A 144179-nucleotide genomic window follows, 5' to 3' on the forward strand; every position below is an offset into this window, starting at 1 on the left:
AAAGATGTTGTTTTTTTTTTAGATCTAAGAGTTTAAAAAAAAATTACTAACGAGAATCATTATGAAGTTCAGAGTTCATTCATTTGTAAAGAAGTGATTCATATTTATTTTCTGAGTTTGTTGATGATTGGATTAAACAAATCCTCATCAAAACCTTCTGTGAAGGTACCAATATGTGCAATGTCTCATACAATGTAAATAATCATAATAGGTGTGTGTATGTGTGTGCTAATGTGTAGTGTGCATGGGAGATAACTCTGTCATTCAATGAGTTGTTGAAAGTAGGTTACAGACATTAGAAAAATAGCAAATAAGGCTACGGTGGCAGTTTTGTTGCTTTTTACCCACATTTATAGAATGTTATTTAGGGTCACAATTTTTTTCATACCAATTTAGTATTGGATTTTAAATTTTAAGTTATATGTAGGTTAACTTGAGAAAAAAAAACTAGTACCTCTAATAGCATATTATGCATTTATCAATATTATATTTAACCACAAATTTTCCAGGTTCTTCAAGTCTTCCATAAGATTTGATCACTGCCATTTTTATCTTCCAAAGATGGATTTTAAGTTTACAGCAGTAATGAAAGTTTGGCTCAGATTTGCTAAAAATATATCTTATCATGGTTGAAGTTCAAAAAATTAATAGAATCTCTAAAATTGTGTTGAATACACACATTTATATCTTTTTATAACACATATTAGCTTTTAATGCTTAAAAAAATATTGAAATTGTTGGATTCACAAGTGGGAATTATATCTTTTATAGATATTATTATTAAGCTTTTACATTTCTGTAAAGCAGTGTTGTAAAAAAACCTGCTATTAACATAAATCTTAACATTTGAAGTTGAGAGGTTGGAATGCCTTACTCTGCTAGTACGATATCAAAGGCATCATAAAAATACCTGCCAATAATAGAAAAATTTTACATGTTAAGTCATTGATATGGTGTTTTGATGTGAAATTGTTGATATATATATAAATGTTGGCTGTTTATTTTATAACATTATGCAACATATCTTGTTAAGAACAACAATATGGGGTTGTGTGATATATCTGTTTTGTTAAAAAAAAATTACTTGTTTTTGAATTTTTGATATCAAGAAAAAATTTAATTGAAGAATTTTTCACTAAAATAATCCTCAAATAACAATTAGTTATGTAAGTTTATTAAGTATACACATGAATATTTTGTCTTAATTCAGTGACACAATATTAAGTAAAGCAAAAGGTTTGCTTTCAAAGATATAACAGGATATTTTAAAGGATACATATATGAAAGCTTTACACATTTAATTATCAATTTCTGCAAGTTTTTGTAATAATAAAACTTATAATTATCAGTTCGGTCAGGTTAAAAGAAAAACAAAATATTGTTAATATCCTCGGGAACCTGAAACCTGTTTAACATGATCTCTTACAACAACAAAAAACAAACTTTTAAAAGACATTACTAGTTCTATTAACTTTCTCTCGGTTCTACATGTGACAATTTTGTTTTAAAAAAGCCGCATAGTCTCAGAAATGTAATAATTTTGTATCAAAATCAATAATACTAATTTTAAATTTGATGAAAATTAAAAAAAAATTCTTTCCTGCTTAATTAGTAACGTTTAATAATTGTTCTGAGAAACAACATTTATTTTATTTGGCCTAGTTGTAGATACATAACATGCATAAAATATGGGTTCAAAAAAAAATCTATATTCAAGGCTTTGCTATTATTATCCATTTAGATTAATAATATGGACTTTCATTTAAAATTGATTAAATGGAAACAGTTTAGATATGGTCATAAGATATTGTAGTCAAATTTATTAACAAAAACATTTACTGTACTTTGAAAGCATTTTTCTTACACGGAGTTGGACAATATGTACAGTAAGTGAAGATGTTTTCATTCTTAAAGCAATAATGCAGATTTTTGCTATAAGTTCATTTTAAGTTTAGTGGTTGCAATTTTCAGTTTAATATTTGATATTGCAAATTTAAAAGTCATATAATCAACTCAAGTATCGTATATTTCATATTGGTTTCAAGAACAAATCTAGATATATAGCAATAGATCAAAAGAGTATATTCCATGACATTTAATAAGGTGACAATGTAATGTTTTAATCTTTGTGTAACATGGAAAGTAGTTGTTTTACAGACAAGATGCTCAGGCCCTTTTCACCTCCCCAAAAAAATAATTTAAAAAGTTGACATTTTTCAGATCTATAGGGTTGATTCTTGTTGTTGACATACATGTAATCAATGAATGTATAAGTAAATTGGGGAAATAACTCTATAAGGTCCTCAGCTCAAGCATTGAAATTAGAAATACCATTGAAAGAATTTTTCCGATTTTTATTTTGGTGCCTATTTTATGTTTCATTTCAAGATTTTTGCACGAAGGGAATATTGTATTCTTGAAAAATTACAGATAAAGCAAATGAAAGCGTTGAAAATGGTATTAAATATAAAGATGGGTATATGGTTAGACAGAAAAAGACTTACACAGTTTGATATTTAGAATATAAATAATAAAGATAGGAAAATGCATTTATTATATTTGTGTGGGAACAAAAAAGAGAAAATCGTATATCCAGAAGTATTAGTTTTTTTTTAGTATATCATCAATAAGGTAAATACTATTCTTTAGGTTGAAGGTACTAAAATTTCTGCATTTACTACAGACAACATAAGTCCTAATCACAATTTAAAAGTTCATATGTATTAAAGGTAGTGCCGTCTTTGCACACATTGAGATTAAACCAGATTTTATAGTGTTCATTATGAGTCTCATAAATATGATGAATAAAATGTATAAATTATGTGAATTTTATTGTTTCAGACCACAGTATCAAATACTAGTATTCTTTAAGATTCACATATTACTTGTACAATTTTTATTTATTTCAAAGATATTTGTCATTATCATGAATAAAACCCAAGTAAATACTTGACTTCATGTATGACCATTAATTTATTTTGTATACTTTTTAGGACATTATCATTTGTACTTTTCTTTTACACATATGTCTAGTCACATTATATTTTGGTTGTACAGCGCTTGCATATTTATTATGTATATAGCTATCAGGGTTGTGAAGAATGGCCATTAAAATAATGAAAATTACTAAAATTATCTTACATTATTATGCCCATCTACTCTTTGATTCATATACTGCCTCTGTGGTCTTGTGGTAGCATGTTTGCTTCTAGTGCAGTTGTTCATGAGTTAAAACCCCAACTGGGTCAAACCAAAGATTTGAAAAATTAGTATTTACTGCTTCTCCGCTAAGCAAGCAGCATTTAGGAGTCCGACCATGACTGGTCGGCTGGGAGTCAGAATAATGTGTCCGGGTATGGTGACATGTTTTCCTGTGGACTTTTACTTGTTAAACTACTAGTAGCACAATAAAAATCCAGCTCAGTGTGTCTGTCTAATACAAAGCAGGGTTTATTTTTATACGACCGCAAAAAAATTTTGTGGTCGTATATTGGTATGACGTTGGCGTCATTGTCGTCCGGCGTCGTCGTCCGAAGACACATTGGTTTTCGCACTCTAACTTTAGTTTAAGTGAATGGATCTCTATGAAATTTTACCATAAGGTTCAATACCACAAAAGGAAGGTTGGGATTGATTTTGGGGGTTATGGTACCAACAGTTGAGGAATTAGGGGCCAAAAAGGGGCCAAATATAAGCATTTTTGTAACTTCCAGACATAACTTGTGTGTTAGTGTATGGATCTCTCTGACATTGTACCACAAGGTTCCATATCACAAAGGGACTGACATTGTTCCACAAGGTTCCATATCACAAAGGGAATGCTTGGATTGATTTTGGGGGTAATTGCCTCAAAATTTTAGGAATTAGGGGCTAAAAAAGGGGCAAAAAACAAGCATTTTTCTAGTTTCATGATAATAACTTGTGTGTAAGTCTTTGGATCTTTCTGAAATTGTACTACAAGGTTCCATATCGCAAAGGGAAAGCTGGAATTGAGTTTGGGGGTAATTGCCCAAAACGTTTAGGAATAAGGGGCCAAAAATAAGCATTTTTCTAGTTTCCAGAAAATAACTTGTGTTCAAGTGTATGGATCTCTCTGAAATTATACTGCAAGGTACCATACCACAAAGGGAAGGCTGGGATTGATTTTGGGGGTAATTGCCTCAAAATTTTAGGAAAAAGGGGCAAAAACAAGCATGTTTCTAGTTTCAGGACAACTACTTGTGTGTAAGTGAATGGATCTTTATGAAATTGTACTACAAGGTTCCATATCACAAAGGGAAAGCTGGGTTTGAGTTTGGGGGTAATTGCCCTAAATGTTTAGGAATATGGGGCCAAAAAGGGGCCAAAAAACAAGCATTTTTCTAGTTTCCAGACAATAACTTGTGTTCAAGTGTATGGATCTCTATGAAATTGTACTGCAAGGTACCATACCTCAAAGGGAAGGCTGGGATTGAGTTTGGGGGTGATGAATCATAAATGGGTTCAAATAATTTGGGGGGGGGGGGGGGGGGATTTTTTTTTTCCTTTTTTTTTCTTTAAAATTTTCCATTTTAAATTGGTTATTTCTTATTTATATATAAAAGCAAATAATAATGATATGGTTTGAATTATGGTAAATCAAAAAAATTAAGTTCTTAGACCACATTCATTCTGTGTCAGAAACCTATATATGCTGTGTCAAATATTTAATCACAATCCAAATTCAGTGCTGTATCAAGCTTGAATGTTGTGTCCATACTTGCCCCAACTGTTCAGGGTTCGACCTCTGCGGTCATATCAAGCTGCGCCCAGCGGAGCATTTTATTATATCACATTATCATGTTCTAGTCCTGAACATGAATTTAATTTGCCACTGGAGGTTAAACAGCCATCCATCCATCCATCTTGATTGATATCATATCCATTATAAGAAAAACTCTTTTACTATACACTGATTTTTTTACGTCATTAAATGTTTAATGGGCTAACTGGATCTCTGTATCCTTGAAATGACAAGGTCATTGTGGCCGCTTGCCATGTTTAAAGCATCCATCTTTATTCTTGTGTACATTATTTAACCCAACCTACAGAAATTTATTCATTTATCAAGTTTATCTAACATACCGAATAGATTTTTTGTCCAACAAATGTAGAAATTGTAATTTAGAAATGTTTAAAAACATACTTTGACGGATTGGAACCAAGCAAAGTGTATTGACTGCCTTATTCAGTGGTCTCATGGTAGAAGACTCATTTTAAGTGAAGGAGTCTTTGTATTAGATCATTGTCAATATCAAATAAAATATCCCTATTTACTGCTGCTCTTAATTATTGTGTCTTTTAGGAGTAAGAGTAAAGACTGGTTAACTCAATGTCAGAACAATTGTCCTGGGTGTTAACATGTTCTCTCTTTGAAAGTTACTTTATGTGCAAGCATGTTTATAGTCTTTCCCATTCTAGTTGGTGTAGTACAAAAAGGTTCATATTCGCATCAGATCAACATGTTCTATATAAAGGAAAAAAAGAAAGGACACTCATGTTCAGCACAAAAAGATCTACAAATCAGCCATTATGGCAGTAATGCTAAAAATTAGTAAAAATCATGATTCAAGCAGAAAATCTTTCCATCATGTTGACTTATTTGTAGGTCTTTTCCTGCTGATTATTTATGCTATTTTCTCTTTATTATAGTTTTCAAGAAAATAGGTGAAAAGATTTGGGGAAAATACTGATAGTCATTAAAGGGCAATAACTCATATGAGAAGTTGTCTGACAGTTTTGGTGTAAATGGACAGTAGATGGATCTCAACATTCTGAACATTTCTGCCTCTGTCAGATAATTGCTATCTAAATTGGTTTTCAAGATAGTACACAACACTGGCATTTTACCCTTATGTTTGAGTTTTTGATTTCCCCTTAGTTATAGCTCACTTGATGTCCTTCATCCATCATTTGTGAACTTTTACTTTTACAAAAATCTCCTTTGAAACTTGGCCAAAATCATCATTGGAGTATCTACTTTAAAATTGTGTCTGATGATCCTGCCTGTCCACCAACATGGCTAAAAATAGAACTTGAAAAAAATAGACAATTAAACACTAGCCTAAAGGAAACGATGAAAAGACTGTGCGTGAAAGACCAGTCCGCAAAACAATACACTGAAAATTTAAAATAGATCAACCTGAACCCTACCAAAACCCAGGAGTGAATTCATGTGCTCCAGAAGGGTAAGTAGTTCCTGCACTTGTGTTGCTAAATATCTTGTGGTTAATCACATTCTGTGATGTCACAAAAAGCAATGGAGGGAAAAACAGGATTATGGCTACAAGTGGAACATATCCATGGTCATTTTAACATAGTCAAAAAACTTTCAATTTTCAGTAAAAGATTGTCATTTTTGATTACCTTTGTAGCAGAAGATGAAGTAAAAGGATTATGCTAGTTTCTTTTTCTTCTTAAAAACTGCTCTTTGAAGACTGCATCTTACATATAAACTAAAGGATAGATAGCTGGCTGTTTAATGTCTAGTGGCACTTATCACATGTTTATTCAGGAAAATTGTCAAAACATGAATATAAACCAGATGCAGATCTAGGATTTTGAAAAAAAAAAGGGGGGGGGATATGAACCAGATGCAGATATAGGATTTTGAATAAAGAGAGGGGCTCAAACTAGGCAACTTTTGGAGTGGGACATGTAAAAAGTTTATGCATCAACCATATATGTAGGTCGATAAAGGGGGCTGGGCTCCCGGCCCACTCCCCTAAATCTGCCTCTGTGAACATATCATTCTGATGCTGAGTCTACCCGAGTCTGTTCATACTCTAAAATTAAATGATCCAAAATATGGCTTGTAAAATAAACCGCAGAAGCATGCTCCTCAGATGCATGTACCACCAAGGGCATTACCAATCATGGAACAAGCCAACAAGATGAGGAGCACAGATGGTTCCCATGGTAATATTGGTCTCTAGAATCATATTGAAGAATACTTGGTATGTCTCATGTGAAATTCGTTACATGGAAACATAGGAAATTAAATAATTTGCCACGATCTTAAATTTTTACATGAAAGGGATCCTTGTTATTTTTTTTAATTATGCCAGCATCACATGAATTATGCTATTAATTTTATGACCTTTTTGAATCAACACTTAACACCAATTACTGTCATAAAAAAAGTAATTTTAGTCACACTTTCGGCAGACTTAAATTTTTATCATTTACTTGAAATCAGAGACATGTATTGTGTTACCGCTTGAATACATATCACGCGTTCTCAAGGTTATCTAGAATTGGTGAAAATGAACACTTCAAATCAGAAAATTTTATTTCGTCTTCTGAGTGTTTAACAGTAACAAGGATATTAGCTAAAGCGTGTCAAACACACTGAAGAGATAAATATGTCAGACAGAAATCCAGGGATTGAGTTTGGTACGGTGTTTTACGTGTAAAACATTTACAGAATACTGTATAAGGGTCTTTTACCTCAATGCTATGACCATAATCCCGTAACATATATTTTGCGTTCTGCTTAATGAAATGTCATTCACTGTTCACATTGTTTTGTCCTAGCAAACAGTTGACCTAATTGCATGTTCCTAGGTCGTATGATATAGGTCCTCAGGTAAATTTACACAGCTTATTCATTAGTTAATGTTAATGTTACCAAATACCAATTAACAGATCCTGTCACCCAAATGGGTAAATATAACCAGTTAGGCATGTATTTTCTCAAAATGAAATGATATATAAATTTACTGTGCCAAAAAATGGACAGTAGGAGTAACAAGTTCTGTCTTAGAACTAGTCCAAATAATTATGACACCTTGAAAGGCTATTTTTTTTTTTTTTGCTTTGACGCCTTACTGTGACGTCAAAACGCTGAAGCCATTTTTTTTGGTTGGATTTTGAGAGGGAATTTTGCTCTCTACTTTGAGACCCAAAATTTTCATTGATGGCTTGAAATTTTTGCATATATACAAATGCCTACCTTTTATGTGTTTGTTAGTGCAAAATATTTCCAATAATTTCCCAAAGAAATGTTAAAATAAGAAGCAATTCCATCCGAGGCGGATGATAATCTTTTGCTTTTTTTGCAAAAATTTATTTAATACTCCTTATCCATCTTGAGTAGAAATCAGCGAAACGTTGTAATAAAGCAGTAAATTCTCTCTCAAAGTCCAACTGAAAAAATGAGTAGAAAGTAAAAGTAAATACAATAATTTACAAAATAAGTAAAAGTAACTATAAGTTACTGTACGGCCTTTATCAATGAGCAAAACCCATATCGTATACATGTAGTAAGCTTTATAGGATAGAATTGAGAATGGAAACGGGAAATGTGTTAAAAGAGACAACAACCCGACCAAAGAGCAGAAAACAGCCCAAAGCCAACAATGGATCTTCAACGCAGGGCGAGAATATCCCGCACACGCAGGCAGGCTTCAGCTGGCCCCTACACAATAATGTATACTAGTTCAGCAAAAAGAACGCCATACCAAACCCTGAAACATTTAAATGAACCAAAATTTAAAAAAAAACCACACAAGACTAACAAAGGCTAGAGGTTCATGAAAAAAAACCAAGGAACTGGTTTATGCTAAAATAATAACAACAAGACAATAAATATTTCGGACAGCAAGAAACAACAACCACATAATAACAGGTAATTTGTTCCTGACTTAAAACAGAACTATAAATTGTGGCATGCGGTGGGGTTAAACATGTTTGTGAGTGCTCAAATCTATCTTAATCCCACTGAACCTGGGGCAATGGTATAAAAGCACAACACAAGACCAAACTGTTGAAATTAAGGTTTCTTGTCAGATGGGCACGAAACTTTAAAAAAACTACAGAAGACAAAAGATCTAAAGTGTCGATCTGAAGACAAAAGATCTAAAGTACCGATCTGAAGATAAATTATCTACCAGTACACATCCAACATACATATAAATATAAAGAGATGTGGTATGATTGCCAATAAGACAACTATCCACCAAAGTTCAAATGAATATATATTATAGGCAACCGTACGGCCTTCAACAATGAGAAAAATACATACCATATAGTGGGCAATAAAAGGCCCCACATGAAAAATATGAAACTATTCAATTGAGAAAACTAACGACCTAATTTATAACAAAACAATTTACGAAAAACAAATATGACAGACATTAACCAACAACAGTTCATTTAACTCTAGGAATTTAGGAATTGTGCTGTTATCCTCACTCAATGTATACTGTAAAATTCATAAATTATGAGCTGTCAATGGATGTTTAAAATTAAATAAAATGACTGACATTCCGAATTCTCGAGGTACCCGTTTTATATATAAAAAAAAAAAGAACCGTAAAACAACGGCTTTTTGGCCAATTATATGTGAAATAGTTGAACAAAAATTTCAATTACATTGCAGTCAGTTTGATGCTCAATTTATTTTGAATAAGAATATCTATTTTTATTTATATGCATTTTTCATTTACCAATTTGGGTAAAACACCTTGCGTCGTTTCAATGTTTCAACTGGGACTAATACACTAATTCAGCAGTCCCAGGTTTCAACAAAGTTCGAATAGGAATCCAGCCTTCAATTAATTTTAAAAACTGCACCAAAATACAGAAAACATGAATAAAAATTATTTTATTGATAACATAACATCTGGTATTGGTTTTCACAGAAGTTATCTTTACAGACCAGCGGGTGTTTAACCCCTTAATTGTGCGTCTTATCGCATATGTCAAATTAGCAAGTTACCCCATATGGAGTGAGGACAGGTTATCGTCCTTGTCGATACAAATAATTGTTTTCAAATTGGGTTATCTCCCTTAAACCGGACAGATTCTTGGCAATGGATGCGCAATTCATATCAGGTAGGCAGTAATGATAGCCTCTTCCTCAATTCTTCCGTCCATATCTTAAACTTTGATATGTGCGATTGCTCTTTCCGAAGCTAAGAAATGTTCACATATGTTGTTAAATTTTCAGGGTACGAAGTGAGATTCATTTTTCCTTAAATAATCACATCCCTAAAATCCTTTCGTGATGCGGCTCCAGCTCCTCCAGGTAAAAAATCCCTTTTTGTTGAGCCTTCGACTTTTGTCGAAAAAGCGAGACATAGCGATCCTACATTCCGTCGGCGTCGTCGTTGTTGTCGTCATCGGCGGCGTCCACAAATATTCACTCTGTGGTTAAAGTTTTTGAAATTTTAATAACTTTCTTAAACTATCCTGGATTTCTACCAAACTTGGACAGAAGCTTGTTTATGATCATAAGATAATATTCAAAAGTAAATTTTGTAAAAAAAATATTCCATTTTTTCCATATTTTACTTATAAATGGACTTAGTTTTTCTGCCAGGAAACATTACATTCACTCTGTGGTTAAAGTTTTTGAAATTTAATAACTTTCTTAAACTATCCTGGATTTCTACCAAACTTGGAAAGAAGCTTGTTTATGATCATAAAATAGTATCCAGAAGTAAATTTTGTTAAAAAAATATTCCATTTTTTCCGTATTTTACCTTTAAATGGACTTAGTTTTTCTGCCAGTTAACATTACGTTCACTCTGTGGTTAAAGTTTTTCAAATTTTAATAACTTTCTTAAACTATCCTGGATTTGTACCAAACTTGGACAGAAGCTTGTTTATGATTAAAAGCTAGTATCTAGAAGGAAATTTTGTTAAAATTTTGTTCCATTTTTTCCGTATTTTACTTATAAATGGACTTAGTTTTTCTTCCAGTTAACATTACATACAGTCTGCAGTCTAAGTTTTTAAAACATTTATTAGATTCATAAACTATCCTGGATTTTTACCAAACTTGGACAGAAGCTACTTACAATTAAAAAATAGTATAAAGAGGAATATTTTTATTAATTTTTTTCCTCATTTTTGTTGAGCCTGCGATTAAGAGCAAAAGTAGGCGAGACACTGGGTTCCGCGGAACCCTTACGAATTTTTTAACACAATAAGTTCTTTGAAAATTTAGTTCTTTGCATACATAAATTTAATAACTTCATAGTTGTTACACATTTATTCTATGGTCCTCTACACTCCAAATCAGCACAAATGGTTACGCTCAGTCACTTGATAAAAATTAAAACATGTCCAATATCACTACAAGGAGAATATTTGTTTACGCACAACTTTTGTGTTCCTCAATTTGAGACGCATTCGGGATATTGACCCATATATTGACTACAACTGGTTATCCATCATGAATTAAGGATATATATACTACAGGTAAATATCTTTTCTGTGAAAGAATTTTTTAAAAAGAGCCAATTTTGTCCAACTTTTTATGATGGCAAAGAATGCTTTAAAGAATAAAACTATGTTGAAATTTATCTACTTATAGATGCTAGTTGGTTGGAGCATGTTTATGTAAATTTGCCAGCTGTAAAGAGAAGAGCAGAAACGCTTGGAACGAGAAGATGTGTGAAAAAACAGTGGCAGGTATGAACAGTCAATATTAAGATAATAAATCATAATCATCAGTCACCTCTTCAGATGGAAAGGCTCCCCATATACAATCTAATCAAAATCAAATATCTGCACTCGCTCATTTTTTTTATGCTTTATAAAAAAAAATGAGAGTGCAGAGATTTAAATTTGATTAGATTGCCCAATATATATTTAAAATTTTTTTTTAATTTTAAATCTTTATTGGAAGACTACTAATGTGACAGGGATGTCAAAACTCCCACATTAAATCGAAATCTTTTAATTTCTCTCTCTTCACAATTACTTAATTATATTAAAGAAGTTTTTATCCATAAAAAAATATTAAAAGTGACAAAACACAGGACAATATTATCTGCAAAAGGAGGTAGATTTGTATCAGCCACTTCTTCCAAACCACTGACTAGATTTCAATGAAACTTTTACAGAATCTTTCTTACAAAAAAATGTACATTATGCCATTGTGCACTTCAAATTTGGTTTTTAATTTGAAATTTTTTTTGTGTTTCACACAGGACAACATAGACTGTCATATTTGTTCAAATGGTGTAGCTTGGGATATGCATTTTAAAATTTACATATCTTGTATTTGCCATTTTATATTTTTATTATAGTCAGCTTGGTTACTGAGAGCAGTGACATGTATAGATTTAACAACTTTATCAGGTGACGACACAGCAAGTAATGTGTCCCGACTTTGTTTTAAAGCCAAAAATCCTGTGCGAGATGACTTGATTAAAGGTCTACAGATGGAAGATGCAGGTTTGTTTATACAATTAAGAGGGGTGCTTATTTCCAAAATCACGCTTTTGTTTTGTAATTTTTTCCCACTTTTTTCCCTTTTTTCCCCCAGTTCCCACTTTTTTTTGTCCTGTATCCAACATCCCCACTTTTTTGTAACCCCCCTATATCACACATCCCCACTTTTTTGTAACCCCCTATATCACACATCCCAAGAGTGTGTCATCCCCGTCAATAAACACTGTCTTTAGCTGACAGCTCCAAGCATCAGATTTTGATTAAAATTAAATGGTCTATGTATGCCTCACTGTGAAGGTTATTTTGTTGTGTGTTTTACTTTTGCAACATTTGTATAAATAAGGAGATGAGTGAGATTGCCAATGAGACAACTAAAGATGTCCTTAATCTTCTATTGGGAAATTCTTTAAACGAATTATTGACAGTAAAACTGTACATTTTCTTTTTTGTGAAGTTGAACTGATGTATTGTGGGGGAACTACAAAGTGAAACATCCTTTTGAAGAATTATATAACGTTAAACAGACAGTCAGGAAAAACAGTGACTTCTAATCAACTACTGTAAATTCAGAAATTATTGCGTGCATTTATTATTGCGATTTTGTCATTTTAGACTAAAATGCGATTCTTATTTTTGTGATATCGAGAAAAATCTGGCGTCGTCCGAAGACACATTGGTTTTCGCACTCTAACTTTAGTTTAAGTGAATGGATCTCTATGAAATTTTACCACAAGGTTCAATACCACAAAAGGAAGGTTGGGATTGATTTTGGGGGTTATGGTACCAACAGTAAAGGAATTAGGGGCCAAAAAGGGGCCAAAAATAAGCATTTTTGTAACTTCCAGACATAACTTGTGTGTTAGTGTATGGATCTCTCTGACATTGTACCACAAGGTTCCATATCACAAAAGGAATGCTGGGATTGATTTTGGGGGTAATTGCCTCAAAATTTTAGGAATTAGGGGCCAAAAAAGGGGCAAAAAACAAGCATTTTTCTAGTTTCAGGACAATAACTTGTGTGTAAGTGTATGGATCTTTCTGAAATTGTACTACAAGGTTCCATATCACAAAGGGAAAGCTGGGTTTGAGTTTGGGGGTAATTGCCCTAAATGTTTAGGAATTTGGGGCCAAAAAGGGGCCAAAAAACACATTTTTCTAGTTTCCAGACAATAACTTGTGTTCAAGTGTATGGATCTCTCTGAAATTGTACTGCAAGGTACCATACCACAAAGGGAAGGCTGGGATTGAGTTTGAAGGTGATGAATCATAAGGGGGTTCAAAAAATTTGGGGGGGGGATTTTTTTTTTTTTCCTTTTTTTTCTTTTAAAATTTCCCATTTTAAGTTGGTTATTTCTGATTTATATTTAAAAGCAAATAATAATGATATGGTAGGAGATACACACCAAACAGGATGTGTAAATTATTATATAATAAGTATTGTGCAATAGCAAGAAATTTTCAATTGCACAGTATTGCACAATAGCAAGAAATCTTCAATTGCACAGTATTGCGCAATAGCAAGAAATCTTCAATTGCACAGTATTGCGCAATAGCAAGAAATATCCAATAGCACAATATTGCGCAATAGCAAGAAATTGTCAATTCTACAGTATTGCGCAATAGCAAGAAATATTTAATTGCACAGTATTGTGCAAAAGAAGATACTTCATATAAATTGCTTATTTTTTAACTTTTCAATGGGGTTTTATTCTTGAATTCTTGGGGTTCTTTAATATGCTGAATCTAACCGTGTATTTAGTTTTTGGATTTTGGGCCCCGTTTTTAAATTGGTCCACATTGAGGTCCAAAGGGTCCAAAATTAAACTTTGTTTGATTTCATCAAAAATTGAATTATTGGGGTTCTTTGATATGCCGAATCTAACCGTGTATTTAGATTCTTAATTTTTGGTTCCGTTTTCAAATTGATCTACATTAAGGTCCAAAGGGTCCAAAATTAAACTTAGTTTGATTTTAACAAAAATTGAATTCTTAGGGTTCTTTGATATGCTGAATCTAAACATGTATTTAGATTTTTGATTATGGGCCCAGTTTTCAAGTTGGTCCAAATCGGGGTCCAAAATTAAACTTTGTTTGATTTCAACAAAAATTGAATATATGGGGTTCTTTGATATGCTGAATCTAACCATGTATTTAGATTTTTGATTTTTGGGCCCCGTTATCAACTTTGTCCACATTGAGGTCAATAGGGTCCAAAATTAAACTTTGTTTGATTTCATCAAAAATTAAATTCTTGGGGTTCTTTGATATGCTGAATCTAACCATGTATTTAGATTTTGGATATTGGACCATAATAGGTGAATGTCCAATTTAAAATTTTTAAGTTCTTAGACCACATTCATTCTGTGTCAGAAACCTATGCTGTGTCAAATATTTAATCACAATCCAAATGCAAAGCTGTATCAAGCTTGAATGTTGTGTCCATACTTGCCCCAACTGTTCAGGGTTCGACCTCTGCGGTCGTATCAAGCTGCGCCCTGCGGAGCATTTTATTTGTGTTTTCAGTTTGCAGATATTTTACCCTGAGATTACTCCAGAATCTATTATTTACACTTAATATTTTTTTATAGGTATTACTGTAGGAGCAGTTTGTGTTTACCCAAGCAGAGTAGCAGATGCTGTTAAAGCATTAAAGGCAGCCAATGCTTCTCATATACCTGTTGCTTCTGGTAAGATTTTTAAAAATAAACCTTAGGAATGGAAAAAATGTATGTTCGTTTTTTGAGTTTTTTAAACTCAATTAACATGATTAAAGTTGCTCTTCAGGGCATTTAGGCCATCATATGTTTTGCTTTGATCTAAAATGGCCTACAAATATTTAATCACACCAGTAGATATAAATGACCAGGAATGATTAGCTCCTATTTTATGAGATCCTTTAAATAATTTTATCAAAAGGTCAATATAAAAAAAACTAAAAAAATATTACTTTTACATATCTCATATTGTGGGGTGACACCAGTATGCACTGATTAATAGTGGAATTGTAGAAAATCACAAAAAAACACAATTTTAAGTTCACTTTAAAAAAGAAGTATCAACTGAAGCCTGTCCCATCAATATATTTTTGTGTCTAATACTCTACAAGAGAATATTTTAGTTTAGAGCTGTTGCAATGAGTATTGTGATGTGAACATTATGGAATGACATTTTGATCAATTGAAATTTTGAAAACTAAATCACTTGAAAAATACTTTCTTTACTAGCTGTGGTGCCAAAGCTTTTTAGTATTTCTGACACTTGAAATTTAAATCATATTATAAGAAAGTGAAAATACATGTATTATGCCTGTTCAGAGTATTTGCAAACAAATTGCTAGCTTTTGCTTGGGTTAATGTGCCATATTGATAAATTCTGTGGAGAAGGTGTTATATTTTTCACCAGTTGCAAAGGTCAGTTTTGCCACTTAAAGATTGTAAAAAAGAATCATACAGTTTGTTGATTTTGTAATACCTGTTTGAAATTGTTTTGATTGTTAAAAGCTCATTTGTTTTCTCAGTGGCAACAGGGTTCCCTACAGGACAGACTCCACTAAAGACCAGACTAGAGGAGATAAGAATGGCAGTGGCAGATGGGGCTAGAGAAATAGACATTGTCATAAACAGGGAATATGCTTTAACTGGAAATTGGAGAGGTAACAGAAAATTACATCTTACCATAGTAATTTTTAGCATTATATTATTACAGGAATCCTTATTTTGAAATGTGAGAAAAAGAAACTAAATGATCCTAACAAGGAAAAGGGTCTTACAAGTGGCTCTTTACATGGTAGTACATACCAGTAATCAAAATTTATTTCATGATGAACCACAAATTAATTAAATTGTGTGCATAGTACAAAATGATTATGTCGTCAAGCATAACCAATATCTACATTCAAGATCATTTTAAGTTAGTTAACTAATAAATCTGAAATTATGTTTTCAGATGATAAAATAAGGTTAGTAAAAATCATATACAGTTATTGGTAATTTTCATCAGATGACATCAAAGTATTTCAAGTTAATAAGTATCAGAAATACTTGAACCAACATGAAATAAATCTTGTTTGATTGAAAAGATATTAATACTTTGTTGATTAAATCATTTTCAGGAGTATATGAAGAAGTAAAAGCAATGAGAGAAGCCTGTGGAGATGCCCACCTCAAAACAATCTTAGCAACAGGGGAACTGGGTAACATGGTCAATGTTTATAAAGCCAGTCTGGTTTGCATGATGGCAGGTAAGTACTACTGTGGATTCATTGTTATTTGTAGGATACCAGTTTTCGTGGATTTCATGGATATAAATGAAACACGAATTTAAATGTTCAAAGAAGTACAAATTTTCTAGAGGCTTGTATGCCGACTTTGGAAAAATCCATGAAAATACAAATTTTCCTCAATCCATGAAAATTGGTACCCACGAAAAATGATCGAATCCACAGTATATAGGATTTTAGTAAGATCATCTGACATCCTTAAACTGGTAATATATTGCAATTTCGTTATTGATTTTTCTGTTGATACAATGCAAAGGATGGAACAACTTTTGGTTTTATCCATGTCAATCTTTCAGCAAGAGTAAAATTTTCAAATGTTGAGGACGTTGTTATTTCTGAAAACTATCAAATACAAATTTCACTAACAAAAAATTCATAATTTTGAGAAAGATTATAATCAGTGAATTTCCTGTTGGTTTGGTTAAAGGTAAATGTATTACAAAGAGATACGAATTTAGAGAATAAAGCCTCTGTCTAACAATCAATTTGATACCTTTACAGGTAAATGATGGGCATACTTATTAATCAATTTGATGTCATGATAATGATGATGACTGTGAATGGTTTTCATAATCCATTTAGGCCTTTCTCCTACATGCTTCATGCATTTGGTCTCCCAAACAAATTGTCATACACACTGAAATTGATATCATTTGTTTGTATAAATGAAAATTTGAATTGATATATTTATTCAATTAGAATTTTATATCATCAGGTGCTGATTTTATCAAGACATCTACTGGTAAAGAAGGAGTGAATGCTATCTTCCCTGTGGCATTGGTAATGGTGAGGGCTATCAGAGAATATTACCAGAAGACTGGTTACAAGGTAAACTTTATACATTTATTTCTTTGTCTAAGGGAGATATGAAGATTTGTACACCCCAAAAAAGTCATTTTTCCAGAGGGCAACAATAATGACTATCAAACCCATGTCCTTGGGAAAAGATGAATGACCATATTGGACAAGGAAGTAATAACCTCCTTTTATTATTGTTAGCAACAATGATCCACCAACATTACAAGATACTTTGGTGTCCAAGTGGTCTAAGTAGTTAACTTGCATGTCAACACTTAGGTTGTGATTTTGAATTCTGATTAAGTCCTAACTCAATTGACTAGGATTGACAGTTTTACTGCCAAAGGTTGGTGGTTCTCTCTGCACACTCCAGCTTTCCTCACCAATAAAAACTGGTGGCCACGATATATCCAAGCATGCTGAAAGTGGCGTTACACCAGGTCATTTGGAATAAAACCACAATATCTCTTAACATCTGTTGTTTCAAACCTATATCCAATGTGCCAACCAATCAAGTAAAATGAATACAACTGATTTCAAATTTTGATTAACTGCAACTGTCATGAATCATGACATTGACTATACCTAAAAATGGACTATAATATAGATTGGAGGTTAGGGACAAACAGTGGTGTTCTAATCTACAAATCCTTCATGGACTGCATTTGAATGATTTTATCTACTGTGGATTCATTATTATTCGTGGGATACCAATTTTCATGGGATTTGTGGGTAAAAAAGAACAACGAAATTTAAAGTAAAACGAACTACATATTTTCAATAGGCTTGTTTACAGACTTTGGCAAAACCACAAAATCAAATATCCACGAAAATACAACGTTTCCGCAATCAACGAAAATTGGTACCCACAAACATAAATGAATCCACAGTATTTAATTTAAAAATTATAATACCTCATAAACATTCATGTGAGCCTTTTTCTGTAATTGAATCAGAATAATGCAAAAAGGCCAGGTAAGCAAATAGAGAATCCTTGGATCTTATATATTCCCTTTAAACAATTCTGTTGAAAAATACATAAATATAAGACTATCTTTAGTTAAGTGTCAAATTGTTGAATATATTGACAGGTTGGATTTAAGCCAGCTGGTGGAATAAGGAGTGCTAAAGATTCATGCACATGGTTGATCTTGATGAAGGAAGAGCTTGGTGATGAATGGTTGAATGGCCAGCTGTTTAGACTCGGTGCTAGCTCTCTGCTTATTGACATAGAAAGACAACTGTTTCATCAAGTCTATGGTCGTTATGCGGCTACTCATGAGATACCTATGTCATAATACTTAAAGTACCTCAAAATAAATAATTACCTAACCTTGTTCCCTTAAAAAATCCTTAGAATCTGAAAAAAAAAAAATGTAAGGCCATGTAAAGTATAAAAAGGTCACCCTTTCTGTCAAGAGAAAAATTTACCTTGTAAGACTGGTGACCTTTGAATTGAAGTTCAAAATAAGAGGGCGACCTGACAATACAGGTTTTTGCTTAATAGAGGTGACCTTTATAGCAGGTTTCACTGTATATCATATTTCAAAGGAGAATGATTAAATGTATTAAAGAAATTATAAAAGAAAAGTTTTAGTGTTGAATTTGTGTACTACACTTTTTGAAATGCATGCAAATTCAGTTAACTAGTTTGGACATTTCTTAATGATTGAAAAGCTAAATATGCAATACTGATTGATTTTTAAAGAACTAAATATTAGAAAAACATAATATCTTTTTCATCAGGGTTTGGTCTATAGTTAAGTAACTTTGCTTGACAAACCAGAAAATTAAGAGTATATGTTTGTATATCTGACATGTTATTTTGCCGTTTGAGGTCTTTGGCCTTGACCTCAGTTTCAACATTCTTTGGCATTGAAATTGCAGAATTTAAGGCATTTTAGTCAACTGTTTTTACTTTTTATAAATTTCATTTCATACAATTAATAAATTACAGAAAGTTTTCTGTCCTACTTTAAGAAAAATGATGATATGCTTTCCATGCACAAAACACATGTTTCTGCATTTAGGTCTGACAAACGTTTAAATCTACTGGCAGCTTTAAATTGTTGTGACAAGTATTACTGTTTAGAGAACTGTTATTATTGTTACATTTTATTATGATGATAGAATAAAATGAAAATTTATAGCGTATATTTGTAAATAGCTATTAAAGTGGTAATATGTTATACCCATGTACAATGTACTTGTTTTGAGAGGTTTTTGTTTTGTTTACAATACTCGGACACTGTATAATAATAGAGAAATCTCTTACACTTTTTGTGTTATTTACTTATTTTTGTTAGTAATAACTAGTGCTACCAAATTGATATGCTGTAAATTCAGCAATTATTGCGAGGTTTTATTTAATGCGAATAATGCGACTGTGTGAGTATCACAATAATAAGAACTCACATTTTGATTTTGAAACATACATCTGTATGGAGATTTTCTTGAAGTCACAATAATTAATTTTGCTGTCTATTCTTAAAAAATCGCAATAATAAATGCACGCAATAATTTCTAAATTTACAGTTTTGAAATAATATTAGAGAAATCTCATACAATTTTTGTGTTTTTTTACTTATTTGTGTATTAGCGACAATTAGTGCTACTTAATTGAAATCTATAAATCAGCTTGTACATTTTATAAACTTAATTATTTTCTTCCTTTTATGACAGAAAATGCTAAAAGTGCTTGATTTTTTTAGTTTTTTAATTACTTCACATGTGAGACAGACAGAAGATCAAATCGGCATTGAAATAGAAAATTTATATCGACTGGTTTTTATACGACCGCAAAAAAATTTTGTGGTCGTATATTGGTATGACGTTGGCGTCGTCGTCGTCGTCGTCCGGCGTCGTCGTCGTCGTCGTCGTCCGGCGTCGTCGTCCGAATACATATTGGTTTTCGCACTCTAACTTTAGTTTAAGTGAATGGATCTTTTTGAAATTTGACCATAAGGTTAAATACCACAAAAGGAAGGTTGGGATTGATTTTGGGGGTTATGGTACCAACAGTTAAGGAATTAGGGGCCAAAAAGGGGCCAAAAATGAGCATTTTCTAGTTTCCAGACAATAACTGTGGAACGGTGTATGGATCTCTCTGAAATTATACTACAAGTTTCCATACCACAAACGGATGGTTAGGATTTGCTTTGGGGGGTTATGGCTCAAACCGTTTAGGAATTAGGGGCAAAAAAGGGGGAAAAACAAGGTTGTCCTGGTTAATGGACAAATACTTTAGTACAAAACATAATTTAAAGCAGTGTAAGGGAGATAAATCAAATACATCATTGAAATTATCTCCCTTACACTGCTTTTAAATTATGTATAAAGTAATGGTTAATGAACAATAAAGATAATCTAAAACAGTGTAAGGGAGGTAATCCAAATACAACGTTTTGGTTACTTCCCTTACTCTGCTTTTAAATTATGTTTAAAGAAATGCATATTTATAAAGGAAGACCAGTAAAAATATCTGCAAATGTTTTCATCTTTTTTTTTTACAAAAAAATCCATATGAAAGATTTGACACTATATTTTTATTAATTCTATTATAAAATAGATTAAGTTAGCACTATGGTAAATTTAAATGGGTAATTATGGTTGCCAACTCCATTGGAAATTTGAATTGAGATTATGACCATATCTTGAGGGAAAGAATTTTTTTGGGGGAAAAAGGGGGGGGGGGGATAAAAAGAAATTGTGGGGGGCCAATTTTTTCTCATTTCAGATTTCAGAAATTAAAAAGAATTATTCTTCAAATATTATTTTTTTTTCAAATTTCAAATATTGAAAAATTTCAAGAAGTAATCTTTAATTGCACAGTTTGGCGCATTAGATTTGTAAAATCTTTGATCACATTTATTTATTTGTTATGCCGAATCTAACAGTGTATTTAGATTTTTAATTTTGGGTCCAGTTTTCAAATTGGTCTACATTAATGTCCAAAGGGTCCAAAATTAAACTTTGTTTGATTTTAGCAAAAATTGAATATATGAGGTTCTTTGATATGCTGAATCTAAACATGTATTTAGATTTTCTATTTTTGGCCCAGTTTTCAAGTTGGTCCAAATTGGGGTCCAAAATTAAACTTTGTTTGATTTCAACAAAAAATGAATATATGGGGTTCTTTGATATGCTGAATCTAACCATGTATTTAGATTTTTTATTTGTGGACCCCGTTATCTAATTGGTTCATATTGAGGTCAAAAGGGTCCAAAATTAAACTTTGTTTGATTTCATCTAAAATTGAATTATTGGGGTTCTTTGATATTCCAAATCTAACCGTGTATTTAGGTTCTTAATTTTGGGTCCTGTTTTTTAAATTGGTCTACATTGAGGTCCAAAGGGTCCAAAATTAAACTTAGTTTGATTTTAACAAAAATTGAATTCTTGGGGTTCTTTGATTTGCTGAATCTAAACATGTGTTTAGATTTTTGATTATGGGCCCAGTTTTCAAGTTGGTCCAAGATAGGGTCCAGTATTTAAACTTTGTTTGATTTCAACAAAAATTGAATATATGGGGTTCTTTGATATGCTGAATCTAAACATGTATTTAGATTTTTGATTATGGGCCCAGTTTTCAAGTTGGTCCAAATTGGGGTCCAAAATTAAACTTTGTATGATTTCAACAAAAATTGAATATATGATGTTCTTTGATATGCTGAATCTAACCATGTATTTAGATTATTTATTTGTAGGCCCCGCTATCAAATTGGTTCATTTTGAGGTCAAAAGGGTCCAAAATTAAACTTTGTTTGATTTCATCGAAAATTGAATTATTGGGGTTCTTTGATATGCCAAATCTAACCGTGTTTTTAGATTTTTAATTTGGGTCCCGTTTTTTAAATTGGTCTTCATTGAGGTCCAAAGGGTCCAAAATTAAACTTAGTTTGATTTTAACAAAAATTGAATTCTTGGGGTTCTTTGATATGCTGAATCTAAACATGTATTTAGATTTTTGATTATGGGCCCAGTTTTCAAGTTTGTCCAAGTTGGGGTCCAAAATTAAACTTTGTTTGATTTTAACAAAAATTGAATATATGGTGTTCTTTGATATGCTGAATCTAACCATGTATTTTGATTTTGGACATTGGACCATAATAGGTAAATTAAAAAAATTCAAGTTCTTAGACCACATTCTTTCTGTGTCAGAAACCTATGCTGTGTCAAATATTTAATAACAATCCAAATTCAGAGCTGTATCAAGCTTGAATGTTGTGTCCATACTTGCCCCAACTGTTCAGGGTTCGACCTCTGCGGTCGTATCAAGCTGCGCCCCAGCGAAGCATTTTATTAAGAACTTTTCATGAACACTTTCTAGTCATAGCAGTCCAACATTATATATAATTCACTGTATACACTCAATATTTTATTATCAAAATGGTTGTTTTATGCATGTGGTCGAGTGCCAAATAAAGTATGTAAAGAAGTCTCTAGTTTTTATATGGCATGGCAAAAACTTTGTCAGAAATTTTTGACATAACCTGGCACACACAGTATCAGTGATGGCAAAACAGTTCTCATTAATCCCAATAGGTAATCAAAACTTAATTTTCTTCTCTGAAACGACATTGTATAAAAATAAGAAGATGTGGTATAATTGCCAATGAGACGACTAGTAACTCGAGTTCGAATGATGTGGATATAAGCAATTATAGGTCACTATACCCTGGTTTCAATCTAAACCTATTGGACCAAATGAAATTATGGTGATAATCAAAACTGGCAGATTAAGGAGGGAGAAATTTATATGAAAACTATACATTTTAGAAAAGTGACTTAAGCAATTAGAGACAGTACATTTTCAAGTGAGGGACAATGAGGGAGCACTATACCTGTTTAATCCAGTCTTCATCTCAATCAAAATATGAAATAGATAATGTATGGAGGTACCTTCATTTCTTTCAGTTAAGCAAAGAATATAACTGAAGTGGCAGTTCTAAATTTGTGTCTTGCCTGCAACAACTGTCACAGAATGAGACATAGGGATGCTTATCCAGCTGTGGTTGATGCAGTGGCAACATCATACACAATTTGTTAAAAGCTTTATATTTCAGAGGGTAGATGTCCTGGATAATTAACATCTTGTGGACATCTGCCTTAGATTCTGAAGTTTCTGGCTAGCATGTGCCTGTTGCCCTTGACCTCATTTTCATGGTTCAGGTACTGCAAAATCTGAATACAGTAGTACTTTTGAAGTTATAAGTTTTAGGTTAACTTTATTTGTTAAATATACAGAATCATTGCTCAGTATAAATGTCCTCTAGACACTTTTTAGCTCACCTGGCCCAAAGGGCCAAGTGAGCTTTTCTCATCACTTGGCAACCGGCGTCGTCCAGCGTTGTCGTAAACTTTTTGAACTTCTTCTAGAGAACCACTGTATGGAATGAAACCAAACATGGCATGAATGTTCCTTATGAGATGCTGACCAAGTGTTGTTACTTTGTAGCCGATCCATCATCCAAGATGGCCGCCAGCGGGGGACTTAGTTTAACATAGGACCCTATGGGAAATACATACAAATGTCTTCTTTTAGAGAACCACTGAATAGAGTGGAACCAAACATGGCATGAATGTTCCTTATGAGGTGTTGACCAAGTGTTGTTACTTTGCAGTCGGTCCATCATCTAAGATGGCCGCCAGCGGGGGACTTAGTTTAACATAGGACCCTATGGGAAATACATACAAATGTCTTCTTTTAGAGAACCACTGAATGGAATGGAACCAAACATGGCATGAATGTTCCTTATGAGGTGCTGACCAAGTGTTGTTACTTTGCAGTCGGTCCATCATACAAGATCGCCGACAGCGGGGGACTTAGTTTAACATAGGACCCTATTGGAAATACATACAAATGTCTTCTTTTAGAGAACCAGAGAATGGAATGAAACCAAACATGGCATGAATGTTCCTTATGAGGTGCTGACCAAGTGTTGTTACTTTGCAGTCAGTCCATCATCCAAAATGGCCGCCGGGGGGGGACTTACTTTAACATAGGACCCTATGGGAAATACATACAAATGTCTTCTTTTAGAGAACCAGAGAATGGAATGAAACCAAACATGGCATGAATGTTCCTTATGAGGTGCTGACCAAGTGTTGTTACTTTGCAGCCGATCCATCATCCAAGATGGCTGCCAGTGGGTGACTTAGTTTAACAAAGGACCCTGTGGGAAATACATACAAATGTCTTCTTTTAGAGAACCACTGAATCGAATGAAACCAAACATGGCATGAATGTTCCTTATGAGGTGCTGACCAAATGTGGTTACTTTGCAGTCGGTCCATCATCCAAGATGGCCGCCAGCGGGGGACTTAGTTTAACATAGGACCCTATTGGAAATACATACAAATGTCTTCTTTTAGAGAACCACTGAATAGAATGGAACCAAACATGGCATGAATGTTCCTTATGAGGTGCTGACCAAGTGTTGTTACTTTGCAGTCAGTCCATCATCCAAGATGGCCACCAGGGGGGACTTAGTTTAACATAGGACCCTATGGGAAATACATACAAATGTCTTCTTTTAGAGTACCACTGAATGGAATGAAACCAAACTTGGCATGAATGTTCCTTATGAGGTGCTGACCACGTTTTGCTACTTTGTTGCCGATTTACTGTTCAAGATTGCCACCAGGATATTTTATTAAATAACGGGACCAATATTAAACCAAATTTGGCCTCAATCATTATTTGGGTATCTGTTATGATTTTTATCTATCTTTACATGATTTCTAAAACCAAAGTAGAGTCAGGTGAGTGACACAGGCTCTTGAGAGCCTCTAGTCATTTGTCCTCAAACTTTCACCCTTTCAGATTATTTGATAAATCTGACCCATATTTGACATAAAGAAGTATGGATGGACCTCTACTGTGAATTCATTACTTTTGATGATATACTTTTTGTTGATTGGGTAAAAGACAACTTTAAGTTCCACAAATTTTACAGCATATTTAAACCATTATTTCTTTTAATACAGGAATTTGTACTACACGTTGATTAAAGGTAAATGTGATAGCAATGCAATACCACAAGTTAGCAAAGTAAACATCTTCATAAGTCTCAATATTGACATAAAAAAACATCAATAAAGGCTATAAAATATGTACAGCAGGCCATGTATTCTAATTTCACACTGGGACAGACAGACTCAGTAGTAGAGATCAGACTTTATATGAGGTAGATGTAAGTAACTATAGGTCACCATAAGGCCTTCAACAATGGGCAAAACCCATACTGCATAGCAAGCTATAAAGGGCCCCAACATAACAAAACTTAAACAATTAAATTAAAACAACAGAGTTCCAATGTCACCTGCATTGCACATACATTTATATTTTATCTGTTCAAGGACAACTAAAAAATGCAATTTCCCATATAATTATTATTTCCAAGGTGCCGAATTCTTTAAAAAATATGTGAATGGCAATGATTTTCTACTTTGTCCGAGACATTGCTAAAATAAACCTATGATATAAGTTTCATAAAAATCGGGCAAGGATTGTACACGTCAGAGTGCTAACAATGCGATTTTCCATATGATTAATATTTCCACAGGAAAACAAACAGCCTGATATATGTACAAAACAACAAATGAAAATAAAAAATGATAAAGAGTAAAAATTATACTCTTTTAAAAATAGTTAATCGGCACTGATTATCGAGCTTGTCCGAGACATTGCTGATTTAAACCTATGATATAAGTTTGGTAAAAAATCTGGGAAGAATTGTACACACAAGAGAGCTAACAAGACCAGACGGACAGATGCACAGACACTCAGTATTTTTATATCCTCGCAACACATGGCACAGAGGACAACAAGAAAACCAACAGCCTATATATATATTTACAAAATAACAAATGAAAATTAAATATGATATACAAAACATGTTTAACCCCGTCGCATTTTTGCACCTGTCCCAAGTCAGGAGCCTCTGGCCTTTGTTAGTCTTGTATGTTTTTTAATTTTAGTTCATTTATATCTTTTGGAGTTTAGTGTGACGTCCATTTTCACTGAACTAGTACACATTTTTATTTAGGGGCAGGCTGAGGCCCGCCTCTGGGTACGGAATTTTCTTGTTGTGTTGCAGACCCATTGATGGCCTTCAGCTGTTTTCTGCTCTTTGGTCGGGTTGTTGTCTCTTTGACACATTCCCCTTTTCCATTCTCAATTTTATCAATTAACCACATGTGACTTTATTAACATTGAAATATCAATATAAGGGTTTTCTATGGATTATTTGCTTGTCTGGGCTACAGGCTACAAGGCTTGTGGGTAATTGAATGATTCATGATATAACAAGTAAAACTGTGAGCTACTGCTCACTGATGATACCCCCACGGTAATATTTCGGTAAACAGGAAGTTGTTGAGTGATGAATCTGAAAACACATCACACGGTAAAGCTGACTTATATAAAACCTGAAACCAAATTTCAGAAATCCTTGTCAAGTAGTTCCTGAGAAAAATGTGACGAAAATTTTCAACTTGGCTATCATGTGTAAAATAATACAAGTGTTCGGTAAACAGGAAGTTGTTAAGTGATGAATCTGAAAACATATCACACGGTGTAACTTACTTATATAAACCCTGAAACCAAATTTCAGAAATCCTTGTCAAGTAGTTCCTGAGAAAAATGTGACGAAAATTTTCAACTTGGCTATCATGTGTAAAATAATACAAGTGTTCGGTAAACAGGAAGTTGTTGAGTGATGAATCTGAAAACGCATCACACGGTGTAACTTACTTATTTAAACCCTGAAACCAAATTTCAGAAATCCTTGTCAAGTAGTTCCTGAGAAAAACTGAGAAAAATGTGACGAAAATTTTCAACTTGGCTATCATGTGTAGAATAATAAAAGTGTTTAAACAGGAAGTTGCTGAGTGATAAATCTGAAAACCCATCACACGGTGTAACTTACTTATATAAACCCTGAAACCAAATTTCAGAAATCCTTGCCAAGTAGTTCCTGAGAAAAATGCGATGAAAATATTCATGGGACGGACGGACTGACGGATGGACTGACGGAAGGACAGACAGAGGTAAAACAGTATACCCCCCTTTTTTAAAGCGGGGGTATAATAAACAACAATAGATTATTAAATATCTTAATACATGTATGTAATAATAAAACAATTTTCAACAAAAAAACATTGCTCAAAAATAAATTTTCCTTTACATTTGTCATATTTTCCCTCAACTTGTTCCCTAATTACCTGATCATAAAGAGATATAAAGTTGTAAATGAAAGACATATATTTGCACATTAGGATAAAAGGCATACAAAAAATAAATACCCCGAAACAAATATAGTAATAAATAAAGAAAAACTAAAGCGAAATGAATTTAATGTATCAAGATGTTTTCATCTCGGTCTGTAGAAACACTAAATAATTCTCCATATCTTTCTTTGAATTTATAAGTCCATTTTCCTCCATTTTATTTAGAATCAGACGGTTCCATATAGCATACCCAAAAGTCAAGGTAAGTAAAACAAGAACAAAACCTCGTACTAATCCTAGACCGTATGGGACTTCGACAGCTGATATGATGTATAACAGAAAGACCGACATGACGGCAAGGACAGTGTAGAATGTACAGTCACTAGATGCTTTCTTCAACCCTTTCTCTATAGCAGTTAGACAATTGTTTACGTTTCCCTCAATCCTACTTGCCCTAATTGTTTCTGTACCAGCAGCTGAAAAAAAGAACAAGAGTGCACATGCTGAAATGTCTCGCCTTCTTTACTAACCATTAATTGTATGTTGATAGTCCTAAATATAAAGCTTTAATACAAGTAACACATAAACTTAACATGATCCAAGAAAATGAGGTCAAGGTCAGATAAACCAAATGAGAAATACATGTACACCTTAAAATCATTCAATAAACCAAACATAGTTGACCTATTGCTTATAGTTTCTAAGAAACAGTCTTAACCAAGAAAACTTAACATTGACCAATGAACCATGCCAGACAGACATGTACACCGTACAATCAATTTATGCATTAAATATAGTTGACCTATTGCTTATAGTATATAAGAAACAAACTTAACCATGAAAAATTAACATTGACCAATGAACCATGAAAATGAGGTCAAGGTCAGATGATACCTGCCAGACAGACATATACACCTTACAATCCTTCCATACAACAAATATAGTTGATCTATTGCTTATAGTTGAAGAAAAACAGACCAAAACACAAAAACTTAACACTGAGAAATGAACCGTGAAAATGAGGTCAAGGTCAAATAAAACCTGCGAGACTGACATGTACATCATAAAATATTTCCATACACCAAATATAGTTGAACTATTGCATATAGTATTAGAAAAAAAGACCAAAACTCAAAAACTTAACTTTGACCACTGAACCATGAAAATGAGGTCAAGGTCAGATGACACCTACCAGTTGGACATGTACACCTTACAATAATTCCATATACCAAATATAGTAGACCTACTGCTTATAGTATCTGATATATGGACTTGACAACGAAAACTTAACCTTGTTCACTAATCCATGAAATGAGGTCGAGGTCAAATGAAAATTGTCTGACGGGCATGAGGACCTTGCAAGGTACGCACATACTAAATATAGTTATCCTATTACTCATAATAAGAAAGAAATTAACATTACAAAAAATGTTGACTTTTTTTTCAAGTACTCACTGAACCATGAAAATGAGGTCAAGGACAATGGATATATGACAGATGGAAACTTCGTAACATAAGGCATCTATATACAAAGTATGAAGCATCCAGGTCTTCTAGTTTCTAAAATATAAATCTTTTAAGAAGTTAGCTAACACCGCCGCCGCCGGATCACTATCCCTATGTCGAGCTTTCTGCGACAAAAGTCGCAGGCTCGACAAAAATGACAGATTTTTTATTGTTTCTTTAAATTTATTCACAATTTTTATAGACTAAGGACAATTATTATGTGGAAACATGTCTATTATATATATAAAAACTGGTAAAGACTGGAGAACATTTTTGTATTGACACGTAGCCTCGCAGTAACAAAAAACTCATACTCAGAAATAAACCAATCATAATACTGGATTTGGTGTTTTCGAGCACAAATTTTTACTCTAAGTACTGAGTAAAGTTTTATGACAGAGAGCCCTAGGCCTTTATATTGTTAAAGACTTTTTTCCTCTTGATGTCCTGGGTTGCTGTCTCTTTGATGTATACCCACATCTCCTTTCATTTAAAGTTCTAACATTAATAGAGTTTGTACTCACCACTATTCTTCTCATGGCATCAACATCAGTGCACATAAATGTGAAATGTAGGACATAAGAAGGTGGAAAAACCTCACATTTATTTTTGTCTCCCTGTTTTGAATGTTCAAGAGGGCAAGAAGTGTAGCTTATTCTAGCATCAACAACAACTGTTCAAGATTGTGATTTTTTATTTTTACCCCTAGCCTACCCCCAACTAATTAGCAACTACCTAAATATAAATGTATTAACAATAAATAAATTTTGTAACAAATCGAATAAACCGTGCTTCTTGAAAATGATTAATACAGTGACATGTAAAAAATTGGAAATTATTTATTTAAAGATTTTTAATTAAAATGTAAGTTGCTTATCTTTTTTACTCAGTATATTATGGTAGAATCATCTTATATCTAATATTACATTAAACAGAATGTACTTTTCAATGTTCAGAGATATTAACAAATGTTAGCCTTAAGGATGTACTTACATGTAGGTGAAATTAAAAAAATCTAGAATTTAAAATTGATACTATAAGTCAGAAGAGCATTACTTATAGGGAACAAAATAAGTAAAAAATAATGATAGGTTATGGAACTCCTTTTTGAGATATTTTATTTTTAAAAAATGGCGGGAAAAGGCTGACTCGGACTTTTACCTTATATTTAGCATAGGCATTATTTGGTTCTCAAATCGTAAGAAAAAAATTTTGGTAATGACCTTTTTAAGAGCTATTGAAGTCTTCAATGAAAAGAAAAGTGGGTGATATGGGGCCAAATATTTTACCCTGTATCATAGGAAAATACCCAAGGAGTCCGAATATCTGACAAAAATTCCTAAACCTGATCCTAGTACATCCTTAAGTAGGACAAACTTACAGCTTTCAGTCTTTTCAACATTGAATATTGCAGCTACCCCTTCATGATCAGAATATGGATACTTCCTGTCTGGTATGGTTCCCATAGTAACATTGCATTCTTCTAGTGTAACAGAAGTACCTACAAAAACAGCTCAATCTTTAAAACATTTAAAGTATTAGATTTACAAATTAACAGGAACTCAAATTCAGACAAAAGTCATCACATTATTATACATTGCCTGCTGCAATATTTAAAATCTTTTAAAGGGCAATAAAAAGGGTCGACAGGACCTTTTTCTAGACGTCCAGGCATGAGCCTTTATTTATGTGGGAAAGCAGGATTTACACTTATTAGGACTATGTAAGTCCATCTATCAGTAAAATAAGGAAAAGGAAAAAAATTATTCCCAAACTTTTCCTCCAGAGGATTTCTTAATCATGACGAAGCTAGTGTCCATGTTTTATTACATTCTATAAAGATTTGACAAAGTTAATGATGTCCAAAAAATATAAAACCCTAGACTGTTTCTAAATGTTGATGACACGATAAAACAGAAAACAGAATGCTGGATTGCTATGTCTCACCTTCACAACTTTTGTTGCAGACAAGGCAAAGATTCAATTCCTAAATTTAAGCTGACAATGCAACTCTAATCTTTAGTATAAATAATCATTTCCTCAATTAACACCCAGTCCATTTGACAGACTTTACAAACTTCATAAAAAATTGGTCATTATTTGCCAAAAAAACTAAATTAGACATAAACTAGTGTACTTGTGTAATTGAACTTCAGAAACAGGAAGTTACCAGCTATTATCCTAAACTTGTATAGACATGATAATTAAGATAATGACACGTAATATCAAAACAGATACTCTCTAAGCCAAATGATATTATATAACATACATACGATTTCAAAGTTCAGACAAAAAACAAGCCTGGGGCTCATATATATACATTCCATCCCCAGTTATTATAAAAATCCAATTTTCAAATTAAATTCGATCTCAAAATAAGTAAGTATGTATGCAATAACAAAATTCATTGGTAAACTAAAGATAGTGGAGAGGAAGTGATGTATAAGACTGGCTGGCATCCATTAACTGAATTTGGCAGAATGATTAATTGGTGAATGCTTTTAATATCATGGGTCAAATACCAAGAAAAAATTCAGGATAAAAATATGTTTAAAACCTCAGTCTGTCTTATGTTAATCGACATTCTTTTTATCAAAACATCTAATAAACATGCTATCATCCTGCATGTAATATTTGCTGCTGGACATAAGTATTTATCAAACAATCAAACTCTTATATATTACATAATGCATAACAAAGCATTAAATTGAAATTCATTCAGTAGTTTTCGAGGAAAGTGAATGATAAATTAAAAACTGTATGCCTTAAATTATGACTCCAGGGTAATTGTTTGGCCTATATAGTCAAATGCAATGTTCCATTATTCTCAAGTGCATTCTTCACAACTAACTTTTGAAGCCAAAGGCCAGAAACTCAATTTTACAAAAAAATATGTAGACTCTATTGACCTGTAGACCTAATTTTTACAGACCCAACAGCAATGTTACAAGTATTGACTGGTAGGCCTGCTGTTAATCATAACAACTGCTTGCACCATGTTCATATGCACAGAATCTTTAAGCATTGTTGTATTGTTCTTTCCTTGACATTTGGACACAGTGTGGCAAAAAGAAAATTAGAAAAAAAAAGTCCAAATGATAACTATAGGCTCTAAAGAGCCTGTGTCGCTCACCTTGGTCTATGTGCATATCAAACAAAGGACACTCTCCAACATTGTAGACGAGAATAGACATCATGACAAAAATCTCTATTTTATTGATCTTGTATTACTTATCTTTTAGTCTGTTTAGTTTCTCTCTATTTTCTTTAGTTTTTGCTCAAAACACAAAAGAGGGTAAAAAAAAATCTCATTTAAGGGCAATCACTCCTATGAAGAGTGACAGTCTACTAACTATATCGGCAAAATTTGACTTTTTAATAGATCTTGCCTTGCCGATCATTTTTGTGATTTAAAGTGTTTATTTATCTATTATAATTTAAATCATATAAGGCATAACAGAAAAAAAATGTTTCTCTCTAAATATCATAGTTTTCATGATAATAGGCAAAAATGAAAAAAATGGTGTCATTTATGGGCAATAACTCCTATAAGAATTTGTCTTACAGTTTTGATATATTTGGAGAATTGGTAGAGCTCATTATTCTGAACATTTTTGCTCCTATCAGATTTTCTCTATTTATAACGGTTCAAAAAATAATAGACAAAACTTGCATTTTACCCCTATGTTCTAATTTTAGCCATGTCAGCCATGTTGGTTGGTAGGTGGGGTCATCGGACACATTTTTTAAACTATATACCCTTATGATGATTGTGGCCAAGTTTGGTTAAATTTGTCTCAGTAGTTTCAGAGGAGAAGATTTTTGTAAAAAATTACTAAAATTTACAAAAAATTGTTAAAAATTGACTATAAAGGGCAATAACTCCTTAAGGGGTCAATTGACCATTTGGTCATGTTTGACTTATTTGTAGATCGTACTTTGCTGAACATTATTGCTGTTTACAGTTTATCTCTATCTATAATAATATTAAAGAACATAACCAAAAACTAAAATTTCCTTAAAATTAACAATTCAGGGGCAGCAACCCAACTACAGAATGTCTGATTTGTCTGACAATGTCAGGGCTGATAGATCTTAACCTGACGAACATTTTTACCACGTGTCAGATTTGCTCTAAATGCTTTAGTTTAAGAGATATAAGCCAAAATCTGCATTTTACTCCTATGTTCTATTTTTAGCCATGTTGGCCATGTTGGTTGGCAGACGGGGTCATCGTACACAATTTTTAAACTTTATACCCTAATGATGATTGTGGCCAAGTTTGATTAAATTTGTCTCAGTAGTTTCAGAGGAGAAGGTTTTTGTAAAAGATTACAATAATTTACAAAAAATTGTCAAAAAATGACTATAAAGGGCAATAACTCCTTAAGGGGTCAATTGACCATTTTGGTCACGATGACTTATTTGTAGATCTTACTTTGCTGAACATTATTGCTGTTTACAGTTTATCTCTATCTATAATAATATTGAAGATAATAACCAAAACCTGCATAATTTTCTTAAAATTACCAATTAATGGGCAGCAACCCAACAATGGGTTGTCTGATTTGTCTGAAAATTTCAGGGCAGATAGATCTTTACTTGATAAACAATTTGACAACCTGTCAGATTTTCTCTTAATGCTTTGGTTTCAGAGATATAAGCCAAAAACTGCATTTTACCACTATGTTCTATTTTTAGCCATGGCGGCCATCTTGGTTGGCGGGCCAGGTCATCGGACACATTTTTTAAACTAGATACCCCAATGATGATTGTGGCCAAGTTTGGTTAAATCTGGTCCAGTAGTTTCAGAGGAGAAGATTTTTGTAAAAGTTAACGGACGACGGACGCCAAATGATGAGAAAAGCTCACTTGGCCTTTTAGGTAAGGTGAGCTAAAAAGGAAATATGAAATGACAAAAATAAACACACAAGGGACAGATTATTCATTCTACCTTGACATATACCCCACTCCTTAAATTTATATTAAAATATTGTTCAGTTACCTTTATTGCACCTATACAAAATATAGTCTATTCTCTTTCCATCGGGATCAAATTTTAGTGCTTTCTGGCCAGTAAAGGGATTAGATGGCAGATCACATGTGTGCCCATTTCCAGGACTTTTTGTAAATTTCTGAAAAATAAAATAAAAATATCAAAATAAGAAATGATTTATGATTTAAAGTGAGACAACTATCAGAAAAAAACACCAAATGAGGTGAGGGTGATTATCTTTTGAGACTTAAATCTAAATTTAAGATTGAATATTAAGCATACAAAATATGCAATGTTGACTTAGTTTCATCAATAACCAACAAAAGCTATGAAACTGTTAGTTACATGAACAAGGGACATGGGATTTTTAGCATTTAAATTAAATCAATTGCGTCTAGTCTACTTTTAGTTGTCATTGCTATGTAAAAAAAATAAACACCTGACAGGAGACTATATTGAATTCCATAAGGGTTTGACAAAATTATTGATGTCTAAAAAATGTTAATCTTAGCTATAGACTGTATCTAAATGCTAATGGGAAAACAAACAAGTAAATTGTATAACCCTTTAACTTAATCGAAGTTGCTACATTATTTGTGGACTCCACAGAACCAATTTTACGGGAGTCAAAAGCAAGTTCAAATATGCAAATATTTGGGAAACTTATTAGACTAAAAAATATGTAAACAAAGGATTTTTAGTGATAATAATTGTTAATAGAAACTGGTCAAAGGACTAGAAAGATAAATGGACAGCCTTGCTTTGAAATGTATAAAGCAGATAAAAACATTTTATCTTTTTATATATTTAACAACTAGAACACACCCACGACATCGCAGGTCCGGGACTGAATTAAAGTACCTATGCCTTATTTTTAGCCTGGATTTATAGTATTCATATTGTCATCTGATAAAGTCATGCTGATTGTAAGATGCACAGTTTTCTCTGCTTTCAAAATCTTTCTGTTTGAACCCATCCTGGTTTTCTTACTACAATCGGAAACTACATGTGACATATATACTATTGGTATCGTTTTTTGACCAGTAACTTGTTAATTATTGGTAATATTATTTATGTGGAAAACAAAAGGGCCTGGAATGGTGTAATTCTTAATCAACACCATTACCCTATATTAGTTATATATAAAGTTGAATTCTATGATTCGTCGTTTTTAGGTCATGCCGGCTAATGAATTGGAACTCATTATTTTAGTAGTATAGATGTATTCCAATCAATCAGAAAAAAAGGAGTTCTAACTCGATTAGAGATTGCTCTCTTAGTTGAATTTTCTTAATCTATACTGCTAATTCATATATTTTTATGATGTATCATTGTGAAAATTGTGACAGTCCTGGGGATTGGTTTCACAAAAAATAAAACACAACTCACGTTTTCAATTTTGATAGCATTTCTTGTATGCACCATTTCCTGACATTGCAATAGTTAATCTTTCTTTCATGTCCATTGTTAAATTTATAAACTGTTGACACAGATATATATGTAAAATTTTCATTTCAAATTAATACACGGACAAAGGATAGACAAGAATGTTACAAGTAGAAACAACATAGACATTTAAAAATTCAAAAAGCACAAAGTATACACATCCGTAGCCGGGGGTGGGGGGTTCGTACCAACCCCCCTTGAAAACAATTAAGCACTGTTAAAGTCGACGTTCCGTTTGAATTGTAACTGTTAAAGTGAGCTTCGCGAGTTTATGTAACCCCCCCTTGAAATTCCTGGCTACTGGCCTGGTATATCACTGAAACTTAAGCCAGAGCAACACAAACCTCTTTTAAACAAATCTAAGAGGATCTCAGGTGCTCAGGAAGGGTAAGCAGATCCCCCTCCACTAGTGAAACTAGGACATAATATATTAAAGTCATATTAAACGAGTTTCTTGTAATTTTAATGTTATCGAAATTATTGAACCAATGCATGCATTTGTGTACATTTTTTATTAGCATTGTGAATCTATAACTTACTATCAACAAATAATATTTCATTCAGTGATTGTTTATCGCAAGCTAATCAACTTTAGAGTTTGTTGCCGAAATTTACCGGATCATGATATTGATAAACAATCAACACAGAGCAAGTGGAAAACGTGACAAATAAGTGAATTAATAGAGCCACGACAATAATATTATTGTTTCTATACTTTCCATGCATTTCAATTTGTAAATTTAACTTTTTCTTGACAGTTGCTAAATGATTTGTTGTATTTAATTTGTACTTTTTAGAATCAGTTATTACTATTTACCTCCCAGTGCATGTATGTTTACATTCTTTCATACTGTAAAAATATCGGCGGAATTTTTGTAACTTTACAAGTAATTTTTTCATCCTCACCCTCAGTCTTTTGTTTAACTGGCAATCACATCACATCTCCAAATAATTTTATATATACACAATAAAAAAGTTAAGCAACCCTTGCAGGGCTTCCAAAAAATATTTGAGCCAGCCGGACATTTTTTTTCAATCCCGTTTTTTATCCCTTTAGACAGGTTCCCCCATAACAAAAGGTGGATATTACCATGTATGATAAAGCCATTAAACTATTAAAGAACAATAAACTTCATAGACTTCATACTTTTTCAGTTTTAATATAAATTCTATTTTTGACATTAACAATTACATTGATAGTGCATGGTTCAGATTGGCATATAACCGCAGACTTAACACAGTGTATTAGTCAGTCGAGGACCAGCTTAGTTATTTTATAAACATGTTTCCAATACCCGATATTTACTAGAAGACGATATAATGCATAACAGAAACGGTTGTGCAAAATCCGTGTATTTTTATCTAGCATCATTGAGTTTAAGCAGTTCTTCCCACGTTATTTCTTGGGGAAAATAGTTCAGATGAACGTAAGATAATGATATAAAGGGTCCCCTTGATATATGGAATTATAACATGTTACCTAGAACTTCAATTTAAATACAAATATTGATTTTAACAAGACCACTATTCCATTAAAAAGATGTGATCATACAGGTGTGACCGGTAATTGAGATATTGAGGTATCATGCAATATCCAAAATTATGTATGTCCAAGTGTTTTGAAAAATTGATTCATTCTCTGTGAACATGGTTCTAGAAGAATGTTGGAGGCTCACAGATGGCAAATTATCGGCATGCCGTCAACAGGGATGTCCTTTAAAGCTTTTGGACATCAGATGGGCTATCCCTATACTGTAGTCAGCAGGCTGGTGAAAAAACACATCCAAACTACTCTGTGAAAGACATGCCAAGATCCGGTCGACTACCCATAACATTGCAGCGTGAAGACAAGGCACTGCATCACATGGTTAGACGAATGCCATTTGAAACTAGTCCTGTTCTAAAAAGACAATGGTTACCTAATAGACGTCTTTCAACCAGAACAGTCAGAAACCGATTCAAATCTGCATATCTTAAGTGAAGGGGATTAATTACTATTAGATGTGATTGTCCCATGTAATCTGATGGACATCAATGATTATGTATGGCATTGTGTTTACCGCTACATGGTTGGAACGTTAACTTGAGGACTTGGCGTAGGATTCATTGGTTGGACAAGAGTATGTTCCTTCTGCATGTAACAGATGGAGGAATGAGAGTTTGGAGACAGAAAAATATGGCACATACCCTAAGGAACATCCAACCAACTGTCCCTTACAGTGGAGGCTCTGTAATGATATGGTGGTGCATCTCTCATGATTGCAAGTTGAGAAAACCTTACAGGTGATCAATACATTAGAAGAAGTTCTTCAGTCAGTTATTGTCCCTCATTTTGACAACCCTCCATCTGCTGCAAGACCTGTGTTAATGGATGACAATGCCAGGCCGCATCATTCAAGGTGAAGCTGTGACTTCTCTTTCATGGCCAGCCATGAGCCCATATTTTTATCCGATAGAGCATGTTTGGGACATATTAGGTAATCATCTACAGGCAGTCCTCTATAAAACTTATGCCATTGGAAGCAGCATTGTACTGGGAATGACGACAGCTATTAATGCAGAAAATCTAAGGATTGATTGGAGGGATGAGACACAGGGTTGAGGCCGTCATCCAAGCACGTGGTGGTTTCACTTGATATCAAACTTTGAACCATGGATGTCATTAAGTGTCTTAAAATTGACGTTTTCCAAGTGAAATGACAATCTTATTGATTTTATTTTCGGAACATACTTAAAGGCCAATAAATTAAGAAACGCTTTGTAAAAACAGGTGCAAAATATCTCTTCCTAATTGAACGCTGTTAATTTTTTTAAAAAGTATTGAGATTTTTTACTTGAATTATTCAAATTTCAAACTGAAATATATCTAAAAGTAAGTCATGAAGGTTTATTTTACTTTGCATATTTCAAGAGTGCTTATCAACATATGCACTGAATTTTTGTCAAAATTTCAAGGAAACATACATTGAAGACCTCATATTTATCATTTGCCTTTAAAATATAAGCTGGTCTTATTCTGATGTAAATTTTTGTAACATTTGATCAAAGAATACTTAAGCTGTTGAATGAAATGATTGAAATCTAAAAATTAAATTTATACAATGAATTTCTGTCTGATCAGTAAGACAAAAGTTAAAATTATTATCCTATTCTCCCTTATTAGCTGACTAGTGTTTAATGGAGTAAACTTTTATAGCATAAGGAAAAGGTCAAATCAGAATCTAGCAGCCAGGATCGATGCACACTGTTTTAGTGTTTTCAATCTGTAGAATTATCTTTCTCACATCAGTAAAATAAAAAATGGTGGATTCGGTTGTTGTAAATTTGAAGAAAACATTCGAAATATGTTTATATTCGTGGAGAAATAAGTTGATGATACGGTTTTTAATGGAAACGGAAAGGTGTGGAACATGAGGAATTCACTAAATCACCTCAAGCTCCCATTGCACGATCTTTTTGACTTCCATACTGAAAGCATATATTTTTCGTCCTGTTTATTTAGTGAGTTAAAAATATTAAAATGACCGTTATTAAATGACGATTTTGTGTAAAAATTAGGTGACCACTGAAACAAGTTAAACTATATAAAGATAAAATGCTCGGCAGGGCGCAGCTTGATACGACCGCAGAAATCGAACCCTGAACAGTTGGGGCAAGTATGGACACAACATTCAAGCTTGATACAGCTTTGCATTTGGATTGTGATTAAATATTTGACACAGCATAGGTTTCTGACACAGAATGAATGTGGTCTAAGAACTTAAAAATATTAAATTGGACATTCACCTATTATGGTCCAATATCCAAAATCTAAATACATGGTTAGATTCAGCATGTCAATGAACCCCAAGAATTCAATTTTTGATGAAATCAAACAAAGTTTAATTTTGGACCCTTTTGACCTCAATGTGGACAAAGTTGATAACGGGGCCCAAAAATCAAAAATCTAAATACATGGTTAGATTCAGCATATCAAAGAACCCCTATATATTCAATTTTTGTTGAAATCAAACAAAGTTTAATTTTGGACCCCAACTTGAACCAACTTGAAAACTGGGCCCATAATCAAAAATCTAAATACATGTTTAGATTCAGCATATCAAAGAACCCTAAGAATTCAATTTTTGTTAAAATCAAACTAAGTTTAATTTTGGACCCTTTGGACCTTAATGTAGACCAATTTGAAAACGGAACCAAAAATTAAGAATCTAAATACACGGTTAGATTCGGCATATCAAAGAACCCCAATAATTCAATTTTTGATGAAATCAAACAAATTTAATTTTGGACCCTTTGGACCTCAATGTTGACCAATTTAAAAACAGGGCCCAAAATCTTAAAACTAAATACACGGTTAGATTCAGCATATTAAAGAACCCCAAGAACTCAAGAATAAAACCCCATTGAAATTGGTCAAGAAATAAACAATTTATACGAAGTATCTTCTTTTGCACAATACTGTGCAATTAAATATTTCTTGCTATTGCGCAATACTGTACAATTGACAATTTCTTGCTATTGCGCAATATTGTGCTATTGGATATTTCTTGCTATTGCGCAATACTGTGCAATTGAAGATTTCTTGCTATTGTGCAATACTGTGCAATTGAAAATTTCTTGCTATTGCACAATACTTATTATATAATAATTTACACATCCTGTTTGGTGTGTATCTCCTACCATATCATTATTATTTGCTTTTAAATATAAATCAGAAATAACCAACTTAAAAAGAAAAAAAAAAGGAAAAAAAGAAAAAAAAGGAAAAAAATAAAAAAAAAACCCCCAAATTTTTTGAACCCCCTTATGATTCATCACCCCCAAACTCAATCCCGGCCTTCCCTTTGTGGTATGGTACCTTGCAGTACAATTTCAGAGAGATCCATACACTTGAACACAAGTTATTGTCTGGAAACTAGAAAAATGTGTTTTTTGGCCCCTTTTTTGGCCCCCAATTCCTAAACGTTTCGGCAATTACCCCCAAACTCAATTCCAGCTTTCCCTTTGTGATATGGAACCTTGTAGTACAATTTCAGAAAGATCCATACACTTACACACAAGTTATTGTCCTGAAACTAGAAAAATGCTTGTTATTTGCCCCTTTTTGGCCCCTAATTCCTAAAATATTGAGGCAATTACCCCCATCATCAATCCCAGCCTTCCTTTTGTGGTATGGTACCTTGCAGTACAATTTCAGAGAGATCCATACACTTGAACACAAGTTATTGTCTGGAAACTAGAAAAATGTGTTTTTTTGCCCCTTTTTTGGCCACCAATTCCTAAACGTTTCGGCAATTACCCCCAAACTCAATTCCAGCTTTCCCTTTGTGATATGTAACCTTGTAGTACAATTTCAGAAAGATCCATACACTTACACACAAGTTATTGTCATGAAACTAGAAAAATGCTTGTTTTTTGCCCCTTTTTCGGCCCCTAATTCCTAAAATTTTGAGGCAATTACCCCCAAAATCAATCCCAGCCTTCCTTTTGTGATATGGAACCTTGTGGTACAATGTCAGAGATATCCATACACTAACACACAAGTTATGTCTGGAAGTTACAAAAATGCTTATTTTTGGCCACTTTTTGGCCCCTAATTCCTTTACTGTTGGTACCATAACCCCCAAAATCAATCCCAACCTTCCTTTTGTGGTATTGAACCTTGTGGTAAAATTTCATAGAGATCCATTCACTTAAACTAAAGTTAGAGTGCGAAAACCAATGTGTCTTCAAACGACGCAGGACGACGACGACAACGACGACGACGCCAACGTCATACCAATATACGACCACAAATTTTTTTTTGCGGTCGTATAAAAACGGGACCCAAAATTAAAAATCTAAATACACAGTTAGATTTGGAATATCAAAGAACTCCAATAATTCAATTTTTGATGAAATCAAACAAAGTTTAATTTTGGACCCTTTTGACCTCAATATGAACCAATTTGATAGCGGGGCCCACAAATAAAAAATCTAAATACATGGTTAGATTCAGCATATCAAAGAACCCCATATATTCAATTTTTGTTGAAATCAAACAAAGTTTAATTTTGGACCCCAACTTGGACAAACTTGAAAACTGGGCCCATAATCAAAAATCTAAACACATGTTTAGATTCAGCATATCAAAGAACCCCAAGAATTCAATTTTTGTTAAAATCAAACTAAGTTTAATTTTGGACCCTTTGGACCTTAATGTAGACCAATTTAAAAAACGGGACCCAAAATTAAAAATCTAAATACACGGTTAGATTTGGAATATCAAAGAACTCCAATAATTCAATTTTTGATGAAATCAAACAAAGTTTAATTTTGGACCCTTTTGACCTCAATATGAACCAATTTGATAGCGGGGCCCACAAATAAAATATCTAAATACATGGTTAGATTCAGCATATCAAAGAACCCCATATATTCAATTTTTGTTGAAATCAAACAAAGTTTAATTTTGGACCCCAACTTGGACCAACTTAAAAACTGGGCCCATAATCAAAAATCTAAACACATGTTTAGATTCAGCATATCAAAGAACCCCAAGAATTCAATTTTTGTTAAAATCAAACTAAGTTTAATTTTGGACCCTTTGGACCTTAATGTAGATCAATTTAAAAAACTGGACCCAAAATTAAAAATCTAAATACAGGGTTAGATTTGTCATATCAAAAAACCCCAATAATTCAATTTTTGATGAAATCAAACAAAGTTTAATTTTGGACCCTTTTGACCTCAATATGAACCAATTTGATAGCGGGCCCACAAATAAAAAATCTAAATACATGGTTAGATTCAGCATATCAAAGAACCCCATATATTCAATTTTTGTTGAAATCAAACAAAGTTTAATTTTGGACCCCAATTTGGAATAACTTGAAAACTGGGCCAAAAATCTAAAATCTAAATACATGTTTAGATTCAGCATATCAAAGAACCCCAAGAATTCAATTTTTGTTAAAATCAAACTAAGTTTAATTTTGGACCCTTTGGACCTTAATGTAGACCAATTTAAAAAACAGGACCCAAAATTAAAAATCTAAATACACAGTTAGATTTGGCATATCAAAGAACCCCAATAATTCAATTTTTGATGAAATCAAACGAAGTTTAATTTTGGACCCTTTTGACCTCAATATGAACCAATTTGATAGCGGGGTCCACAAATAAAAAATCTAAATACATGGTTAGATTCAGCATATCAAAGAACCCCATATATTCAATTTTTGTTGAAATCAAACAAAGTTTAATTTTGGACCCCAATTTGAACCAACTTGAAAACTGGGCCAAAAATCAAAAATCTAAATACATGTTTAGATTCAGCATATCAAAGAACCCCATAAATTCAATTTTTGTTAAAATCAAACAAAGTTTAATTTTTGACCCTTTGGACCTTAATGTAGACCAATTTGAAAACGGAACCAAAAATTAAGAATCTAAATACACGGTTAGATTCGGCATATCAAAGAACCCCAATAATTCAATTTTTGATGAAATCAAACAAATTTAATTTTGGACCCTTTGGACCTCAATGTTGACCAATTTAAAAACAGGGCCCAAAATCTTAAAACTAAATACACGGTTAGATTCAGCATATTAAAGAACCCCAAGAACTCAAGAATAAAACCCCATTGAAATTGGTCAAGAAATAAACAATTTATACGAAGTATCTTCTTTTGCACAATACTGTGCAATTAAATATTTCTTGCTATTGCGCAATACTGTACAATTGACAATTTCTTGCTATTGCGCAATATTGTGCTATTGGATATTTCTTGCTATTGCGCAATACTGTGCAATTGAAGATTTCTTGCTATTGCGCAATACTGTGCAATTGAAGATTTCTTGCTATTGTGCAATACTGTGCAATTGAAAATTTCTTGCTATTGCACAATACTTATTATATAATAATTTACACATCCTGTTTGGTGTGTATCTCCTACCATATCATTATTATTTGCTTTTAAATATAAATCAGAAATAACCAACTTAAAATGAAAAATTTTAAAAGAAAAAAAAAAGGAAAAAAAGAAAAAAAAGGAAAAAAATAAAACCCCCCCCCCCCCAAATTTTTTGAACCCCCTTATGATTCATCACCCCCAAACTCAATCCCGGCCTTCCCTTTGTGGTACGGTACCTTGCAGTACAATTTCAGAGAGATCCATACACTTGAACACAAGTTATTGTCTGGAAACTAGAAAAATGTGTTTTTTGGCCCCTTTTTTGGCCCCCAATTCCTAAACGTTTCGGCAATTACCCCCAAACTCAATTCCAGCTTTCCCTTTGTGATATGGAACCTTGTAGTACAATTTCAGAAAGATCCATACACTTACACACAAGTTATTGTCCTGAAACTAGAAAAATGCTTGTTATTTGCCCCTTTTTGGCCCCTAATTCCTAAAATATTGAGGCAATTACCCCCATCATCAATCCCAGCCTTCCTTTTGTGGTATGGTACCTTGCAGTACAATTTCAGAGAGATCCATACACTTGAACACAAGTTATTGTCTGGAAACTAGAAAAATGTGTTTTTTTGCCCCTTTTTTGGCCACCAATTCCTAAACGTTTCGGCAATTACCCCCAAACTCAATTCCAGCTTTCCCTTTGTGATATGTAACCTTGTAGTACAATTTCAGAAAGATCCATACACTTACACACAAGTTATTGTCATGAAACTAGAAAAATGCTTGTTTTTTGCCCCTTTTTCGGCCCCTAATTCCTAAAATTTTGAGGCAATTACCCCCAAAATCAATCCCAGCCTTCCTTTTGTGATATGGAACCTTGTGGTACAATGTCAGAGATATCCATACACTAACACACAAGTTATGTCTGGAAGTTACAAAAATGCTTATTTTTGGCCACTTTTTGGCCCCTAATTCCTTTACTGTTGGTACCATAACCCCCAAAATCAATCCCAACCTTCCTTTTGTGGTATTGAACCTTGTGGTAAAATTTCATAGAGATCCATTCACTTAAACTAAAGTTAGAGTGCGAAAACCAATGTGTCTTCAAACGACGCAGGACGACGACGACAACGACGACGACGCCAACGTCATACCAATATACGACCACAAATTTTTTTTTGCGGTCGTATAAAAACGGGACCCAAAATTAAAAATCTAAATACACAGTTAGATTTGGAATATCAAAGAACTCCAATAATTCAATTTTTGATGAAATCAAACAAAGTTTAATTTTGGACCCTTTTGACCTCAATATGAACCAATTTGATAGCGGGGCCCACAAATAAAAAATCTAAATACATGGTTAGATTCAGCATATCAAAGAACCCCATATATTCAATTTTTGTTGAAATCAAACAAAGTTTAATTTTGGACCCCAACTTGGACAAACTTGAAAACTGGGCCCATAATCAAAAATCTAAACACATGTTTAGATTCAGCATATCAAAGAACCCCAAGAATTCAATTTTTGTTAAAATCAAACTAAGTTTAATTTTGGACCCTTTGGACCTTAATGTAGACCAATTTAAAAAACGGGACCCAAAATTAAAAATCTAAATACACGGTTAGATTTGGAATATCAAAGAACTCCAATAATTCAATTTTTGATGAAATCAAACAAAGTTTAATTTTGGACCCTTTTGACCTCAATATGAACCAATTTGATAGCGGGGCCCACAAATAAAATATCTAAATACATGGTTAGATTCAGCATATCAAAGAACCCCATATATTCAATTTTTGTTGAAATCAAACAAAGTTTAATTTTGGACCCCAACTTGGACCAACATAAAAACTGGGCCCATAATCAAAAATCTAAACACATGTTTAGATTCAGCATATCAAAGAACCCCAAGAATTCAATTTTTGTTAAAATCAAACTAAGTTTAATTTTGGACCCTTTGGACCTTAATGTAGATCAATTTAAAAAACTGGACCCAAAATTAAAAATCTAAATACAGGGTTAGATTTGTCATATCAAAAAACCCCAATAATTCAATTTTTGATGAAATCAAACAAAGTTTAATTTTGGACCCTTTTGACCTCAATATGAATCAATTTGATAGCGGGCCCACAAATAAAAAATCTAAATACATGGTTAGATTCAGCATATCAAAGAACCCCATATATTCAATTTTTGTTGAAATCAAACAAAGTTTAATTTTGGACCCCAATTTGGAATAACTTGAAAACTGGGCCAAAAATCTAAAATCTAAATACATGTTTAGATTCAGCATATCAAAGAACCCCAAGAATTCAATTTTTGTTAAAATCAAACTAAGTTTAATTTTGGACCCTTTGGACCTTAATGTAGACCAATTTAAAAAACAGGACCCAAAATTAAAAATCTAAATACACGGTTAGATTTGGCATATCAAAGAACCCCAATAATTCAATTTTTGATGAAATCAAACGAAGTTTAATTTTGGACCCTTTTGACCTCAATATGAACCAATTTGATAGCGGGGTCCACAAATAAAAAATCTAAATACATGGTTAGATTCAGCATATCAAAGAACCCCATATATTCAATTTTTGTTGAAATCAAACAAAGTTTAATTTTGGACCCCAATTTGAACCAACTTGAAAACTGGGCCAAAAATCAAAAATCTAAATACATGTTTAGATTCAGCATATCAAAGAACCCCATAAATTCAATTTTTGTTAAAATCAAACAAAGTTTAATTTTGGACCCTTTGGACCTTAATGTAGACCAATTTGAAAACTGGACCCAAAATTAAAAATCTAAATACACGGTTAGATTCGGCATAACAAATAAATAAATGTGGTCAAAGATTTTTAAAATCTAATGCGCCATACTGTGCAATTAAAGATTACTTATTGAAATTTTTCAATATTTGAAATTTGAAAAAAAAATAATATTTGAAGAATAATTCTTTTTAATTTCTGAAATCTGAAATGAGAAAAAATTGACCCCCCACATTTTCTTTTTACCCCCCCCCCCCCCCCCTTTTTCCCCAAAAAAATTCTTTCCCTCAAGATATGGTCATTATCTCAATCAAATTTCCAATGGAGTTTGCAACCATAATTACCCATTTAAATTTACCATAGTGCTAACTTAATCTATTTTATAATAGAATTTAAAATATAGTGTCAAATCTTTCATATGGATTTTTTTGTAAAAAAAAAAGATGCAACATTTGCAGATATTTTTACTGGTCTTCCTTTATAAATATGCATTTCTTTAAACATAATTTAAAAGCAGTGTAAGGGAAGTAACCAAAACGTTGTATCTGGATTACCTCCCTTACACGGTTTTAAATTATCTTAATTGTTCATTAACCATTACTTTATTCATAATTTAAAAGCAGTGTAAGGGAGATAATTTCAATGATGTATTTGATTTATCTCCCTTACACTGCTTTAAATTATGTTTTGTACAAAAGTATTTGTCCATTAACCAGGACAACCTTGTTTTTCCCCCTTTTTTGCCCCTAATTCCTAAACGGTTTGAGCCATAACCCCCCAAAGCAAATCCTAACCATCCCTTTGTGGTATGGAAACTTGTAGTATAATTTCAGAGAGATCCATACACCGTTCCACAGTTATTGTCTGGAAACTAGAAAATGCTTATTTTTGGCCCCTTTGTGGCCCCTAATTCCTTAACTGTTGGAACCATAACCCCCAAAATCAATCCCCACCTTCCTTTTGTGGTATTGAACCTTATGGTAAAATTTCAAAGAGATCCATTCACTTAAACTAAAGTTAGAGTGCGAAAACCAATGTGTCTTCGGACGACGACGCCGACGTCATACTAATATACGACAGCAAAAATTTTTTGCGGTCGTATAAAAACATTTGGTAGGGTCTGAAAGTGACCAATAGAAGCAGGTGACCACTGAAACGAGGTGACCGTTAAGGCAGGTTTGACTGTAGTTGCAAATGACAGAACCATGAATTAGTAAGCTTTGCTCCAACCAAAAATGTTATACCAACGAAAAAAATAAATGAATCAAAAGTACCTTAGTTATCCAGCTGTCCAAGAGCTGTCCGTTACTTTGTATAATCTGACATCCCAGAGATTCTGGTTTGACATTGAAGTCTCCACCTACTATGACTAGATCACAGTTATCTTGGGTAGATGTTAACTTGATGAATTGACTCATGTCAAATGCCTGCGACACTCTGTGGGCAGCATACTCATCATCCTGGAAATCATATTCTGCATGCAGCTGAAATATCAAAAGTGAAGACATAATTTCAGTACCAAATACAACTCCATATAACACTTCGGTATCAAATAAAACTCCATATAACACTTCAGTACCAAATACAACTCCATATAACACTTCAGTACCAAATACAACTCCATATAACACTTCAGTACCAAATACAGCTCCATATAACCAATATTCATAAACTATTTCTGTTTTATACAATGCCTTGTGTTAAAATATGTTTTATACTGTTGAAAATTTATCAAATTTCAAATATGGCACTGATGCTGTTCTCACAAAGTGGTGGATAGTTAATTACTCCTAAAAAAATTGTTCAAGGTTTTCTTCCACTCAGATCATATTGTTCATCTGATTATTTTCACATCCTGTTTTGTTTGCGATTTGAGTTCGAGAAGTGGAAGTGTTTCACATTCCTGTACAATGCATTTTAAGGAGCAGTGAAATGTTCACATAGGGTTAATTTTGCAGCAAAGTGTATACTGCGAACAAGGCAAAACCTAGACACACGTGTAAATTTCCAGATATACGGAATATGGCTATTAAAAGTAGTAACACAAAATTAACTTACGTGTGTACAATACAGATTAATTCTGATGTCATTATACTTCAGTCTGCACATACCAAGGCCTTTCCCACCAAACCAATCACCATGATGAATCTTATGAGCATAACCATTCAATGAAAAATTATGATAAAATGATTCCAGGATAGGGAGCTTGGAAAATAGACATAAACCACTTCCTATTGCACCACTGAAAAGAATAAATAAAAGTTTTTACGTTTTAATAGCATAAGGTCATAAGATTGTAAATATTCCTAGATTCTCACAGGGTTCTCACTAAGATGAGTCCATGAGTCCAGGACTCATGAAAATCTGTCTGGACACACCATTTTCAAATCTGGAGAGTCCAAAGATGCATCAAGATTGAAATATGTTGTATAAACTGAATACATATCTTCATTTTAAAGCAAAGGTTTAAAACTAATCTGAATTTAATGTCATTTCATTGCTCTATTAGGTCATAGAGACTAAAATGATAAATTATATTGTAATAAAATATCTTCTTCTTACTGTTGGACTCACCATGGCCAAAAATGATGAGTCTCTGGACTCGCCTTGAAAAATCATTAATGAGAACCCTGTTCTCATCCTATATTTTATTATAATTGATGAGGGTCTGAATGGGGGTCCCGACTCCTGAATTACTGGTATTTTTTTTATCTTTAAAAATATTGCTTATTGCAGTTGTTCTGTAAAATTCTCATGAAGATGAGTTCACTATTACAAATTTCAATTTTTTCTTTAATTATATGATTTCTTTTTTTTGTACATCTTTCATTTATACAAACTGTACACTGATATTGTACTTACATTCATGTTACACATATTTTTTAATTTACTACCTTTATGTACATACATTTGTAATTTTTTGATCATTCATACATTGGTAACCAGGAACAACAAAGACAATGGAGTAAACACATTATGACGTTAAAATTTAGATACCATTTTTTTATACTTCAGGGATTGCAATTTCTATATAATTTGTCCTGAAGACGCCGATATAGATTGGCGAAACTAGTCGACACAATAAAACTTGCAGTTCACTAAAGTGTTGTTGTCAATCCAGCGGTATTTTATCTTTCATTTCTGTAATCAGTATCATATTACCGAATTCTTTTATTTTCCACAGTTATTCTTTATACTTTTGCACCCAATTATTCTCTTTTCTTCAAAATTCGATTGCTCATTTTTCTCTTTTCTTTTTTTTTTCATTATTCTCTATTCTCTCAAACACACCTAGACCCTAATTGATGTGAAAGGAAATTTCTTACTTCATCTTTTAATGTCTCTGGCTTGCAGAATTCTTACTGACAAGACTTATCAATTTCCAATTTTGTGTACCCGAAAATAGCAGCTGTTTGATGTCTTAATCTTTCAAAAAGTTTATCATATAAACCTTTCCTTACTGATCTGATTTTTTTCTGCGACTTTGTGTGGCCTGTTTAAATTTCTGTGCAGTTTGCCAGGTCAAAATTAATTTGACATGTGTAAGGAGAAAAGATGATGCTTTTGGAAATACTAAATATCTTTTTAACAAACCTGTAGAAATAATGAGAATATTTGAGTGATGGAGACATCTTCTTTTTCAACAATTCATAATCTGCTTTGTCCCAAATCTGAAATTGTAAAAATTTCCAACATTATTCAATAGATTATATTCGTATATCTGCTACATCATGTATATAGAATGAAAGTTCAATTTTTCATCACGTATGTTATGATTTCTTTTGAAGCAGACTTCAGAGAAACTTTAAATCAAATCTTCAGTACTTAAACATATTAAAGGTATTGTACACCTCCTATCATGCATCTTGTATCTTGTCCTGAATATGCATATTAATTTACTGCTGGACGTTAAGCAGCCATCCATCATCATCATTAATGAATTTATAAAGGAAAATTGTTCCTTTGACCCTAAGAGAAATCTAATGTGGTATACTTACACACTAGCACACAAAGCACATACTGGCATAAAAAAAAGTGTAAAATTGTTTAGAAAGTTTTACCTCCTGGAATAAAATGATGTCATATTCTCCTTTAGACAACTCATCACCAATGGCTATCATTCTTTCATTTCTCAGCTTACAAGCAACTGCTACAGGGACTCCCCTAAAACATTAAACTGACATATTTTACAACATATCTTTTTCGAAATTTAAAGTTGACTTGTTTCAATTAATTAATATGTTGAGAACTATAATAGATAGAGTAAATCTAAGTGCTTTACATAGCACCTGTGGAAGGTTTGCAACAGTAGATATGTATCATTTCAAAAAGGTTGTAGATGTGTATTATTTCAAATGTGTATTTAATCACAGATTTGATGTTTTTTACTAAACCATTGTCTTGATCATCAGCAATTATCAAAAATCACTTTTGTTTATATGTTTGTCATGTAAAATTTTGATATTTTCTATTGCAACCTTAAAATGACTAGATTTAAAATAATCAAATATACAGTAAGCTCTGTAAATTTTTATTTATGTGTCCATCCCATGTCAAGGGCCTGTGATTTTAGTATTTTTTTATTGACTCAGGTCCTTCATATTTGTTTTTAGTAAATTGTATTGTTACTTATTGATCTGTTATTTTTTTTTGTTCCATATTTTTCATATCAGGGCCTTTAATAGCTTACTATATGATACAAGTTTTTTTCATTGTTGACCACCATATGGTGGCCTATGATTATTTATTATCTTCCTACTATAAACTCTTTTAAATAGCTGGTTCATTCCCAAAACATACCACATCCCTAATTTAAATAAGGCAGCAAAATTAAATCAATACAACTGTAATGAAAGTGAATTTATATGAAAGGCTTTAGTCAACAATGTTGAGTTGACATATATTGTTTATTATAATTCAATCTTAAAGAATCATAGTAAATTCTGAAATTGGCTGTCAAGGTCAGTAGGATGCTTCTGCGTACAAAGTTTTTGTCAATTAACGTGCTACAGTTCAAAACGTATGCACCAAACACAAACCAGACACTGTTTAACTATCATAGGGGTCAGATGAGAAACTGAAAGGTCAGATTGATCTGACTTTGGTACATGTATATGATGCACCCCAAGCCCAAAATGCAACAGTTAAACTGCATATCATGCAGTTACTGGCTAGGTAAGCTTAACCAAAATTTAATGGTTCAAAAGATATGACCCAAACAGGAAATGTACAAGGTTTTACTATCATACATGTACGTAGGTATCAAAGGACAAAGTCAAGGTCAAAGTGATCTGACTTTGGGATATGATGGGTCCAAAATGAGTTTGATAACCCAAAAATTAAAGCACAAACTTTATGAAACGGGCAAAAATTGGATAAAGTCAACTGTCATAATCATTTCAGATTGTATGATTTAACCTTTTCTTTGGGTACTAAAAGAAAAGTATAGTGTTTTATTCATGCTTCCATCTGTTTTATTAGTATGCAATGTCTTAGGCAGAGATATATAAAAAAAAATTGCTATACATATTTATAATGTGATAAATAAACAAACAAACAATAACCAAAGTTAGGCATTGGTTTTTAAGCATTGAAAGAAAGTCATTTTGCTAGATAACTTAAGACTTATTGTTTTAAACACTTTAAAATATATTAGGTAAAGCACTGTCTATAACTTGGACAAAATTCAGATATAAGCCAAAATCTGCTTTTTACCCCTATGTTCTATTTTTAGTCATGTCGGCCATGTTGATTGGTAGGCGGGGTCCTCGGACACAATTTTACCCCATGTCAGATTTGCTCTAAATGATTTAGTTTCAGAGTTCACAAATGTTATTTAATCATTTCTACAGCACTTGTCTTGGCACACAGGGTTATTCTAAGAAGTAGAAGCTGACTTGGCTGCTTTTAATACACCAGACTGTACTAAAGTAATCCTTATCCATGTAACAATTTGTGTAAATGTTAATCATAACACTTAGAAGGCTGTGAACTGTCGTTGAGTCAATGTTTTTCTGCTGTCAGTTTGGCTGTAGGTCCTTATAACCGCATTAGAATGTGAAATAGCTAGTATTTCTTTGCTGAATTGAAAGTTTTTTAATGTTTATTTGGCATCAAAACCTTCTGATCGATTTTTTAACAAAAACAAAGCACTTTTCTATCAAAGCTGGTATTTACTTTTACTCATCCTTGGCGTGTGACTTAGACAGAAGCAATATGATTATCGAGTATTTAATATACTGTCACTTGTTTATTGTTCAATCAAACAATTATAACTTGTTTATAATGTTAATTAGCCACCGGCCTGGTCAATATATAAACATGTTGAGTAACCATTAAATCAATGTCAGTTATACCGGATACTCTTGATACACTCCGGCTTTTATGTATTTAATGATAAAATTTGTAAAATCGCAGTAATAAATGGCGCCGGAAAATGTTCTTTCATGATATATTTTATACGTTGTTTTTTCTCTCTCTTCAACCGGAGGATGAGAGGAGACCCCTGAAACCGAGATTATTGTACTACCGTCAGGAGGTTCACATACATGTATGGATCTCCCGCATTGTCTGGGGAATCCCGTAGGAGAGCATACAGGTAACGTAAACATACAAAATGGCTGACAGTTCAAAGTATGCATAATTTATAGAGGTCAAACCTAATACCATTTACAAATGTAAATATTGAAAAGATTGTGATATTCTTAACAATACGAATTCTTTTGTTTCATAAATAAATGTAAAAAAAACCAACAATCACCTCGAAATAAATATCGGACCCTCTAAATTTTCTATGATTAAACGTAGAAACTGCTGTCTCGTGTAGTATTGATTTTATCTTCCGCGCAGGGCAGATCTGCGAAGTAGTGTTTGTGATACCCATTTTCAAAATGAAGTTGAATTCATTTGAATTGTTGGTGAACATTCAGTCCATTTTCATTCAAGCTGCTGTAAGCTTATCAAAAAAGTAGTAACTCAAAATTTCAAAAGTATTTTCCTATAATTAGTATTCAAACACTAGTACTACATTATCTAGGAGTAGAACACACATCCTATAGTAAGATAGTCTGTCCAACATCCGGTTTGAGGCTGATGCCATAGGAAAGTATATTGCTATAGCAAGCTATAGCAAACTTTCCAAAAAACCAACATGATAAGTAAACCACTTATTTATTCATTCAACCTTTTCTCACTAATAGCTATAGACATTCCTATTTATTATATTGGTTTTTCCAATATCCAATAAACATCCATTGAAACAGGCAGAGTCTGCCAATATGAAAAAAACTAAAATTTCATCCTTTTACCATTTTTTTTAGCTGTAAATGTAAGTTGTTGTATTTCAGTTGTAAATAGTAAAAAATAATCTGTTAGACATTGTGTCAGAACAGAACTTTTACTAAAGCCAAAACAAAAATAATTGTATTTAGGGTTTACCTATAGCTCCCTACAAGTATCCTAGTCATATAAGCCTCAAAATGCCTACCATGAAATTTTTATTAGCAAGTTTGAAAGTGAATCCTGAATTTTTGCAGGTGTATCCCATATACAATGTACATGTATACCACAAGTAAAAAAAAAGCAAAATAAAAAGAAATTTCTACCTACCTACCTACCTATCTACCATGGGTTTTTTTTTCTAAAGGAGGAAACCCTATCCACACATATTTCTTGTTTGGCCTCAGGTATGAAATGTTGACAAAAAAAAAATAAGTGTGCCATGGTCTCTTTCAGTTTCAAATAAACATATATGAGCTGTGTGCATCATGTCTAATTTATGAGTTAACAGAATTGTAGAATATCGATAGGAGCACCTATGAGCACAAAGAAAGATGACCCCAATTTTATCCATTTTCTCATTAATACTGATAGACTAACTCAAGATATGTCTTCATCCTTCTAACTTTAGGACATTTAGGTTTAGGTCTTTTGAGTCATGGTCATGATGGTACAAAGATAAGAAGGTCTTTGCAGGGGGGGGGGGGGGGTACCTTTTTTTTTTTTAAGACCATTTTTCTCTATTCTTAAGTTATTTTGCCAATTAATAAGTATATGAATGATGCAAATAAAAGAAATCAAGCCTTATTAGCTCATCATCAGTATACCAAAAGAAAAAAAAAAGAGATATTATACTATTTCAAGAGTAAAAAACAGTGCACACAGAAACACCGCAAAAATTTGATCGCACACAAAATCCCCCATGGGGATTTTCAAAAGTTGGCAGGACTGCGGTCCAACCTAAAATTCAATAATATCTGCTCCTGGGCCCCTGTAAGTCGTTGCAAATTGTGATCGTATGATAAATTGATTAAAATTAAAATGCCGACTGACAGATTCTATTTACAAATTAATTAATTTTGAGGATCGTCATGACCTATCAGATAAGCAGATTACCTGTAACAACAAATTATGACACCTGTTGTGACCTTTGATTAGCTTCGGGTCGTAAACTTGTCATGAATATGTCACCTGGTAAAATTATAGATTTTTAGAAATTGATCAGAAAAAATTCAAAATTGGTAACCAAAAAATTTTCGGGCAGATTTTGACTTGTTTTAGGATCCTGATATCGGCATTCGGGTTGAGGCATGAAAATTGAGATGATACAGCCAAAATCGGGATAGTTGGCAGGTCTGGGACCCTCACATTTAAGCTGAAAATGCACATATACATTACAAACATATATATATATGTCTAAATTTAAAACAACGTTCAAACCTATGATTGCGTTGGATAAAAACCTCAATTTTTATACGTGTGCATGCAAAACAAATTTCTTGGTAGAGGGGTCTAAATACAGCACAAACAACATTTTCCAAAAGACCAACAAAGTGAAAAAGTATATTTAAACAAAACGCATTTGACTAATATATAGTGCTTATATCAATCTTTCATGTTGTGGCAGGTCAAAGGCCCCTACATGTACACGGAAAATGTTAATTTAGTCTTTTTCCCCTGTTAACCAAATACTAATTTTGCAGAAGATGGAACACGTACTGCAATGCTGCACATGGCAATCAGCTAAAGATGCTGCCTGAGACATTAAAACTTTTCCAGTTGCAGAGGTTGGTTTGTACTCCGGTAAATTTTGTGTAATCCCTTTTGGAATTTTGTGAATGAAGTGATTTTTGGATTTGGTCACCCACTGACTGACTGAGCCAACAAGGGTGGCCAAAATCAGAAATATGCTGTGTACAAATATGGTCTAATCATATGTTTTGTACCGTACGTCATATAAATTGGTACTATGCATGCTTTTTCAACGGAAATTGTGACGTCACAATGATTAATTGCCTTCTTAATATTAGGATAATTCCAAAAGGAGGGCAGGAATGCCCTTTACCGCCAGGCGTCAAACGGACATTTTCGGCTACCGTTAGCGTCAATTTGGTTAAAATTTTCGTCAAAATATCCATATTGTATTCATCAGAAATATCTATCCATTGCCAATATTATTTTTGGAAAGAATTTATCGTGATTTGTCAAAATCAGTTGATTTTTTCATCATAAAGAAAACACACATTTTATTGTCATGCACCAAAAATTACCATTAACATCATTTGGTAAGATTTTTTTACCGTTATTCGTCATGAAGGTACCATTAGGCATTCATGTCATTACGACCCTCCAACAGTCAACACTGCCAACAGGTATTAAATTTTGTAGTTTCAACAGAACCAACAAAGCCATTTTTGTCAAACAATTATGATGGACCTTAAGGGATAGTCATCTGTTCTGTTGTAGTGTCATTCCCCCGCTATAGCCGAGACTAGTCTCAGACTTAGTCCAAATAATTATGACGTCTTGGAAGGCTATTATATTTTTTTCTTTGACACCTTACATCGACGTAAGGCGTCAAAAAAAATATAATAGCCTTTCAAGACGTCATTATTATTTGGACTAGTCTCAGACTATGAAAACATGTATATGATATGATGTAAATTATGAAATGATCTTTCCCTCCCCCTTTTTACGATCGGTCATTTTTTTTTTGATTTGCTTCATTAGATTTACAGTTATCCGTTTGTTTGTTGTTGAAGTCTGTCATTGCAGATACTTCACATGTACTAACCAACAGTTCAGAGTCAACACCTTCAGCAACATCGTTGGCTTGCCTAGCAATCAAGGGAGGTAACCGACCAAGATTTGCGTTTTTACCCAAAACAACAACGTACAATAAGTCATAAAAAAAAATGAATTAACATTGCATTTATTCTTTTTTTTTTTTGGTTATCTTTCTCTAGGTACTGTACATAAAATCGAAATATCGATAAAAATCGCAATCGACAATCATTTGTTGCATCTCAACATTTACACTGCATAAGTAGATAAAGTAAGTAAGTAAGTAAAACTTTATTTTGATTCGTTCGGCATATTGACAAACATACAAACATAAGCTCTAATGAGCTTTTCACCGAATATAAAAACATATGCAATAACAAATAAAACAAGGCATGCAGCATGCAAATAAATAATAAAAAACAGCACCACATTTTAATAACTCTAGCATATACATGTATCTTGCTAAATGCCAAAACATATATATGAAGTACTAATACAGGAATAATTTTTAAAAATTTGCATAAAATAATGAAGTGCAACCAGTGGCGGATTTACCGGGGGGGCACAGGGGGCACGTGCCCCCCCCCAGTCGGGGTCACTAAAATAATTTTCTAACATAGTTTTATTGTTACTGTATCTGCTTATCTAGATCGAAATTGGTCGTTAATTAACCCCAGCTTCAACATGCGTGATTTATGACAACTTATCAAAGGGTGTGTAAATATTGACACCTTTGTGTAATGTCTATATCCAAAAGCATTTATGTAAATTACATGTACATGCACATGCTGATTGGAATTAATATTTTTAATATTTTAATATATTTATTGGTTTTTAATAAATATTACAGGATCAAGATCGAATAACAAGTGAAATCTTCAGATCAGGAAAGAAATCACCAACTAAAATCGTTCTTAAAAGAACATGTAAAAATAGATGTTAAGTGTCAAGAATGTTAGTATCAATATGAGATACGTCTTTATTACCACAGCACTCACATTGTATACGATTTCTGGGGAATGTGTCTTTCTCAGAACAGTCTTTTTCGGACTTTATTAAACAACAAACGATTTTTTTCAATGCATACAGCATTTTTTTAAACTGAATGTCGTGTTTCTTTTCCCCTTACTTTTTTTTATGGAAACCAACGATTTGTCTTTAAAAAAACCTTTCCCCGCCACAAAACATGAAAGGTCTGTGCCTTATATATAATCATTAATAACATGATATTGTTTTTTTAGAAAACCTACTTATAGTACAGTAATATGTGTATATTTTTTCTTGTTTCAATTACCATGTATGAGGATATGAATAGGTTACCGTGAATGAGGGTATGAATGGTTTACCGTGAACGAAGGTATGAACGGGATTTACAGATTAGAGAATAATGGTCAAAAAGTAAAGACTAGAAAAAAATGGGTCCAAAAAATGTAGAAAACAGATTAAATGTGTGATGAACAATCTGATGAGTTGAGTCTTTTTTAACTGATTTTTATAGTTTGTTCTTATGTTATACTGTTACACCACTGTCCCAGGTTAGGGGAAGGGTTGAGGCTCACAAACCTGTTTAACGCCGCCTAATTCTTTATGTGCTTGTCCTCAGTCAAGAGCCCGTAGTTCAGTGGTTGTCGTTGGTTCATGTCTGTCATATTTTTTTTCGTAAATTGTTTTGTTATGAATATGGCCTTTGGTTTTCTCAATTGAATTGTTTCATATTGTTGCCTATAATTGCTTAAAAATAATGAAAAGATATAGAAATGAAGACCCGACCCCCCCCCCCCCCCCCCCACATACACACACACGACCACCATCATCCCCAATACGTGACACCATCACCCCCAATACGTGACACCATCACCACCCACACTCGCATATATACATATCTAAACAAATCTTTAATTTTGGTTTTTTGGTGCCCCCCCAGACATCGAGGTTCTGGATCCGCCCCTGGCAACAAACATTAAATATGATCTTGAAATAAAGCGATTTCTACCGATTATTTATGAAGATCCTGAAATATTTCGGAGGTTATGAAATATTTCAGGAGCTCTTCAAATACGATAATTTTGACTAAATCCACGGGAAGGTCTAAAAACAGGACAGATAAAACCAGGACAGTTATTTTCGATACGTTTTCATCTGTAACTTTTGTTTTAACCAACATATTGTTAAAATTTAAATTGTATAATAAAGAACAGGGTATATACTTACATTATTTGTAAAAATATTTAAAATAAAAAATTAATAAGTTAAAAAAAATCTGCCAGGACAGTTAAATTTTAAGAAAAAAATGACTGAAATTGCCGAGAAAAATTTACTTATAATTGAAATAATTTCTCCAAAACAACTGTCTGGCATAATATTTTTGTACGATTATAAAGTTTAGGGAATACTCATTCTAAAAATCTAGAATTTAATATTTTTTTCGATTTTTAAAGGTAAAAAAATCTGCCAGGACAGTAGCCTATTACGTTAGAAATTTTGTTGAAATCAGCTCAAAATCAAAATATAAAGTTAAATATCTTCTTCAAAATGAATGTCTGGTAAGCAAATTTTGGTTCATTGGAAAGTTTGAAATATAAGCTTTAAGAAAATATAAAAAAATATGGACTTTTATTTCATTAACACAAAAAAAATCTGCCAGGACAGTAGCCTTTTGCGTCAGAAAATTTTGTTGAAATTTGCTTAAAATCAATAGATAAATTTGAATATTTTGTTCAAATGCATGTCTGGCAAGAAAATGTGTGTTCATTGGAAAGTTTGTATTATCAGCTTTATGAAAATATAAAATTTTATGAACTTTTATTTTGTAAACATAAAAAAAATCTGCCAGGACAGTAGCCAACTATGTTAAATGTTTGAATAAATGGCGGAAATCAACGTAATTTTTTAATTAAAAATGAAATAGTATTTTTATTACCATTGTCTTGCATACTTTTTTGATATTATTAGGACCAAATCATTCAAAAAATCTATAAATTTATTTTTTAATCATTTCTCTAAGTAAAAAAAATCTGCCAGGACAGTACTATATCATATTGGAACTAGTGAAGAAATTTGTTTCAAATTTAAGATAATTTTCAAAGAATGATTTTTTTATTTTATTCAATTGAAAGTTTGCAGTTTAAGCTTTATCATTGTTAGAATCATTAAAGTGAATATATTTAGAAAACATAATTATTGGTGTGTTCATTAAAACATTGTTTACTTATTTTGTTATGTTGATTAATTTGATCTCTTTTCAGTTTATTAAAGGCAGCAGACAGGTCATTGAACGGGCATGGGCTTATATTATATTAATCAAAAACATTTCATACACATGCATATATATAAATCATCATACAATACAAAAAAAAAAACCACACGTGTTAAAAACTGCAAAATCTGTTTTTTATATCGGAAGACAAGTAAAATATTAACAAATTAAGTCAGGTAAATTATGTTTTGACAGTAATAAAAACTTCAAAGTCACTGATTGGTGTCAAATCCTTCAAAAGGTATTTATTTTCACTAATTAGTAATGTGTTTAGAGCACAGGAATGTGTCGCCTTCTTTCATCCCGTACACAAAACGTGTTTCCAAATGTTGCATTTCTTAACTCCTTTCTGCCATTCACACCCTAACATGTCTTCTACTGAATCACATTTGCCACACTCACAATTACATTCCACCACACTAGTTTTATATTTCGGTTTACCTTCCATGCTAATTTTTTTCTTTGGAAATGGAATAAATTCACCTTTTTCCAAACAAATCACAAGATGTTCTCTAACTTGAAAGTTCAGTGTCAAATTCTACATGTATCCCACCTGAAAAAACTTGTAAAACAAAATTCTACAACATTTGCAATTGCGAACAACCCACAATCTATGGAATTGGTTTGTTTCTGAACTTCTGGTATCTTGACCAACAGACGTTTTCATCATGTGAAAGTTATATTTCTGAAGATGTTGTTAGTATATTCTGAGACTACTATAACACGTACTCTTAGATGCTTGCGGTAAAATTGAGATCTAATCAAATTTAACTTGTAAATATACAATCAAATAGTGTTTCGAATAGTTTTTTTTTCAACTATATTCTTAATAAATAATTATAACTTAAAAACGTGACAATAAATATCTTCTCATAGGTATTCATTACAACACGCTCGTTTACGGTTGACATAACAGAATACACAAATACACAAATTCAATAACTTGTCGTAAATTTTGGCACGTGCCAACCAAATATTTAGCTATAGGACGACTGTTGGGCAGATTTTTGAGTTATTAATCTATTATAAAATGAATATTTTTATCTTTTCGTAAAATTTATTGTTCAAACTTTGCAACGAATAACAAAAATGATAATAATCTATTCAACTTTCTATTTCGATTTGAAACAAATTTCTCCACAAGTTAATTAAGACATAATAAGTTACTGTCCTTGCAGATTTTTGTTTACTTTAAAAATGAAAATTGTTCAATTTCTTTATTTTATTTGATAATTGGGTCTGTTACTTTATAACAGTAACAAAATAGTATGCCAGACAATCGCAATACAGAAACTATTTCATTTATAGTTAGAAATTGCGTTGTTAATTTCCGCCATTTAAACAGAAATTTAACGGAGTAGGCTACTGTCCTGGCAGATTTTTTTTCTGTTAATAAAATAAAAGTTCATATAATTATATATTTTCATAAAGCTTATATTCTAAACTTTCCAATGAACCAAAATTTGCTTACCAGACATTCATTTTGAAGAAGATATTTAACTTTATATTTTGATTTTGAGCTGATTTCAACAAAATTTCTAACGTAATAGGCTACTGTCCTGGCAGATTTTTTTACCTTTAAAAATCGAAAAAAATATTAAATTCTAGATTTTTAGAATGAGTATTCCCTAAACTTTATAATCGTACAAAAATATTATGCCAGACAGTTGTTTTGGAGAAATTATTTCAATTATAAGTAAATTTTTCTCGGCAATTTCAGTCATTTTTTTCTTAAAATTTAACTGTCCTGGCAGATTTTTTTTAACTTATTAATTTTTTATTTTAAATATTTTTACAAATAATGTAAGTATATACCCTGTTCTTTATTATACAATTTAAATTTTAACAATATGTTGGTTAAAACAAAAGTTACAGATGAAAACGTATCGAAAATAACTGTCCTGGTTTTATCTGTCCTGTTTTTAGACCTTCCCTAAATCCACACCTCATAATATGATCATAATATTCTACATGTAGTGTTTGGTCATACCAGATATGAGAAACAGCCTTAGCCAAAATTAAACTAAGATACACACATTTGCATTCTTGTAAAAAGTAAAATAACAAAAAACCCGAACTCAAAGGGAACTTTAAAACAGAAAGTCCTTTATACTTGCAGCACAATATTTTATCATGTTTATAGGGTATTAAAGCTGTTGATGACAGGATCCCAAAATGAACTATTTTGACAGTTTTTGTAGTTTTCCACCAAATGCAAGTAATTTGAAGTCCTTATGCAAGTATGCAATTAAGACACAATTCAAAAATATAGATACTGGTGGTTGATAGTCTGATATGAACATTTGAAGTATGTTAATTGGCAGATTTAAATTTTGATTTGATCTCCGAATTCAGGGGGCCTTAAGTGGCCTTATCATATCAGCAAACAAAAGTTTTCCTATTTAATTTAATGGTCGTTTGGTAAATCTGAATGCAAATATATTTGTTGCAACTCATTTAAATAGATATAAGAAGATGTGGTATGAGTGCCAATGAGACAACTCTCCATCCAAGTCAAAATTTATAAAAGTAAACCATTATAGGTCACAGTACGGTCTTCAACACGGAGCCTTGGCTCACACCGAACAGTAAGCTATAAAGGGCCCCAAAAAATTACTAGTGTAAAACCATTCAAACGGGAAAACCAACGGTCTAATCTATATAAAAAACGAGAAACGAGAAACACTTATGAACCACATCAACAAACGACAACAACTGAACATCAGATTCCTGACTTAGGACAGGTGCAAAAAAATGCAGCGGGTTTAAACGTTTTAATGGTACCAAACCTTCACCCTTTTTCTGAAACAATAGTGTAACATCACAACATAGAAAAACACACTATAAAATATCAACTGAAATAGCTTAACTCAATCAAAGGACATATTAACACCATTGAACATACACTGAACACATAAATTTGACCTATGACACAATGTAAATACAAAATAAATAAACTAAGGGAAGAATAATAAAAGTAACATGTTATATAGGTAAGAAATGTAAAACAATTAAAGAAAAACAATATGCTCGAACAAAAATACCTTCTTCTCTAATGAGAAAGGTAAATATGCTAGATATACTTACTGGAGGTGTGGTGAGATGATTGAAGCTGTTAATTTTCTCCGGCTTGCATGATAATATTTATGTACGTTTCGGAAATAAACTTATCGACAGGTTGTAGGTATTCCTATGGGCACCAATTGCGCCCCTTTGATAGCAGACTTGTTCTTGTACTCTTATGAATCGCATAGTTTGGCCAAATTCATTAAAGACCCTTCTAAATTGCATTTAATGGATAAATTCAACAACACTTATCTTGATGATATTTTTTCGTTAAATCATCAAGAATTTTCTAAATATACTGCCGAAATTTACCCAAAGGAACTTACTTTAAATAAATCAAATATAAACGGTAATAACTGTCCTTTCCTAGATTTAGATATTTCAGTTCTACACTGAAAACTCTACACTAAAATTTACGACAAAAGGGACGATTTTTCGTTCCCTATTGTTAATTTTCCTTTTTTGGGCTGTGATGTTCCTTTGGCACCATCTTACGGTGTTTATGTACCACTCGTTCGCTATGCCCGTGTCTGTTGTGGCGTTTTAGATTTCAATGAACGTAATCTATGTATTACTGGTAAATTATTAAGTTAGGGATTTCGTTACCAGTACTATAATTACTTAAAACCTTTACTAGATTCTTCCATAAATATAAAGATTTGGTTTAGAAGTTTGGTTGTACATGTAGAAAACTTATTTCAAACGGGATAGCACATCCTAATTTTTACGGAGATGTTGTTTACCGAGTCCTAAAATTTAGATACGATCCGGGTAAACTTATCGATCCTTAAAATAAACTTATTCTAACAGGTTACCAATTCAACACTATAATTAGATTTTTATTGGTATGAATATTGATTTCGTTATCAGTAAATTAGAATAAAACTAAATATCATTTGTATATACATTTGCACATTCATGGCTCTACAATCTGTCGATACCTGTATCTTGGCATTGCACTAGGTCGTGTTTTTCTCTGACTGTTAATGACGTCTTTATACTAAATCCATTGGATGTTGGATCTAACTGATTGATATTTTAGTCTTAGGTGCATGATTTTTTTTATTAGTTGTTATTGGCTTTGTACTAGCTGTCAGTAACTGCAATTACTCTCAGATCTGTACTTAAGTGTCTTTTTGCTGTGGGGGTGTATAAGTACGCTGCCACGTCCACTCTGTGTTTTTGTTAGATGTATTTCTGCTTTGTATCGACCTGATGAGTTAAGCCCTTTCCAAGTGATTTTTATAGTTTGATCTTATGTTGTACTGTTACACCACTGTCCCATGTTAGGGGAGGGTTGGCGCGCCTTCAAATTAGTTTAACCTAGCCACATTCTGTATGTGCCTGTCCCAAGTCAGGAGCCTGTAATTCATGGGTTGTCGTTTGTTGCTGTATATCATATTTGTTCTTCGTTCAATATTTTAGTTTTCTCGTTTGAATTGTTTTACATTTGTCATTTCGTGGCCTTTTATAGCTGACTATGCGGTGTGGGTTTTAGTTATTGTTGAAGGCCGTACGGTAACCTATAGTTGTAAATTTCTGTGTCATTTGGTCTCTTGTGGAGAGTTTTCTCATTGGCAATCATACCACATCTTCTTATTTTCAAAATTATCATATCATGTCCATTATAAATACACATTTACGTCCAGTCGGAAAAGTGGGTGGGGGTTATGCCCAATGTGACGTTAAGGGAAAGTTGAAAGCTTTTTGCAAGTTTAGGTAACATTGCAACAACTCTTTTAGTGGACAGTAGTTGGTCTGGTGCATGGCCTGACGAAGAAAATGTTCCTTCTCCCTTAACCAACAGAGGCTGATTTTTCAGTGTCAACTTGATCCACATTCCCTCAGTTGATCCACTTGCAGAACATACCTATCTTTTATAGTGTGTCTTTCTATGTTGTAATCTTACACTATTGTTTCAGGTAGGATGAAGGTTGGCGCCTGTTAAAACGTTTAAACCCGCTGCATTTGTTTGCACCTGTCCTAAGTCAGGAACAGATGGTGGTCGGATGCGGCCATTTCGCGTTTTCGCGTTTTCTCCTTTAACTTTCAGGCGAAATCGAGATTTTGAGAAATCGGGAAATCGAGGAATCGAGAAATCAGGAAATCGAGAAATCGAGAAATAGAGAAATCGGGAAATCGGGAAATCGGGAAATCGAGAAATCGAGAAATCAAGAAAGCGAAAACGCGAAAACGGGAAATAGATTTCTCGATTTCGCGTTTTCGCTTTCTCGATTTCTCGATTTCCCGATTTCTCGATTTCTCTATTTCCCTTTCTCGATTTCTCGATTTCCCGATTTCCCAATTTCTCTATTTCTCAATTTCTCTATTTCTCGATTTCCCGATTTCTTGATTTCCAGATTTCGCGTTTGCAAAGTGAAGGGAGAAAATGCGAAAACGCGAAAAGGCGAAATGGCCGCATCCGGCCACCATAGGAACCTGATGTTCAGTGGTTGTCGTTGGTTGATGTGGCTCATAAGTGTTTCTCGTTTCTCGTTTTTTTTTTTATATAGGTTAGACCGTTGGTTTTCTGTTTGAATGGTTTTACACTAGTCATTTTTGGGGCCCTTTATAGCTTAGAATAGACACGAAATGTAAGCAATTATAGGCCACCATGAGGCCTTCAACAATGAGTGAAACCCATACCACATATTGTGCTATAAAAGGAACCGACATGACAAAATGCGAAACCATTTAAACGAGAAAACACAACTACATGTTCAAGGCTAAAGCAATTAACGATTAACAAATATTGGGCGGCACACAGCTAGAACCAAAGAACCATCACAAAATTGCAAGCTCCTGACTTTCATAAAGAATGTGGCAGGGTTAAACATGTTGGTGAGCGGTTAACCATGCGGGATTCATAACCTTAGATATAAGTGTTAACATCACAACAAAAGAATACACTGTAAAAATCAATTTGAAAGGGCTTGACTTATCAGATCGCCACGACACTCTAAAAACCCCAAAAAAAACCAACTAACAAAAAGACAAAAGACATTAAATTACCGGCGATCTTAGAGTTTAGTCACAGTGACGAATATCTAGTTCGAAGGCAATAACAACTGAATAGATAAAATATGTCTTCTAATTCTATATATTGTGTAAGCAAGTTTAAACAAGTAACACTCAATTAATCTTAATATAATAAAAAAAAAAAAAAGAGAAAAACCGCATGCCAACGGCTAATTCACATTGCTTAACATAGAAAAGGTGCTCTATGACTCAGTACACTTTAAGCTTATAATGTGAGGAATTGGCCTTTATATTTGGTGGTATGGTTGAACTACAATATCATCATTAAGAGGACTGTTAAAAATAATAAATGACATCGAATGACAAACATGGAATTTTACTTTCATGGTGACAATATGTGCGAAGTACTGTACCAAGCGCGACAGGTTTACTATAATGTAAGTATATTTCTGTATCAAGCTGTATATATATACGACAGTCAGATCGTACCAGCATGGTTAGTAATGCAAAAACCTCATGTTACTTCGCGGAATAGGCGATCTAGTTTTCACAAGTAGCATCACTTTTAAACGACAAATGGCTCTTTACTGTATTGTGGTCCTTGGCAATGTGTTTAAATTAAAAAAAAAAAAACCCTATCATCGAGAACAAACCTTACTCCCTACAAAAAACAATAGAACCAAAAATTTATTTTAAGGAAAATTAAGGATACTAACGCTTGATCAGTAAATGAAAATATATTTTGTGAAGTGTTAGTAAGCATCGCGACCCCCGAAAAAATGAAATGAATTATAAAAAACATCATCTAGTTTAAAGATAAATAAGGGATATAACTCTTGTACGGTAAACGCTACCTTCAAAACTCAAATGGACAAATACTTGTTTTGATAACACGGTGTCAACTACAAAAAAGATCAATAACTACTTTAATTATCATCCGGAATACAAACAACTTCTAATATTTTTAAGATATTTAAAGGTGTGACTCTTGAACTGGTCAGTTTCTGTTAGCTCCACGGACTTTCAGCTGGATCCATATGAGTTATGATGGTGAACCATTGGCTGAAATAAATGTCAAAAATATCAAAATTGAACTTAACCTGTATTTTATGATTCATTAAATCACGTTTAAACATGAAATCTTTTATAGTCAAATGGTATTTTATTATCACCCCGGAAACAAATAAAAAAATAAAAAAATAATTTGTTAAAGTAAACAAGGGGAATAACTATTGACTATTTAATATTTCATAACGGTCAAAATAGAACTTGACCGGTGTTCAAAATTTCAGTGTAGATGAAAACTAACAGAGAGAGATAGTATAATTTAAATATTAATCAGAAAACATATTAATTTTACATATTTTAGATTTGTTGTAAACAAAATCAAAGTAGATTGTGCTAACTGTATACAAAGCGGTTAAACCCTTTTTTCAGACAAAGCCAATGCCGATCACATTTTAAATGTTTACAAACAAAGTTCTCCATATTTTTCATATGACGTTATAGTTATCAATAATGATGTTTGCGGACACAATAAGATAGCTCTCTATGTCTATAGATTGTTGTGGTAAAACTGGTTAGACAAACAAGAGAACAATAAATTATTTACGATTTATTTTTGCTTTATTTTGAATGCCAGATTTAGTAACGATGTAATAACAAGACAGAAGAAAGAGGCGATAAGAGATTAAGTTTTTAGACAATTAAAATTAATTAAATTAAATAATCTTAAGGGACATTTTTTTATGGGAAATAGTCTTTTATGATAATCCTGTAAGAAAAATAATATCCTATGGGATTTAAATATTTTTTAAATCCTATAGTATTAAAATCCTGTAGGATATTAATGTTATCCCATAGATAAATCTCCCATGGGATAAAATATCCTAAGGGATTTAAATATCCTATAGGATATTGAAAATATCCTACGGGATTATGACTTTATCCTATAGGATTTCAAAAATCCTATGGGAGAAAATAATATTCTATAGGATATTGACACGGATTTCACTCGTAATGCCAAAAAAAATTTAAAATTGTTTTACATATCCCCAGAGGTATATTATTGCCAAGTTTGATGATTCTACCTTAAAAAAATGTGCTTCCAATTTGCACTCACGAGAAGTGCAAATTAATCCGAAAAACTGTTTATCAATAATGATGTTTGCGAACACAATAAGATAGCTGTCTGTGCCTACAAATTTTTGTGGTAAAATTGTTTACATAAACAAGAGAACAACAAATCATTTATGATTTATTTTTGCTTCATTTTGAATGCCAGATTTAGTAACGATGTCATAACAAGGCAGTAGAAAGAGTCTATAAAAGATTAAGTTTTTAGGCAATTAAAAATTAAGTTAGACACCCCGTGATCTGTTTTCCATAAGTTTATAACAATTACATGTTTATATTCAACAAAACTAGGCATTAGCTCATCTTTCACCAAGTTGAACATGCTCTTTTCTATCTGAGTATGGACATCCATCCACCAAGCCTGTCGCCAATTCATCCACCTAAAAGTTGTGTCTTCTTTGTAAGAGAGAGACCGAAGATACCAATTGAGGGATATTCAAGCTCACAAAAACCAACAACGCCAAGGCAAACAAAGAAAAAAAGAACAAACAACTGTCCGCCTAACACAATAGAGAAAACTAAAGGCGGAACAACACGAACCCAACGGGATGATCTCAGATGCCCCGGAAGGGTAAGAGGATCCTGTTCCAAATGTGGCACCCGTCGTGTAAAACTGTAAAGTATCAAATGTTTGATCAGTTTGTATTTTGCATTTAAATTCGGTAAATAATAATCCGATTAGAAGCCCACCAGGGTATCACTATCCCAGTTGCTCACTATTTCCGTATTAGCAGGGAAATACAGATATTGTTTTATTGAAAGCTGTCATTTCCATTTAAGGAATACATCTTCATTGTTCATACCTCTGAAACCTTGTCCGGGTTTGGCTATTTTATTGGTCTTTCCGGTAATATCCGCTCTTCAACGTTTGTATTAGGTTTTGGATTTTCCAAATATTTTGGCCTCAATTATCACTAAAGAGATGTTAATTGTCAAAGAGAGGCGAAAGATACCAAAGGAACATTCAAACTCATCAGTCAAAAAATAAACTGACCACGCCATGGCAAAAAGGAAAAAAGAAAAAGACAAAAAGACAAACAACACTATACAAAACACAACATAGAAAATTAAAGACTGCCAAGTGGTGAAGTTAAAGTCATCCGTTCAAAAATTTTACGGACGCCTTAACGAGTTGGTTGACCATCATGGAATATATATTTTACAGATGACGACGGATAAGTTCCAATTGTCGTAACCACAATCCCGTCATTTTCCTTCAATGGGAACTACCGAATTATACTTATCACCGGGTTTGTACTTACATAAACGAAGAACATAATGGGTGCCACACGTGGAGCAGGATCTGCTTATCCTTCCGGAGCACCAGATATCACCCTCGGTTTTTGGTGGGTATCGTGTTGCTCAGTTTGTTTCTAACTTATGAGTTTAAATATCCCATTGATATTCCCCCCTTCTCTTTTGCAGTATAAATGTTCGCACTTAATATCTTGTCACATGACAGATCATCTTATGAAGTAGTATCCACAATACTTATGATTTATTGGACAAGTTCAATGTCACCCAAGTTTTATTTGTTAACATATGTGTAAAAATGTTATTAATTTTCCTTTTATTACGTATTTGTTTATATAAGGACACGTGTTGACACATTAAAAATAAAAATATATATAAAAACAATCTAACGACTATTATTTTTAAATTAACAAAACCCAAAATTAAGTCTCAAGAAACAATAACTATTTATCAAAAACAAAATGTTATTTGTGTTTGTACAAAGAAAATATGTTTATTATAAAAATGTCCATTATTATTTTGATATGGTAATAGACTCATAACAAGGAAGACGGAAGAGTCCAAATAAATTGGATATTTGTGGTGAAATTCGAACAAAGGTAAACATCCCACGTCATTTCAGTACACATATGTAAATCATATATATGATTTTTATAATAAAAAAAAGATAAAATAAATCAGGAGTATTTTTCTTGAATTGAATTATTTTAATTTATATTAAGAAATAATAATTACTAGAAATTCATCGTTTTTATGCTTATAACTGCTGTCAACAAGTTTAGCGATCAAAACTGCATGACTAATCCCTCATTTTTAAGATTACATTAGAGCTGTGTACTTAGAAGTAGAAGTATTCCCTTTTGGACTACAACAGTTCATCCCCGGTTTAGTTCGGTTCATATTAATCCCAGTACTGCCAAGTTTTCATGAAGCAAATTGTGAGATTTGGCCAAAATTGTAAAGATCACTTGAAGAGAAAAAAACAATAGATCAAAGGAAGATGCCGCAAAATAAGCATGAAAATGCGTGAGTCTCACACTAATTCAATCTTTTCTTTTTTTCTTTTCTGTATATAGCATTTGTGGACTGTTGTTCGTCCTTGCTTCGTTTTCGTTTGACCACGTTGTTATCCGCTTTTCTTTTCTTTTATTCAATCTTGTTATCTTCCACAATTTATTAATTGACATTTCGACATCAATTATCAAATATAATACAACATACTGTATGATTAGGATATAATAATATATTTTTTTTTACGCCAGACGCGCTCCTTCTCCACAAAAAACCCACCATTGATACTCGAATCACAAAAGTTAAAAAATGCCGAAAATAAAATTAATTTGCGTTCATGTGGTTTCCAGCGGCTTTTTAAAAACAAAAAATATGCATTATTTTAAAAGAGTAGCACTCAAGTTCAATCTTATACAAATCCTGTTTGGAGGTATTTTATTGATGAAAATAGTGGTTACAGTAAGACAGAATATACTTACTGAAAGACATTGCATGGGAGTCATTAAGGGCACCATTGAAAGTAAATCCTTGTGAGTGCATCCAATTTGAATTTTATGAAAGGTCAGCGTTATATTGCGCAAAGGAAGATGCAAGTTTTCTCTTGTCAAAAGTTTAAAGGATAATTTGATTCAAGGTAGAGACATTATTCACGAACGTTCCGTATTTTTTTCTGTCCCGGAAAGTCGACGGATGGTTAACGAACCCCCTCCCCGCATCAAATAGTCTATTTGCCAATTCCGTAATTCCTGAAATCAGAGATCATGAATGAGTTGTTTTCTAAGGAACATTCATTTTCATTGACAATAAAGAGCTATCGGAGAAAACAATTTTAACTGTGTGTAATATGTAATCTGCATGTCTTTTAATTATTTTTGTTGTTAAACTAAACATTTTTGATTAATGCTGTTTTTCCGGTTAGGAACCAGTTTACAATTAGCAAAGGGAAACAACTTGCATTAAAAGTATGTAATACCAGAATCAAGCCGGTAATTTGCAAATAGACTATTCGCAGCGCTCATTTAGTTTTCACAAATCGTCCGTAAAAGTAACGGAATTTACGGAACCGTTCCGCGATATGTCAACGTCTGAGATGATTTTATAGATCCTTTAAAGTATATCATTTTACTATGTTGATAACTTTATCATGTTTATATCTGAATCCTAATACATAGCTCTTTTGTTTTTACTTATCTATACATTTCTGGATTTCAAATGATTAGTTTTGTGTGTTCTTATGAAGATAAATCAAGAAAAGTGCGTCGGACGCACGGAATTAACAAAGGGATAATTTTTATTTACTAAGGAATGACTTTTTATTTTCATTTTCAGAGTTTTTATAATTGTGGATAATGATGAACCATTTTTCCTGCCGAAGGACTGTGGTTCTCTCAGGGCACTCCTGCCTCCTCCAACAACAAAAACTTACCGCCACGATATAACTAATAGTGCTGAAAGTGGCGTTTAACACTGACAATCAATCAATCAATCAATCAATCAATCAATCAATCAATCAATCAATCAATCAATAAATCAATCAACTATTAATTCAAATTCAAACATTTCACTATCCGCGCCGAGAGTGCTCAAATATATCATAATTCCACGATATGTTTAGCTTTATTGTAAAAGCTCTCCTCGTTTTTACTCTTATAGTGGAGTGACAAATCAAGAAAAAGTCTTTTATTGTAAGAGTTTAATGGACCGACTTACCTCACGGTTGAAAATCCAAATGATGATAGAGTAAACATTATACTATCATTTTAGCTCTGTCGTAGAGTTTTCCCACGGTGCAGTTTTTTGTAAAATCGCGATAAAGCGTGATTTTCCGATTCTTTTCTTTTTTATTCTGAAACACGGGAACGCTGATAATTAATTTCTGAATGAAGATATCAGCAAATATTTGCTATGAAATGAAAGAGTAATGTATCAGATGATAGAACATACACATCAACTTTTACAAGCCCTTTTGTAATACTCATCATATAGCAGTTTACTATTCAATATTCACCTCAATAAGTCATGTGCGCTCCCTTTTCCTACTTTCCCTTGACTTGTGAATTGATGTGTTTTTCACCACGAATTAAATGTGCATTTTCTAAATTTTTGTAAATAAGAATATTGATTTGTATCAATGTTTGTGTCTAGATGTTTGAATAAGTACAGATGTTAAGGTTTAATAACTTTTGGGGTATTTTTATTCTTGTTGAGTTTTTTCAAATAAACTAATTTTAAACCACATTGGAACACATCCGCATTAATCCTGAAAACGTTGGGCAGTGCTAATTCCATTAAATAAGAACAAGTAAAGTAGCAAAGGTCGTGTTATAAAGCCTATACGTGTACAAGAAGAATACATTTTGAAACATTTAAATTATGGAAAAACCAATGCTCAACAGCGTGTGATGATGAATTAACTTGCGTTAAAACACGCTCCATAGCATTACCATCAGACTGGTTCAAATGTTTATTCTGCAGACAAAAGTCATACAACGAGATAAGGCATGTCGAGTCATTTGAGCGTGTCGATTATGCATGTTATGTTTTAAATGTCGCAAATTACCAGTCAGACTATCCAGCGATAAGCCTACTCTTCATAGATTACTTCAAAGACAAGGAGCTGCATCATTCAGCATGCGGCTGAAATGAAAAAAATAACTTGCTTCTGATGCCTCAAAACAGTCAGAGCATGCTCTTGTTTTCCAAAAACTAGCAGAAAGTCTACATGATGATCTGTTTGTGAAAACAAAGCATTTTCGTAGTCGTAGAATTTGCCAGATACATATTGTTACTTTCTTCTAGACCCTTCATAATGCGGAAAAAATTGTGAAAAGCAGTTTAAGATCGTTAGAAATTTCAGATTATTACTATCTATTCCTACAACTTTACAATTTATTCCTATACCTCTGATAAATATTTGTGCCTGGTTAGTAGATGACAATTATTTTCATATGGATAATGATTACAATGCACTCTCATGTGATACTGTACGAAAACGTATACCTTTAGCTGAGTGTGTGACATCCCTGCATTAAAAACCAGTACAATCCTGCTCGGAGATGGTATGGATATTGTACAAAGTCCTTATGTAAAAAGGTACAACAGTTTTGGAGATTTTGCTACGGATGCCTTTAAAACCCTAATAGCTTGTTTTAGAAACTTTGAGTGTGTCGTGGACAACATTGATCCTAGCGGGATATTTTCAAAATCTATAGACAGTGAAGCAATTTGTGCCGGATCTGTAAGTGACTGAAGAGGCAGATGTTAAAATTATTCTGCCGTCTCTGTTTGCAAATGAAAAAAATGGTAAACAGTTATTCCAGGGGTCGCATTATTCTAAAATCATCAGATACTTTTTTTATGTATTATTTCTAATAAGATATTTTCCTCAGATGTCAAACATAATGATTTGTGGTTTCAGAATGGAAGCGTTTCTACAACCAAAGATGCAAGATGGATTTTACCTGTTCACGACATATGCAACTTAATTTTTAGTTATTGGAACTCTGATGTCTGGCACACTTCCAGATGCTTACGCTCTAACGTACAGGATGCGACACGTCTTCCTTAATAGGAATTGTCAAAAAAGACAGTTATAAGGCGTCGAAACAAAACCCATGCATATATCAAAGTTTGTCAATCTAGCTGGTTCTAATATTGACACATCTGTTACAGTGAAAAGTCAATTCATCGCGGATCTATATGTCGCCAGACGCAATGCTTAATCAGTACATGGCGATCCAAAGAATCTCAAGAGTGAAGTCGGCGCTTTCTAAAGGAGCTTCCTTAGTGAGACTAACTCCTTCAGAGGCATCATTCAGACAGCACGTTCTTAGAGTTTCACTCTAAGTGTACGTCTGGATGAATGCTTATATCGCCAAACCATCACCTAGATCACCTTTTAAATATATATATGGGGAATAGCTCTATAGTTTCAGTATATTTTGAATCCAATGTCTTCTGACTTTTTACAGTACCTTGTTTGCACATGTAAACGCAAAACTATTTGTAGCAAATCTTGCTTATGCTACGAACAAAATTTGTCGTGCACCAGCATTTGTTGTTGTCAGGGCAGTGGTGATTGTAGAAACCAGCTTACTCGTCAGATTGTTTTAGAAGATTGCTACGATAAGGATGATGATTGAACTATTGATCCAATATTTCATGTTTTCTGCTGTTAGGGGCCTCAGATATGGTTGGGCAGCTCTATCTTTTTCTTTCTCTCTAAAAAAAAACCCAAAACAAAACAAAACCAAACAAACCAAAACCAAACAATTATCTCGGACCTTGACCTCGGTTGGTGCGCTTTCAAACCATACTGGGAATATTTTTGTATCGAATATTTCGGAAGTATTACATACCATGACATCCACATATTTTTGTCTTATGTCCCGTTACCTTTTCAAATGGACGTGCATATGTCTAGTGTTAGTGAAATATATACCTAGACGGCTTCCTTTGTAGCGTAATATCTCTGTTAATCGTGTTTGTTTGTAATTCACATATATCGGTTTTAGTCATGTCTGCTATATATTCCAATGTTTGTGTTGTTCTGTAAAAAGGGGGACACAAGCTTTCAATATGTAATTGCTCTTGTACTGATTGACTCACGAACATTAAAAAGATCATATACTATCGTGTTCATGCTGACATTTATGCAGAAAATTTTTGTCAGTTATCATGAGGGACTTTCGAGAAATTGTCCAAAATGTCCAAAAATTGCGATTTTTTTAAAATCCCCCCTTTTGACCTTTGACCACAGATTTCAAACAACTGCACCACTTTGGCACTCTACGACATGCCTTAATCAAAGGGTATTATGTTTATCTTCAAAATAAGACCAAAATTAGCCATGAGGTATTTCGGTCCATTAAATATTTAGATTTACCTTACTTGTCACCGTACTATTATTAAATATATATTTTCTCACTCCGTTGGTCAAAGCACAACAAAATAAAACTATTTATACACATCTAGTTCGAAAAAATGTAGGACACAGCTCTCATGATAATTCATGCCTAAAAATTATTATCAGCAAATTTACGTCACAAATATTTCTTCTAAAATGTTTTAATTAGCCTTGACTTATTTTATCCTAACCTTCAGTGATTGCATTCTGTTATATCTAAAAACAATTGTCTATTTTTAAGGAATTGGACCTAGATGTCTTTTGTATTTTAATTGTTGTTTTGGTTGCCGTCTCATCGACATATACCTCATATCTCGTATTGTTATAACTGTGCAATAGGATGTAATTCACATGTCAACCGTGTGGTTCTAACCTCGTTTTGATACGAGTTTGAATTGCTTAACAATTGAACTTTAAAAGCTGAATCCTTTTTCGCTTCTTTTCTTGTGTGTCCATACATCTGTGTAGTTTGAATTTTTGATTTTGTGAATTTTTTCAATTGTCTTTTTTTTTTAAACTTCTATTACATTGAGTATCTACCGATACTAAAACGATTAAAAATGGTTCGATTACACTATAAATAAAGGCAACAGTAGTATACGGCTGTTCAATAGTCATAAATCGATTAAGCGAAAACAAATCCGGGTCACAAACAAAAACCGAGGTAAACACATCTACTATAAGAGGAAAACAACGGAACAAGTGAGTTCTTAGAGAGGGGTTAATTTATATAAAACTAAAACCCTATGCAGTGATGTATTTCCGAGACGCGATTTTGCATTGAAATCATCAAAACACTTCAAGATTACATTCCTAAAACTAGGGGTACAGTTTGTTCTTGTGTTGTGCTGTTGCACCACTGTTCAGGAGAGAGTTGGACACTCACACACATGTTTAACACGTAACTGTAATTGTCTGTCACAAGTCAGGAGCCTGTAAAAATAATAAAATACACCAGCCTTGACGTGATTGTCGTTTGTTGCTTTATATAATATATGTTTTTCGTTTCTTGATTTGTACATGAGTCAGGCCGTTAGTTTATGTTAGTTATGTCGGGGCCTTTTAAAGCTTGCTATGCGGTATGCGTTTTGCTCATTTTCTTTGCCGTACGGTGGCAATTAGCTGCTAAATTTTACGTCATTTGGTCGCAGGTGGAAAGTTGCAATGATACCACATCTTCTTATTTTTATATAATAACCGATGCCCCGTGTAGGGTGAATGCCACACTCGCTGCTCGTTTTCGAAACTTTGTAACAACTCTCAGACTCAGACAAAAGTTTATGCCTATTTAACATACCCTTATTTTCCAGTGGCAGTCTAAATTTCCCACCTTTCTTACCGGTCTTCCCATCTTGCAGAACATACTCATTTTGTGATTGTTAATCTGTTCTCGTTCGGAATATGCATGACATAAATTGAAACTGGGGTTAAGTAGGTAACATTCAATCAATTATTCGCGACGAAGTGAAACTTCCTTATGTAACGCAACATTGAAAAATAAAACATTACGCACTTTCTGTTATATTTATCGGTCAAGCCAGTGCCTAATGTTAAATAGTTTTATCTTGTACACCATGGTTGTTGTTTCTTCTCCATAAAGTTGTATTTAAAAGGTAACAAGTAATCTAAAAAAAATATGATGTATAACCCTATACCAAAGATAACCCTATGGCATTTTTATTTATATTAATGCTGACCTGGGAAATTAACACTATTATTGTAAATTTATGAACGTACAATGTATGTATAATTTTGGAAAAAGGATACAAAAATACATAATCATGAAAATTTTACAGCTAAAACAAAACTTTCAAGAACATTCTAATAACCTATTGTATTTGAAAATAAATATCCAGATTTCATGACAAGGTCACAGCTAAGTATTCTGCAACCAGCAGTAGTTCCTTAATTCTGTTAAACTACAAGCATTCGTACAACAACCACAAATAAGTGTTTCTGTGGCATTTAATTTATCTTGTAAAACATCTGAAATAAAAATGATATAGTTTTTAACATGTCCGGGAAATGTTTAAAAGTTAATTCATCAATGCAACATATAAAGTTCCCCGTTTCTTTTCTCAATTATATAATGTATAGGTAACACCATTACTAAATGATACCTGTTTCTAATTGTTAATTTTAATTATATAGAAACACAAGAGTGCAATAAAAAAAGAAGAGGGCTTATACATTGGGTCGGAAGAAGACACTTTTTATACAACGTTTTTAAATACTTTTTCAGCAAATCCGCACTGAAATAGGCTTATATTTCTAAATACTGCCGAAGAGTGACTTAATAAATCCTTAACGGATATGTTCCAATTGTCGTAACTACAATTCCGTCCCCTTTTCACCGAATGTGACCTACCGAATTAGACTTATCACCGGGTTTGTACTAACATGAGCAACACGACGGGAGCCACATGTGGAGCTTGTGGATCTGCTTACCCTTCCGGAGCAGATCACCCCCACGTTTTGGTGGGGTTCGTGTTGCTCAGTCTTCAGTTTTCTATGTTGTGTTTTATGTACTGCTGTTTGTCTGTTGGCCATTTTCTTTTTTTGCCATGGCGTTGTCAGTTTATTTTCGACTTATGAGTTTGAATGTCCCTTTGGTATCTTTAGCCTCTCTTTTAGCATTACATAAAATCACAAACAAGCTTTTACCCTTTGACAAACGATATTTTATTCTATCTTTAGAATATTGTCTCATTGAGTAATATATAGCCACTCATACCATTTCATTAAATGCAATGTAACATAGAAAATAAAAACACCATATGTTTTAAAATTCATTCAAATATGGATTAAGGAAAGCGGTCCATGATTTGAAGAAATAAGGAAAGCGGTCCATGATTTGAAGAAATAAGGAAAGCGGTCCATGATTTGAAGAAATAAGGAAAGCGGTCCATGATTTGAAGAAATAACCATGAAAGTTTCAACCAAAATTGACTGACATGTAAAGCGGAAAGTATAAAATTGATTTATCGTTGAACGAAAGCATTTTTTTTATGATTATCATGGAAATGTCATTTGCAGTATCAGGGTTAATTTTATTTAAAACACTAAGTGTGTTTTACCCCCAGGAATAAAATATCTTCGCTGTATTTTGGAATTTTCGGTTTTAAATCTTCTTCAATTTCCTATGTATCTAATTTGGCATTCAAACTGTTATGATTCAAGTGCCACTGACGAGTCTTATGTAGAAGAAACTTGTGTGTTGTGCACAACTGGTAAGCCTGGTATCTTTAATGAGTTTTAAGTCATCATATTTATGAAATCTTACCAGCAATATGTAATTCTGCGTTCGGAGAAGATAAACTGCATATCAACTCCAAGATGCTACGAATTTCCAAATGGCAGTCCTTAAACATTGACAATGAAATAATTTCCCCATTTCCACACTGAATTCGTCCAAAAGATTTTTGAGAAAGAGCAATGATTATAAACAAGTAATAACAAAAATATACAGCAAACATTTTCATGATAGAATCATTTTCATAAAAATGGAAAATGCGAGTAGAAACAAGATAAATTGTATGACAGAAATAGACACACCTCACTTATACGTCTTAATCCTGATAGGCCAAAGATATATTTACAAGAAATACACAAAGAAATATATTAAGACTATATGAGTTATGGAAGTTTATTTATAGAGAAAAAGTAATGTGAACTTGAAATATTATATATAGGTTAATCATTTCTTTAAGCCATATTTTTCTTTTAAGAATGTATGATAAGTCTAATCTGCAAATATTTTGATTTCTTTATATGCATTAAAGACCGAATTTTGCTCTATTTTACGAATAAGGTTATAAGAAAAACTTTGAAACCCAAAAGTTGTAAAACTGACAACAAGAAATGTAAGAAAACAACAAAAGGTCTTGTTTATGGAGAAATTGTGGGGAAAACATCTTATTTTTTCTCAAAGAAAACGAGTTTGTTGAAGTGTAGAATTAAAGGGAATGTTGTAGCCTGTTACCTCATTGTACAATGTAACAAAACATTAATGCAACATGTGCAATGGGTTAACAAAGTTACGAACAAAGCATTAATTATTAATTTGTTCGGTTAATACATTTTTGCTCAATGTTGGCAAGAACTGCGAAGTGAGCTTGCGGTTCAGAATAATTGTGTTTTTTTATCAAATGTATTTTCAAAAAAATATATCATAGAACATATCACGTTATTATACATACAACGTAAGCTTCGGTAATAACTCCCTTTAGTTGTTCGCATCGCAAAAAAAAAAACCAACATGTACCAGTAAAGCCAAAATCAAAAATGAAACTTCGAACGCATTTATCAGGCAAAGTACCAAGTAAATAACAGACAGCAAGCTTGTTACTTAATATGTGTTAGATTGACACAGCACATCTTGTTTCTTAATTGTGAATTTCCAAAGAAAAAATCCATTGTACTTTCTATGGAAAAACATTAATTGAATATAAGAATAATAATCGGTACATTTTTGAGAAACAAAATGAAAATAATGCTACTAATATTAGATTTAAATTGCCATTTGATTACTAATTATTCATATTTTTTTCTTCACATGTTTGTTATATTTAGTCATTCAAAAGTAATAATCTATTCCAATGCACATCTGAATCACGTTACAGATACCTGTACTTTTAAAACATTACGCAACCAATGAACTATTTTTTCTACAATGAACAAGAGGTTGCGGTTTTTAATGAACTTAAGAACACTTTGTGGGCTATCAGAAATGTTTACAACTATAATTAGTATAAATACGTATATGTTTGATAACTTAAGGGTCGTACATGTCTAGTTTTGACAAATAGAAGGTCATTAAACCAAGTGACGTATTATCTTGTTCACATAGAATATGTATTTTTATTTACATTGTACGTACAAGCGAAAGAAAACTAGTTTACTCTCTCCGAAACAAGGAAGTAGTTCCACATCATCCATATTGTTTTATCTGAATGGTTAAACTGCGATTTCCGTACTTGATTGTGGTTTTTATTTTTTAGGTGTTAATTAGTTTATTATTAGGACAATGTAAGATGGGAAGCTAGAATAGAAAAAATATTTAACAGTCTGGTGGAAAAGATTTTTGTCCTATCATAAAGGGGAAACAGATTTTCTGTCTCGATGTTTTCCGATAATAACTCTTATTTTGTAGTACATTTAAACGACACCATATTTCCACGCAGGTTGATGTTGAAAAATGGTGATGGTAACAGCTATCCTCAACTGACAGGTATAAGTTACACCAATTACAAAATTGTGTAAAGCTTTTCAACAAATCACATTTTCATATTTGACCAATGATAAATGTAAAAAATGTTTGAAATTTAAAAATATTATCGGTATCAAGTTTCAAGGGTTGTTTACAGTTTTATAAGTTATTTAACACCAAACCTATTTTCCAACTAAAAATATGACACATTTAATCATCTATTTTAATACTACGATTGATATGGGCGGGAACGACTATCCTTCAGTTTTCAGGATACAAAATTACCTTCATAGAAATAATACACAAATACTACTTTTTATTTACCATCTGAACTTCAAATTATAAATATCTGTTTTTGGTTTTTAAATATTGAAACAGGGAACATAACAATTTATTTACTTATTGTATATCTCTTTTTCTTGTTTGAAGGAGTGTTTCTTGTTTCTTGTTTGAAGGAGTGTTTCTTGTTTCTTGTTTGAAGGAGCGGAGCCGGATCTGAATATCCTTCTGGAACCCCCGAGATCATCCCAAGGTTTTGTTGAGGATTGTGTTAGTATTTTCGTCGTCTAACCTTTTTTATCCATGATTTTGTCAGTTTGTCTCGACTTCTGCGTTTTGAATGCCCTTCTTTGTATATAAAAAAAATCGTATTATAAAGATTAGTATATGTTTTAATCAAAATTTAACAACAAAACATATATATCCCTTTGTAACTATATATTTACTTATTTTGTTTTTTTTATGGGATTTTATGTATTTTAGGTTAATGTTCGTTCAAATACCGATGAATTAATTCCTGTTTACATTAAATAATATGAGATGATAACAGCTATGTTTAACTGACAGATATAAGTTGAATAAATAATTAGGTAAAGCTTCATCATCCCTTTTTTAAAAACTAATTACAATATTTTTTACCAATGAGAAATGCCAAAAAATCATTGAAATGAAAATATTATCGGTATCAAGTTTCAAGAGATGTTTACAGTTTTTTCAAATAATGTTTAAAACAAAACCTATTTTCCAAATAAATATATGACACATTTTATCATATATTACTTCAATAACAAAACGGTGAACCAACTACCCTTAGGTTTTCAGAAAACATAATTATCTTCATAAAAAATGCACAAATACTACTTGAAATGTTATTAATTCCCTCCACTCCCATTTCGATGTAAGTAAAACAAAACTCAACACATAAGTAATGATAATCATATTTTGGCATAAATAAACATTTACAATCATACATATGTCATAAATAATTTTTAATTTAAAGTCCATATTAATTATAAATATTAACCTCTAAAATATATAAATGCACCAGTCACATCCCAAAAAGACATCAAATTCAGCAATCTGCATTATCTGAAAAAGACTAACATCTTCGATTTAATAAGATTTAATGCATGTACAAAAATGTTCAAGTAATACAAAAAAAAAATATAAATGGGCGGAAGGGTGGGTAAATTAAACGTGTTGAATTGACCAGTAAACTAATTCAAATAACAAGGGAATATGAAATTTGCCAGAAGTGAACAGATATTTCTATCAACCAATCAGAGGAGATTAAAATACGAACGATGAATTATGCATACAAACAGGTAACGAGTTATGTCGAAAGTATCCGAGATGGAATTAAGCATTTTTAATTAATTAAAAATTTACCAATTCCCTCCACTCCCATTTCGATGTAAGTAAAACAAAACTCAACACATAAGTAATGATAATCATATTTTGGCATAAATAAACATTTACAATCATACATATGTCATAAATAATTTTTCATTTAAAGTCCTTATTAATTATAAATATTAACTTCCAAAATATATAAATGCACCAAACCAACGGCCATTATAAAGTGTCCAGTGTTAAATAAAAACTACACTATAATATAAACATACCTGATAATACAAACAACAAATACTGGAATCCTGCAAACTAATAGAGGTTCACAGGTAAACCAGATGTAGAAGTAATGGTCTAGCCCAGCTTTCTTGACCATCATCTTCTGAAAATAAAGTTAAAAACCACAAAGTATCTTGACCAAAAAAGTACATGTAAATACAATATTCTAATTACAAATGATTAACTACACCTATAAAAAAAGTTTCGTATAACAGAAACGCCAAAATAACTTAAATATAATCTATCTTTACAAAAACATTTGTTTTTATAGATAGATCCTGATTGCTGAACAAATTGCTTGTAAGTTTAACAAATAAAATATTTCTCTTCAACGTTAACTTCGCCAATGCTTTATTACAATCTATAACAGTTTGTTTTGTGTCAACAAAATCTATGGGTCTTGGCAAAATTGCTGAAACTATTTTCTTTAAAGACGGTAAAGTGTTGCAAATAAAATCAATTAAATTATTGTAATATTGAATAATCAACTTGCTGGATAAACCATTCCCAAAATCGTTTGTGCCTACATGCAATAACAAGTGTGTGTATCTTCTCAACAGTGCTTTATTGTCTTTCACAAATTGATGAAGTGTGTATATATTAGCACCAGATATAGCATTGCATTCCAGCCAGTTAATGTTATTTACGTATTTGCAAGTAGAATCTGACAACAACAAAACCTTATTTTTTGACACATTGTCTACCAAAAAATAACAAAAAAAAATTAAATGGGAATTTCCTCAGCCATAGCTCGTGATATAGACAATTTGTCATGTAAATCAAATTCTAAATAAACGTTATAAGCATCACTACGCCAAACCCCGTGAAATTGTATTAACCCAGAAGGAACTTTACTGTGGAAAGCCCATGTAGCCCCTCCTCTGCGAAAAGAATGAGAGGAAAATTTAGAAGAATCTAACCCACACATTTCTAAAATGTCTCTGAGTTTTTTCTGAAAAAATGAATAACATAAAATTTTATTGCCTTTAGTTTGTGGAATTAAAAAGGCGGGGTCATCAGCATTGGCTGGTACTAGAGTGCACATACAATTGTAAGCATTATACGGACAAAGCGGGAAATCCTTTATCTAAACCAATGGTAACTCAAGTTTCCTATTACCATATTGAATGGTTTTTGACCATTCCATTTTAACCAACAAGTAATCACTATAAACAATGACGTTATTTCTGCATAATTGTTTGCGTGGATCAAAATTCTTTGCCGAAGTTGGAACTAGATTAGACTTTCTAACCATGAGAAAAAAGGCAAACAAAAAACAGCATCAGAAAGTTACATCAGACGGATTAGAAATATCAAAAAATTCATACATTTTCAAAAGGATATGTGGAGTAATAGGCAAAGCTCTGTGAGGCATATGAGGATTTTGACGAGACAAACCTCTAAACAATAATTTTATGGAAAACCAATCTTCCGTTGAAAACTCAAATCCTAATAGCAAATGTAAAGTCTTGACACCACTAATATAATTCTGAATAGAAGCTACACTCTTAAAACTTTTCCTTAAAAAATTTCCATATAGACAAAGAGTATTTACAAAAGTAGGTAAAGGTGACATATTGAAATATGTGTAAAATAAAAAAAAACAAAACAAATTGCACTTTCAAATTCTTGTAAGTTCCTTCTGCAAAGGCAGATTTCTTACACAGCTCTGTGTCATTCTGTAACTTATGTAGTTAAGTATCTACAATAAACAATAATAAAAAAAAATCACCAAGGTGAAGTAAAATTAAACGTGTTGAATTGATCAGTAAACTAATTCAAATGACAAGGGAATATGAAATTTGCCAGAAGTGAACAGATATTTCTATCAACCAATCAGAGGAGATTAAAATACGAACGATAAATTATGCATACAAACAAGTTATGTCGAAAGTATCCGAGATGGAATTAAGCATTTTTAATTAATTAAAAATTTACCTATCATCTGTAGTTTAAGACATATCTGTTTATGATTTCAAAATATTGAAAGCGGGAACATAAATTTAAATACCTAATGAAGATTCTATACTATATTTATTTTTGCAATAACGGAACATACTAGAAGCAAATATAAGTGAACATATTTTTCTTTGAAAATCCTTTTCAATCTGATTTCCATTTGTGATATTTAAACCATTCAGAAGCGTACGAAAAGTTTAAATACGTCTATAAAAATTGGGAACATTCTTCGTAAAAGGTAACTTAGACCTTAACCCTTAACCAACGGGTCGATTAGGGCCGATTGACGTTAACTTTAACTGCCATCGGGCCGATCGGACCGATGGACGTTGTCTATAACTGCCAACAGGCCGATTTGGACGATAAAGGTGTTCTTAATTTGCCAACGGACCGATTTGGCCGATGGTAAAGGTAAGTGATATAAAGACATTGATTTCAATCTCTGAAGGCATACACATAATGATATTCTGTCAATATGTTTTCTTTCACTCTATATTCTTCCTTTTTTCGTGACGTCATATATGCAATTCTATGATGAAACGGTGACGTCATTTTTAAAAGCAGCGCAATGGTTTCCGTATGTCCATGGGTACAAACTTTTCCATCAGAACCGGAGCAGAACACAATATTCCGTGCAAACCCTGGGCTTCGAAACCTGCCGGCAGCAAATTCAGCACCAGTGAAGTATTTCTATTTGCTGTTTTCAATTGAATTAATCAAAGAAATAGTCAGAAGAACAAACAGGTAAATCCATTTTTAAAAGAATATTGAAAGGAAAAAAATATCGTCAATATTGGTGTTCTGTTGAAAAACTCAATAAACAAAACAACTTACTATAATAAAATCAATAATGCTTCCAATTCGTTAGCGAAATAAAACATAACGGAAGAGACATAATTATGACAGATAGATTAAAATAATACGATTTTCGTTCTTTATATCATCTTGGAGTTCGAGAAAAGATGACAAACATTTGAAGGGGACGTATACTACTGTTGCCTTTATTTAAACTTTTCTACGGTTAAAAGTTTTATGACGGGTCGGTCTCAACAACGCTGTTAAATAGTCAAAGAACATGTCAACCGGTAATAAAAGCACGATAAACTTTCTCTTTTTGTTATACCTATATGCAGAAGTAACCGTTCAATTTGTGTCAAAAAACGTTTAAATTATTTCCTCCAAAAATCTTTGTCGTTTATATATTATTATGTTGGGTACGAAATAAGAATTTTTCTTTGCAAATCTAAAGTGTTGATAGAGGAACTTGAAGCAATTTCAAACACAATTTCAGTCCTGGAAAAGGGTATAATATATATTTCTTTTTCAATCCCCCATCCATGGTGCTTTATGATTTATAATAAGCGTAACTTCATCTCAAGTGGTTTTTATTTGTTGTTGTTTTTTTTTTATATTAATAACACCCAGCTTACGACCCTGCTTCATGATTTAGACCACTGCTGTCCTCTATGACCAAACAATTCTGTCGTTTTATTGTTCCTAAAAATGAGGTTTCTGTGGACGAATGTTAAATGGCAACCAAAAGTCATAACGTAATGAAGCAGTATAGTCCGTCTAAGGCTGCAAAGTTTGGAAATAAACTTTGAATGCTTTGTGAATCAGCGACCGGTTACATTTCACAAATGTCTGTGTACAGAGGGCGACAATTTGATCCAGTACCAGAAGGACAATTGCGGGGTACAACGGTAGTCATGGACCTAATGAGTGCGTCCAATCTTCTTAATAAAGGCTACCATATCTTTTGTGATAGCTTCTTTTGCTCACAAAACCTAGCTTCACGACGCCTTCAAAACAATACATATATTACATGTAGTTATATTAAGTAAAACAAATTAAATGTGGAATATTCACTTTATGTCGGTGTACAGATGTTTTTGTCATTTGTTCTCACAATTTATCGGTCTTTTGACATCAGTAGTTTCGATTTCGAAACAGAAGTAATGACATTTTAAGTCAGTTTTAGTGTTATAAAATTAAAACAAAAAAAACAAAAAAAAAACCACCAAACGAAAAAGAAAAAAAAACCGAACCGTCAGAAATAAAAGAAAAAAAAAGAAAATTAAAAACCATGGACGCGAGAAACAAACTATAAAAAATAAAGAACTGTTTTGCATTGAAAACTAAAACAGAATCACCGACCCCGTAAAAAAAACTTGGGTGAACTCAGGTACTCCGGAATGGTAAGCTTTTCCTGCTTTTTGAAAAAAACACCCCAGTGTGTATATAGGCAGTTCGTTTAAAATATTATACGTGCATTTCAATAAATATCTCTTAACAGATAGGCACATGTACGCCGTGGTACAAATTCATTTTTAAGTTATATATGTCAATAAAGAGCTTATGCTACATTGGAAAATGTTTCGACATAGAGTTTTTCTTTTTTTCAGGAACTCTTCGAAAGAATCTACCTATGCCACATACAATTCGTAATACTAATCCAACATCTGATGATCCGGTATATATAAGGAAAGGAAAAATGTTATGCGACGCATATAGGGATGCTGACGGGAAAAAACCGGTCCGAATGCTCAGTACAAAGGCCTTCATTAGGACTGTGTTCACCTACACGAAGACTGTTTTAATTATTTACTTATCATTTGATTATATCAAAATTTGAATCCATTTGTCTTTGCATAAATAAAGTTAACCAGATCATGTGCACATTTTAAAAAGAAAAAAACATCACTTATGGTGCATAACATACACTATCATTCAAAAGTTTTTGGATGCCTCAAATCTTGTTCTATTTACAAATATTCTATGTCGTAATTTCACAGATATTCATGGTATTGTAATTTATAAAATTCAACTTAAGATTTACTTATTTTTAACATTATTTTTATGCCGACCAAAATGTGCATAAATCCAGCAATCGGCACTTCGGTTAACTTGATTAATTGAAAAGTACGCCATGTGTGTAATTACGTTTACGATTTTATTAGGTTTTCAATGGCAAACGTCTCCGTTGAAGTAATATTTAGCAACGTCATCAACGTAACGACTTTTAAGCCTTTGAAAAATTCTGGCAGCGAAAAGGTTAAATGTTTTATGAATTTAGCGTTTCAATTTTAAAACTCGCACTCAGGGGTATTCTAGAAATACGTAACTTGTGCACAAGTCGGTCTTATTCAACACAACACAACTACTATAACATATTATTTGTGTCTTTTATCTCATATATACAGTAATAAACTACTAGTATATTTAATTTTGCAAACATCAGCTTTTGGCACATTGCGGCACACTACTTCATTTTCGACAAATTTGCAATTGTTTCAATGAACATTAAAAATATTTTTTCCGGAACTTATGTATTCTATTTGTCGTCAAAAAAGTATCTTAAGAGACATACAAAAATATCGTTTGTACAATTCAATTATCTCTTGTTGATGTATAGAATAATTAGAAGATATCTTTCAGTGGCTAAAAGTTCCATTAGGTATAGAACCACTAATTCGGCCCGGTCAGAAAGAACATACCAGAAAGTAGTACATGTTTTAAACAAAATAGTTTCTATGCATAGCTGTAACCTTGTCAATAAGTAAAGCATTTGGGTCAATTTGGTATCAAATGAAAACTTAAGGACTTGGGATCACTGTAGAACCCTTGTTAAAAGTTTCTTTTGAATAATAAAAAAATATATAGAATTAAGATAGGAGGGCATATTTGCCCTGTTGCTCAGATCAGAAGAACCTGGTTTTGTACTACCCAACTTCCGGGAACCAGTGCAGTCTAATATGCAATTAATGGTATGTTGATTTTTTCAGCACAAGTCAGGATAAAGTATAGTTTTGACATGAAATGATTATCACTTTATTCAAACTTAATACAAAACAGCTACGAATACCTGAAGTTGCAAAATTTAACATAGAAATCAAGGGGGCTATGAATTAATGGTGTTATTCCATTACATCTGTTTTGTGATTGGAATTCCTTTTGTATAATTACATAGAAAGAGAGATAAACTTCAGTACGTTTACCCTACATATACCCCTGCTTTTAGAAGAGTGCGGTATATAGTGATGGTGGTATTCGTCACTTTATTCGTTCGTTAGTTCACCAGTCTCAACTTTTGACTGACCCTTGCTCTTCAACCGCTCAATATAATTTGTGAAACTGTCACATAATTTACGCACATGATGTACTTGTACACCTAATTTATTTCTTCATCCGAATTTTATTTTTGGTTTACTTTGGCAGGACATGGACTCTCAGTTTCTCTTAGCAAATCATGGACTTCGTCATTGCTTTATATTTAGGGATAAACTCCAATGTAAATTCAAAAAGGGGAAGTCCATAAAAACATAAAAAATTAAACGTTGTCAACTAATAAAACGAGTGAATAACATCTGGCTTATTCCTGACTTGATATCCGCAACTTCTCCAAAATCCCTTACTAAAATTTATTGAAACTTTCCTGAACATTAACCTAAAGTAGCAATATACAGTTAGGAAAAAAAAATTAACCTCAGACATTTTACTCCCCCCCCCCCCCCACCCCCCTTTTCCTTGCTTTCTTACAAATTAAGCCTACAGTTTGCGTCATATATATGCATATGTATGTAATAAGTACCTTCCATAGATTTGATTTCCTGTAGTTAAACTGGTGACATATAATTTCCTTTTGGTGAATCCATGGCAACAATCTGCTTTTATTTGCTATAAAATATTGCAAAAAGGGGTGTGAAGATGTCACATTTTCCCCAAAAATTTGTTTAAAAGTAGAATTTCAATCCCTTAGAATGATACCCTTTCTGAAACTGTTTACATATATCTATCAAGAGATCCAATGAAAAGCATATGTCTTTCGTCTCATTTTTTTTGTAAAATTGCGTCAAAAAGTTCGTGTGAAAAACAGTGTGTGTTAACATTACAATAATTTCTGGACCTATGGCCAGTCGGGATATACGGCCTTCAACGATGTCCGTATTTGGCCATAATGGCTTACTTTTACAAATTGTGACTTGGATGGAGAGTTGTCTCATTAGCAGTCACACCACATCTTCTTATATCTATTCAAACATAAAATAACAAATAAAACATGTAAAAAATGTCTTGATAATCCTATAAACCCACTTTGAAGGCTTTATTAGTCCTCAGCTGTCTAAAAATGAACTTTATTACACAACAACTTTCATATTGGAAAAATCCACCATTGCCAAAATGCGAAACAATACTAACTGTGTATTGCTACCTAAAATGCTGATATTCATCATCTATTTTTTATGATTTAAATCATATTTATGGTTTCCTAAGAATATCATAGACTCTTTATGGTGAGGAAGGGGTATCATTTTGTTGGGTTTGTTCACACTACCTCTAGATTGAAGTAGATGCAGACTGGTTGAAGACATGATTCAAATGCAACATTTTGGAAACCAGTCAATACATCTTTATATATTATGTTTATATTTCACTCGTTTTGAACCATGCTTCGTGTTTTGTAAATGATAGGTCAAAAAGCTATTTTGATATCCAACCTTAAAAATGCCTTTCTGGATATTCAGCTTTTGTTTTTTGTCTGATCTAAGATTTTTATGATATCACTGATCAGATAAAGTCAATTTTGACCACATCTTACATGTTTACAAATATGTTAACCGAAATAATGATGATATTTGAGGTAGCAATAAAACTGTTGCCTGTGAAGATAGGTTTTTGTGGTAAAGCTGACTATAATCATTAGACATGATATATATTGTATAGAATATTTATCAAGACATTTGTTGTTTTCAATTTTTTACATCACTGGGTCGATACCTCTGCTGGTGGACTATCAGTCCCCGAGGGTATCATCAGCTCAATAGTCAGTACTTCGGTACTGACATGATTTATAACAAACTTTTCTAAAATTGTCCGTTTATAAATTTTGAAATTATAAAGAAACTAAGGTTTCAACTCCCTCAGGCAAAGTTGACCTTAGATGAATTTGGCTATTTTTTAGGTATTTTTGTCATATAGCTTTTCAACTGTTTCGGTACATATACATCCCTCGGATTTCAAATGTTTGGCATTGAGCGTTCCTGATGAAGGTAAATCCAGAAAAGCGCTTCGGACGCGTGAAATTATTAAATGTGTTGTTTTCAATTTTTTGTATATAATTTTTTCTGACAATCCATATTTAGTTACGTAACCATAAAATGGAGAAAAAAAGTAAAGTTTAAATTTAGGTAAAGAACCCATATATTCCACCTCCACATCTTAAAAAAATCTCATTTGCAAAGTTCTATTTAGAATAAGTTATACACATTGCATCGTCAAATTTCGCATGTTATGGTCGTGAGTATAGGGGTGAAGGGCTTAATATTGTACATTGGACATTAACATACGTTAATCCATACATTCATCAATCGAATAAATTACCTTTCAGAAACTTGGGTCCTATCACCTTGATTGTATTTGGCAAAACCTTTCGGAAATTTTGGTCCTCAATGCTCTTCAACTTTGTACTTTATTTAGCTTTTTTTTGTAACTGTTTTGATTCGAGCGTCACTAATGAGTCTTTTTGAGACGAAATGCGCGTCTGGCGTACACAATTTTAATCATGGTATGTATGATGAGTTTATTTTCGTCCTTCAATTTACCCATCTATCTATTTATCCACCCGCCTACCCACCCTCTCATACATTTATTCACCAACTCATCATTAGAAATTCATTTTCTTTCGTTAATTATATTGAAAAAATTTAACTATTTCATTATACATTTCTAAGTACTAAAAAACCACATGTAAACGCATTGTTCTTTTACTATAAGCAAATCATTTGAAAAATGTAAAATAACAAAAATACCGAACTCCAAGGAAAATTCAAAACGGAAAATGTCAAAATCAAAAGCTCAAACCTAACGAACGAATGAAAAACAACTGTCATATTCCTGACTTGGTACATGCATTTCTTTATGTAGCAAATGATGGATTAAACCTGGTTTTAAAGCTATCTAAACCTCTCACTTATACGACAGTCATATAGAATTCCATTATATTGACAACAACGTGTGAGCAAAACAAATAGACATAATAGGTAAAAATGTCTAAAATTGGGGTACAGTAGTCGACATTGTGTTATAATCACTATAAATACAAATAACTACTCCAACAAAGAAAAACAAAATGGCATAAAGACACTCTATATACAAAGTACATAAGCAAAAATGAAAGACAACATCACAAAAATGACCATAGCACTATAACACAATGGCGGGATGTATAAATACCTAGCCACGTCAAAAGTATATTACCAAAAATGGACTAAACAGTAAAGGTTAAAAATATACAAAGAGAAATAAAAAGAACATTATAACACGTAATTAAGATGATAAACAACGTCAGTACCTAGAATCTATACTTCAAGACCATATAAAGAAAACAGCTCATAAATCAAAAGGCTTTGTATTATAAGTCTCACGGTCAAATAAAACCCTAGATATACATTACTTACTTAACATGTTAGAACATAACAGATCATCGTTGACAAGTTCATTGTCAATTTCGATGTAAATCGAATTTTATATGTCCACAAAAATATATTCAGGGACGAGCACACGACCTAAAAATTGACCTAAAAACTGTTGTTGATTATCTTGTTTTCAATGACGCATTTGTTTATATAATAAATTAAATAGTGACATTTGTCGCAATAATAAACAAAATTAAGGTAAACAACTTTTTTCACCTTTTCAATAAAAACTATAGTCGCAGAACATTTTAAAACTCAGGAAAAACATAATGTAATTTGTGTATTTATAAACAAATATGTTTGTTATATTTTTAAATAATTATTCTGATTTAGTTATTGATTCATTGTTAGGAAAAGGAAAAAGTCTGAATAAGTCGGATATTTGTGGTAAAATTCAAAAGAAGGTAAACAACATATATCATATACGTTACAAATAAATAAATAAATTTTATCTTTTATTTTTTTCTAATTCAAATTTGAAATTAAAATTACTAGATGTTAAGAATTGTTAAAAATGTAAATGGATAGTCATTATTAGTGCTTCAGTACTGACATACTATTTGGGATTCTTATTTTTCGCCATTGATAAGTTTAGAATTTCTTAATCAAACATCAAGGAGGTTTTAACTCCCTTATAAGTCCCCTATTGTCATTTATCTCCTAACGTATGTAGATTATAAGTTTTTGACTTTCAAAATTTTGAGTTAGCGCCTCTAATTTGAAGGTTAATCCAGAAAAGCGCTTCGGACGCACCGAATTGATAAAGTGTAATTTTTATTCTCTATTGCTGGGTCGATACCGCTTGATGTTGGCTGTTACCCCTGATTGTATCATTAGCTCGTAATAAGTGTTTCGTTACTATATTGATATATAGCATTCTATTCTAAAATTTTCCGTTGGTAATTTCAAAACTTATTAAGATAAATAAGATTCCAACTCCTTCAGGAAAAAATGACCTTCAATAAATTTGATAATTACTTTAAGTTTACTGTTAGTCATATTTATCCTCTAGAATGCAAGTGTTTAAACGTCCTTTTCCGGGAATTTTGGGGTTTGAGCGTTTCTGATGAAGATTTAACAGGAAACGCGTAATTTCAAGCGTATGATTAAATATTGGCTAACACATATGCATGCCTCTGCTTCGGACGCCTCAAATTTTAAAGCCTTAAATTAATTTTCATTTACAATGATTTAAGTTTGGTCTAATAAAATATTTTGAAGTTAAGGAATGAATATCCATTACCCATAGCTCTGATTCCTTATTTGGAGCTTTACTATTGGTCCTTTCGGTTTTATTAATTCTTAAACGTTTGAATTATATTTTTAATTCCCAATATTTGATCTCCAGTTAACTGTAGATGTATTGTTTGTCGAAATACGAATGTGGTACAGTAGACTTAGTATCGTTGAATCTAATATCAAGCAGGAATGATCTTTTCCGAAACAAGATAGAAAAGATTTAACGTTTTCCAAGTTATAATGAATTAAAACTGAATGCAGAAATATTAGTATTCAAGTATAATGTTTTCAATGTGAATTCTTATAATTTGCATCGTTTCAGACACGAAAGTATTTAACTTGGTTTCGGAGAAAACCACAAAAGGGCAACCATTACAAATTATCTTTAAATATAATTTATTCAGGGGGATAATGATTAGAGTTAAAATCAGTTTACTGAACTGCAAACTTGGCTAATAATTTTTCAGATATTGTCTCTATAATAATTAATTTCTAAATTTATGAAAGATTGAATTTTATTAATATTTTGTTTTATTAATATTTTGTTTTATTAATATTTTGTGTGGGTTTAGAAATCTTTGTCTTAATTCTAGAAGGGTCCAATTCAAAATAAATCGTACACGATTTTAGGTTCGATGCGAAGATTTTATTTGGTGTGTTCACATTTATGAGTGTTAAATTAAAGTATGCGTCTTTTCTTGTTTGTTTACAGTTATTTCCAGCATTGTTTTTCATGTTTTTTTTTACCTGTTATTACTTTGATGTTTTTTTCAATTTGTTCTGATTTATTTTTATTTCCTTTTTTACTGTCTAGTAATATTATCACTATTACTTCAAATGGTTTTTCAGTGAAGGGGTAAATTATTAAAATTTCGATTCCACTGCACAAATATTATTTCTTAGACATTTTTTTAGAGATAAAAATAAGTAAATTTTCATTATTATGTGCCTGTTACAGGGTAACTTGATGCTGGTCTTTACTACAGGCAACAGTAGTTTACCGTTGTTCAACTATATCATATCAATGTTGATGGTGCAAATAAAGATGACACAACAGTAAGGGAATTAATTCTTTCTGCATAAATATTTTTTGATGCTGCACATTTATTCATATAATCTGGTTTTTTATATGCAAGCTTTATGGTTTTATTAACTGTCAACTGCAACTTTTTTTAAACAATGGTCTGACCGACAGAAGTTTTTTTTTTATTCTGAAAAACTTTTCATGGTATCGAAAAACCTCCTTACTGATGCCATACTTATACTTGAGTAAGCCAAAACAGTCCAGCGTTTTGCCTACATATGACAAAAACAACATGCGCAATTATGGTATAGACAAGAGCTACTCGGTTATATAAATGATCTATGAGACAACCGGGAAAAATACTTTCAGCTAAAATACTAAAATTCCAGGTCAAAACAGTCCATTAGTTGTTTTGATTTTTCTTTCTCTTAGCTATAATTATAAAGTCCCCTATGCGTTGATAAAGGCAAATTTGTTTTTAAAACATTTTGTCGGAAGCGTTTTAAATTATTTTAAACTACGCACTGATCAGATAAAGTCAATGTTGACCACATCTTCCATGTTTACAAATATACTAACCGAAATAATGATGATATTTGAGGTTACAATAAAACTGTTGCCTGTGTCTATAGGCTTTTGTGGTAAAGCTGACTATAAACATTAGAGATGATATATATTATATGGAATATTTATCAAGAAATTCGTACATTAGTTTTTCGTGACCTTTCATATTTAATTACAAAACCAAAACTGCTTGTTTTTTATAAGTAAAGTTTTTATTCATTTTATTCAGGGGAATAATGGTTATAGAAAAAATTAGTTTACTGACCTGCAAACTTGCCCATAATTTATCTGATATTATCACTGTGCTAAATTCTAAATGTATGAAAGGTTGAATGTTATCAATATTTTATGTGGATATAGAAATCTTTGTTTCAATTCCAGAAGGGTCCAATTCAAAATAAATCATTAACCATTTTCAAGTTCGATGCGAAGATTTTATTTAATGTGTTCACAATTATGAATAGTGAATTTTTGTATGCGTCTTTTCTTGTTTGTTTACAGTTCTTTCCAGCATTGTCTTTCTTGTGTTTTTTTTACCAGTTGTTACTTTGTGTACATTTTTCAAGTTGTTCTGATTTATTTCTATGTCCCTTTTTACTATCTATTAATATTACCACAATTATTTCCAATAGGTTGTCAGTAAAGGGTTCAGTAATTGAAATTTAGATTCTCCTGCACAAATATTATAACTTAGACATTTTTTATAGGCATAAAACTTAGTAAATTTTTCATTATCATATGCCAGTTACTAGGGTAACTTGATGTTGGTCTTTAATAGAGACAACAGTAGTTTACCGTTGTTCAACTATTGTACATCAATTTTGATGGTGCAAATAAATATAACACAACACTAAGGTAATTAATTTTTCTTCTTGAGAAAATTTATTGATACCGCACAGTTTTTCATATAATCTGATTCTTTAAATGCAAGTTTTATATTTTTTTTATAAAATGCCAACGGCAACTAGTTTAATTTGTAGCATTTTCTGCAATAGTCTTACCGATAATAGTATTTTATGAACCTGAAAGACAGTTTTCATAGTACAAGAAAAAAACAAAATATCATCACTGATACAGTACTTGTACATTAGTAAGACAAAACAGTCCTGCATTTTATCTACACAAAACAAAATCCACATGCCCAATAATATGATAGACAAGTGCTACTCGGTGGTATAAATATGCTACCGTTTGAATAAAATGTGACAACCTGGAAACAAAGATTTCAGTTGAAATACTAGAATTCCGAGTCAAAAAAGTTCATTACTATTTCCTGGTTTTTCTTTCTCTTTCTGTCCCCTATGCTTTTAGTAATGCAAATTTGTCTTCAAATAGTTTGACGGAAACGTTTACAAATAATTTTAAACTACGCACTATCAAATAAAGTCAATATTGACCACATCTTTCATGTTTAAAAATATTTTAACCGAAATAATGATGATATTTGAGGTTACAATAAAACTGTTGCTTGTGTCTATATGTTTTTGTGGTAAAGCTGACTATAAACAATAGAGATGATATATATTATATGGAATATTTATCAAGAAATTCGTACATTATTTTTTCCTGAACTTCCATATTTAAATGCGGGTTTTATGTGTAGCCTTTTTACTCCAATAAGCATGCAAATTGTAACAAATATATCAAATACTTCATTTCGGAATAAATCTATCAACTATATATATCAATATGCTACCAACAATTGCAAGGGATATTATAAATTAAAAATTTGGATCGGGAAAATTGATTTTTATAGCTTTTTTTATATTTTGCAGTTAGTTCACATGACGTGTACTTCAATATTGAGGTTTATCAGGTACACTTTAAGGTAATTGATTTCTCGGTTATTTCACGGAATCTTAATACATTGAGAAACTCCTATGTTTGGAATGGTAAAACAGGATTGTCGTCTCATCCCTTAACAGAAAAATAAATATTAGATATGAAAAGGTAATATACTAAATATATAATGGTTTCTTATATCTTTTTATATAATATATATATATTTTTTTATTTAAGAACTGAACGTTTCTTTTTTTAATTGAATTGTGGTGCAAATGCGTCTACCAAAGCAGATTTGGTATGAAGCGAAGTAAGGCTTCGTACAAAACATGTACCCACGGTTAACGCTTTTACCACCCTATTAACATGATTAAACTATATATAAAATATTCAATTCTGACAATCACATATAGATACTGCAACCATGAAATAAAGAGTTTTATCAAGCTTTTCGTATGTTTTCCTGTGCATTGTAGTGACATTATCATGTGAAGCCCGTGCAGTCCTGAATTCTACATTTTTTTGAGAAATAAATTATGATTTAGGAATGTCTCCCGATTGTCGTCAGCCAATCAAAAGTACAGATTCTTATGAAACACACATGTAATGTATTTATTTATATATGCTAAACTGGGATTTCAGTATTATATAGTATTGCATAAATCAAATGAAATACACAGTGGTTGAAAACAATGACCATTCGAAAACTGCATTTGATAAGCATTTTGTACGATGAACAAATATGAATGAGGTAATATGGTAATATCAAAATATTTATTACAAAAATATAGTTCTTATCTCATTTTTGTTTCACTTGTTGATACATTTTCATTGTCACATATAAATAAATGTATAGATATAACGATTATGGAAAACCAGTACACAATTATCTTATCATTGAAAGTGAACACAAAAATTGAAATTTACAACAAATTATTAAACATATTGTATATAAAATTCGAATTTCATGATAAAGTCACAGCTTCGTATTTTGCAACCAACAAAAGTTCCTAAGTTCAGTTAAACTGCAATCATTCATACAACAATCACAAATTAGTCTTTCTGTGGCATTTAATCTATCTCCAACCAGAGCACCTGAAATGACAATTATAACATTGTAAACATTTGTTTATACAAATAACGTAATATAAAAGGAACATCGCACTTCAATTTTACCGTTTATGCAACGTACAACTCTAATATAAAGGTTTGAAATTAATAAAGAATAATTGTTATGAATTATTTTTGAATTACATGGAAATACGCGAACGAAATAGGAAAATGGTATGAAATTGAAAACACTAATACTTTAGGGTGGAAGCAGACATTTTAGCAAAATATTTAAATATTTCGCTGAAAACTTTGAACAAAAAAAGTCCAATGATTGAAAATACTGTCGCCGTTAACGGACGAAAATTCCTGATATTATATGAAATAAAATATAAGAAATTTCTGTCTTACACAAGATATATTATTAAGTATATCTTTGGAGTATCATCTCATGCACTATTGTTCAGCCGTTCCATATCACTTTACTCTAATGCAATGCCTTAAATAAAATTTAAAACGACATATGTGTTATCTTATCTGATTCAGTCAAATATCGAAAAATGATTCTGTTCCATGATTTTAAGACATAAGTATGAATCTTTTAACAAAAATTACTCATATGTAGAAGAAGAAAGAATAAAACTTAGCTATTTATAAATAAAAGCAACGCTTTACAGTTATATTGGAAATAACCTGAACAGTATCAAGTCAATTGATTGAATAAATATTTTCAAATCAATTCATATATGGAAGAATGAATTTTTCGATGAATTTATGAATAACACACGAAACTTTCAACCCAAATTAACTAATTTATAGAATAAGAAAGTGTAAAATTTATATATTTACAAATAAAAGCAAACTTCGCAATTATCTTCGAAACTTTCATAGCAGTATCGAGTCAAGTAATTAGATAAATGTTAACTTACCATCAATATTTAAATCCGCATTGGGTGAAAATAAACTACATATAATTTCTAAGATGCTATGTATTTCAAATTGACAGTCCTTAAACATAGACAACGAAATAGTGTCTCCATTGTCACACTGAATTCGTCCACAAGATTTTTGGAATATTGTTAAAAGTATAAACAAGTAATTACAAAAATAAACCAACAACATTATTATTATAGAATAATTGTTATAAAACAGGAAAAGCGTTCACAAACAAGATAAGTTATATGACACATCCCACTTAAATATCTTATTCTTGATAGGCCACATATATATTTTACTAAGACTACACAAAGAAGTGTTTGTGTGAATTATGAAACCTTATTAATAAAGAAAAAGTATATAAGGTGACATTGAAATGGTATGTTATGGTTCATCTATTTTTAACGTTGCGTTGTCCCTTTTTGAAACATTAGACCGATCCAACCGGAAATCTTTTTTTTAATATGTTTTAAAAAATGCAGTTGAAAACATTTTTACTTAAAATCTTAAAATTTTCAAATAATAATTTTATTTTAGGAAAATATTTTAAAAAGTATTGAAAGCAAATTAGCCCTTAATCTTCAAAATTACTCTATTTGTTTAGATGATTCGTCATTTTCCCTTAGTTTTAAAACTGACAGCTTGCAGCTTGCAGCAAAAAAAAAAAAAAAAAAAAAAAAATGAAAATTGTTTAGATTTTTATATTATATTAAGGTATTAATTCAAAATCAGATTTTTTTTGTGAGTAGCACATTTGGTATGTGATATAATGATCATAAATGCAGATTTGTAAAAATTGGTAAAAAGGGGTTACGATACCCAAGGAACAATCAACACCATATGTCAAAGAAAACAGTCGAAACCATTATCGAACGAAGTACGAGGAAAAGAGAAAACACTACACATTAAAACTAAAGGTTGAGCACCATTCAAAAGCGGGGGTGTGCTTCGAAGGATTCTTTAAGTTATTTCAATAACTGTTAAACACAATGGACATACGATATTTAAGCAATGATTTATTAATTTAACCGCACTATATCTTATTATATATTGATTGTGAAATACTTCTGTGCTTGATTCCTATTCTCTCTCTCTCGTCATTATTTTGAAAAATATAAGGAACATGTCAGTGCAAACAACCAAAATTTTGGTCGATATTTTCATCAAGTATTTTGTTTTTCAAAATTGAGTTACCTATAAAAAACTTTTTATCAAAACATATTTTTTTCTGAAAATGAATTATGAAATAAGAGAAGTATTGGAAATAATAAAGAAAGGAAAATGTTTTGTCCCTTTTATGACAGGACAAAAATCAAATCAATATATGATTATATTTTCTTATCGTACATGTAGCATCCAACACTACTGCTCACTTATAAAATATTTAAAGCTAATGAAAAAATATATATAACTATGGAAAATAATAAAGATAAAGAAATATGTAGAATTTGAACCCACAACCTAGTCTCCCTATTAATAACTGTTTTTCACTCGCTTGTTCGTACAATGTAAACAAACATCAATATTTTTGTGGTCAAAAGATATCATATCGGTTTAATGACCTTCTGTTTGTCAAAACTTGACAAACATGACCCTTTACTTATCAAACTTATACGTACTTCAACAACTTAGAGGTGTAAACAATTTTTTGGCTGGCCTACAAAGTAGTCTTAAGTTCATTTTAAACCACAACATCTTATTCATATAACAAAAATAACAAAAACATGGTTGTGTAACGTTGTAAAAGTACAAATATATTCATATGTGTATATAGATAGATATACATATATATTTATAGAAGTACATTGCCGTAAATAGTAATTCATGATTCACCAAATATAGAAATTATATGATTTTTTTTTTATGTTATATGGAAATTATATTTTAATTTCAAATTATGTAAGAGAAGCGTTGCATTATTTTTTTTCCAGCAAATTTGACTCATATAATGTTAAATGTTTTGTTATTACCAAGAGATATAATTTTCTATGATAGCATATCAAACTGATTAAAATATTTGTCACTACAATAACATATCCATTTTTCTTATTTTCATTCAACAAGATTTTTTTGTCAAGTATGTTTTTTTAACCATAAATACCTGTGATATCACAAGTTTATATCGTGTAACTATAACTTGTTTCTGCTTTCGATTTTTTAATTTAATTTGACTTTAATGATACATGAATTTAGCGGCGCTCACAACTGATGGTGTTAATTACAGAACCTATCGTCGTACACAAATAATTTGTCTGTATGTTTCTGAAATTTGACCACACAAAACAACATATATGTTATAGCATAAGCTTCCTGTTTATGTCGTGTCTGAATTTAGACTCAACGTGTATCATCTCCTAACTTGGATCTGCACCCAGAAGGAAAAGTCAATTTCCCTAGTATTTATTTAATCAACATGATCATTTTCCGAAGCTTTTACATATTTACTAAAAATAAAGAGAAACACAGTTTAATGTATGTGATTTTAGGTTTGACAGCAGTATAAGATATTTCTGATCAATTGAGCCGTTAGTTTTCTCTTTAGAATTGTTACACATTTTGTCACGCCGGGCCCTTTTATAGCTTATCAAACGGTATTAGTTTTAGTCATTATCGAAGTCCGTACGGTGAACTAAAATTGTTAACATCCTCGGCAGCTGGTATTTGGTCGATAGTTGTCTCTCATTTTCAATCTTACCAAATCTGTTTATTTTTTAATAATTAAAATGATTTGTAAATAGTTTTACTGCATGAAGCCTTAACTTACCAAAACTTCCCTTACTTATAAATTACTTTTTCAATTAAAGCCACTTTGTAAAAGTCAGTGAGAAATGACAGAAATAACAGAATAGCAGTGTTGAAAAAACAACGTATGACAAAGTCAAAATATGAAATAAACATTGCTACGTTAACAGAATAGTAGATGTTGATGTTTTGTAAATAGATATTTATTTTAAATCTTTATATTACGAGATTGGATGTATTTTACGTTAATGTATGCATGGATTTCGGTGAATTCATTCAAAAAATCAATTTAAAGGAAATGACTAGCGATGTTTAACTGAGACTGAAGTCGATTAGAAATTCGAGTACTTGCAATAACACACATTTAATTACAAATAATTGCGATTATAACAATATTATAGCTTAAACCTTATTGGAAATAAGAATATTATCCATACTGAGTTTGCGTGCATTTTGTATACAAAATTTATTTGGTTTCGAATTATTTGAAGGCAAACTGAAGTTTTCCATAAACTATGACCTATCATCTCATTTATTTCTTAAATAAAAAGGGTGGGGGACGCCTATCGTCGCTTTTCAGAATAATTAAATATATCACTGTTGATAAAATACACACGTTTGCATTATTTGAAATTTTATTTACAAACTGTTTATAAAGCTATACGTATCCGTGTTTTATCTATGTATAATATCTAAAATTTTGAAACATAAATAGAAAGATCGATTAGAACTTTTTTAATATATATAATAAAAATACAGCAATTTCTATTACATAAATAATCCAGAATTAAGAATATATACCAATTTCTAAATGAATAATGAAATAAGTTTATGGCTAGCAGTTATGTTTAAACATATCAGGAGTGTTAAAATACCCTTTACGAATATCAACTATCGCAGTGAATTTAAATAATCCACATTGTATTCTTGCAATCGGTTTGGTTGGTCTTCATTTTTGATTCAGCCATGCTGGATCTATGCCATAACTCTGGTTTTGGAGATGGTGCAGAATACTAAGTTGAATAAAATATCATATAACTAATTATGTGTTTTTATGACTTGCAGAAACTTTCTACACCATTTTAATCATCAACTGCCAACTTTTGACATGTTATTTGCCCTTAAATTAAGAAAAGATTGGTCAAACAACCCTTTTATTTTAGATATACACTTGCATATAGTTCCTTTGTAAATCAAAATTTATAATGATTTACTATATATGAATTAATTTGAAAAAGTATTTGTACAACAATTAAATCAATTGATAAGAATTTTGAAAGTATTATATTAGTATCTTATGCTTGTGTAAGTTGTTGTTCAATGAAATGTAGGACAACATGTGTATTAATTATATATCTAAGTTGATTCCCACACTTTTTTGAAATGGTATTATTCCAATTCTTTCCATAGGCAAGTAAGAGTCAGTATGATTATCAACTGCCATGATTTTCAAATAATTACAATCAAAGGTGTAAGTATTAATTGGAAACGACCCCAGGCTTAATTCACCACAGTTAATATCTCATGACCTGTTACATAATTAAATAGACACAATTTATTACACACCTAACTGAATACACAAATTCTTGACCTCAATAGTAATCCTACAAATGTGTTATTTATTTTAATCTACACTACACTAAAATATTCTGTTAATTTTGCTAGCTAGCTGAATGATTAATCAGATGTGGTTTTTTTTTCAAAGAAAAGACTTAAAATTAAAAAAATATGTATAAAAAATGCAAGCAAATTTTATTTCACTTGTAAAATCAGTGTCATTATCATCTGACATAAGTCAATAATCAAGTTCTAATTAATTAATTAGTTACAATTATCAGAAATTTGATTGAAATAATATACAAAATTGCATAACTCTTACCTGAGTATTTTCTGTTATAAAATTTATTTGTTTGTTCTACATTTATATCCCATTATATTGCTATTTAACAGTAATTGGAAATATATTAGTAGATATTTTGATCTGCAATTTGTTTTTAATGTACCAGTGTAGAAATGAATTTCATAGAAAAATTTTAATAATTGTCAGATATCAAATTTTAAATAGTAAGAAAATAGCAGGAAAATAATGAAAAACACGTTTGAAGGAAGAACAGACTACACCATTACCAATTAAATAGTTGGAAGGAAATAACAGAAAAAAAAACCCAACACAGCAAAATACTCTCAAATTGATTTCATTAGCTTCAAGCAGTCCATAATACGATATTATCTATTTATGACACATTGTTTTTTGTGATCTTTAATATCGATGTTCATTAGTTTTGCTTTATCTTGATTAATGTTCATTTTGTGATTCATGTTTTTTGACTGATAGATATATAAGAGGGCGGTTAAGTTTCCAAAAAAAAAAAACAAGCTTAATTTAATATTTGAATTTAATTAGTAGTTTTGTGTGTTTTCTAGGTTTAATTGATTTAGAACATTTGTTGTTGAGAAGTTCAGCTTTTAGTTCATATAGACTGAAGTTCCATGTAAGCTTTTACCAACGCTTGGAGTTGTTGACATCAAAATGGAATCATAAATGACTTTTGTGACCAAAATCGTCCAACGACAACTATAGAAGTTAAAGTTCTTATTGTCTTTCAGAAAGAGGCAAAAGTAGTAAATCGCCTAAAAACCTGTAAATCTTTTTTCAATATACAAATCAGGATAAAAAAATCTAAGCAATCGTATGAACTCAAACCGTGACGAGACCGGGTGCGTCGGTAAGCGTAACATGCTATGCATGCATGCATCACTTCGCCATGAGAATTCACTCAGTTAAATATCATAATAGGGGATAAAACACAATCGGTAAAATTACAGATTAGAGATCTGAGACCGCGAAAGTATGTCGCTAGTGAGGTGAGACACCAACACATCGTATCGGTCAACCAATTCGTGATGGTATACGTTAGCTTTAAGCAGTGTCGATTAAAGTCGTTTTCCTAATAAACCTGTTGGTGCAGTGTTTGCTTAAGAAGCACAACCCTGTTAATAAAGTCGTATAGTGTGAACATACATGAGCTTAACGTATAAACTGAAACATGTAAATGTCATACGAAGGAGTAGAGGCTATGTTACTGCCGAGAAAGGGGTAGTTGACAATTAGAAAGTTTAAATCATCATTTATTCTGGTTAGAAATCGTCCATCTGTGTCAATATCGAGGACCTGATCAAGATAAGTTACATATCTTCTACTTTCGGAAGTATCATTAATCTTAAGCGCATTAGGATACATGAGATGTAAGCATTACAATCTGGATTATTAGTGACAGAACGTCATCAATATATCTGAAAAGAAATTTAAAACTTTGCTAGGCGTTTTTTCTTTTTGTCTTAACGAATGTTCTGTAAAAATTATACTTCATGTTAGTACAAAAACAAGGCTACTAGCAGTGGTGCACAGTTTGTATCCATTGCAATATCACTCCACCAATCTCAAGAAATATGTTGTCAATCCAAAAATGCATCATTTTGATGATATTATCTTCGGTGTATTTGTTGTGAGTATCAGTGTGGTTCTTCATAAAGTAAAAAAATGTTCAACTGGAATTTGTATCTTCGATTCAATTTTTTGTAGAAAAAGCTCTGTTTAATGAGAAAATGTAGTCGATCCTTCAATTGAGCATTTGAAATAGTAGTGAAAATGTTTTCTAGATTTTGATATTTATGTTGCAAAATGATAAAGATTGTTATTGAATATTTTGAAGATTTTCTGAATTTGTAAGAATGCACATCTGATTGACACTTCTGGTTGAATAAATTTCATCACAAAGTTTCTTTGTTGACATGAATTGTCATTGATATGGTTGTATGCATAAATTATATGTTAACAAATTTTGAATTGTTCTAAATACTAAGTATTTTCTACTACATGAATTACCTTCGCTATATTTGACAAAATCGTTCGGAATTTTGAGCCCTGAATGATCTTCAACTTTGTATGAAATTGAGCGTCACTGATGAATCCGTTTATAGACGGGTCTGGCGTACACAATTATAAGCTTGGTGTCTTTGATGAGTTAATTTTGTTGTTGTATGATTTAAAAAAGATGTTATGTTTAACATCGTGACGATCCGGCTATATATCGTTCTTTATAAGGATTTTTGTGATGTTGAGGAATCCAGTATAAAGATGGGAAATTGTCATCGTCCGTTTTGATGTTAATAAAAAAAGAGAGAATATAAAAATAGGAAAATGTGGTTTGATTGCCAATGAGACAACTCTCCACCAGAGACAAATGACATAGAAGTAAAGCATTATAGGTCACCGTATGGCCTTCAAAAATGAGCGAAAGAAGAAACATCTTTACTTTATTTGGCTTTATATCGTTTGATTCGAGCGTCACTGGTGAGTCTGATGTAGACGAATCGTACGTCTGGCGTACACAATTATAAGCCTGGTATCTTTGATGAGTTTTGTTACAATTTAGAAATATGTTTAGACTAACATCGTGACGATCCATCTATTGTTAAGGACGGATGGTAATTTTTTTGGGAAATCTTTCGTAAATGATGTACAGGAAACTCGTAAATCTATTTTTATTACACAAAAGCAGGATAAAAAACTTAGGCAATGGTATAAACTCTAAATGGTGTGACATCGGATGATTTGAAAGCACAAGCGCCTCCTCCTATGCCTGCATCACCTGTCAAAATATTACAATACGTTAAAGGTCACATGCAATCGGTAAATTATAGATCACACGACTATTCTTGACTTAAGTGACTATTTTAACTATTTTTGTGTTTTTTTTTATTATATGAAAAACTATAATAGCTAGAGAAAAAAACTGTATAGAGCATAACTGATCTGCATAACAAGAATTAGAAGAAAGTCGATATTACTGAAATTGTTAATATACTACTATTAGGTTATATTGCAAATAAATGACGATTCGTACCGTCATTTACAATTATGTTTTACAAACGTTCTCTGAAACAAACTAACTGATCATGATCAAACCTGTCTTCTATCATTCTTTGGGGTGTATGGAGATATAATGTTATATTTTTTTAATTCAATTTTTTTTACATCGGATACTGTTTAAAGCTATGAAAGGGGTGGCGTATAATTGCTTTTCAAGAACAAATAAAGTGACAGGAAAATGAAACCACGCAAGAATGTTTTAGAATGTACGTACCAAGTGTTGTCACTTTGATAAAAAAAAACCAATATGGCTTAAACAGTGTTGAAGGCTGTACTTTGACCTATAATTGTTTACTTTTTACACATTGTGACTTGGATCGATAGTTGTCTCATTGGCACTCATACCACACCTTCTTATCTATATTTATAAAACATGGGGTTTATTGATCAATTTGTTTTTCTGAGGAAACAATGAAAAAAGTTAAACAAAACTAGACTGGGATCGATGTTTTTTAAGAAGTTATACTACTCTTAAAAATTCGACGGCCAGCAGAGGTAACAGTTAACATTTAAACGTTATGGGAAATTACATTTTCATTTCTTTCTTAGAACAGACGAAAGGAATTGAAAAAATCCTACATTTTCATATACTGTTTTTAAGGAGGTACTAAGCATATGTTATTACTTTGATTCTGATGAAGAGCCTTTTTTTGCAATTTAACAAAATAAATTGAGTTTAGCGATTTAGGCTCCTGGAAGACGTAATTCTTTGTTGTTGTGTCCGTTGATAGCACTCTCTTTCTAGTTACAGACTCTGATCAACTACAAGTGTTTATGCTGCTAATAATAATAACCAAAGATTACTTATACATTTAGGTGTTTAGTAAACTGGTCTTGCCTTGGCATTGAAAATCTTACACCGAAGAGTTCAACTAGTAAAAGTGATAATAACAGTACTAATGCTGGGATTAAGATTTCTAGACTTGATATTGACTAAATCAATTATGTAGATATAAACAAGGTAAAAAAAAACTGAGGGAAAGGTGCGCCAATAGGGTAAGCGTCCCCATGCACCACCCGCAAAGCAAATCCAATCGGTATCAATGTCATTTTCAGGAATACATTAAACCAACTAATTTTCGGGACTTTCGCGAGTACGAAAATAACGCGAATATAAACCGTTGCCAATATTTTTTAAAAAACAAACTTGGATATTTCCTTATTTGACTACATCAAGTAAATTTAAAGTTCGCGAAATTAAATCGCCGCCAAGTGGGCTAGAGCGGGCTAAACGCGAAAAAAGTATCCGCGAAAATCCGTTGGTTTACAATATAACACAATCAATAAATTTACAGATTAGACAATTTTTCAGATATTTAAAGATATAAAACAACGAAAACATTTCGCTTGTGAGTCCATTTGTTTCTATTTGTTGGATTTCTAAGTCCTCTTATCATGCCAGTGTTTAGTTTTAAACTTGTCCCTAAACCGTTCAACGATAAAAGCCGCCTCTGTAGTCTCGTGGTAGTGTTTTCGCTTCGATTGCGGGAAGTCGTGCATTCGAACCTCGCCCAGGTCAAACCAAAAATTTTAAAACTGGTATTTACTGCTTCTCCGCTAAGCACGTGGCATAAAGGAGAAAGAGCAAAGACTGGTCGGCTCGGAGTCAGAATAATGTGTTCGGGTAAGGTGACATGTCTACCTGCGGAATGTTACCTTGTGAACTAGCACGTTAAAATCCGGCTCAGCGTGTCAGTCTAGTACAAATCAGGGTAAATATTCATATTACATTAGCATGTTCTTGTCCTGAATATGCATATTAATTTGCCGCTGGACGTTACATAGCCGTCTATCATCACCATCAACGATAAAACGAAAAGGAAATATTTCGATGTGACAGAAATATCAAAGTCAACCAAGCAAGGGACGATTAATTGACAAACGAGTACGAATCAAATTTTATCGTTTAATACTGAAACGAAATGAATAGAAGATAAAGGTATGATAGTATTTAAAAATCTAAAAATGATAAAAAATAGTTTTGAAAACATGTTTGGATAATCAAAAGATGCTGAATTAGCATTTATACAACTGCGCTTAGGCGTTTCTGTACTTTCTGTCTATAGATCAAACGACGGAAAACCATTAAAATAATGATATGTCCTGATTTGAACCTTATATAGTTATTTTGTGTGCGGTTGTCTACGTAAATAAAATCAAAGGAGAATAAAAAGATATTAACATTTAAAGATTTTTTTTGATATGGGTTGATTTGACATATCAGACATGAAATTATCTAAAAGTACATCGAGGTGAAAAAGTCTTTTCGACAGAATTTTCCTTTTTTTTGGGTCAAGATTCAGAATTTCAGACTGCTAATAAATTATTTAGACCTATTATATTTCTTTGAGTGGCAGAGGAGAACATCAAAATCGAATGACATATGTATCAAACATGACAATATGGTTTTAATGACTCTTATTATGTGTTATCTAGATATTAAACTAGTGTCGTGACGTCAGCCTATTCATTTACCGTGGATTCTTTTTCTAGAATCAACGCTTTCTAAATCTGTTGCTGAAATGGATTCACCAAATTATATTCAATTATTTCCTTTGTGTGCCTAATTTCATTAAGTTTGAATTAGCTAATTTACTGATTTCTGTTCACTTATGGAATTAATTTAAAAATAACCGTTTCACAGATGATATCGGATATGTCCTAACTACAATACCCTTCCCTTTTCACGAATGTGACCTACCGAATTAGACTATTTACCGGATTTGTAATAACATGGACAATAACATGTGGAGCAGGATTTGCTTACCCTTCCGGAGCACCTGAGATCACCCCCAGTTTTTGGTGGGGTTCGTGTTGCTTAGTCTTTAGTTTTCTATGTTGTGTCATCTGTACTATTATTTGTCTGTTTGTCTTTTTATTTTTGGCCATGGCGTTGTCAGTTTGTTTTCGATCTATGAGTTTGACTGTCCCTCTTTTAAAAACTTACCTTTAATTTTTGTAATTTTTATATGCCTCCACTTGGAATCGAACCCGTCCTTGATATCTTTTATGTGTGACTGACATCAACATATCGACGAAACCTCTCGGGTACCAATTGGTTACAATTTAAATGTCTGTTTTATACATGTATATATAAATGAACATATGACATACAACGGACACACAGGGCTTGTACCTTTATATATACATAATTGGCAATCGTTTAGTATAAGTTGGTAGCCGCGAGGTTAGCATGGTTAAGATCAAGTTAAAGGTAGGGACTTGTCGGTTTAGGTTCGAATCCCTGTATTCTCTTTTGTTGTCCCTATTTTTTGGTTTTTAGTTTTTCTGTTTTTTTTTATTTTGTATGTAATTGTGGATATTTTTGTAATAATAGCGAGTTTTACCGTTTATTTTTGGATTAACATGGCTATTTCACATATTTGAAACGAAAATGATTACATTCAATTTGTCCATTTTTGTTTTATAAATATAGTAATATTTCATCTGTTTTACTACAAAATTTTACAAATTTTTATTCGCAAATTCCTATGCGAGTAAATCGTGATGTGCCTAGAATTAGGCTTCTTACTAGAAATTTCGGTAACACACTTATACTTTATATATGCTCTTTGGTCAGGTTGTTGTCTCTTTGACACATTCCCCATTTCCATTCTCAATTTTATTAGTAATAAGTTCGAATATGTCTTAGTTTGTAAACACAGATAATATTCAGATGCCTGATAATTTAAAGGCAGACGTGTTGTGTTATATTTGTATTTTTCTAACCAGTTAGTTGTGGTCTTATGTTTAGTAATGCATCGTTGAACATGATACCATGGTTATTTAAACTCACTTACAATACCTTCTAATTAGGAAGAGACATTAACACAATAGTTTAAGTTATAGATACAATGGATAAGCGTTGATTCATGAAAAACAAACCATTCGCCCTCCGGGCTCATGGTTTCTTTTTCAAGAATCAACGCTTATTCATTGTATCTATATTACAGAATTTTATATGAAAATTATCGTGTCTTTTTATTAGTGACAGGGACTGTGGTTGAGCAGTTGTGAGCAGGACAACATCTCACATTATGTTAATAATGTTTCATATTAGTCGAAATTGATGATAAAGGTCCGGTCGCTGGGAAATATTAAGAACACATTATTTATCTTAAGGCTTATTCTTCTCATTTGACAAATGGTTTAACTATACTGTATTGAATAATTGTGTTCTGTATTTTTTTCGTACTGTATAGAATATTCTTATATGCCGACCTATTTATCGTCAACCAGTATAATCACAGTATATCTAGTTTTAGCTCAGACGCATTAATACACTAAATTGGCTGTTCTGCGTTACGCCCATCTTATTTATCCGACCTGTTAAACTAATAATTTTTGACAGTTAAACCCACGTGTTACGTAGGCCAAGCTCAAATACAATACGGATATCTTAATTCTAATAAAAAATAAACAAATCAGTCCATTTCAGTTATTATTTTGATGTAAAATGTCATAAAACGAAAATTATGCAAAATGGTGTTATCGTCTTTGGCAACTAAACAAGATGACGTCATATATATGCTTCCGGCGTCAAATGAAAACACCGGGCGTTACCAGGCTTTTTGTGCGCCTCAGAATGTAATAAAATAACATAAAAAAGAACAGTCATTGTTAAGAAATGTAAGTTTTTTTTTATTTTGTTTATTATTGAATTTAACAATAATATTATATGGGGGTAAAACGGAACAGCCAAAACAGTATCGTTTGTGTAGGACGTTCAAGGTTGACACAATTATCGTATTTGTTCTATAAGAATCGAAACAATTCATGGCAGCCGTAGGTTTGATTTCATTTAACCATGGGTTGGGCATTTGTAATCGTAATTTACCCCTCGCTTCCGCTCGGAATAAATTAATCGAATATAAATGCCAAACCCATGGTTAAATGTAAACTAATCTACAGCTGCCATGAATTATTTCTTAATTATATCAATTCGCTAATGTATCTGTTTATGATTTAAATCAATAATATTTTCTTTTTCCATATTGGTATTGAAATTCTGCCCAAACATACTTCAGGGTATTGCACAAGATCATGACTTCCTACAATGTTCTTCACATTGCTGTAGGTAATCAGAAAGGCGAAGGATACCACAAGGACATTCAAACTCATAAGTAAAAAATAAACTAACATCGCCATGGCTAAAAACGAAAAAAGACAAACAGACAAACAACATTACACAAAACACAACACAGTAAACCAAAGACTGAGCAACTCGAACTCCACTAAAGACTGGGGGTGATCTCAGGTGCTCCGGAAGGGTAAGCAGATGTGAAAAGGGTATTCCAAAACGGTTAACCAACTTTTGATGGAGTCCATAAGATTTACGAAGGGACGATTTCAATTTCAACTTCAGCACTTGAAACTCTTGGTTAATAAGCTTCCTTGTGTGCAGCAACCCTCTATCAAGGAAATCATGATAGGAAATACAAGCCCTGGAATATCGTATTAACTGGGAGATATATATACTCCGTATGCAGGCGCATCTGGAATATTGCTACATAGAAATGGAAAATTCACAATTGGGAAGCTGAAATCAACTCTTTTGTCGTAAAGTTTTGTTTTCAATGGACCATCACTGTCAATTTCTAGATGTAAGTAAAGATACGAGGCAGGCTTAATTGTATCTGTTGTATCCTTTATCTCAAGTTCGATGGGATATATGCGTTCAACATAGTCATTTTTTTGTTTGAATCAGAGTGATTTTTTACAAAGTACGATTTATCCCTCCCTAAGACAAGACACTTCTATCTACGTAGGCTGTTCTTTTTTAGGAAACAAAGTAGGACCAACTCTTTCAATTTGTCGTTTGGTTTGGAATGGGGAATACTTGTGTAAAGTGTAGTAAAGTCAAATGTTTTAATACTTTTACAATATGAGAGAGTCTTAGATTGTATGTACTCTGAGAGATCTTTGGAATGTTTTAGTATCCACATCTGATTCACGCTACCTCTAGAATAATTTGAAGCCCAGCTTTGATTGCTGATAAAATTTATGTTAATAATTCAGAAAGAGGTTTCGTGAAGCACTTTGAAGACCCAGCAATATAACGTTGTTTGTAAGGACTCATATGGAGTTTAGGTGTCCAAGACAGTGAAGGAAGATCCAGTTCTTCATCTTTAGTTGCAATTCCAAAGGAACATAGAACAGACCTATGATTATCCAGGATATCCTCCTTGGTGAGTGTCGTGGGGGTATATCAGTTTTCAAGTGAATTGTCAATACCTAATTTATTTATACAGCAGTTTATGTAATATACTTTACACACAAAAACGATGTTGTTTGGGGTTGTATCTGCGGGAACAACAACATATTTGTCATGGAGGCAAGAAAAGTATTTTGCGACATTTGGGTCTTTGAAGATTGATGTAGTATAGGTGTTTATAGACCCATTCAGTTTTTTTTTAATTCTGATTTGTATCAACGACTTCACAGCCTTAATCCATTCGGAAAGAGTATCTACGTCTTCTTTCTCGCGTTTAACTCACTGCCTGGCATAATCCCCGACTGAATCCATCAGTATTTTGAAGCTGTGTTTCTAATTGAGGGATTTAGGTTCACGATATTTCGGGTCTTTGGACAACACATTTCGCAGAGAAGTGTTATTGACAATGTTTAGGTCACCAGTAATAACATGGGCAGCTGGATTATATATGAACGGGGAACTAGCACAGGTGCAATCATGAGGTTAAGACTTGAAGTCGTCAATATTTAAATCCTGCTACACGTGTTTGTAATTTAAATTTTTAGTTGCAATTGGTTTGGTATAGGTTTAAGAAATGATAGGTACAGACTGATCTTTAAATATGAAGGTATTTTCGATTGAACTTATTTATGATGAAGCATATTGCCCAAGTTGATGGCATCGAGACCTTTGTTGGCGATGTTTTAGAAAGGATCTGTTCTCCTTTTCATCTTTTCCACTGCGAACTGGTTTGAAAAGTCTGTGACTTGCAATATCCGAAATGATAGCTGTAAGTTTGTATTGGTTTGAATGGGGGTTTGAAATCAGCCATCGAAACTAGAATATGAAGTGAAATAATTTGAATATCAACATATGTGGAAGTATATTGATCTTGCTCTAGGTAATTGTGATCAAAATGTTTTGCGTTTGTTTTCATTCATTTTTGGTTCACGCTGCCATTATATTTTATATATTGTTTTAGTAGTCACGTTGTCCACCAGTCCTTCTGTGTATCCGAAAGTAGCGGGTCTTGGGTGATAACCTGAGTATTATTCGCTTGATAGAAATGGGGAAAGAAAATGAAAACAAACAATTTATAAATTTCGTTTGTCCGAATAGCTTTACTGGATTTACTTTCATTAAGAACTTATATTAGATGAAAGATAGAAGGAAGGGGGAAGAATACTATTGTACAGTCAATAGGTTACAGGTCAATGCTAGTTAAATGTAGAAAAGTTTTGGGAAATATGGTTTCCGGATACTAACTTGACTTTCCCTTGCTTGATTCGAATCAAATGTATATAGATAGGAAAATAGAGAAAGGGAAGAACCCTATTGACATTGATGTCAATAGAATAAGGTCATTGTTACTAAAATAGAAAAATCTGAAACAATGGTTTCCAGATGTCAACTTAAGATCCCCTTGCTTGAATGGAATGAAAACTATATCGGATGGTAGGTCAAAGGCGCTGTTAATTAAAATAAGACTTTTTTTATTATGGTTTAGAAGCTGGAGTTTCCCTGAAATAATTGAATAGGAACTGATAGGAGATTGGCTGAAGCCTATTAATTTTAGGTCAACATATCAAAGGTCTGTGACTAAACAACTATTTTTTTCTTTTAATTTCGTTTTCACATGTTTCAGGATGGTATTCCACTATGAATTGTAACAAATGACAAAAGCAATTCATGCTGCTTTGAACATCAGCTGGGCATTTAAATTTGTCGAAATAGTTTTAAACATAATCAGTAATATACAAATAAACAATGCATAGATAATTAAGAAATTTGATAACTGTTGTTTACTGAAAGTATGCCTATTATCTGTATAATTTTCAGTTCCAGAAGGCTCAATTCGAACTAATTCTGCATGGATATTCATTGAATAAAAATTTATTGATTTGAATAATTGGTTTTTAATTCTTTTGGTACGTAATCTATATACTAAAATATACGTCCTTGCTAGTAAGATTTTTTTTATATGAAAAATTAGATTAGCAAAATATGACTTTATCGTCATTTGTCAGTACACAAATTAAGAAAACACAAGATAAAACATAATAACCTGATCAATATTTGGCAAAAAAAGCTATTTTACAGTTTTTTATTTCAGATTGCATACATTTCATCTTATTTGAAATATAACTGAAATACACAAATCATAGGATTTTTGTGCTTTAAGTCGACGATATATAATCACATATTTGACGTTTTAGCAACTTTTTATGAAGCAATGAAGGGAGATTTCAGACTAAAACTTTCAGAATCTATAATCAGAATTCTTTCGCTGATATAAATTTCAGTGAATCACGGATGAATTTTCGAAGTATGTACAAATTTTATGCCTTGTTTATTAACAGAAATCGAACAAGGTTTCAAACATTACGGAACAGGTTCTTTTATGACAACTTTCTGTGGATTCAAAAGTGTACATTTGATGTAAAAACATCAACAAAACAATTTTTCCTCATATTTTAAATTAATGAAGGGTTGTTGAAATCGTATCACCTGACCTGAAAAATGTTTGCAGTCAGCACCAAAGATGTGGTTCCCTCTTCTGTTCTAAATCCATAGCAACAAAGTGATATACAGTATTTGATTACAAATTGAAGATCACACAAAGAACCTTTTCATTTGAAATAAATTTATTACCCGTTGGACTTGAAAATAAAACAGAATTAAAGCTTAATATATAATTTATTTTAGGAAATATCGGTCGTTATTCCTTAACAACTTCTTTGAATACTGTAAAAATCTATTTTGACAATCAATCGTGCTACGCCATCATTTTTGTCAACTGCTCGGAGGCTAACTGACTTTATATCTACAGACCAATTCGATAATTACGTGAAAACATAACAATAAGTAGCTATTTTTTTGTTTGATGTCAATCTGGGTTTTTTCTATGGTTTAAGATGTTTTAATTAATATCTACGTATCAAAATCTTATTTTACAGATTTAGGTAAATATGCACTAAATTTGTACTTTAAGGAAATGAATTATTTTGTATTCGAGTTCAAAAATTGCTTTGATCTATTTATCAGCATTTTTATTATATGGAGTAAGGCAATTGACATACAAAAGCGTACCTTTTTTCCTATTCGCGATTTTTATCAACTTTTTAAAACACAAACCAATTGAGATGTGAAATAATAGTTTGATTCGTGTACATAGTTATACCAAAGGGGACCTTGATGAATGTTCATTTTAGACTAGTTAGTATTGTTGTAGGGCTGTCGTACTTATTTTACACAACATTTCAATTTGATTACAAGTAATGAAGAAAAATGCCATATATCAATGGCGAGTACAACATAAAACTCGAGATGTATTTTCATTCTTTGTTGGTTGCTGTCCAAATGACGTATACCATGTATCGTTCTGATGAGTTCAGCTTTTTCAACTGATTTTTATAGCTTGTTCATATGTTGTACTGTTACACCGCTGTCTCAGGTAAGGGGAGGGTTTGGCGCCCGCTAACATGGTTAGTCCTGCCACATTCTGAATGTGCCTGTCCCAAGTCTGGAGCCTGTAATTCAGTGGTTGTCATTAGTTGCTGTATATCATATTTGTATTTCGTTCATTGATTTGTTTTACAGAAATCAGGCCGTTAGTTTTTTTGTTTGAATTGTTTAACATTTGTCATTTTTTTGCCTTTTACAGGTGACCATGCGGTATGGGTTTTGCTCATTGTTGAGGGCTGTGCGGTGACCTATATTTGTTAACTTTTATGTCATTTGTTCTCTGGTGGAATTGTCTCATTGGCAATCATACCACATCTTCTTATTTTTATATATATTCAATTTCTGAAAAATTCATATATTATATCAAAATAATACAGGTAGGCTGAACAATCTACTACCGACAAGAGTACAATAAAGGTTGTATAAATACGATGACGATACAAATAATAGTCAATGAAATTAAGCTCCGACGAGCTTCTTGATGACCGAAATTCTTACTCAATGGCGTTTTCCACTCATATCGGTGTTTTATTCTTCTTCTCACAAATATGAAATCGAATAAGCAAGGAATGCTACAAGAAATATGTCATTATCATTTGTATGAGAGACAAACAGCTTTTTCTACTGCATTATTAAAGATATTACCCGTTGGAGATAAAGATCTGAAACAGAAATAAAGCATTGTATTTTAGGAAATATCGGTCATTATTTCCTAAAAACAAAAATTCTATACTGCAAATTCTTTTTTTTGATAAACAAAAGATGCTAAATCATCATTTTATCAAACTACTCTCAGGCCAAACTGACTTTATTTCTACAGACAAAAACCGGAAGAAGCATAAAAAAAGACATAACATAATGAGCTGTCTTGATGTTAACCTACGGTTGAATTGTATACCGAAGTTATGAAATCAGATGTAATCAAAGGTTATTTCTGAAGAATAAGGATAGATGCATTTTTGAATGACCAGGATTTAGTCTGCTGGAATTGGGATGGTTTAGTTAGCGTATTAAGATGAACCAAAAATGTTTAAAGGATACGGATCCGAACATATGAATTGCACAGTGTTTTTCCCTTGTAATATTATTTATAATTTGTCTCAAAGAAAAATAAATCCTTCATTCAATCAAAGTAAATAGTTCTTTACTTGTACTGCCCCAAAAATATTTCATTCGTTCAATTTTGTTAAACTAATATCGACACCTAAAATAGTTTAATTTATTCTCCTTCAAATAACTATAATCGGAATTATATTATTCCTTCGAAATAATTATTTCAATCTTTTGAAAAATAGATCAAAAGACTCATCGATAAATGTATCTTAAACAATGGAGAATGGTCTAAACATTTAAATATCTGGTTATAGAAAATGTAAAGGGGGATTTTAAACAACTCAATAATACAAGGTGCACAACTTCAAACATTCTGTGAAGTTTCTAGGATCTGGGTTGATTACACAAAACAGGTACCCCATTTAAATTCCGTTTCATATTCGCATCTAATAAGTGTTCTACTACCAATCTATCAGTGCTTCTAACTACCTCCCTTACTACTATCAAAGAACTTGTTATTAACTTTTGTAATAAAGCTTATGAAAATAATGGTGTTAATTATTTTTGGAGTGTTAAAAATTCTTTAGAGGTTTTAGATAAAATACATGCTTTTGATGGTCCTTTTAATTCTGTTGACAGTTATGATTTTTCTACTCTCTATTCTACACTTCCACACAGTCTTATCAAGAAAAAGTTTTCATATTTAATTAAATGGTCTTTTGAAAAATCTCATTACAAATTTATTTGCTGTAGCTCGTTTAAAGCCTTTTTCTGTAACGAAAAAGGAAAGTATGCTAGATACACTTACTGGAAATGTGAAGATATGATTGAAGCTTTAAATTTCTCCTGGACAACATATATGTACGTTTCGGCGATAAAGTGCATCGACAAGTAGAAGGTATTCCTATAGGCACTAACTGCGCCCCTTTAATAGCAGATTTATTCCTGTATTGCTATGAATCTCAGTTTATGACCAAACTCAGTAAAGACACTTCATTGTTACATTTGGTTGATACATTCAACAATACCTTCCGTTATCTAGGTGATATTTTTTCGTTAAATAATCCAGAGTTTTCTAAATATACTACATAAATTTACCCAAAAGAACTTACTTTAACTAAATTTAACATAAACAGCAGTAGTTGTCCTTTTCTAGATTTGGACATTTCAATCTCTAAAGGAAAACTCCATACTAAAATTTACGACAAAAGAGACGACTTTTCAATCCCTATTGTTAATTTTCCCTTTTTAGACGGCGATGTTCCTTCGGTTCCATCATACGGTGTTTATATACGGAATTTGATCTATGCATACTGATTCAAAAATTTAGACGAGTTTCTCTGAAATAATCAATACAGTTTTCATTTTTGCATCCTTTCTTAACCCCCCCCCCCCCTCCCAAAAAAAAAAAAATTAAAAAAAACAAATAAATCTGGCCACCATTATTTTACCAGTGAAAGAAATTAAACACGGACAACGAAATAAAATCACAAAACAAGAAATGAAATGTTATCCATATTACAAAGTTATAGAAAAAGAGAAAAAAAAAAAAAAAAAAACACATCAAAAGATCAGGAAATCTTGTCTTCGCTCACTATATTGTCTTTAAGAATGATAGTTGTCGAAATCAGATTCATTGAATGCACGTGATAAGGAAATAACCATGAACATCGATTAGTGAAAACATAATAAGGGAAAATGATATTTAGGTGGATTACACCTTCATTCTCACGGCATATCATATTCTTGCATGATATCGCAGGTTGTCATTGTAACCGGAACGAGGAAACAGTCACTATAAGTGTTTTTGTTCCAGGTAATATTTTCAATACAGGTCCGCAGCAGCTCACGATACGCCCCTTGTATGCACATTTAAATTGTTCGAGAATAAAAAAAGGAATATTGTATAAGTTGTTTAATAAAAAGATAACAAAATAGCCCTGCAGGAAAAGCTACAAGAGAATAACTTAAGGCATGCAGCAATTTCATAAGAGTTGACGATTAAAGTTATATAACTTTGGAAAAGCATACCTTTTTTGTTTTTTTTAATCGAAAAACAGGAAATGTGCTTTCGACAAACACGTCAACGATGATGAGTTTGAAGTAAACTGATCCATGCATGTTCTTTTTCAAAATAAAAAAAAATGATCTTACTTTTACCAACAATAGTACACGTGTAAAATTTGATTTACTCGAATCCAAGTAGGTCGTGACATGTAAATTAATTCTTACCCGATTTATACTTTTCCCGACTGGTTGATTGTTTTTTTTTTTCAACGTGTGTTTCGTTTGATCTCATTTCTTTAAACTTGTATCAATACTTAGTAATACGTTATTCTCAATATGGCGGTGCGGGTCAAAAGGTTATTGGGAAAAACTTCGTTCCATTGTAAACAATATGGCCGCCGTGTTCTGAAGTTCTGAACTTGATTTGATATATACTAATATCTACGTCATTCGGACTCTAGTGGATAAGTGTCTCATTGGTAAGAAATTTTTCTTTATCACTTATCAAATGGCAAAATCAAAAGCAAGAACACATCAAACGAATGGAAAACAACTTTCATATTCCTGGTTTGGTATAGGCATTTCCTTATGCAGACAATCGTAGATTAAAATGGTTTTATACATAGATTAACCTCTCACTTGTATGACAGTCGCATATACCGTAATTATATCATATTGACAACAATGTGTGAGCAAAACAAACATAATATGTAAAAATGTCAAAAAATAGGGTACATCAGTTAACATTATGTTATAATCATAATCACTATAAAACAAACAACTATGTCAACGAAGAAAAACAAAATGGCATATAGAAACTCTATAGACAAAGCACAATAGCAAAAATGAAAGACAAAAATACAAAAAAATGACAATAATTCAATGGCGGGATGTATAAATACCGAGCCACGCCAAGAGGATATTACCAAAAAAGGACTAATACTAGGTTAAAAATATACAAAGACAAATAAAAAGAACAATATGACATGTAATTGAGATGATAAACAACGCAAAGTATGACGAAAGACGATACTAAAATTGAATTGATCGGGTAAACTTAACAATTCTCTAAATAACCTTATTCTAAAAGGTTACCAATTCAACACTTTAATTAAACCTTTGAATATTGTTTTTACTGGTATAAATATTAATTTTGTTATCAGTAATTTAAAACCATACTAAATAATATTGTAATACACATATGTACTTTCACGGTACTACAATCTATCAATACCTATATTTTGGCATTGCACAAGGTCATGTTTTCTCTGATTGTAAATGACGTCTTTACATTAAATCCATTGGATGTTGGATGTGTACTGATTGACATTTTAGTCTTAGATATATGTTTTTTCATTAGTTGTCATTGGCTTTGAACTAGCTGTCAGTAACTGCGAGTACTTTCAGATCTGTATTTAGTGTCTTTTTTTGTTTGTTAGGGATGAGGGATTGATAAATATCCTGCCACGTCCGGTCTGTGTTTTGTTTGATGTTTTTCTGCTTGGTATTGATCTGATGATTTAAGCCTTTTTCAACTGATTTTTATAGTTTGTTCTTGTGTTAAGCTGATACACCACTGTCCCAGGTTAGGGGGAGAGTTGAGCGCTCACAAACATGTTTAATCCCGCCACATTCTTTATGTGCCTGTCCCAAGTCAGGAGCCTGTAGTTCAGTGGTTGTCGTTGGTTCATGTCTGTCATATTTGTTTTTCGTTAATTATTTTGTTATAAATTAGGCAGTTAGTTTTCTCAATTTTTTCATGTCGGGGTCTTTTTTTATAGCCGACTATACGGTATGGGATTTTTTCAGTTTTAAAGGTTGTATGGTTGCCTATAATTGCTTACATCCACTTCATTTGAACTTTGGTGGATAGTTGTCTCATTGGCAATCACATCACGTCTCCTTATTTTTATAAGGCCTATGAATACTTTCAAAATGGATTCTTGATAAAAAAAAATTTACCATGACATTGATCAAAATCCAACTACTGTTTTCTTCGAGCAAAATGTGTGTCTTCACAAAAATATTAAAGACGACGAACATGATGTCTGGGTGTGTATATAACGAAAAAGTAGTAAATAGATCCTTTTATTGCACATGCACAGCTGGGTAAGACTTGGAATGCTCATGATAATTATCATAGAAATTCTAGTGAAGTTCCTTAATGTTTATGTGCAATTTGCTTTCATTTTAATGTATGGCAAATAGCTGTAACAGGTTGGGACCAACCTCCTAAATGGGTTATAATATCACATTTGGAATATCACGTTATGAAACTTGTAATTATATTTTTATTTAACAGTGTGAATGTTTTTTTCAAACAATTAATTATAGGTATATTTGTCTTTAATTGTTTTTTTGCAGTTTCTAAAATCTTAACCGCAAAAAAAATCCTGTTCTCAATAAACTGGAAAAGGACAATTTTATCAGTCAATTAGAAGAAGACGAAAGATAAATTGAACTTATATATATATTAAGATACTTTCTACGCATTTTTTCTCTATCGGCAGTTTCTTATTTTTGAAAAATGCAATTTTAACATTTATTTTATAACAGCATATCCGCCGTTTCTCAATTTAAATCTTTGCCGTCTCAGGTCATGTAGTAAATGAAAGATTTAATAAGGAAGTTCAGTTTATGCTGAACAACTAGCACTGAGTTTATATACATGTATTAACCGATTTAACTGTACTGAATTTATTTTCTGTTTTAAGGTATATCAACACTGAGGCCCCGCTTTGATAACGTTTATAATCGTTTTACTGCCGTTTGGTAGACGACCAAGTGATGACCATTTTTCTATAACCCTGTCAACCGTTTGGGTTTCCACGTGGATATGATTTATACTTAGACTTTTATGGGATCGTTTATACTTTTGTTTGCTTGCAGACAGAAAAGAAAAAATATATTGGAACCAATTTTGGTAAACCATGGCTTACCATTTCCTTCATTACCTTAATTATCAATAAACCAAAAAAAAACGTTCTAAAAGCTCGAATAAGTGACCCCACTTCCAGGAAAAATTTCTTACCAATGAGACACTTATCCACTAGAGTCCGAATGACGTAGATATTAGTAAGTAAAAGTGTCCGAATGCCTTAAAAAATGAGCAAAACCCATATTGCGTAACCACCTTTAAATTGCTCCGACATGAAAAAATGTCAAACAATGAAACAAGAAAAACAACGGCCTGATTTATGTACAAAACATTAAAAACACAAGAGATGAGCACATACAAAATGTGGCGGGGTTAAACATATCTTCTGGCGCCCAATCATACCTTAACCTGGGACAGTGGTGTAACAGGTCAACATAAAAAAAAATCTGTTGAAAAGAGCATAGTTCGATAGCACATAATAGCTAACAAAAAAAAAAAAAAAACAAACACAAAAATTATCGATTTAAGTGTACCCGCAGTTACCGAAAGCTATTTCAAAGCCAATAACTAAAAAAAAATCATGAATCCAAGAGTATCAATCAGTTCATATCCAATGATGAACAATGATTTAAGTGTAAGGACGTCATAAATAGTCCGAAAAAAACATGACCTTGTGCAAAGATAAAATATAAGTATCGACAGGATGGGGGGCCGTAAGTGTCAATAACAGTATAGCAATACACATTAAGTTATGTTTTAATTTATTGATTACGAAATCAAAGTAAGTACTGATAAAAACAGTATGCAAAGATCTTATTACAGTGTATGTTTTATTCAGTTTGAGTCTAGTTTTCATGAAAAGGATTATTACAACACTATAGAAATAAAAACGTAGTGTCTCTTATATAATATCAAATATTATATATGGTATGTTATAGCTTTTTGATACTAAATTCTTTAAAGTCACAAAAATAGTAAAATAACAAAATTACAGAAACTCAAAGGAAATTTCAAAACGGAAAGTCCCTTATCAAATGGCAAAATCAAAAGCTCAAACACATGAAATGAATGGAAAACAACTGTCAAATTCCTGACTTGGTACAGACATTTCCTTATGTAGAAAATGGTGGATTAAAACTGTAAAGTCTGAAAAAAAATTGATCAACATGTAATTCATTCATTAAAAATATATAAGCCATTTTTTTAAAATTTTTCTCAAGTCTTTGATTTTAGCTTCACTCCCTTCATTCTGAATGATACGTTCCAGGTACATTGGGTCGAAGTACAAGCATATTTACCTAGCTTGTTTGCAGCCTCAAAACGGAATAGAAGTCCAGCTACATGATTAAATATTCCTTCCAGTTGTTTGTCTGTTTGTCTTTTCTTTTTGAGCCATGGCGTTGTCAGTTTATTTTCGGTGTACGAGTTTGAATGTCCCTTCGCCTCTCTTTTTCAAAACTATGAATATAATTGTATCAACAATCAAAAAATGACTTCAGAGTTACTGTGAAATTACCTACTACAGGGAAGTGTGAAACAGATGCGGATACTTAAACACTCAAAAGATCACCCTAAGAGTACATATATCGAAATATCTTTCCTCTTGCATCAGTATAACAGTATTTGACTCTTTGCCCTTTACACTAGTACTCCCCATTCTGAACAGATATATTGAAATAATTGGTTCCACTGTGTTTCGTTAAGTTTGGAGGACCAGTTTAAAAAAACAAGCAGAATTCCTATGGAAACCATCTGTGATCCTCTTTTGCCGACATGTAAATTTATTCATATAAGCCAGAGTGCATATAGGGCTTCTCCGATAGAATGGAAAGACGCTATCATTATCCTTTAACTCTACGTTTCGCTAAATAGATGATGTCCTCTTATTACATTATTCAAAGTATGGTGACTCTGTTGATTGCATTTATCCCATCGAACTTCAAATAAAGGATACCACAGATACACTTAAGTCTGGACTTGCATCTTGAAATGGACAATGATGTCGATTGAGAACATAACTTAGTGACAAAAGGGATGTTTTCACCTTTCCATTGTTTTCAATTTCTATGAATCCACATTCCAGCAGCGCCGGCATATGGAGTATATATTTCACAGTTGAAAAAATATTCCAGAGATTGCGGTTCCTATTATGATTTCCTTTATAGAGGATTGCTGCTTTCAAGGAAGCTATTGATCCAAGGGTTCAAAGGGTTAAAGTTGAAGTGATCACTTCGTTAGTTTTACGGGCACCATCATGATTTTTTTAACTTGATCTAAATTATAGATCTGTGTCACAGATGACCACGCATATGTTTCACATGTCGGATCTGTTTACCTCTCTTGAGAATCTGAGATCCCACAAATTTTTGGTTGGTTTCGTGTTGCTCAGTCTATAGTTTACAATATAGTGTTGAGTGACCTTGTTGGCATTTTCGTCGTCATTTGTTTTTCTGCTATGGAGTTATCAGTTTCTTTTGACTTCTGAGTTTTGCATGTCCCCTTTGTATCTTTCGCCTCTTCTTTCATATGACACTGCCGTTCAGCGTGACACGAGAAGTATATCTTCATTCTTGAAATAGATATAATACCACATCTATAAGGTTATTGTACATATATATAATATTGTTCAACATAAAGTCTATTCATGCGATTAAATCTTGGCCTTATGTTAGGCAACAAGATAATCTTTTAACGCGTTTTAAAGGGTGTACAAATTCGTTTAAATTCTACCTTTGTAATACCTTAAAGGGCGATTGCTTTGTAATTAATATCTAAAAAAGAAGAAAAGGGAGATTTGAGGGTATACATCAAAGTGAAAGCAACCCAATGACAAAAATAACCGAGACACATCTAGAGACAACACACAGTCTCCAACAATAGATTAATTGATTGTTGGTGGTTGCTTAACGTCCAATGGCAAATATTTCATGCATGTTCAGGACGAGAACAAATTTTTAACAATAAATACAATAGGTGATCTTGTAATTGAGGCCGTCCGGTATAAGATCGGGGACATTTCGACTGCCACTGGAAAATGAGGGTATATTGGATAGGGACAGAAATTTGGCCTTGTAACAGGCCACCTACAGACCCCCAAATAGTTATTGCAAAGGTTCTTAACGTTTTAGCCGAGGCATCGGATCTAGCGTCCCCATTTTGACCGGACGTGGTTGCGTACTTGATACATCCTGCACAGCCAAACTGACGCCAAACTTTGGCGAGGGTTTTACTGTCGGATGGAGAAGCCCAAAATGACCACATTTCTATTCCCCAGTCACCCTTGGGGGCTCCCACATTAGAAGGATATTATATATAAAGGTATTGGAATATACAATTTTAAAAGAGATGTGTTAAATTAAAAGCTTTGGCAAACGTTTGTAATATTATCCTAAAGGGATAGAGCCTCAATCCAGATTATTCGACTGGAGAATTCCACATTTCTCCACAGTTGTGAAAAGGACGAAAATAAGTGTTCCCCGTACGAAATAGCGTTCGTCATACGAATAGGCTAATTGGTTGCGTATACTTGGCTAAATTTTTCGACAGTATTGATTGTTGTTTAAGTGTAACGTCCAGTTGTAAATATTTCATATTATTGGACAAGTATTTTCGGCTCAAGATTATGAAATTATTCATAAACAAACTTACTAGGAGGAATGTTACGATCAAACCGTACATGTCTAAATAAAAGAGGGTTATTGCGAATTTTTACCGTTAAACGATAGTTAGATTATGTGCAGATAGATAAATTTTATTATAAATACCATACACAAGAAGCTGTCCAAATGACAGGAAACTGCTATGCTCTTACATTTACTAGTGTCCTTTTTAAGCAATCAAGGGCCATAACTCCTGAACGGCAAACGTAAAAAATCGCCAAACCAATCACGAACTCTATTTTGTCATGAGAAACAACAAATTCAAATTTTAAAGGGATTGGATCACACGGAATTGACATGAAGTATCAATTCCAATCAATATCAATCAAGGGCCAAAACTCCAAGAACCATTTGTCCAGAACGGCACACAAGTGAAAATCGTCAATATTAAATCTGATCTCAATATTTTCATCAGTAAAAGCATAATAAAACTCGAAAATTATTAGTTGAATGATTCTTATCTTTTGGCTGGGTCCGCACTACTGCTACCTATTCTACCCAAGAATTATCTTTCAAATGACATTTCAATGGGTCTTTATAAGTGATTGATTGTTCGTTGCTTAAAGTCTAGTGGCAAATATTTCATGAATATTCAGGACGGTTTGGTCTTTTATGAAGCTAAGTCATAAGCTGTTTTTCATAGCTGCAAACCTGCGGTTAGAGGGACACAGTTAGTTCCATTGTAAATAACAATCTCCTGTCTATGTACTCTGTCTAAAATAAAAGAACAACCAAGAAAAAATATTAAATGCTGCTATCATTTCATTCCTTGTCCATAAGTTTTAAGTAGAAATAACTGATGTATAGTTGATTCTTATTGTACAGGATTAATTGTAGAAATCGATTAAATCATTTAATCATCAAGTAGTGCAAAAGGTCTACATACATATCTATACATGTCCTTATATCAAAAGATACAACTGTAATAAACTTAGATATTATAACCGATTAAATGGTTATTTTCATCTTTTATTTTTTTACTTTTAAGTCTGTACAGTCGGAGCCAAAGGCATAGATTCAATATTCTTTTGCGAAGTGAAGAATACGTAGCGAGTGAGTGGGTTGACTTATAAGTATAAATATTGCAATTTTGTTGAAATGTTTATCGATTGATGAACATTAATAAACACATTTCAATGAAGTTCCAGAGGATTTTGTTTGGACTTTTTGGAACTTTCATAATATTATTTAGCAGATGTCATTGTTATGTATGTGATAATGGCCAAATGATTACAGCGGCATCGCATGAAGACTGTTATAATGAACTTAGTAGTGTTGTTGAACTCGTTTGTGGAGTAATGTCTGGTGTTAAAAAGAGGGCTGTTTCTGGTAAGATGTTGACATTGTTAATTATGATTGAACAAATTTGAAAGATTTTCAGAGTAAAAGATTGTTCAAATGTTTAAAATTATTATATTTCATTTCAGTGTAAATTAATCAGTGTACAATGCAGGTAAAGAAAATATTAACGTAATAATCAAAGTAAAAGATTTCAAAACATCGAGAACCTTAATTATCGAATATTATATAAAAAGATGTGATATGATTAGCAATGAGACAAATATCCTCCAATGAGCAATGTTGAACTAATTGTTGCCAATGCACTTAATATTGAAAATTCTGAATATTTTAAAGACATTTAAAAAGAAGTAAAAGGGTTGTAAATGAAAAGTTGCCATTGTTTAATTAGGGTTTCGTAAATATCTCTCATTAGACGCTTCTCGAGTCAAAACCCAAATTCACGATGAAAACTTTTTGACTGTAGTTCACCTACGGACCCCTCAACGAGTGTTGCAAGTGTTCTTTAATGGGCAGAAAACGCAACATTTTTATTTTTCTTATACTGAGAAGTAAAAAAATAAAAATACCGAACTCCACATCAAACGAATGGAAAACAACTGTTATTTTCCTGACTTGACACAGGCATTTCCTTATGTAGAAAATGGTGGACTAAACCTGGTTTTTTATCTAGCTAAACCTCTCATATGTATGACTGTCCCGTGTAATTCCATTATATTGAAAACAATGTATGAACAAAACAAACAGACATAATAGGTAAAAATGTCAAATATTGGGGTACAGCATAGACCGAACGTGGTTGCGTATTTATACATCCTGCACTGCCAAACAATCATCCTTCTTTAGCATTGGATTAACTGTCAGATTGGAGATGTCCAGTTGACCCAAGTCAACTTTAGTGTAAAATCAAACCTCCTACATCAGGAATTTCATATTCGTTCTACTGTATTGAGAGTGCATTGAAAAAAATGTAACACCAATTATCAAGGTTAGGGAAACAGTATTTAAAAGGGAAATTAACAGAACAGTGCAAATTGTCTGAATTAAGTGAAATGTTGATGGGAAAGTTGATTGATATCTTGATTCTGTATACAAATATATTCTTATTAATATCAATTTTGTTATTAATACACACAAATTAGTTTATATATGGTAGGCAAATGTCTCGAATTATATTCTATATTCATTTATTGTTTCAAGGACATGTATTGATTACCGACGAAATCGAACAATGCCATTAATCAACCTCGGGTTATCTTGATTTTTGAGATCAGTATTTTAAAGATTTTCCCAAATATGTTATGTTGTAGAGAAAGTTGTATATTCTTTTATGCGTAAATACTTCCCTTATTTGATGATTGTTTGGATAAAGGGTGCATTTACTTAATATTTCTTCTTTTTTAAAAGGTGCGAGTTTTCCAACGGCCTCAAATAATATAAGCAGAAATGGCGATACCATGTTTTAAGAATGGGGAACCCCAAAGTCTCTAAAAAAAATAAAATACCAGATGCACAACTTCATGTCTTGTAGAAAAGCGTAATAAGAAACTGATTTAGGCAAAAATGCACTTCAGCGTTCAAACAATTTACGTGTACATACCCCGAGTCCGTTGAAAAAATAAATGTGGTATGATTGCAAATGAGACGACTATCTATTAAAGACCAAAGGAAAAAAAATGAAATGAAAGATCTTCATATATTCTTGATTGCGGTATAAAATTCGTATTTATATGCCCTTAAACAGTGGTATTGGGTTTTTTATGCCTTAAAAATGTACTGGCTATTATAAATATTGAACATGAAAAATGGTTATATAGTTAAGGTAGGTACATTGTTTGCTTTTTTTCAAATTGCTCATAACATGTTATTTCGTTTTATTGAATTATCTAAAAATTAAGTATGCTTACCGTAGATTGTGCTTTTCACTGCATGTTGGCAGAAATAACAATCTGAACGCTTTGTTTAGTAGCAAGAGAAAGGGATTAAGGGCAGCCACCCCTCTGTAAAATATTTTCCACAAAAAATCATATTACGTGTGTAAATAAAAACAAACTGCAAGTAGAACATTGATTTTATTCGTAACCTACTACATTTATTGAATGTGGTCCTATATATAGGACGAAACTACTAAGACAAGACAGGAAAATAGGATCATCATGTTAAAATCGAAGATACTAACCTGTAAACTTATCAATCCTTTAAATAAACTTATTCTAAAAGGTTACCAATTCAACACTGTGATTAGATCTTTGAATATTGTTTTTATTGGCATAAATATTGATTTTGTTATCAGTAAATTAAAATCATACTAAATATTACTGTTATACACATCTGCATTTTCACGGTACTACAATTTGTCGATACCTATATTTTGGCATTGCACAAGGTCATGTTTTTTTCGGACTGTTAATGAAGTCTTTACACTAAATCAATTGGATGTTGGATATTTTTTTTATTGCTATTTTAGTCTTAGATACATGATTTTTTATTAGTTGTTATTGGCCTTTAACTAGTTGTAACTGCGAGTACTCTCAGATCTGTACCTTGTGTCTATTTTGTTCTTAGGGATGAGGGATGTATAAATACTCTGTCACGTCCGGTCTGTGTTTTTGTTTGATGTTTTTTCTGCTTTGTATCGATCTGATGAGTTAAGCCCTGTTTAATTGATTTTTAGTTTGTTTTTATGTTGTGCTGTAACATGTTTAATCCAGCCACATTCTTTATGTGCCTGTCCCTAGTCGGGAGCCTGTTGTTCAGTGGTTGTCGTTGGTTCGTGTCTTGTCATATTTGTTTTTCGTGAATTGTTTTGTTATTAATTAGACCGTTAGTTTTCTGTTTTGAATTGCGTCATATTTTTCACGTTGGGGCCTTTTATAGCCGACTATACGGTACGGGTTTTTCTCATGGTTGAAGGCCGTACAGTTGTTATCCATTCGTTCGATGTGTTTGAGCTTTTGATTTTGCCATTTGATTAGGGACTTTCCTTTTTGAATTTTCCTCGGAGTTCAGTATTTATGTGATTTTACTTTTTACATCCAATTCATTTGAAATTTGGTGGATAGTTGTCTGATTGGCAATCATACCACATCTCCTTATTTTTATACTGATAATTTATTGGCAGGCTTTCAGTTCATACATAATCTTTCTTATACTGTTTATTTTTTTTCAGAGAGAAACAACCCGTTTGCCATTGTTAAGAAGCGGAACAGAGAAAAGGACTTGCTTTGTCACTGTTGTCAAGAGTGGTGTAGTTTTGAGGACATTATGCGATACTGCTAAAACAGTTTTTTTTAAAGTAAAACTTATCAAAACTGTTATATTTTTTGACTTTTTGTGATATATTCTAATAACAATATGAAAAGATTTTGAAACCATATAAATGGTTTGAAACAAAAATAATAAGAGGTTAGTAAATATAAATATAAATATTTGTTCATAAAAGACAGGTTTTGCATTCCACATTCCAAATAGTTTTCAGTAAAAACTCGTCAGACACCAGGCTTATAATCTGGTAGGCCAGACGCGTGTTTCGTCTCTATAAAACTCATCAGTGGTGCTCGAATCAAAACAAATGGAACGCCAAAATCAAATACGAGTAAAGCGTGTATCAAAAATAAAAAGGAAATAACAAATTATTAATCAAAATTGTTTCCTATAATGACAAAACCTTCATTTTATTTTTTTTTTGTATACAAATAAATTAAAAGGATCTTCAAATTCTAACGGAACGTTTATTGAACCGAAGAAATCACTATTGTCAATAATATCATTTTCTTATCTCTACCTATATTATAACAATTTTAGCTTAACATTGTTCTGTTTTTTATTTAATGAGCCAAAAAAAAAAAACCCCAAACCCTTCTTTATATATACCCGAGATCGGCTTCATGGAGTGGTACATTCGGTCACTTTTATTTTGTTGAGTTTAACAAGGCTGAACTGGGTATGCTTATAAATCAACAATTTTGTCTTCTGTGCGCATTATTTACATGCCCTTCAACCCGTTTCTTTCACAAAAATGTCTCTAGTCACGTGTCAGATTCTGAAAAAGAAGTATCGTGTAATCGAGTGACGAAATAGTCTAGTACACGTGATAGACTGTCTAGAAATGTTATGCATAAAATAGAGCATAATACTACTATCTTTCAATACGTTACTTGCTCTCTCTGACATTATCAATACAGGTAGCAAAAAATCAGTGTCTCTGAGTTCCGACGACAGTCTAACTATTTACTTATAAATACAATTTCCATTTTCGAACGTAAATCCGCAGCTTCCTTTGGTAGTATATGTTCTTCAGATAATTCTATTCGGTAAATTTTACAATCAGACGATTAGTTACTAGTAATCCCTTAGTCGCTCGGAGTTTATCGACTAACCAGTTTATCGTCTCCATATAACAAACCATCAACGACAGCTCATTTCCATGTCTATCTCTTGGTATCGTCAAGATTGTGATTGATTTATGTTTGCTTAAAGTCCAGTAGCTACTATTTCATGCAAGAACTAGAAGAAATTAACAATAAATACAATAGGTAAGTTTTGCAATAGGGGTCGTCATTTAAATTAGGACTGTCACTAGAAAGTAAGGATATATTGGATTGGAATAGAAAGTTTGGTTTGTAACAGGCCACCTACGGACCTTCAGAGATATATTGCCGTGCAGAGAGCGTGGCACTATCTCTACACGGGGCATCGGATTTAACGTCCCTCTTCTGACCGGACGTGGCTGCGTATTCATACATCCCGCACAGCCATTGATGTATTGATTGTTGGTTGCTTAACGTCCAGTGGCAAATATTTCATGCATGTTCAGGACAAGAACACATTAACAATACAAACAATAGGTAGGTCATGTAATAGAGGCCGTCCTGGATGAGTGTCGGGATTATTTGGAATTCTTCTGGAAATTGAGGGTAAATTAGATTGGGATTGAAATTTTGCCTTACAACAGGCCACTAACGGACCCCTCAAATAGTTGTTTCAAGGGTTCTAAAGTACAGATAACGTGGCGTTCTCTCTACACGAGGCATCGAATTTTCGCACAACCAAACGGACGCCCCATTTCAGCAAGGGTTTTACTGTCGGTATGAAGACCTGTAGTGAGCATACTTCCATTTACCAGTCACCCTTGGGGGTTAGACAATGTAGAAAAGTTAACAAACCGTAGAGATGATGAAATGAGGGTTTACAGATCTAGGTATGTAGAATCTGACGAAACATTAGTAAACGGTGTATCGTTCAACTTAGCCTCGATTTCAGTAACAAAGCTTCGGTTTATAAAGTTTTGATGTAAATTTATCACAAATACTTTTCGTGACAAATTTTTTTCTACCATGCGTTTCAAAAATCCACCAAACCAGGATGTTCTCTTCGGAATCAATTTCTAATAAGTTCCTTCAATATTCAGATTGTTGTGTAGCGAAGGCAATAATGTTAATTTTTCTGACTGGCATCAAAAATATTGATTGATTGTTAGTTGCTTAACGTCTAGTGTCAAATATTTCATGCATGTTCAGGACAAATTAACAATAAATACAATGAGTAGGTCTTGCAATAGAGGCCTTCCGCGATGAAGGTCGGGGAAATTTTGACTGCCACTGGAAAATGAAGGTATATTGGATAAGGATAGAAATATAGCCTTGTAACAGGCCACCTCAAAAAGTTGTTGCAAGGTTTCCTAACGTGCTGACAACGTGGAATTCTCTACACGAGGCATCGGATTTAACGTCCCCATTCTGACCGGACGTGGCTGCGTACTTGATACATCCCGCATAGCCAAACGGACGCCACACTTTGGCATGGGTTTTACTGCCGGTTGGAAGAAGACCATGGTGACCATATTTCTAATCCCCCAGTCGCCCTTGGGGTAAGCAGAAAAAAAGGATGTTATTTTCAACAGGCAAATCTAAATGCTAAAATGAATGATGATTCGACTAAATAAGGAACAACCTTAATAGAACCACAAATAAACAGACATACACTTCAAACGAACTTTGAGTTAAGTTCTGTCGCTATAAAGCACATTTACGGTCCTATTAAATTCATTGAAAATACTGAAATTGATGCGGCTTGTTGTTCTCTTCTTTCGGTTACAGCAAGTGGATCAATGATTGCGTATAGCTTTCTTGTTACTTTTCAGCATGTGATGCATTTGCTCATATTACTCTATTGTGTAATTGGTTTTCACGAGTTTCGATAACTACATCGATGTTTGTTAGGTAACATGTATTGGTATTTTGCGGCACCATGGAGTAGCGCATAACTGATCCAACCTTAAAAACTTAATTTTTCACGTTTCGTATGGGTAAAGTTACAATTGTTTCACTATTGACGAGCGTCTATTGTGATGTTGTGCAAGTCTGAAAAATTAGTTAGGGCCCCGCCTAGTGGCGGGTCGTCCTAAAGTGATCAGTCTGTCTGTCCGTCCGTCCGTAACAAAACGGTCCGCTCTATAGTAGAAAACCGTTATAATTTTATTCTTTATACTTGACATGTATATTAATCAACACCATATGGTGTGTCATAATGTATGTACAACGTTCAAGGTCAAAAACTTTGGTTTTAGTTGACAACCCCATGTCCTATGGTAAAGATCGTGTCCGCTCTAAATCTTGAGAACCGTTATGATTTCAAAGTTTATACTTGACATGTATATTAACCAACACCAGAGAGTGTGTCATAATGTATGTACAACTTCCTAGGTCAAAGGTTATAGCCCAAAACTTTGGATTCAGTTGATAACCCCATGTCCTATGGTAAAGATCGTGTCCGCTCTATATCTTAAGAACCGTTATGATTTCAAAGTTTATACTTGACATGTATATTAACCAACACTAGAAAGTGTGTCATAATGTATGTACAACTTCCGAGGTCAAAAGTCAAGGTCAAACACTTTGGTTTCAGTTGACAACCCCATGTCCTATGCTACAGATCATGTCCGCTCTATATCTTGAGAACCGTTATGATTTCAAAGTTTATACTTGACATGTATATTAACCAACACTAGAGGGTGTTTCGTAATGTATGTACAACTTCCTAGGTCAAAAGTCCGTCCGTCTGTCTGTCGGTGCGTCCGTCTCTAACAAATTGTGTCCGCTCTATATCTTGAGAACCGTTATGATTTCATACTTTATACTTGACATGTATATTAACCAACACCAGAGGGTGTGTCATAATGTATGTACAACTTCCTAGGTCAAAGGTCAAAAACTTTGGTTTCAGTTGACAACCCCATGTCCTACCACACGTTTTTTACAGCGGGGTCCACAGAAATGGCTCCCATCTCAATGATGTCTAGTTTCTTGTATAATCATGATCCATACAAGTGTTGCGATTGTAGATTTCTCCACGATAAGTTTCCCTGGTTTTGTTCTCCGCTGTATAATTCCCAAAAAAGCAGTTATCTTTGATAGCCAATACTGAAAGCATTTAGGATAAGAATGATGATCGTATAAATTCTGTGTAACAGTGAATATCAGGAAACATTAAGCATTAGGTGGAAAGTGATAAAAAATAAGTTTTACCAAAACTGAACTTTAATGTTTATATTTATCATAAATAATGGTAAAAAAATCAAAAATAAGGTTTGAACCAAATTCATGACCTCGTATCAAAGCAAAATCGATTTCCTTAGTTACAGTGTCAAAAAAAAATTGGCTGGCAACACAACCATGAAGCTTGTCGACCATTTCAAATTTCAAAAATTTTTCAGCATTTTTGGGGGACATTTCCACTGTTTTTTTCATTCAATAAACAATACAAGGTAGCCCAATCATGTCAACGAATCTTTATCAACGCATTGTTACCAATTCATCTACAACTTTCTTCATAAGACATATTGACAGAGAAAAAAAATGATACAAAACCACTTATAATTTTGATCGATATGGACCTCGGTCTCCTTAAAGAGGTAGGGGGTCATGATCATGGTCATGGTCATAACATTGTCCAGCAGAAATGAACCTAAACCTTTCTTCCTCCATACGTCATTCAATCCGATATTTAAGAAACAGCCATCATCACAATCATGCATTGTAGTAAGTATCCCTTGATGTCATGCATTCTAATATTGCTGACATGGCACTTGCTACTAGTAAACCTTTTTTAAACCAAATTATTCAAGCGGGAAATAGATGCATCATGTATGCCGATAAAGCTTATGTGGGAAATGCATGTAAGGAGGTAATATATAAACCTAAACCATATTTTATATTTAGCATGGGGTCGATCTGATGAGTTAAGCCTTTTGCAAATGAGTTTTACTTGTTTGTTATGATGTTGTTATGTAATACCACTGTCCGATGTAAGAAGGAGGGTTTGGATCCAGCAAATACATTCAACTTCGCTGCATTATTATATACTAGATGTATCTGTCCCAAGTCAGGAGCCTGTAATTTCAGTGGTTGTCGCCTTTTACTGTATTTCATAATTGTTTTTCGTTTATTGTTCTGTATATAAATTTGGCCGTTGGTTTATTTCGTCTGAATTGTTTTACACTGGTAATTTTGAGGCCCTTTATAGCTAAGCCTAGGCTCCTTGTTGAAGGCCGTACTGTGACCTATAATTGATTACATCGACAACATTTGGTCTTGGATGGAGAGTTGTCTTATTGGCAATCATATCACATCTTATATTAAAATCTTCAACCAAAGCATTCTAGCGAAAAATATGGGTCAAAGCCACATTCATTGTAGTTAGAATCCCTACTATGTACATGCATCATGCATACCAAAGTAATTGACATGGGACTTAACTATTAGCAGATATTTAACTAAATCTTTCTATTTTACCAAATCATTCAAACCTCATTATATAAAAAAGTAAAATAACAAAAATACCGAACTCCAAGGAAAAATCAAAACGGAAAGTCCCTTAGCAAATAGCAAAATCAACAGCTCAAACGAAACGAAAACAACTGTCATAATCCTGACTTGCATTGGTACAGGCATTTTCTTATGTAGAAAATGGTGGATTAAACTTGGTTTTATAGCTAGCTAAACCTCTATCTTGTATGACTGTCGCATAAAATTCCATTTTAATGACAACAATGTGTGAACAAAACAAACAGATCCTGGTAAACTTATCGATCCTTTAAATAAACTTATTCTAAAAGGTTACCAATTCAACACTGTAATTAGATCATTAAATATTGTTTTTATTGGTACTAATATTGATTTTGTTATCAGTAAATTAAAAGCAAACTAAATATTATTGTTATATACATATACACATTCATGGATCTACAATCTGTCGATACCTGTATCTTGGCATTACACAAGGTCAAGATTTTCTCTGACTGTTTATGACGTCTTTACACTAAATCCATTGGATGTTGGATGTTTACGGATTGATAATTTAGTCTTGGATGCATGATTTGTTTTTATTAGTTGTTAGTAGCTTTGCACTAGCTGTCAGTAACTGCGAGTACTCTCAGATCTGTTCTTAGTGTCTTTTTGGTGTTTGGATGTACAAGTACCCGGCCAAGTCCACTTGTATTTGTAGTATTTGTATTTTTATCCATCTGATGAATTAAGCCTCTTTAACTGATTTTTATAGTTCGTTCTTATGTTGTACTGTTACACCACTGTCCCAGGCTAGGGGGAGGGTTGGGATCCCGCTAACATGTTTAACTCCGCCACATTCTGTATGTATGTGCCTGTCCCAAGTCAGGAGCCTGTAATTCAGTGGTTGTCGTTTGTTTATGTGTTACATATTTGTTTTCGTTCATTTTTTGTACATAAATTAGGCCGTCAGTTTTCTCGTTTGAATTATTTTACATTGTCATTTCGGGGCCTTTTATAGCTGACTGTGCGGTATGGGCTTTGCTCATTGTTGAAGGACGTACGGTGACTTATAGTTGTTAATTTCTTTGTCATTTGGTCTCTTGTGGAGTGTTGTCTCATTGGCAATCATACCACATCTTCTTTTTTATATAACAGGTAAAAATGTCAAAATTTGGTACAGCAGTCAACATTATTTTATAACCTTAATCACTATAAAAACAAACAACTATGTCATCAAAGAAAAACAAAATGGCATATAAATTTATTGCAGGCGAGACAAAAATTGAATGTGATCTCCATGTATCAATTTACCGTGCAAGGGATACAAGTAATGTTATAATGAAAGGTCATTTTTGGCACATAATGTTGTCCTATGCTACAACCTCATTCAGTTCCTGAAATTCATTTGTATCCATTTCAGCATGAAGATCTTCCTCCGTAAACATTGATTTGTAAGACTGTCTCTTGAAAACAAGTATGCTAAAGTAATTAGCAATTTGTTGGCCAGACAGAAATTCCTCTTGTAAAAAACGTTTTCTTCTATTTTTCACCCTCAACTGTCGCATATCTTGTGATACTTCAATTCTTAGGGTCACGTTGTTGTCCTGTTTTTTTTCGTCATTATCAATTTTCCCATCCAGAAAATTGGGTTGGATTTTTGTTAAAACTTTTAACTTCACGTCTTGATTCTAATGCCCAACCTCTTTTAAATTGATTTTTACTTCTACCAGCAGTGCAGTTTTGGAAATTTGAAGCAAACACATTTACTTTGTCCGTTTGTTTAAACTATTCCAGCTTAGCTTTATCAGCTAAACAATGGTTTTCAACCTTATGATCATATGAACAATTATCAAGATGACGCAATAATTTCCATGTCGTCTAAATGCTTTTGTACATTCACTACATGTAAATAATGTGGACATATCTCTAGTGACTTCTTCAAACTTTGAAATTTCAACATCAGATTGTGGAATATTTACATTAGACAGCGGGACCACTATATCAATGCTAGGTTGAGAAAAATCATCAAAAATTTGGAAAACCAGATTTCCTTCAACTACAATTTCCAACTGTTGTCTATTGACATACGAGTGAGTCCACAACTGTAATTTTGGCATATCAAATACATGTAGCGGTATCAGGAATAGTGCATCCTTCTCTTATGTCAAACTGTCTCCAAATACGAACGCAACCCTCCTCTGTAAAACAGAAGTTGTTTAAATTTGTGATTTTTGGGAACTTGAAAATTGTATATTTTGTCTTAGGCTATCTTTGTATGGGGTAAAGCAACAATGACTGAGACATTCTTCATCGTCATTTCTGTAATTTTCAATATCTTTTTTTGTAAAAATCCATCCACATACGCCGTCACAATAATGTTTTGAACAAAACTTGATTTGTGTGTGGAGGTTTCCTCGTCGTTCATTGAAGACACGTGGGTTGCCGTGGGTTGTTTTTCACTCTTTCGTATGTTATTGTCTCTTTGACACATTCCCCGTGTCATCATAGTCATAAAAATATAAAGAAAGAAATTCCCCCAGTCTTTCATTTTTTTTTAAAACAACATGCAGTCTGCACCAAAAACTTTAGAGGTTACAGGTCCACTGGACTAGTAAGTTCCACAATTTGCTAACAAAGCGGCTCGATTCAGGTAGATTGGTTTGGGGACATACTCTCCCAAATTTTGTTTGAAATTTTAGATGCAAAATCCTGCATTTTGAGCATACCTGAAAAAATAGATTTAGATGATTGAAAACTTTTTTTATTTTAGCTATATATTAGGTAATAACCAATACATTTGCAAGACTTGACCGAACTTGTGACACTATTTAGTCATATCATTTGTCATGCATGTTGTCCAAAAAAAAAAACAATGCGAAAAAAATTATTTCTCATAGCCTTTTGATTAGTTTTTCAATTTGACCAGAAAAAACTTCATCTTCTTTCGTTGCTTTGTATTGTTTGTGCTTCCTTTGGATCTTCCGCAGTTGTGTTGCCACGGGCATAGCTGGTATATCCAATTCTAAATTTTGTATGGCCTATGCTGTATCACTTTTAGGTTTGTTTGTTTTTGTTTTTTTTTTATTGTCCAATTTTGTCTTAACCTTAGGTTTAATTAGAATTTATAAAGTACATTAAACAAGTAGAATATGTGTTTTCTTCTAATTTTTTGCTCTTTTTGCTTTCCGTCTGCTATCACAGGGGAAGATCCCGCCGATAATCCATTCACAGGAAGCCATATTATGTAAACAATGTAGTATTCTCTCCTCATCGGGAGAATTTCGACAGGGGAGATAATTACTCAGTTTTCAAATGGGATAATTTGCCCAAATTGAAATTTTTTACAGAGTACATGAATTGCCAAGCGATTTTTATATTTTTGATTTAAATACATAGTTTTCTTGACTTGAAGTTGGTACGATTATCATGTCTGATAACCTTATATTTCTACCATTTGGGTGGTTTATATACCCAACAAAACTAATTATTAAGAAAAGACATTATTTTTTGCTAAAATCAACATTATTTATGTCAAGCAATATCATACAAAGTCATTCCATAGCAACACAACATAGTGAGGTCTCTTAACTATTAATTCATTAAAAAGACTCAATATGAACCGTTTAATGTGTTTTTCACCTTAATCTATGATTTAGCCAAAATACTTGATGACTGACGACATTCTCTCTTTAAGTTTCAGAAGTGTATGTTGTCATTTATCAAAGTATGATTTGATTTTCCTCATCTTCGTTAACATGGTGTTTCCATTCCAGCTAGGCCGCTGGTCTTTATTTGTTATCAAGCCTTGGGTCTAAAGGGCATTAAATTTATTTTTAAGCTGCCAAAGTAAATATGTAGGATTCATATCCGCCGTATGATATCTCCAAAGTTCTGTTTTTACAATGCGTATTATTTTCTATAAATGTAACAGTACAACATGAGAACAAACTATAAAAAAAAGGACTTAACTCATCAGATCAATACAAGCAGAAAAAAACATGTAACCATAAATGGAGAATGTGTCCATGGGTCACAGATGATGCCCCCGCATAACTCAAGAACGGTACAATTGGCGCCATCCAAATTTTGTGATGATAAGCATTGTGTATAAGTGTCATATCATTTGGTTGAGGCAAACTTAAGTTAGAAAACGGAAATGAAAATTTAGCAATTTTTCCATTTGTAAAGGGGCATAACTCTAGAACGGTAAAAGTGACGCCACCCAAATTCAAACTTGATCTGTGTTTTGTGGTAATAAGCATTGTGTATGAGTCTCATAACATTTGTTTGAGGCAAACTAAAGTTAGAGAACAGAAACTAATTTTGGGATGAACGTACATGAGTTACTCTAGATGCCCCCTCTGCTGCGGCGGGGCATACACACACAAACCGGACGTGGCACAACAAAACAACGGCACAAAGTACAGATCTGAGAGTACTCGCAGTTACTGCAGCTATTTCAAAGCCAATAACAACTAATAAAAAATCATCATGTATCTAAGACTCAAATATCAATCAGTACACATCCAACGCCCAATGGACTTAAGTGTAGAGACGTCATTAACAGTCAGAGAACATGACTAAAATCTAAACTGTTTTCACTTCCATATGCGTTATTTTTATTGGATACAAGAAGATTCTTTAATTATCGTTAAAAATCGTAAATATTTCCGTTCTCCATTTAAACTGTATACCTTACAACAAAATTATTTTCATATACCTGTGTATATTATTGTATTTGGCGGCTTTTTTGTTCAATGTTGTTGTTGTATTTTGAAATTGTTTAACATCTCACAGCAGTATACTACTGTTGCCTTTATTTATTCACCCCTTATTTTATTGATTTTGTATTTACATTGTATCATAGATCAAATTTATTCGTTCAGTGTATTTTCACTTGTGTTAATGTCTTTTGATTGAGTTAAGCCATTTCGATTGATATTTTATAGTGTGTCTTTCTATGTTGTGATGTTACACTATTGTTTCAGATAAGGGTGAAGGTTGGTACCTATTTAAACGTCCCAAGTCAGGAATCAATCTGATGTTCAGTAGTTTGTTGATGTGGTTCATAAGTGTTTCTCGTTTCTTATATAGATTAGACCGTTAGTTTTCCCGTTTGTATGATTTTACACTAGTCATTTTTGGGGCCCTTTACAGCTTGCTGTTCGGTGTGAGCCAAGGCTCCGTGTTGAAGACCGGACTTTGACCTATAATGGTTTACTTTTACAAATTGTGACTTGGATGGAGAGTTGTCTCACTGGCAATCATACCACATCTTCTTATATCTATAATTATCATGCTGTTTTTGTCACTTTTGACTTTTCGTTCATTTCATATAAAAATACGGACTCATGAGTGTTAACTCTTATGAATTTATGTTAATTAATATTTGATCAGTAAAGAAACAGGGAAATGGTCAAAGTTAAAATATTAAGCAAAAACTCGGTTATATTTCCAGATTTTATTGTGACCTTATCCATTTTGAACCAACTGGAATCAATGGTTACCAATTGACATTGTGTAGAATAAAGATGCATGCATGTAGTGACAATTAAAGAAATAGAATCTTCCATTCTGATCAGTTGAAAAATGTATTTCTATCGTCAGATATTTAAAAAAAATTAAGCATTGCTAAGGATGTTCTAGTTTTAATTATCTCAACTAAAAAATAAAAACAATCAATTATCCAATATTCTGTAAAATTATAATAGATGATAGTGAAAATATTCTGTAAAATTATAATAGATGATAGTGAACAGCAATATCCTGAGAATGTATACAGCAATATAATTACATAGAATAATATATTTTAAACATATCATCTTCAGTTGACAAGGCAATATTGACCATGTCAGCATGGTACTCTAATGCTTCTATGTCAGCTATGGCTTGTTGAAAATCTTCAACATTTTAGGTTTCTTTCAGAGTACCGGTAAGCTAAAAAAAACTGTGAATTTGAGTTCTTTCTCACATAGTATGAGAACCAACTTTTTATCTGTGGTGGGAAAAGCCAGTCTTCTTGTCCAAAGACCTTTATACACATGTACCATCATCGTCCCTCTTAGACATATCACCGGGTTGGTTTGTACTTACATGAGCAACACGAAGATGTGTTTTGTGTACTGTTGTTGGTCTTTAGGTCTTTTTTTTTGCCATGACTTTGTCAGTTTATTTTCGACTTATGAGTTTGACTGTTTCTTTAGTCCTCTGCTATATCCTCAAAGTTAGGTTCTATCCCGTTGTGTCAAAAAATTTATGAATGGACGATATGTAATCTTTGACTTTAGTTTAAATACATTTTGTTGATTTGGAAGTTTTTAAGGCCCATCCTTCATTGTGGTAAGCCAAACGGTTGAAGGTGCTTTAGCTCGTAGAATGATTTTGATCTCTCTTAACTCCAAGACATTGTGATGCCCAAGCTTTTTTGATAGATTGGAACTGATATCCTAGTGATTACAAAGTCATAAATGATATTCGAGATAACGCAATTTGATCCAAACTTAGGTGCAACACTGATCGGGACAAGGGGATTATTTCCTTGCAAAATCTCATGTGCATACTTATGTTCTAATCCTGTTTGCTGTCGTGAGACACAGGATTCTTTCTTTACAGTGATATATGCATATCATCAAATTCATCCAAAATACACATAGTACCCTAAAAAATATATCATGGATTTAACAGACAATGATCTAGATTTGATTTAAATTTAGATGGAGTCTAAATAATTTACACTAATAATATTTCTATTGTAGTTTCTATAATTAACAGATGCCTTCCGATCAGTGCAGTACCAGTAACTCAAATATAAATTGTAGGTTAAGGGAGCAAATACAAACTGTTTGTCTCAAGTCATTCGTATACCAATTTATACCATAACAAAGCAAAAACTTTACCAACTCATCCAAACAGAAAAAGTACGTCAGAGTGAACTAGAAAAGGGTGCTACATGAATATACTCTCAGTAAACAGTCCAAGGTCCCCAATAGGTCTTCAACGTATCGATAAATTTTGCATCCGGAGGCGGGCTTCAGCTGGCCCCTAAACAATAATGTATATTAGTTCAGCGAAATGGACGCCACACTTAACTCGAAACATACAAACGCATCAAAATATAAAAAAAAAAAAAAACACACACACAATACTTACAAAGGCTAGAGGTTCTTGATTTGGGACAGGCGAATAAATGCAGCGGGGTTTCACATGTTTTCAAATAATATTATGTATAATTAAGATCCATCTCATTTCTCTGATTGTGGATAGTTTTAACCAAAGTGTGGGATTAGGCCTAGGGTTACTCACATAAGTTTACTATAGCTATGCATTTTTCTCTTCTTCTGAAGAACCTATGCAAAGTAAATCTTCCCATCCTCCCCAAAAAAAAATAATGTCAAAATCGCCAATCCTTCCCATAGTAAAAGGAAATGGCAATAAAACAACAATGCACAAATTGAATTTTGTTCAACTCCCAAAAATACACAAAAAAAAAAATGCTTACATGTAGGGATTTTTTGAAGATTAATATACCCCCTCACCCTTTTCCTGAAGAGAAATTTTATCACACTTTGCAATATAGGTTTTAGAAATGTATACCGGGTCCTTTGCGTGGTGATGCTTGTATGCCCTTGCTTGGTTTTGCAACACTCTGATTTGGATTTGCCGGTGACTCACACTTTCTCGTTTGTCGCCTCCAATAAATTCCAAAATAATCCGGGTGTCACGGGCATATACAAATGTCACATTACGAGTTTTTTTTTTTTTAAAAAGGATAAAAATACCTTCTGCAAGATCAGTGTCAGGGGAGTCACATCCAAGACTCCGTCAATGGTTCCATGTAGGCTTGTCACAGTGGGTAACTGGGACACACAGGGTATTTGACGTATAATGAATGGATGGACCGCATTGGAATATTATGCAAAGTCACATTTCATTCCATTCCCATTCTGCATTACATTATTAAGGAGGTACCAATGATATAAAACAGCAGAAGATGTGACCATCACCAATGTAAACACTGAAGATAATATTCAGGGAAGTTAAATATATTTTAACGCCTTCAGGATATTTTTTTAACTTTCTATATAGACAGAAATGGTTTAGGTTGGAAAGTATTAAAAACAAAATCTGTATATGTATAACTATTAAAACAAGAGGCTCTCAAGAGCCTGAATCGCTCACCTGTAATTTTTTGCTTAAATCTTTCATCAATGATTATTTTTGCTTTTTAATATATATTTATGAGTGGCTTAAAAATTCCATTGAGATGTTCTTTGTATCTGTCATATTTTCTTCAAAGGCAAAGAAATACATTTTACCCCTATGTTCCATTTTAGCCATAGTCGCTGTTTCTTGACGTACAAGAAAATAAAATACAAAATTTATACTAGATACTCTGAAACTCATTCAGCCCAAGTTTGGCTGAAATTGATTCAGCAGTTTCAAAAGAGAAGATTTTTTAAAGTAAGCAAACTAGATGAACAAATTGTGAAAAAATGTCTTTAAACGGCAATTACTCCTTAAGGACACATTCGACAATTTTGGTCATCAAACATATTTGTAGATCTTACTTTGCTGAACATATTTGCTTTTTACAGTTTATCTTTATCATTAATACTATTCAAGATAATAACCAAAAACTGCAAAATTTCCTTAAAACTACCAATTTAGTGACAGCAACCCAACAATGGGTTATTAGATTCATCTGAAAATTTCAGGGCTGATAGAACTTCATCTAATGATCACTTTTACCCATTGTCAGATTTGTTCTAACTCCTTTGGTTTTGAGATATAAGCCAAAAACTGCATTTTACCCCTATGTTCTATTTTTAGCCATGGTGGCCATGTTTTTTGACGAAACAGAAAATAAAATACAAACTTTATTCTAGATACCCTATGGATCATTCAGCTTAAGTTTGGTTGGAATTGGTTCAGTGGTTTCAGAGGAGAAATTTTTTTAAAGTTAGAAAACATGATAAACCAATTGTGTAAAATTGTCCTTAAAGGGCAATAACTCTTTAAAGAGTCAATTGACAATTTTGATCATATAAACTTATTTCTAGATCTTACTTTGCTGAACATGTTTGCTGTTTACAGTTTATCTTTATCATTAATACTATTCAAGATAATAACCGAAAACTGCAAAATTTCCTTAAAATTACCAATTTAGTGGCAGCAACCCAACAATGGGTTATTAGATTCATCTGAAAATTTCAGGGCTGA

The 144179-nt window shown here is 32.5% G+C and overlaps 2 protein-coding genes and 2 long non-coding RNA genes across 4 annotated transcripts; 1 reads left to right on the forward strand and 3 right to left on the reverse strand.

The window, feature by feature from the left end:
* Positions 1-7338: 7338 nt before the first annotated feature.
* LOC127724292 (deoxyribose-phosphate aldolase-like) lies at positions 7339-19485 on the forward strand. The gene is made up of 8 exons (XM_052231222.1): positions 7339-7413; positions 11342-11439; positions 12060-12207; positions 14793-14891; positions 15722-15856; positions 16316-16444; positions 17199-17311; positions 18373-19485. The coding sequence occupies exons 1-8, from the start codon at positions 7383-7385 to the stop codon at positions 18577-18579; spliced, it is 960 nt and encodes a 319-aa protein (XP_052087182.1). The 5' UTR covers positions 7339-7382; the 3' UTR covers positions 18580-19485.
* A 7901-nt stretch (positions 19486-27386) lies between these two features.
* LOC127724293 (sphingomyelin phosphodiesterase 2-like) lies at positions 27387-56274 on the reverse strand. Its single transcript, XM_052231223.1, has 8 exons — positions 56202-56274; positions 50191-50293; positions 49724-49800; positions 48188-48371; positions 47404-47613; positions 34026-34155; positions 30402-30521; positions 27387-27990 (listed from the first exon to the last, which is right to left on the reverse strand). Exons 1-8 carry the CDS (start codon positions 56231-56233, stop codon positions 27647-27649), a joined length of 1200 nt encoding a protein of 399 aa, XP_052087183.1. The 5' UTR covers positions 56234-56274; the 3' UTR covers positions 27387-27646.
* A 20167-nt stretch (positions 56275-76441) lies between these two features.
* Positions 76442-78297, reverse strand: LOC127724853 (uncharacterized). Its single transcript, XR_007992757.1, has 2 exons — positions 78083-78297; positions 76442-76785 (listed from the first exon to the last, which is right to left on the reverse strand). It is a non-coding gene; the product is annotated as an uncharacterized LOC127724853 (long non-coding RNA).
* Positions 78298-96714: 18417 nt separating this feature from the next.
* On the reverse strand, positions 96715-99192 carry LOC127724294 (uncharacterized). Its single transcript, XR_007992436.1, has 2 exons — positions 97939-99192; positions 96715-97054 (listed from the first exon to the last, which is right to left on the reverse strand). It is a non-coding gene; the product is annotated as an uncharacterized LOC127724294 (long non-coding RNA).
* Positions 99193-144179: the final 44987 nt, after the last annotated feature.

This window comes from Mytilus californianus, unplaced genomic scaffold, assembly GCF_021869535.1.
Source record: "Mytilus californianus isolate M0D057914Y unplaced genomic scaffold, xbMytCali1.0.p SCAF_14, whole genome shotgun sequence".
Lineage (NCBI taxonomy): Eukaryota > Metazoa > Mollusca > Bivalvia > Mytilida > Mytilidae > Mytilus > Mytilus californianus.

Coding starts and splice junctions, on each gene's coding strand:
- LOC127724293 (XM_052231223.1), bottom strand. CDS start 56,233: ATGTTGCTGAAGGTGTTGACTCTGAACTGTTG. Junction 48,372..49,723: donor TATTCTCATTATTTCTACAG/GTTTGTTAAAAA, acceptor TATTCTTTTCAG/TGGTGCAATAGGAAGTGGTT. Junction 47,614..48,187: donor TTAATCTGTATTGTACACAC/GTAAGTTAATTT, acceptor TTGATATTTCAG/CTGCATGCAGAATATGATTT.
- LOC127724292 (XM_052231222.1), top strand. CDS start 7,383: ATGTCAGACAGAAATCCAGGGATTGAGTTTG. Junction 11,440..12,059: donor GTGTGAAAAAACAGTGGCAG/GTATGAACAGTC, acceptor TTTTTATTATAG/TCAGCTTGGTTACTGAGAGC. Junction 15,857..16,315: donor TTTAACTGGAAATTGGAGAG/GTAACAGAAAAT, acceptor AATCATTTTCAG/GAGTATATGAAGAAGTAAAA.